The 132,763-nt window shown below is 41.4% G+C and overlaps 9 protein-coding genes across 14 annotated transcripts; 5 read left to right on the top strand and 4 right to left on the bottom strand.

Moving 5' to 3' along the window:
* Window positions 1-12,462: 12,462 nt before the first annotated feature.
* On the bottom strand, window positions 12,463-16,711 carry LOC135497409 (tripartite motif-containing protein 2-like). Its single transcript, XM_064787297.1, has one exon. It carries the CDS (start codon window positions 16,589-16,591, stop codon window positions 14,843-14,845), a length of 1,749 nt encoding a protein of 582 aa, XP_064643367.1. The 5' UTR covers window positions 16,592-16,711; the 3' UTR covers window positions 12,463-14,842.
* A 7-nt stretch (window positions 16,712-16,718) lies between these two features.
* On the top strand, window positions 16,719-26,587 carry LOC135497410 (uncharacterized). 2 transcript variants are annotated; one of them, XM_064787299.1, is made up of 6 exons: window positions 16,766-16,862; window positions 19,100-19,207; window positions 21,787-21,942; window positions 22,987-23,237; window positions 23,623-23,766; window positions 24,477-26,587. In XM_064787299.1, exons 2-6 carry the CDS (start codon window positions 19,144-19,146, stop codon window positions 25,479-25,481), a joined length of 1,620 nt encoding a protein of 539 aa, XP_064643369.1. In that variant the 5' UTR covers window positions 16,766-16,862; window positions 19,100-19,143; the 3' UTR covers window positions 25,482-26,587. The 2 variants fall into 2 exon arrangements, with proteins under 2 accessions (XP_064643368.1, XP_064643369.1); XM_064787298.1 differs by lacking the exon at window positions 19,100-19,207 and having other exon boundaries at window positions 16,719-16,862.
* A 4,047-nt stretch (window positions 26,588-30,634) lies between these two features.
* LOC135497178 (opioid growth factor receptor-like) lies at window positions 30,635-32,968 on the top strand. Its single transcript, XM_064786925.1, has 3 exons — window positions 30,635-31,316; window positions 31,695-32,447; window positions 32,646-32,968. Exons 1-3 carry the CDS (start codon window positions 30,635-30,637, stop codon window positions 32,966-32,968), a joined length of 1,758 nt encoding a protein of 585 aa, XP_064642995.1.
* Window positions 32,969-32,990: 22 nt separating this feature from the next.
* On the bottom strand, window positions 32,991-39,057 carry LOC135496692 (spermidine synthase-like). Its single transcript, XM_064786158.1, has 7 exons — window positions 38,673-39,057; window positions 37,999-38,119; window positions 37,052-37,298; window positions 36,807-36,890; window positions 35,981-36,126; window positions 35,222-35,344; window positions 32,991-33,721 (listed from the first exon to the last, which is right to left on the bottom strand). Exons 1-7 carry the CDS (start codon window positions 38,798-38,800, stop codon window positions 33,671-33,673), a joined length of 900 nt encoding a protein of 299 aa, XP_064642228.1. The 5' UTR covers window positions 38,801-39,057; the 3' UTR covers window positions 32,991-33,670.
* A 1,841-nt stretch (window positions 39,058-40,898) lies between these two features.
* LOC135497148 (neprilysin-1-like) lies at window positions 40,899-68,421 on the bottom strand. 2 transcript variants are annotated; one of them, XM_064786884.1, is made up of 18 exons: window positions 68,369-68,421; window positions 63,755-64,139; window positions 60,393-60,437; window positions 58,608-58,769; window positions 54,786-54,869; window positions 52,244-52,449; window positions 51,664-51,843; window positions 51,047-51,258; window positions 50,594-50,696; window positions 49,704-49,922; window positions 49,449-49,526; window positions 47,822-47,925; window positions 47,186-47,364; window positions 45,426-45,556; window positions 44,721-44,786; window positions 43,907-44,002; window positions 43,177-43,253; window positions 40,899-42,712 (listed from the first exon to the last, which is right to left on the bottom strand). In XM_064786884.1, the coding sequence occupies exons 2-18, from the start codon at window positions 64,038-64,040 to the stop codon at window positions 42,613-42,615; spliced, it is 2,328 nt and encodes a 775-aa protein (XP_064642954.1). In that variant the 5' UTR covers window positions 64,041-64,139; window positions 68,369-68,421; the 3' UTR covers window positions 40,899-42,612. The 2 variants fall into 2 exon arrangements, with proteins under 2 accessions (XP_064642954.1, XP_064642955.1); XM_064786885.1 differs by lacking the exons at window positions 54,786-54,869; window positions 58,608-58,769; window positions 60,393-60,437; window positions 63,755-64,139; window positions 68,369-68,421 and adding an exon at window positions 54,736-54,767.
* A 7,027-nt stretch (window positions 68,422-75,448) lies between these two features.
* On the top strand, window positions 75,449-79,542 carry LOC135497365 (mitochondrial coenzyme A diphosphatase NUDT8-like). 2 transcript variants are annotated; one of them, XM_064787210.1, is made up of 5 exons: window positions 75,449-75,506; window positions 76,093-76,569; window positions 77,552-77,684; window positions 78,443-78,526; window positions 79,252-79,542. In XM_064787210.1, the coding sequence occupies exons 2-5, from the start codon at window positions 76,142-76,144 to the stop codon at window positions 79,279-79,281; spliced, it is 675 nt and encodes a 224-aa protein (XP_064643280.1). In that variant the 5' UTR covers window positions 75,449-75,506; window positions 76,093-76,141; the 3' UTR covers window positions 79,282-79,542. The 2 variants fall into 2 exon arrangements, with proteins under 2 accessions (XP_064643280.1, XP_064643278.1); XM_064787208.1 differs by having other exon boundaries at window positions 79,055-79,542.
* Window positions 79,543-80,457: 915 nt separating this feature from the next.
* On the top strand, window positions 80,458-86,890 carry LOC135497173 (cysteine proteinase 1-like). The gene is made up of 9 exons (XM_064786920.1): window positions 80,458-80,642; window positions 81,175-81,231; window positions 81,836-81,949; window positions 82,284-82,508; window positions 83,420-83,524; window positions 84,119-84,185; window positions 84,307-84,513; window positions 84,947-85,079; window positions 85,410-86,890. The coding sequence occupies exons 1-9, from the start codon at window positions 80,566-80,568 to the stop codon at window positions 85,583-85,585; spliced, it is 1,161 nt and encodes a 386-aa protein (XP_064642990.1). The 5' UTR covers window positions 80,458-80,565; the 3' UTR covers window positions 85,586-86,890.
* Window positions 86,891-90,814: 3,924 nt separating this feature from the next.
* Window positions 90,815-117,694, bottom strand: LOC135497172 (lysophospholipid acyltransferase 5-like). 2 transcript variants are annotated; one of them, XM_064786919.1, is made up of 13 exons: window positions 117,601-117,694; window positions 111,035-111,142; window positions 108,317-108,423; window positions 107,588-107,719; window positions 106,696-106,803; window positions 105,999-106,072; window positions 103,446-103,554; window positions 98,744-98,830; window positions 98,202-98,368; window positions 97,213-97,360; window positions 95,541-95,699; window positions 93,792-93,922; window positions 90,815-93,348 (listed from the first exon to the last, which is right to left on the bottom strand). In XM_064786919.1, exons 1-13 carry the CDS (start codon window positions 117,692-117,694, stop codon window positions 93,339-93,341), a joined length of 1,434 nt encoding a protein of 477 aa, XP_064642989.1. In that variant the 3' UTR covers window positions 90,815-93,338. The 2 variants fall into 2 exon arrangements, with proteins under 2 accessions (XP_064642989.1, XP_064642988.1); XM_064786918.1 differs by lacking the exon at window positions 95,541-95,699 and adding an exon at window positions 96,165-96,323 and having other exon boundaries at window positions 90,817-93,348.
* A 4,180-nt stretch (window positions 117,695-121,874) lies between these two features.
* Window positions 121,875-131,968, top strand: LOC135496887 (TAR DNA-binding protein 43-like). Of its 2 annotated transcripts, none has more exons than XM_064786457.1 (5): window positions 121,875-122,331; window positions 124,095-124,261; window positions 124,595-124,735; window positions 125,095-125,171; window positions 130,427-131,968. In XM_064786457.1, the coding sequence occupies exons 1-5, from the start codon at window positions 122,094-122,096 to the stop codon at window positions 130,506-130,508; spliced, it is 705 nt and encodes a 234-aa protein (XP_064642527.1). In that variant the 5' UTR covers window positions 121,875-122,093; the 3' UTR covers window positions 130,509-131,968. The 2 variants fall into 2 exon arrangements, with proteins under 2 accessions (XP_064642527.1, XP_064642528.1); XM_064786458.1 differs by having other exon boundaries at window positions 127,064-130,515.
* The last annotated feature ends 795 nt before the right edge of the window (window positions 131,969-132,763 follow it).

The raw sequence follows: 132,763 nt of genomic DNA, 5'->3' as shown, positions 1-132,763 counted from the left end.
GGAGCAGGAGGAGGTGCTTTGGGCAGACGTCATCAGCCCTTGGTGGTCAAATAGAAAAGTCAGAATTTGAGGACAGGTAGCCTGACAACTCGGCAAGAAAAATCTCAAGCTGAGTACTGCACTTAGGGTGTAAGGTGTTAGAAATGAGTATACCAAGGGATGGGGTCAGTGAAGGCCTATAAATCTTCACTACATATGGGGGAGGGGGATAGCTATTGGCAGCATGGTCATGTCAGCTGCTCATTACATTGGATGACTTGACTCGAATATGCTATGGGCGTGCAAGGTATAAGTGGTTTTAACAGCTCATGTTTTATTTGAACCCAGCTAGTAATTTTGTGCTAGGTTTCAGGGGTTTGGTCTTCGAAAACGAACAAATTCAAATTCACTATTGCAATGAAACTGTATGTCAATACCTGCAGCCTTTATCAAACCAAGGGATTATGAGTTTTACCTGCAGATGAGCTATTCTTTTATTGCTCATCACAGCGATAATTGTCAGGTCAGAGTGACATAATTCGCACAGTGCTTTATAGAGCCTGTGTGTATTCTAATTTGTCGGTATGATTCTGCATGTTGTCTGTTTGATGATTGTTAATGCCATTGGTGTACAATGTATTTACTAGTGGCACAGGAAATAAGAAATAAACAATGCCGCTCAACACTAACCAGACGTACAGAAAGATAAAAAATTTACCTGTCAAAGATATTTATTACAGTGTACACAACATCACAGTCGAAATTTTGTCTTCAATTCAATGCGTACTTTCATAACTGAAAAAGCCCAATTTTTGCCTGCATATTATTTCAGGGGATTTTGAGATTAAACTCGATTTGTGAGAAAAAAATGGCAAATATTTATTTTTTATTCGAAAAATAGAAAACCAAAATAGGAACAGTCCGAATTTTTTTTAACATTTTGAAGTTTACAGTATTGATGTACACTCACATGAATGACTAAAAAAGAGAAAGTACATGTACTTGGTATCAGGAAAAAGATATTCAGGTTACTGTTTTGATTCAGAAGGTCTGTGCAGGTCGATGGGGGTAGATCGCTGTGGTTTTGCCATAAAGTAGTCCACGTTAATTTTGAAGAGTTAATATGAGTTGAAATAAATCTGCCAGGAAGGAACTTTGTCCTTTGTATAATTGGTCAAACCAATTTTGTTAATTGGATAGCGGATGAGGATGAAGTTTTATCTTTGTCAGTGGAAGGAAAAAATGAAAGTAAACCTCACATGACTATATTACAAGAGGTCCATGTATTGTGAATTAACCGTGTCAGCACACTTGATTCCATCCGGATTTCTTCGTTTCTCTGTTTCTCTGTTTATTAATACCCCTTGTCTCGGACAATATTAGGCCATTTCCCTGGATGCATACTTACTTCCTCAATTGGGAAACATGCCTTAGGAGAAGTCGTGTTGTAGAGGATGACATGATTCTTGTCGACAGTGAAAAATTTCCAATTATGGTATCTAGGTCATTCTACAGACGATATATTGATACTTATTCTTATAACTCGAAAAAGACTAGTGTTTTTATGCAAATTTCATTTTTATTTGTGTCGACATGTGACTTTTGGTGCTAGTCAGTGGGTGTATCAAAAAAAAGTATTTTCAACTTTGGGGAAAAAGGTTTGTAGGTGAGCCCGCTATCCAAGTTACTAAATTTGTGTTGCCTTATATTAGATATATGAAATGTACATACAATTGTAGAAGTGGTTTGTACATATAGTGGAGTTATGAGAGTCACTGCTTGAACAGCACTAATGATGAATGCAAAGTTCTTGTGAAGAGGGAACTACAAATATGTACAGTAGCACCTCTCTATTAAGGACACCCTCGGGACTGACAAGTGCAGTCCTTAATAGAGAGGTGTCCTGATTAAAGTCAAACAGAATGGAAACACAAAATTTGGGACCAAAACTAGTGTCCTTAATAGAGAGGGTGTCCTTAATAGAGAGGTTCCACTGTACATCCAAATATGTGTTCAAAATGTTGGTAGAATGATTGTGCTCATTTTGTGATGCACACAACAACTGCCCTCTCACAGGAACTCTGTAAGCTACATAAGTGGCGATCGACATTATTGCACGCTTCTCCTCCTGTCAGAGTTATGAAGTATGGTTTCAAGAGTAAATATATAGATATATATAAATCTCATTTGAAATCAACTGCAGTCAAGAATGCTTTAGTGACAACCTGGTTTGTATCTCGTCAACATTAATGTCTGAGGTGGGGTATAGAGGTCAGTAGTGACACCAGTAGGGCAGCCACTTTGGATGTTGGCCCCTTCTGACATCGCCCAAGAAGTGCGCCACCTATAAAGAATGTCTCCGCTGATGCTGCCACTTTTCGATACCTCCATTTTGGCTCCAATGACGAGGCATGCCGGGCGCATGACATCAATTTGACGTCCTGAATGGCATATATTCCTGTGGTGACGTCATCAGCATGCCATCACTAGAAGTGTAGCTGTATATTCATTCAATGTGTGGTCACAATATATTTCATGTACATCATTGATAGCGTTGATTATACTCAAGATTTTAGAAAGTTATTGTTTCTTGAATGTTCTATATTTTGATATGTGTATATTACTCAAGTTTCATATTCTTGAAAATCTCTCAAGTTTTGTTCCTGACCGTAGTTAATGTTCAAGTTTTTAGCGATTAAGATTCGAGGGATAGTTCCTTCGAGTTAGGGCGGTATTAGAATTCTAATGATTGATTGATTGATTGATTTTAATCATCAAAGTTGCAGTATATCGCGTGTTCATTATTGGCCCAATTTTTTCACCTAAAACTTGACAGTAAGAAGTGGAGTGCAAACTAGATTTGACCATTGTTATATTTGCATTCAAGATAGTTCAAAAGCTCGTGGTGAAAAGCCAGAAATTTAGAAATATGTATCAACAAAGAAAACGATTTTTGAGACCAAGACGCTATAGGACATCATCTATAGAGGGCAGCTCTGTGTTGCATCAGAAACTGTACACAAACATTACACCAACTGTCAGTATACACTTTTGGAAGTATCACCTGTAGCACTGCCTATACAGGAACTAGGTGACAAATACCTTTAGTAGTGATGGCCAAGAATGATTTGTGGGTAATCATCCAAGAAATTTATGACTCAAACCATACATGTAGCGTGAAATTACTCTAGTTTCGCACGCCCAACGTCCACTGTGGTAAGCCAGTGTATGTGTACATTTTGGGGGCCCACGACGGGAGTGAGTTTCATTAGGCCTATACACTTGATTGACTAGCAGCAATATGAGCTTGAAAAGAAGGCCTATAAATTACCCCATTACGGGCCTAGAAATGTGCACTATGTAAAGAGCTGGCCGGACGTTAGAAGTGAACAATTAGAGTAATTTGAAGGAAAAAAAAATTCTTTTTAGAATTTCTGTGAAATATCTAGCTTTTACCCTTAACTTTGTTAACTAGTTAAATAGTTTGTGATGATAAACTGGACGTTACTCAGCTGTTGCCATGGAAACGGCCTGTATCTCAGAATATGTATTTTTCATACAGAATCGTAGTGAAATGTGATAAGAACTGTAAATATAAATGATTGTTGTAATAAAATGGATGTATTTACATATAAAAGGCACCTTTTTATTATTTCTACCAGTGCAGATTGTCTCATGTTAAATGCTATTGTCCATCTGTCGGTTCCTGCCTTGGGTTTTACAGCTACAAGGTGTTACGAAAAACTTTGTCTACTTTTACATTTTGATAAATTTGCTGTAAAATAATTTTCAAAATTTTCTCAATCACGTTTCAAAAATGTTTGTTCTGGATGAATATGAAAGAAGCAAAACAATTGTCACCCTCTCATAAACTATTCTTAAACACCTGGGTTACAATGTGGTAGTGTTTATATGCACTGGGCCTCTTTACTGCCGCCTGAAGTGGTGTTACCGCTTGGGTTAGTGCAAAATACGGAAACCATCAAAAAGCAGTTAAAAATCTGATTTCGTCGTTTAGTTATAGGTGTTTTAGAAGAGATATTGATACCTCGCTGTCAGTCTAGGTTGTCTCGCCAAGTACCCTGAGGGTGGATCAGCCACTCCAGCCAAAACCTCTAAGAGACATTTTGATTTTGGCCAACATTTTATCCCCACCATAATTGGTCAGCAAACCAAACCTCCCAGTTGGTATCAATTCTTTAAACTCATAGTGACTTTAGCATATCCTCTCACATCCCCCTCTAGCACATTCTTGGGCACGAATACATGACAGAGATGATGCATCATCGAGGCAATTTAACTTCATAGTGTGCGTGCCGCTTGTGAAATACTGATCTGTCTACCGCCTTCTTCTAGCACCATGGATATATCCTGTCAATCCCAGTCGGTATCTTTCTGTCAATAGCCATCAAGATTAAATTCTAGAGGCCATACTTGGTATCCCGACAGACTATGACTCTGCCCACGTTTGTACATCTTGACCCTCGATGTATTGACATCGCTAAGCTTTACAGACAATGCGCGTATTTCTTCAATGGTATGGGCAGAGGTAACACCACTGGAATTTCAGTATGGATGGAGGTAACGGAGGCAGTACCTCTGGAAGTTCAGTATGGGCGGAGGCAATACCTCTTGAAGTTCAGTATGGGCGGAGGCAATTGTAATACATCTGGAAGTTCAGTATGGGTAGAGTCAATACCTCTGGAAGTTCAGTATGGGCGGAGTCAATACCTCTGGAAGTTCAGTATGGTCGGAGGCAATACCTCTGGAAGTTCAGTATGGGCGGAGGCAATACATCTGGAAGTTCAGTATGGGTAGAGTCAATACCTCTGGAAGTTCAGTATGGGTAGAGTCAATACCTCTGGAAGTTCAGTATGGGTAGAGTCAATACCTCTGGAAGTTCAGTATGGGTAGAGTCAATACCTCTGGAAGTTCAGTATGGGCGGAGTCAATACCTCTGGAAGTTCAGTATGGTCGGAGGCAATACCTCTGGAAGTTCAGTATGGGCGGAGTCAATACCTCTGGAAGTTCAGTATGGGCGGAGTCAATACCTCTGGAAGTTCAGTATGGTCGGAGGCAATACCTCTGGAAGTTCAGTATGGGTGGAGGTAACGGAGACAATACCACTGGAAGTTCAGTATATCATTTAAAGGGACAACTTAGGCATGAGATATGTTTCGTAGAAAAATGGCTTTCTGCAGGACCGTGACTCTTTGAAAAGCATAACTGCAACTAGAGTTTTGAAATTTGCTTTTAGCAAATTTGAGTCCAGCACCAGGGTGTAGATATTGGGGTTTAGATACTGAGAGGAGAAATTGAGGGTTTTGCAGAAATGCGGCAAATGTTTTGCCACGTAACTGTAGTGAGTTAACCTGGAATCGGGGAAAAACCTGAACATTCTCATTCCTGTAATGAAGGTTTGCGATCTCAATTGACATGCAAGAAGGGTTTGCACATGCTTTTTTTTGGCTTTCCACATGCTTTTTGGAAATTAGCCTTCCTTGAAGTTAAGGCCTAGATCAGGTCCACAACCATTGCAAGGAAATTCAAGGTATCTTTTTGCCCTCCTCTTCTAGGACAGACAATGTCTGTTTGGCGACACTTCCGGTCGGGGATTGTAAATTTTCTTCCCAATTCATAATGGGGAGTAGATTTGGCTGTATTTATTATGTTCCAAAAACTGTTCCGCAACGTCTTTCCCCCTTGTCCGTCATTAAAGGCATTCAAGTGTGTTGGTCAACCATGACTATCTCCTTTGTCCCTCCACCATAAGGTCTAGTTTCCCCTTATGACATCACTATTTCGGACACTCAACGCCCCATTTCTGGAAAGGTGTATAAGATTTTTCCAGAAACGATAATTTCTTTTAGTTTTTATTACGGTATCATCAAAATTACAGACAGTTTCATAGCTGAGAAGCATCATACTTTAGTTCAGAATATTTACAATCAATGATATTACAAAGAAAATTCTATATAACCCGGTATAATTGATTTAATTGGGCACTACGTTCGTGTTCGCTCATGAATACTAAAAAAATTATCGCGCAAAGATCCTGGTCACGTGAACGATGGCTCTTCCATTCATTGCCGCTACTTAACTTTGCAACAATTAACTTTGCAAAACAACCAATTCAAACACAAAAAAACAATTTAGCAACACTTTGATATTTTATCATGTAGAGTATGTGACATTTCATGCGTTTATTAGGAAGAAAATACAAAAAGGTAATGTAATGTAAGGTAATGTACCTAAAGGGACATGAGGGAGTGATGACATGCAAGAAGGGTTTGCACATGCTTTTTTTTGGCTTTCCACATGCTTTTTGGAAATTAGCCTTCCTTGAAGTTAAGGCCTAGATCAGGTCCACAACCATTGCAAGGAAATTCAAGGTATCTTTTTGCCCTCCTCTTCTAGGACAGACAATGTCTGTTTGGCGACACTTCCGGTCGGGGATTGTAAATTTTCTTCCCAATTCATAATGGGGAGTAGATTTGGCTGTATTTATTATGTTCCAAAAACTGTTCCGCAACGTCTTTCCCCCTTGTCCGTCATTAAAGGCATTCAAGTGTGTTGGTCAACCATGACTATCTCCTTTGTCCCTCCACCATAAGGTCTAGTTTCCCCTTATGACATCACTATTTCGGACACTCAACGCCCCATTTCTGGAAAGGTGTATAAGATTTTTCCAGAAACGATAATTTCTTTTAGTTTTTATTACGGTATCATCAAAATTACAGACAGTTTCATAGCTGAGAAGCATCATACTTTAGTTCAGAATATTTACAATCAATGATATTACAAAGAAAATTCTATATAACCCGGTATAATTGATTTAATTGGGCACTACGTTCGTGTTCGCTCATGAATACTAAAAAAATTATCGCGCAAAGATCCTGGTCACGTGAACGATGGCTCTTCCATTCATTGCCGCTACTTAACTTTGCAACAATTAACTTTGCAAAACAACCAATTCAAACACAAAAAAACAATTTAGCAACACTTTGATATTTTATCATGTAGAGTATGTGACATTTCATGCGTTTATTAGGAAGAAAATACAAAAAGGTAATGTAATGTAAGGTAATGTACCTAAAGGGACATGAGGGAGTGATGACAAAAGCTACAACAGCGCTGAATGCCACGTGGCTTTGTTTACAATCAGTACGGGCAAGTTTTGAGATCTAAAATGTAGCAAAAGCATCGAAGAGGCTCAGAAATTTTTAATGAATTTACAACCCAGACCTAGATATACCTATGATAGACATGTGAGCGAAGCGAGGAGTCATGGTATTTTGTAGTTAGGCCAATCTCGCGTCCCAATTGAAAAATTGGTGAGAAGAAGAAGAAAAAGAATCTTTCCTACCTAGTGAAATCAGTACGTCCAGCACCCAAGAAGGGTGCTTGACGTAATAAATACTAGAACAGAATGTAACTTAACATTGACGGGTCGTGTCCAAAACATGCAAAAGTTATTATCAGAGATAAGCCTGAGGATGTTACAGGTGGTGGCACATAGTGGCGAGTGAGCGCACTATCCTCCTGGCCACCTTAAAATGGACTCGTCTCGTCTTCTGGTTGTGACTTTGTCCTCATAAGACTGATTTGAGATGAATCGATAGTCGAACACCATGGGTTTCTCCCAGCTGCTCTGCCCGATGTGGAGGAGAAAATGATCGAAGCAAACTATGATGATCTTGGTTTGGATGGTTTTACAGTGCTTTCCAAGATCAAATATCAGATTCATATGTTAACTGGGACATTTAGCTCCATAAATAATATTGGACGATTTGTAATGATGTGGGAGGTATCCAGATACCTTGGAGGAAATCCACGCTGTCCCCGAGTGTCGCACTCTGTTGTTTAAAGATGTGAACCAGCGGGGAGTCTGACCCACGACCTCCGAGGTGACGGGCACTGATGTAACTCACAATCATATTGGCCTTCAGACAACTCTGCCAGTCTGGACGGCGTGTTGAGAACAGGGAAAGCATTGATATGCTTCATGGCGCATTGAATCAGGCTGTGAAATGAAGCAACGTCTCGTCTCTCTCCCACGCCCACAGGGACTGCCCTGGTTGTTGGCAGACATCCAGATCCTTAACCAATAAGTACATGTAGATTGAAATTACACTGCTTTTCAGGAGGATTTCGCGGTGACGTCACATCACGTGATCACATCCCATATTACTGACCGCTATGGCCAATCAGATTCAGTCTACTGACAGCACTAGCACTGAACATATTTGCACGTCCCACTGTCTGGTGCGCTCCTGTACAAAAAAACACCAATAGACATGAAATATTGCAATACCTAGTATGAATTCTTCCTGTGTAAAATAAAATTTACAGAGCAGATTAACTTCCACGAATAAAAAAGACTTGGAAGCCCGACCATTATCATGAAATATTCATGTATTCATGAAGTATGAACTCATTTCTGTCCCATACAACACTAAGTACAGTCAATTTCTCCTTAAATCATCACCGAAACCGCGATATCCGCAGGAATATTTCGTTCTAGTGTCCGAAAATGCATGATCTTACAGCACAGGGGCGCTAACTCGACAAATAGAGGGGATCTATGGGGATCTATGCGAGTTTTAGGCTCTACAGGTCTCGAACCTGTAAAATCTGTAACCACGCCTCCAAATCCCATTATGGCATTTATGGTAATGAAGAGATTGCCCCATATTTGGGAGACTGTTTTTGAAACCATCGCTAATTTTGGAAGATCGGTGCCCGGCTATTTGGTTTAAAAAACCCTATTTTTCCCCATCAAAACAGCACTTTCCATTATTCAAATGATAACTTATTGTCTGAAGACTTATTTCATAGCAGAAAAGTACTAATAAATCTGATTTGATGCGAAATATCTAACTTTATTTGATGACTTGATTTTCCCTTGGCCGTGGATCGGGTTTGTTTACAATCTGCAGCGCCATCTTGGAAAAACCGTGACGTCACCGCGGAATCCTTGGTGTGCATTGAAGTGCACGGCAAGATAGTTACATTAAATGCCAATAGGGGTCTCTAGCATCTCGCACCACGTCGAAACCAGTTACGCTTCACAAAGAATATATTTAGGGCTGAATCTAGCATGACCTACTGTCATTACCGTGTATAATATGTAAAGTCAAGAACTTAGTGAGCCCCCCTTTAGGTCGGGGGAGCTCCCCCGAACCCCCCTACGAGCATATGTTAAGTGCAAGCTCTAACAACTACAGCTGTTACAATGGGGGGACACCCCCCAAACCCCCCTCCGTCGACATAGGTTTTTACCAGTGCGTTGGGGGGAAGCTCCCCCCAAACCCCCCCGGTGGACAGTCAACTAGCCCTTCTGTGTCATACTGCTGAAGGGGGGGGGGGGGTGCGATGGGACCATCCATATAGTTCCTTCCGACACATTTTTGTTTTGGTAATGTAATACATTGTGATTGACCTTATTCACGGGAATCGGGCGTTTCCAGTGATATACGACACAAATGGGTTGTCCTCATGCATTCACTTTCGAAACGCATTTTAAAATAGATGTTACGTCCTGTTAATGGGGCACGTCATCATCGCGTACATTTGGGAAAAACTCCCTAACGAGACCGGAGCAGACGGCTGAAAGTAGTTTAATTATTGGCCGCTAGGGTACAGAATGTACGTCGCTCACCCGAAATTTTTCACGCAACTATAGCTAAATAGAGCTAGTTCTAGTTTGTGATTCAATTTGATACTTCAGATTTGGGCAGTAGACCAATATAACTTAGTCGTCAGTGTGGTTTAAAGCTGGAAAAACGTATTTGTTTTTCTTAAAGTGCCTTTTTTGGACGGGTGTGTGCGATTGTTTTGTTTTTATGTCACGTGACCTCGATCATGTCGACACAAAATTGAAATAAACCACCCTTTTCTGTCATTATTTAGGACGGATATTTCTCTGATAAAAATATTAATATAATTGGCCAATTTCTTAGGCATATGATGTAGCGAATTCCCATGAAGATTTAAATTAATTTCAACCAATGGGATAGCAACCACCACCGGAAGATCGCGGAGAAATCGGTAAACTCAACGGAGTTAATTCAGAAAAATACCAAAAAAAATTGTTTGTAGGATATACAATCTCTCTTTATTTCTCATCATTCATTTACATTATCTACTCCCGCACACACGTGTATCTTAAGAGCCCCTCCTAAAGGGGGTCTTATAAAGGGGGTCTTATTAGTCACATGAAGATGGCCAATTTAACCCCCTGCTCCATGATGATAAACAAATTGCTCTGATGACGACTGACGCAAGGGAAAGGCATTGTATTGCTCGGACGGAATTCACTTTAAAGGGGGACTATAGGCAGGAGCAGAGAAGCTAATTTGGCCATCTTCAGGTGACTAATATACACAATAAGGGCCTTGGGTTATGTCAGATTCAGCACTTAATATATTCCCCGTACAAGAATGAATCATTTCAACGTACTGTGAGATGTGAGAGACCCCAATTGGCGACTTTGTGTAACTTTATCCTCTCTGCCTAGCTGCTGCCTATATTGTCCCTTTAAGGTCCTGCGGTAAGAAAAGAAAAAAGTCGACAAATATCTTTATATTGTTTTTATTACATATATATGTTTCATATAAACACAAGAGCTGGTATAAACTTATCAACCATAAATGCGGTTTGTTATACAAAACATACAAATTGATATGAAATCATGGATCATCTCAGATGATTTTGATAAAAGGGTTTTTAAAATGAACCAAAATAAAGAAAATGCCAATTCTCGAGTGGTTTTACCTTAAGTTCAGAAATTTTTGAGAGAAATTTTAGTTTTTCAATTTATTTTTTTGTCGGGTTATTTGATCTAACCCTCTCACCTGCAAGAACTGGTATTCCCCTTTAATCTTATTGAAGACAAAACCCCAAAAAGTTCCGACCAGCTGCTGAAAAGTGCCAGATTTTCATGCCTCTTAAAACCTTTAGCACTCCAAACATGCGTCGATGCCGGCAGCTTTTCCTTCAAACACCTATGATTTAGTAGTGACATCTGATGTGAAAGTGCTGAACCAAAACATCATTCTACTTGAGCCAATGTTCGGAGCCAAACATCTGCTCAGTCATTGAGTTATCCATCACTACAAATTTCATGTTGAAATTGCTCATTTTTTGCTTAGAGTAACCGGACTTAAGTCTTGTTACTCAAAGTTTTTAGGCAATTTTCTGGAGGAACAGATGGAAAAAAAATCAAAACACTAAAGTGCTAACGGATTAAGGAGAGTTAATATGTCCACACCTTAGTTCGTGTTTCACAATGCAAATCTCATGCCAAAGTTGTCCCTTTAACACCAGTCGCATAATGAAAAAGCATGTTAGTTGTCGGAAGACATCATTGTCAAACTAAGCCCAGCAGAGTGTGCCTTTAACGTTGTTAATAACAACAATAAAAATACAATATATCTTGTCATGTCATCAATGGAGACTACGTAAACACATTTATAGTGATATGCAGATGAGATGTCCTTGTCCGCATATCTAACCACGAAATGCGCATTTAAGGGGTACGCCATTCATAACTACTGGTGGTCCAGGAAAACATTTATGCAGTTTTACACAATGCCGTAGTGCAGTTATTGTGCATACGAGTTTGCTGAAACTTTGTGCTTATAGGCCTAGTATTTGTATCTGTCGACACAATGGCCTTGTCAGAATCCATTTCCAGTTCGTATTCACACGAGTTGAAAATTTCAAATTCTATCACAAATTTCAAATGTTTAAAGAATGGCATAGGCCTTTTAGACGCACTCAAGTTCAAGTCATGATCAAGTTAGAAAAGAGGAGATCCTGACCCTCATGGTCTAATAATATAATGTTACGATGCAAATCTTAGTGGTCAAAAAGACACAGGCAAACTCTGCTTAAAGGGGCAATATAGGCAGCAGCTAGGCAGGCAAGATAAAGTTACACGAAGTCGCCAATAGGGGTCTCTCACAATGATTCATGCTTGTACGAGGAATATATTTGGTGCTGAATCTAACATGACACAAGGCCCTTACTGTGTATATTAGTCACCTGCAGATGGCCAAATTAGCCCCTCTGCTCCTGCCTATAGCCCCCCTGCATTACTCATCCCCCTATAGTATGCCTTGCTCCCAAAATGATACCTATTTTAAAATCAGTAGGTAAAGACCCAAAACAGGTCTTTTTGACTTGTGTTTGAAAAAACTCCTTCAAATAAATAGAATTAAAAGTTAACGTTTGGGTTTACAAGTAAAGTCTGAAATCAACAACAGTAGGGTCTATCATCCCACTTCACACTTTAACCACAGCCTATCCCGAAACCTTTCAGTAGAACTCAGATGAGGTTAATCGATGCTACACTTCTAACCGGTAACCAACATGTACACCGGGTTGGAGAAAATGAGGAGACTTGACTAAAACCTCATGCAAACTGTTGGGTTCAAACCACTACCAGGGATCTCTTGACCTTTATATTTATAAATAATCCCGCTTATACAAATGTATACATTATTCATGTCCAACAGAATGTAAATACAAGACAGCTACAAACATATTTGCATTATCTTATGCAAAAATCCAGCGAGAATCCCAAGTATCTTCCCATCATCCCAAATCTTGGAAAGGGTAACTTTTTCAAAAATTTTATAAAATTCCAATTCTCTTACTACATATACATGTACTGTGTATAGTGGACCCTCCCTTAGCAGGCACCTCTCTACTGAGGACACCTCTCTATTAGGGATATCGCATTTGGTCCCGAGTTGGTCATTTCCAGTCCCAAGCTAAAGGGTGTCCTTGATAGAGAGGTTTTACTTCAGACTACAATACTATGAAGCCACAAAGAACAGTATGCACTGAAGCAAGTACGAGTCTTTTTTATGATCTGGAACACATCAAGTTGCTGCATACTGGTAAATGCCAAAAAGATTATTTTACAAATCAACATTTTAGCAATCAACATCAAGTCTGCAGGGAACAAAAACAATTTCCCCTTGGCACAGGGGCCGAGGTTGGTCTCCACAATGGAGAAATATATACACGTACCCTACATTTACATGTAAACAGTATCACTGACTTAGTCCGATATCATAAAACGGGAATACAATGTACATGTACACTGTCGCTGTCCATTTTTAGGCCTACTGGGCCAGATTTTATGTCACCATCAGACCTGACCATCACCATTCCAAAATAACATTGGACTATTATCTTTGAGACTCTGGTGGTTTTTTTATTAAGGATTCCTTATCACCAAGCCATTTAGTTGATGAAAATTTTTTAACCCCTACAAAACCTACTGGTTGGTCTTCACCAACTAGACTAAGGAAATTTGAGTCATTGGAGAACTGTGACATCAATCAATAATGTGGTGCGCAGTAAATTTACCGCCAATGTTCAATGATAAGATATTGAATATCAATACTGTCCCGCATTAACCCCCGGAGGACTATGCCTTAGTTTTAGAAATGAAATGTTTCGAATAGTACAAACTAACGTGATGCAATCGCACCACAATGGAGATGTCACACTTGGGACATATAAAATAGGCCAAACATCACAATAAAGGCTTGGTGTGACAACCATTAGCAACAGTGAGGTTCCTGGGTATCAATTTCTATTACAAAATATCTCAGAAATAACCATGTGATTTTTACTGCTTTTTGACTACTTCCATATTTTTTCGCTGACCCAAGCACTTATCATGGTTACCATAACCGCTGCCACAAAAATGAGGCACAGTGCTTTATACTATTAATTATACTCTGTAAACAATGCTATGCAGCAACCAAGGTAATTAAGAATATAAAACTGAAGATCTAATCAAGGGGGTAGGATATAAAACGAAAGTATGAAATATTGACTTTTCGTTATTCTTGGTCACATACGGACAATCATGCATACATATCTGGTCTATACATCTGGTATACGTCATGTACATTGTACATGTATGTAATAGTATATTGTTCTACATGTAATACGATTAATATGAACCAAAATACTCTGTTTCCTCACGTACATCATCTCTGGGCGCCATATTTACGAGGCCCGAAGGGATGAATACATCGCATACCTAGACAAAGGTTAGGCCTATTGGATTGGACTGATTGGCTCAGATTGTGACACAGACCTACCTATGACCAGAGACAACCACTACTTGCAGTCCACTACTATTGGTGGATGGGATTTTAAATGAATTGAATGGATTGTACGTGTATAACCAGACAATCGTGTTTCGGCTTTATTCATGGCGTGACCGAGGCGGAGCAAATGGACAATGCCCATTCATCACGTGGGCAAAGAAAGACCGCCCCACAGGTGGTGAACCCTATTGCATACCCCACCCAATGTATGGACACTGTTATTTTGTATTAGCGGTATAGGGAGACAGTATACGTGAGGAAACAGAGTATATCCTGCACCTTATATGTTAATATGTGTTGTAGTGGCTTCGGACCTATATCTACTTGTATGAGGGACTTGGTTCATGCTTTTTATCAGTTGCTGTTGGAAAAATATGTCAATGAATTATTTTTTGCATAAAACTATGTGCATGAAAAGAATCACAAAATCATGAGAAAAAAATGAAATAATGATTTCACACATGGCGGTATTGTCTCCACCCCGTCAAAAGCAAAATGGACAAGTCAACCCCCCCTTACGCACATGTGATCAAGCAGATCCAAAATTTTGTTATCTTCACGCACATATGGTCAAGCCGATCGAAAATGGCCAACTGCGTTGTCCGTCACATAATGCCGCTGTGTAGGAGTCGAGCAGAAAGTATCAAATGTTTGATTATTAACCATGATGATGATGATGATGATGATGATGATGATGATGATGATGACTATAAAATGAAGCTGATCTAGCAAAACTTTTCACTGTCGTCTTCCGTTTGCAATTGGTACACACGCAGCTCATGGCCGCCGTAAAAACCGCACTGGGTGATCAGCAGCTTGTCATCCTTGCTCAGTGTAAGACCCATCGGGTAGCACAACCCATCCAGACGTGTTAAAATCTCACAAAGATATTTACCGAAAGGATCGAACATGAGCACGCGATGATTGTCACTGTCAACGACTAAGATGTTCCCGTTCTGGTCCACGGCAATACCGCGCGGGCATTTCAAGCGTCCTTTGCCAAACCTATACATCGGCTGGCCAGTCTTCGAGAAAACTTTCACACACGAGTTGTAGGAATCCGATACGATAATGTTATCGTCAGCATTGACCGTCAGAAAATAAGGATTCGGGACTGTCGTATCCTCCAGCATACGCGACGTGAACTTAGTGAGTAGTATTCCACTTGGGGTATGGATGCTGATAAAACAGCGCTCGGCATCACTCATGACAATATTGCCCTCACTATTGATGGCAATACCGGCAGGATTTTTGAACAGCGATTCACCCCATCGCGAAACAAGACAGCCATGCTCATTGAACATTTTCACGCATTCAGAAAGTTCGTCGCTAACGTAGACAACACCGTCAGAATTAACAGCGATGCGTTTCGGTTTCACCATATTTTGTCCGAAAGACGTGAAGTAATTCCCTTCCATATCGAACACTTGTAATCGACTGTTGTTTTTATCAGCGACAATGATTCTGTCGCCCTGGACTACCGCAGCATGAACTGGCCACTGGAACATTCTACTGGAAGTACCACGTGCCCCGACCTGCCACAACAATTTGACTTTCACTTTCTCAAAAGTCGCTTCTTTCGGACCCGTCTTCAAACCGAAGTCTAAAAGGGCACTTGCAGCGCCCTCTGCATCAGCTTCAAGAACCAGAGCGTCAATATCAGCGGGTATTTTCTCGTCCTCCTTCAGGACTCGTTCAATCATACAGATTAAATCGCCACAAACAGCCTTCACCTGATCGTCGGGACATTTCGACAAGACAGCCTCAGCCACGTTGTGTAAACACTTCAAACTTGCATAGCGAGAATAAAGTTTGTCCTGAGCCGAGCTTAGGCGCGCAAATACTGGATGGTATTTCTCGTCTAATTTCATTTCGCGGTCTTTGGATGCATTTTGTTTTACCGGAGTTTGTTGCGGCGTTGCCGAGTTTGTAGAATGCGCTGGCGTCTCCGGCGCGCTCATCATGTCTGCCAACTCCTTCCGCATGACTTTCTCAGTCATAACAAGCTGGGACATTTTCGTTTGACTCTCCGCCATTTTGGAGACGAGAACCTCGAGCAGATGTAGGAGATGTGCGTGTTCTTCTTTCGCAAATTCAGCAGCAAAAACAGCATTATATACACCATTAACGTCATCCTCATCACCCTTTAATCTATAAACGTCATCAAGAAGTGTCTGGATTTTCTCAAGAAGAACCGATGTTTTCTCGACCGCAACATCATAACGAAGACCTGGAATGCCCCCTTTTGGCAGATACGTGAGCTCTCGACAATTTGGACACGAGACAAATGTTGGAACTGGCTTGAACTGGCAGCTCACGGCCCCGAAATGACGCTCCAGACATGTCTCACAGAAGGTGTGAAGACATTGCAAAATCTTTGGAGATTTCAGTCTGTCATAACAAATTGTACAGCCCAGCAAGTCCTCGCCTAAATTCGGCCCCTTTACGTTCTGGTTGTATCTATCCGACGCCATCGTTATTGTAGATTCGTAAGGAAACCATACTAATGCTCAAATTTAACTAGTTTATCAGAAATTGTGTGAAATTGCGATTTATTTTTGACACATTTCACAACGTTTATTGTTTACCTTTTGTGCGCATGCGTAATTAGATAATTGAACATGACCTTGACCGAGTACTACGGTCGTGAAGCTGATCACAAATTGCAAAAATCGATAAAATTTAGTAAAATTTCTTGCAATTCTTGCTCATTTCTGACGAGCAGAAAGCTAAATCGTGCTCAAAGTATGTATCAGAAAGTAGAATTATATATTGTGAAGCAAATGAATACGAGATATAGTTCGCAAAATGAAACTATTTGATCAAAATATTGTATTTTGGCCTGTACTCTGTATGTATAGGCCTAAAGAAATTCTTTCTCTAGCCGTATAATGTAGGGCAAGAAAGAACGAAAGTGAGTGAACTGCATGAAGTAGGCCTACATGATTTGATTTCTTACACTACTGCTCCGTACATGGTATGCGCATACCCAGACTAACCTGGGGTCTACCTGGAAATGAGATTTGGTGAGGTAGACATCGTAGTTACTTTACTCTTCCACTGGTAATGCCATTGGTTAGACGGTCGTCGTCGCCATGATATTTGAAAAATCAAGCTACATAGACTGTGATAGAGGCCCTTACCCCAGACCAGGCGGAGGAAGCCACTGCTGGCCACAACAAACAAGCAGCGAACAAAAGATCACATGGTCGCGCACCACATGTTCTTTTGTTCATTCATTGTACCTATATTGCATGTATTGAGGTTTCTTTCGTGCCAGCAGTGACTTCCTCCGCCTGGTAAAACCAAAAAGGGTCTATTGCTGTGCCACAGCACGGCCGTGTATCATATGTCGTACAGGTGGCAGAGATGTGAATTGGCTAAAATAGTTTTCCACAAACGGTTTAAAGTAATGGTACATTTACATTAAGACATTTTTTGCTAATGACATGAATGAAATGAGAATGCGTTTTATTTGTGACAGCTACAGTAGAGTAGGCCTATATATTTTGTCTTCCCTCTTGACAACAATTATAGTAAGTCGACACACAACTCGCAGCAGCAAACTTTTTTCAAACTCACAACATTTCTCATGATTCTTTTTTTAACTGTTTATTCGTGAATTGGATTTAGTTTTCTAAATTAATCTGGTGTGACGAATTTTAATGAGGTCTGCCTGTTAGCGTAATCTTATGAATTTTGATAAAAAATATTTTTATAAGAAGTCGTGTAGTATATTTTTTTAACCAAAAATATTGTGAAAATATAGTATTTCACCCGAGCCTGTCATAAGCCTGTTGTCAACTTTTCTGCGATAAGTGGTTTAGAAAAAAGCCATCAAAATGTCTGTTTGTACTTTGCAAGTCAAACCAAGTTATATCATGATATATTTTTAGGGTTCCTCTGATGATTTTTCAGAACGAATGAAATACCAGGCATATAGGATTTAACATGTCTTTAACCCATTCATTGGTTTTGATAATCCATCTTATTGTAAAAATGTGTGAGCTTATCTTATCTAAATTTGATGAGCCTTTTAAAGTTTGCTGTTTAAAAATATAATTTCCATCTTATTTCAGGGTATGTATTCTATATATATCGCCAGATATCAAAATTAACTTATTTTTCACATACATCTTGTGGTGTATATCTGTTTTCCCATAGAGCCCTGACAACAATCACCATCCTTCCTTTTTGATGCCTTGGGATATTGATATTTCAAAATAATGTCTTATCAAAATTGAGAATATAATCCAGTCTTGACATGCGAGAATGCAAAAAAGCTCAACTTCATAACTGCACATCCCCTTAGTCTCTTTTGTTTTTCAGTAATTTCTGCCATTCATTTTTTTCTCGCAACATTTGCCCAAAATTTTAATAAACGGAAATAATATTTTCTTGAGTTAACTGTTTTCCTTCGCAGAGATTGAGATAAATTCAGGGAGGCAAATACTGCTACGCCATTTTAAGTCCCAAAATCGGCCGCTCAGTGGCATACTAGTTCTAAATGATTTTCTGCTAATTCCTCTAGCTCTCCAGCATAACTCAGTCTGTCTCAATAGCCAAGATACAGCAGATCTATTGGAGAGCTATCTGATGGCCACCTGATGAACTGAAAGTCTAACGTTAATCTACATGCTCAGATGACTTTCCAAAGCGTTCGTTAACGGCCACGGCAGTCAAGGAGTAACTCTGCATATTCTGTCCCTCCTAAACTGCAAAGAAACCTCACATTTTTAAATCTTAAATCTAACAATTTACAATATGCATGTAATTCTAAAATCGATGCAAAACTGCCAAAAGACCTCTGAACAGTGAAATATCTTTCCCCAAAAATTTTTTGGACTAAGGGGATTGCAAGAGAAAGTATTTATTTTAGGTGTTATACCACCCTTTCTTTTGTATTCAAAGTTTCTCAAGTTTGATTCATAATTTTGCCTTTCATATCTTATATTAATTTGTTTATTTCTGTTCTTCGCCAGAGATATATTCTATTTTGACCTAGAGCGTTCTGTCGGTACGGAATATGGCCACGTCACAGGAGGGCATGGAAGAGCCTATGGATTCCACAAGTGCTCCAGAGCAAAAATGTAAACTTCTTATCTTATTTTTTCAACACAAATGATGATTTTTTTACCAAATTTACTTTTCATCGCATTATGAATATTCATAAGGTTTGTATAGTGTTTTCAACGCGTTTGTATAGTGTTCGAATTTTCCATCAAAATTTAACTTAGTTATTTTTTACCCAATTTTGCCATCTTATTATAACATGCCAACTTTGCCACGGGAAAAATGCCTTTTCATCAACAATTAAGATGAATATAGAAAGTTTATATAAAGTTATCTAAGTTTTTGCCTACCCTTCTCCGATCAATTCTCCAGTTCAATTTTGGGTCGTGCTTTTAATTTAATTTTTTCCATACTGGATGATTTTTCCATTCTGTGCTCTATCTGGTTTTATCTTTATATGTTTTATAAACTACTGTTAGCAGCAATGGCTAGGAATGCTCTGCCTCTGCCCTGCTTTCCTGTAAATAATATTTGTCAGTCAAATGAAATTAAAAATTGCATGTACATGTAATATTGTATAATAATGATGTGAAATATATTAAAAAGGTATTACATGTATATTATTTGAAAATGGCCACCAATCTGCCTTGAAGTGTTGAAGTGGTTGACACGTTCATTATCTTTGTCTAACATGCCAAAAAAATGTTTTTAATCAATTCAACGGCTTAACCTGCATTGCTAAATCTCTTACATTTACAAGCTAGCTGGGTTTTGTACATTTCTTTTCGATATCAGGTCAAAATGCCAAAGTATCTTTCCTGTAACGGTTGATATGCATTATGCACAAATCTCCATTGAATTTAGTGCATAAATTTTGCTCTTAAACAAGGGTGAGTCTTAAATGGGTCTTAATTTTTGGCTACAAAGATTGGGAACCTGGGGGAGGGACTCTATTTTCTTCAAGTTCAAGTTTTTCCGTTATCAAGATAAAGCCAAGGGGCTTTAAAGGACTTTATGATATATAGACCCTCCTCTGCATTTACAGAAAAATAACTTCTTGCTTCATGTACATTTGGGTGTTGTATTTCTTTCAATTCTCTAGCTTTCAGGGAAGATGATTCTCATCTATTCCTTCATTGTATTGTTGTCTGTACATTAGTTCAAGTGCATTGTGTTGTGTTATACTTTTAACATTTTATCTTCTAACACTTTTTTCTCGTCTTCTGCTTGAGCTGATTTTAATTGTTTTGTGCATTATGGGTATAAATCTTATTTGATAAACACCGAGAGTCAAAAATTGCCAGCCATGTATTTCTTCATTCACCAAGTGTAAAGATTGTGATGGACTTATTTCTCACTGGCTACTGATCTTTGCTTGCATCATGCTTTCATCCTTCATGTGTGTTTCAAGTTTTTGGATGTGTTTGAATGTGATTAACTTGTCCTTCACCCTGTAGGCCTACCTGTAGATCAGCAGCCACCTCGCCGAGGACTCTGAGAGGTGGGAGCTCCTTGGAGTGGTGGATGTTGATTTTGCAGGGTGAGTTCATGTTTCTGCTGCTTGCTGCCTCAGTGCGCCGCTTGGTCTTTAATTTCGTGTATAGAAACATATTTTCCTGGTCTATCCTCACAAATACTGCGCTAATAATACGGTATTTAAAACTTAAAGTTTTTTCTCCTTAGAAATATTTCTGCTTTGTTTATTTGGAAATTTATGGTATTGATTGGAAATTAATATTGATACGCACAAGTTTATCTTCTGTGGAGCTAAATCCATACGGCAGGGTATTTTTGCTGAACAAGGTTTTGTGCTATGACTGATATGTTTTTGCTAACTTTTGAAAAACTCACAATTCCTAAAAGGTAAAGGTAAAAGGGGATATTATAGGTTTTCATTGTGGCCCTTTTCGGCCCTCCTTGTACTTTCTCTCGAGATTTTAAAATAACTTCTCCTAAAAAGTAACATGATCAGTATCACTTCTTCAGCATTTGATAACTTGCAAGATAAATTTTTCAATTCAGATCTTTTAATACCGGCATAGTATTTTTTTAAAGACATATACTCTTGAACTTCAAATTTTCTCGTTTGATCACCGAAAAGTGTTAAATCCTCTCCTTTTTCTATCAGTTTGGCACCTTGCCAGTCAATGAAAGTCTCTTCCACAATATGATGTTAAAAAACAAAAGAACAATTCCAATAGCAGTTATTTTTTCCTCCTAAAAAACTTAATTAAAACAATATTATTGTGATGTCCCAGCCGTTTAAACTTGGTCACTCTTTGTAATGAGGCAGTGGATATGGGAATCTGCTAGGGGGGCGTCCTCATTCGTGTATCTGTTGGGATGTTGATGGTGTTGGAAATTTGGTGCATTTTGGCGAAGAGTAACTTTTTGACAAAATATAAATTCAAATGTAGGGGTGTAGCCAGCTTTTCTGTATTGATTCATGAAGCTCTAGACTTGGATATACCGTAAGCTTTTACAAAAAAATATATGTGGTTTTTGATACTCAAATAGATTTTTTCCTCTGGGGTACTGAGGGGATGGCGGTCCAAAGGTTTTAAGGAACTTATTTATTTCTGGTAAGTGACTGCCAAGGTCTGTTTGTCCGGCCACATCAATGGAAAGATCTTCACTTCCCCTATCATCTCTTTAGGTTTTCTCCAGCAAGTTCTAAAAGATGACTCCGCACAAGTCAACCTGGAGGAAAGGGTCTTCAAGTCGTTTTTGGAGCAGAATACCTCTCAGGTTTGCTGGCGACCAGCGGGGTTCGAACTGGTCAAGAATGAAGAGCTGGCCGGTAGATACCAAGGTGAGTCCTTCTTGTAGCTGAATGTTACTCAACTTTGCTGACGACCAAGGGGTTTGAATTGGTCAGCATTGTATGTGTAGAGCTGGCCAACAGATACCGAGGTAAGTCCTCCTTGTAGCTGAATGCTACTCAACTTTGCTGATGACCAAGGGGTTTGAATTGGTCAGCATTGTGTAGAGCTGGCCAACAGATACCGAGGTAAGTCCTTCTTGTAGCTGAATGCTACTCAACTTTGCTGACGTCCAAGGGGTTTGAATTGGTCAGCATTGTGTAGAGCTGGCCAGCAGATACCGATGTAAGTCCTCCTTGTAGCTGAATGCTACTCAACTTTGCTGATGACCAAGGGGTTTGAATTGGTCAGCATTGTGTAGAGCTGGCCAGCAGATACCAAGGTAAGTCCTTCTTGTAGCTGAATGCTACTCAACTTTGCTGACGTCCAAGGGGTTTGAATTGGTCAGCATTGTGTAGAGCTGGCCAGCAGATACCAAGGTAAGTCCTTCTTGTAGCTGAATACAACTCAATTTTGCTGACGTCCAAGGAGTTTGAATTGGTCAGCATTGTGTAGAGCTGGCCAACAGATACCAAGGTAAGTCCTTCCTGTAGCTGAATGCAGCTCAACTTTGCTGGCAACCAGTGGTGGTTGAATTTGTCAAAAATGAAGAACTGGCCATTGAATACCAAGGTATGTTAGTCCTTCATGTTACGGATTGCCATGCAGCTCTGCTGGCAACCAGCGGGGTTTGAACTCGTCAAAAATGGCAAGCTAATACCAAGGTCTACGCTAGTCCTTGTAGCGGAATGCAAGTCAGCTTTGCCGGCACGCAGTGGATGGAGGACTGACCTGAAGATAACAAGGGACGTTGACTTCTCTAAAGTCCCCGCAAACATTCAATTTTAATCACTGTGACCTGTGATTATGATTGCGACATCCATCAGAGCATCTCCCACCAGTGAGCAACATCCTGTGCAGACGTGCGATACTGATCCAAGGAACCCAAGACCTGTACGAAATGTTAATTACGCCGTCTTTGCTTCATATTTCAGGGCGGAAAGCCGAGCTTGTCTCAGATCGCTCTCCAGAGGAACTGGAAGACAAATACGCTTTCCTGATCGCCAAATCCAAGAAAGATTTCTGGGCGATTATCAACAGCGGCCTGCATTCTGCAATGTCGTTGTTTTCGGTGTTCGGCCCGGCTAAGTCTGGTGTCTACCTGTACCAACACGCAGACCTCTGCCTGAAGAACTACGCTCTGGCACATCCGGTTGATAAGGACGTACAGCTGATCGTTTTCAAGGTGTGGACTGATTCAGTGCTATGGTCATTATCACAGAGATGTCATCCATCCCTGAAGAACTGGGAGTGCTCCTGTTTTCCTGTGAATCTACGGATGTTTTCCACAGTGCTTTTGATGCATTTTCGTATGTTCTGAGGGAATTTAACGAAATTTTCATCAACCTAGATCATTTTGTCTTTGACCTTCACTTCAAAAGGTGAAATTAAAACTCATTTTTGAACCTTAAAGAGGCCAAAAAGGAATCTTGAAAGAAAGAACATCTGTTCAAAAGCAATCGTTCTGCGTGTTTTTCACGATTTTTTTTAATAACTCCAATCTTCAGTCAAGCTGTATGACTTGTTTCTCCAGAGAAATAACACGTCTTGAATATCTGATTCCTTTGCAGTATTTTGAGGGGAAGTTGAAGAAGTTTGTGGCGAACACTGGTCAGAGTGAGACCAAGGAGCTCACGCCCGGGACCGACTGCCACATGTGTTCTTTGAGACCTATCGGCACAGACAAACCTGAGCTGCAGTTCCTCAAATCACAGGTAAATATATCCAGGCCGGAGAATCCAATACTGGACCCAGTTGCTCAGTTGGCGTACGCAGTAACGTCAGTGTGGAGTCGTAATGTTACTGTTGTAAGTGAAATTTTACTGAAGGAGATAACACTTTGGTGAGATAAGGCTTAGTTGAGGCAATGCTGACATTCGTCCCTACACCAACTAGGCCCTGTACCCCAGGCATGAGAAGGCAAGCCAAGATTCGAAGGCATCTCGTACTCCTGAGTTATTAAGTCTGTCGATAGTTGCCTCGTAGTAATGGCTCTCTCTTGGCATGTCTATGGCAGTATTTTGCCGATGTCTTCATTCGAATAAGACGTTTGGATGACGTTATCACAGCAGCAAAAGCCACAATTTGAGTGTCTAGTCATGGGAGTATTAGAAATGCGAGTTCTTAGTCCTTAGCCACATAGGTCCCCTCCCTAGGTCTCCGACCCAATTTCCTTTGCCCAGGTGCTGTAACCATAAAGTTTTCTCAATTGAGACTCATTTTCAGTTTTGTTGGCGAGTGCTCTGATAATAAAATCATTTCCAACTGCAATCTTTGCATGTGCTATTGTTTCGTCCGGGTGCTAAAGTGAAAAAATGATTTTGTTCCGGTAGCTCGTGGACAAAAAGGTATTGGGAAGAACCATGCTTCTTTGCAGTGAATATTGTGATAAATGATGCCTTATGCAGCTCGTTCCTCTTCACAGGTCTATCTCTACGAGCTCGATGAATACGATTTCCCGGCATGTCGACCGCGACAGTGCATCCCTTACGCCATTGTCACATTCACTAAGGCAACCCTGGCGTCATCCAGTCAAGAATCGACCTCAACCGCCAGCCGAGTAAATTCCAGCAGTCGGCCCAACGGTGGTAATACCAAGCAGCTGCGAGGGGCTGATCGGTTCACAAACTACCCCGGGTTGATCGACATCATTGCCGGGATAAACGCGAAACCGTCTGTGAAGAGTACGGCGCCACCTTCTAAGTCGCCTCGTGGGCAATCGCAGGAGAAGAATTCAGAGTCTTCACGACAGCGGAACGACTCGGACCGTTCGGATAACTCTCGCGGGCGTCCAGAAAGTTTGCGCAGTCTGCGTCCCGGGGATAATCCTAAACTGCGGGAGGTTATCGAGAAAGTGAACAGTAAGAAAGTTGAGAAGAGTTCGTTGTTGCCGATTCATAAGAATTGGCAGCAGCCGAATCAGGGGTATCAGCCGTATCGCCAGGTGCATCATGGGCAACGGGGCGGGAGCATGAACCCGGGGCAACAAGGACATGTCGGCCAGGGCCAGATGGGTTTCAATGGTGGGCGGGGTAACCATGGTAACATGATGCACGGGCAGCAGGGGCGACACGTTAACCCCTTGATGCAGCAGAGGATGGAGAACGCCATGATGCAGCAACGGCAAGGCAATATGATGCAACAGGGCGGTAACTACGGTAACATGGGCTTCAATCAGGGAGGCAATAATATGCAGAACATGAGCATGACGCAACGAAATCAGGGAATGCAGTTTGGTGCGGGTGACATGAACAATTTCAACGGCATGAATAGCATGAACAATCCCAGAATGCAACAGAATATGTCGCAAAGTAAATTTTCCTTGCTGAATGCGCCGCTCAGCAATAATCCCAACCGACAGATGAACAATCAAGGTTGCTATGGGAACATGGGTGGTCAGAGTATGCAACGTGGTGGGTGGCAGCAGTGACTATTTGATGTTGTTTAGATACTTTGTTAAATTCCTGTAGAAGGCGCTGCGAGTCTCGCACCGCTTTGATGCCCTTATGTTCCGCACAGAATACAGATTGACATCATGGGCTACCACCAGCACTGGGTTAATCAAAATCTTGTTAGCTTTGAGAGACTTAATATGAAAATTTGGATGGGATTGATGAAAAGGGATCACGGTTTAACGTAACCGTTTGGGATTACATGTACTTGAATTTTGTGCTCTAGAAAAACTGGGCCCTGCTCGTTATAAATTAGGCCACAAGACATTACGGTTATCTTTGTCAGCATTTAACATGTTTAAGGTGGGCCTCTCAATTTAATACCTAGGGTTATTTTTTGTCACAGTCTCTTGTCGTCTCTAATTAGGCAATTGGCGACAAAAGTTTTTGTGGAAATGATCTTTTCCTCATACAATTACACATTAGCTGTATTTACCAACGTTTTATTGCTATACACGTAGTTGTTTAGAACTAGGTGGCCGCTGTGGAATATCGTGCTTGGAGTTAGCGTGCCATGCTAGCGTGCCGTGCTAGTTTCATTATCATCCTCAGATGACTCATTATCGTCACATCATCCAAGCTGAAATAGCAAGGCATGTTATCACCAAAATCTCATTAGGACTTGACGTAATGATGTAAATGGCGATGATATGCATGATGTGGGGAATATACTCTAAACTCGGGTCTATAAGACCAGGTTGATAATACCGCCCAATACCACATCTATGATGTTTATTCATTAGGATATTCATCCAGGTGAGGGGTGTTAGCCCTATAAAAATTCTCGTCAAACCTCATATGATTTACATGTGACGTGTGTAATGGGCGGGCAAGAAATATATGATCTGGTCTTATACAGCCGAGTTGAGATGATGTTTTCTGACATTGGGTTTAAATATTCAAGATCGCATTGTTCTAGAATTTCTGTTTTTTATTCCTGGACATTTGCTGTAAAGTAGTGTCACAGAACATCCATGTCTATACTATTGTTATTTTGAACTTGATATCAATGTACTATGTTGTCCAATAGGACTATTTCATTTTAAAATTGTGGTAAAAATAAACCGGCATCTCTTTTAATGCACCCTGACTTGTTACTTCTATAAGAGAGGCATCTTGAAATGTGGTCCTGGTTGTGCCCTGTACTCTTGAAGACAGGGCACAACCTGCCTACCTGGTTTGCCTATTTGGACTCTAAGACCCCACCTGAAGAAGGAACTCGTGTCGGAGATAACACAAGGAACTTGTTGCCTTTATTGAACCATCTCTCTGTGCCCTAGGAGATGAGGCCTAAGTCCCATCCCTGGCAGCTCTACAGAGCGACTTGAGGATCCTACTTTGAACTCTTGCACCCTACTTGAAGTGTCTGATGCACCTGGAACAGTATCAGGACCCTTCTGCCTTGGGTCGTGGTTCTATCACGCTGTACTCTTGAAGATGGGCGAAACATGGTCTCAAAACCCCCAGTTTGATGTGTACATGCTTTATGGATGGCCCTTTGTTAAATATTCTATCTTTGTGAACACTTCAAAACCGACCGCACCTTCACCAATTGGTTAATACGACCCTATCCCTTTCATATTGGTTGAGACACGCCACAGACTTCGGAAGCATGCTCTTTAGAGAAAGACACTAAGATATTCCATTGGCATTCTGTGATGTATCACATGTCTACTCAAACCCTACCCAAGCGTGGGTAGGGACCCCATCCCTACAGTAAGAAGTTCCTTCAGTATCAGACGAAATTGTCACAGATGTTCAAAGGCACACATTCGACCAAGGGTGGGTAGGGATCCCATCCCTACCCAACTAAGTTCCATCAGTATTAGACAAAATTGCCACAGATGGTCAAAGGCATGCATTCGACCAAGGGTGGGTAGGGATCCCATCCCTACCCAACTAAGTTCCATCAGTATTAGACAAAAATTCTTGATACATTTACATCTGCAGTTTTCATTTTTTGATCCTGGGCACAAGTATGGGCGGTTATTGCCGCAAATATTCACCAACGCGCGAGGGATAGCAAGTTACTCTTAGAAGCCGATGAGGCGTATAGTTCGTGGCGCGTACAGCTGTAATTTCCTAGAATCGTCGTGAGGGATAGATACCGCGAGCTCCAGAACCCGCAGGTTCCAACACCCTCCGCCAGCCTACCTCTCTGGCTGGGCACCACCTCCACAGCTAGGAACCTCTCTGACCAGGAACCACACGTGACTGGTAGTATCACTTCCAACCGTTTGAAGAAATGGCGGTGCTGTTGGTTGATATGTTGGCGTGCAGTAGTAGCTCAGCTCATGCTCCGCGTGCGGGTGTAAAAGAAATGCTGGTCCCCATGAATCTAAGTCCAGTCTAGAATTCCTTTGTGAGGAATATTAGTTCTTGTGGGAAAAGGGATATATATTGTTCCGCTGTGATAGAATCAAATGCCCTCCCTTTCCTGATGCCCGCCTGTATTTTTCTTCTTCGGATGAAGGGTCTTGGCCTCTTTAGAGTCCTATTGAATGGTGCCGGTGTTCTATTGTTGAGGGCATTTAATATCAGGGGGCATCTGATTCTATTACACCGGCACCTTTAAATCATATGTTGGGTTTCTTTGTTATAGAATACAATAGGGCCTACATGCAGCATAGCACCTTTCCTTATTGCCCTGCCCTTACTTAGAGTAAATTATACTATACACCTGCAGGGCCAGGGGCGTAGCTAGCTTTTTGGTCTGGCGGGGGGGGGCAAAAGGCTCTCTGGGGGACAAAATGACCCTTTATGAAATCTTTTGGCCAAAAACACATATTTTGGTGACCTCGGGGGAGGGGGCATTTCCCCCCCCCCCCCCCTCTGCTACCTACGCCCCTGCTTTCCCGGGCCTGCTATATACTAGTCTCGTTACTCTAAGCCTCCTCTAAGCCCTGCCCGAAACCATCATTATTGTATTAGGTATAGGCTATAGATCACTCTGAAACACTAATTACTTGAGAAGTGTTCTGAGCACATTAATATTGGGTTTGCTGCCCGATGTCCAGCTTGTTCCAGGCTTCTGTCTAGGAGTAAGGAGATAGCGACACCCCCAGATCGAGCCAATGACTGTAGAGCGCATCCTGGGAAGATGCCCAACGCTTGCAGCGTTGAGGAGGGAGACTTGACCGGCTGACGAACACCAACTCCGCTTCTGATTACTAGTAAGTCTGGAGAGTCTGTTAGATGTAAATGAACACAAAGAAGAAGAATGGAAGGGTCCAAGTAATGAAATGACCACACGATTTAGTTTTAAAGATGTATTTATTAATCAATCAATAGACATCATTTGAATTACAACAATTTTGTTCAGTGGACACATTCGCATATCTATTAATAAAAACCTCCTGATGAGAATTGAACATTTTACACTGTGACTACAATCAATGAATACCACTCTTGACTTTTTAAGTAAAATGACTATAAAGTTATTACCACAATCCACCCAATATTGAATATTTCAAAGAAGTTTCTTCCAAACTGATCAATAACCCAATCTGTTCAATATTGGGTAAACTGTGTTAATTACAGAACATTTCATAGTCATTTCTCTTGAAATGGTCGAGAGCAGGTTACCTCCACAGCCAGGCACCACCAAGTGAAAAAAGCAGTGTATGTTTCCCTGGCCTTATACAATTGATAACTTTGATAAATAAAACTTTGAATCTGTTCAATATTGGGCAAACTGCCTTAATAATCGAACAATAACATAGTCATTTCTCTTGAAATGGTAGAGAGCAGGTTACCTCCACAGCCAGGCACCACCAAGTGAAAAAAGCATTGTATGTGTCCCTGGCCTTATACATTTGATTACTTGAACAAATAAAACTTTGAGTCTGTTCAATATTGGGTAAACTGTGTTAATAACAGAACATTTCATTGTCTTTTCTCTTGAAATGGTCGAGAGCAGGTTACCTCCACAGCCAGGCACCACCATATTTTCCTCAACTTCAATGCGCCTGCGTTACCGGAAGTGATCAAAACGGAAACGGAATAGATCCAAACGGAGCATGCGCATCCGTGGTGCCTGGTCAGAGAGGTTCCTAGCTGTGGAGGTGGTGCCCAGCCAGAGAGGTAGACTGGCGAACCCTGATCGCAGGTTCTGGAACCGTGAGCGATAGATCTCGTGAGGGATAGAAGTTCCAACAAAATCCGTTATGTGGCGCCACTGTCGCATATTGACGCCGTCGTATTGTTTTTGCTGTAAGCATATCTGAACCTCTCGCAGGATTCGTTTAACACGGCCCGTAAGATGAACTAGTAAGGCCATTAATGAATCAAAGCAGATGGTACCACACAACTGAATACATGTAGTACAGTAGAACAGAACAATCATTGTAAATCATAAATGGACGAAGTCGCACAAAAATTATAATGTTGCAGTGTCGCTTACAGCAAAAACAATACGAATATGCGACAGTGGCGCCACAAAACGGAAATTGTTTGAACTGCTATCGCTCACGAGATAGTGGCGCCACATAACGGATTTTTTGGAACTTCTATCCCTCACGAGATCTATCGCTCGCGGTATCTATCCCTCACGACGATTCCAGGAAATGCAGATTTTTAGAAATTACAGCTATACGCGCCACGAACTACACGCCTCATCACTTCTAGGAGTCACTTGCTATCCCTCGCGCGTTGGTGAATATTTGCGGCAATAACCGCCCATACACACTTTCAGCCCGTTTGGCTCAGACCATGGGAATATTGTTTTGTAGGAATTTTCATCGTCTGGGAGAGTATTTAACTTTCATGGCAATATTAACCATATCGGGGCTGGTGGTCTCCAACATCTCTGGGACCTCATGTTCCAAAGGCACCTCCTGTACCAAGGACAACCTCAGAGTCCTCCAAGCCCATTTCGTGGCAACTTGGAGAAGCTCATATACCTGGGGCAGCATCAGACTCCTCTTCATTGAATGAAGTGAAGATCTCACAGTCCTCTATATCTTGAAGGCCCAATTAGTGCATTAATTGACCCTGTTTATGTTACTCCCGGATGTACCTGATACAAGCAATGATACAGCCCATGTTCCTGGGACAACATTAGGATCCTTCTGCCTTTGGTAAAGCTTCTCAGAGAGGTTGGTATCTATCTTTGCCAACCAGTGGACTCGGGATGGGAGGAGGGAGATCCCAGAGAAATTGGTATCTTTCCCGAGGAGCCGGAGGACTGGGGATTGGAGGAGGGAGGTCCCAGAGAAGTTGGCATCCCCCTGAGGAGCCAGAGGACTGGGATTGGAGGAGGGAGGCCCAAGAGAAGTTGGCATCCCTCCCGAGGAGCCAGAGGACTGGGATTGGAGGAGGGAGGTCCAAGAGAAGTTGGCATCCCTCCCGAGGAGCCAGAGGACTGGGGATTGGAGGAGGGAGGTCCAAGAGAAGTTGGCATCCCTCCCGAGGAGCCAGAGGACTGGGATTGGAGGAGGGAGGTCCAAGAGAAGTTGGCATCCCTCCCGAGGAGCCAGAGGACTGGGGATTGGAGGAGGGAGGTCCAAGAGAAGTTGGCATCCCTCCTGAGGAGCCAGAGGACTGGGGATTGGAGGAGGGAGGTCCAAGAGAAGTTGGCATCCTCCTGAGGAACCAGAGGACTGGGGATTGGAGGAGGGAGGTCCAAGAGAAGTTGGCATCCCTCCTGAGGAACCAGAGGACTGGGGATTGGAGGAGGGAGGTCCCAGAGAGTTGGAAACTATCCCAAGGAACCAGAAGACTGGGGATTGGAGGAGGGAGGTCCCAGAGAGTTGGAAACTATCCCAAGGACCCGGAGGACTGGGGATGGGAGGAGGGAGCGAGGTCCCAGAGAAGTTGGCGTCCCTCCTGAGGAGCCAGAGGACTGGGGATTGGAGGAGGGAGGTCCCAGAGAGTTGGAAACTATCCCAAGGAACCAGAGGACTGGGGATTGGAGGAGGGAGGTCAAAGAGAAGTTGGCATCCCTCCCGAGGAGCCAGAGGACTGGGGATTGGAGGAGGGAGGTCCCAGAGAGTTGGAAACTATCCCAAGAAACCAGAGGACTGGGGATTGGAGGAGGGAGGTCCAAGAGAAGTTGGCATCCCTCCCGAGGAGCCAGAGGACTGGGGATTGGAGGAGGGAGGTCCAAGAGAAGTTGGCATCCCTCCTGAGGAACCAGAGGACTGGGATTGGAGGAGGGAGGCCCAAGAGAAGTTGGCATCCCTCCTGAGGAGCCAGAGGACTGGGATTGGAGGAGGGAGGTCCAAGAGAAGTTGGCATCCCTCCGAAGGAGCCAGAGGACTGGGGATTGGAGGAGGGAGGCCCAAGAGAAGTTGGCATCCCTCCTGAGGAACCAGAGGACTGGGATTGGAGGAGGGAGGCCCAAGAGAAGTTGGCATCCCTCCCGAGGAGCCAGAGGACTGGGGATTGGAGGAGGGAGGTCCAAGAGAAGTTGGCATCCCTCCTGAGGAACCAGAGGACTGGGGATTGGAGGAGGGAGGCCCAAGAGAAGTTGGCATCCCTCCTGAGGAGCCAGAGGACTGGGATTGGAGGAGGGAGGTCCAAGAGAAGTTGGCATCCCTCCGAAGGAGCCAGAGGACTGGGGATTGGAGGAGGGAGGCCCAAGAGAAGTTGGCATCCCTCCCGAGGAGCCAGAGGACTGGGATTGGAGGAGGGAGGTCCAAGAGAAGTTGGCATCCCTCCGAAGGAGCCAGAGGACTGGGGATTGGAGGAGGGAGGTCCAAGAGAAGTTGGCATCCCTCCTGAGGAACCAGAGGACTGGGATTGGAGGAGGGAGGTCCAAGAGAAGTTGGCATCCCTCCTGAGGAACCAGAGGACTGGGGATTGGAGGAGGGAGGCCCAAGAGAAGTTGGCATCCCTCCGAAGGAGCCAGAGGACTGGGGATTGGAGGAGGGAGGCCCAAGAGAAGTTGGCATCCCTCCCGAGGAGCCAGAGGACTGGGATTGGAGGAGGGAGGTCCAAGAGAAGTTGGCATCCCTCCGAAGGAGCCAGAGGACTGGGGATTGGAGGAGGGAGGTCCAAGAGAAGTTGGCATCCCTCCTGAGGAACCAGAGGACTGGGGATTGGAGGAGGGAGGCCCAAGAGAAGTTGGCATCCCTCCTGAGGAACCAGAGGACTGGGGATTGGAGGAGGGAGGCCCAAGAGAAGTTGGCATCCCTCCCGAGGAGCCAGAGGACTGGGATTGGAGGAGGGAGGTCCAAGAGAAGTTGGCATCCCTCCGAAGGAGCCAGAGGACTGGGGATTGGAGGAGGGAGGCCCAAGAAAAGTTGGCATCCCTCCGAAGGAGCCAGAGGACTGGGGATTGGAGGAGGGAGGCCCAAGAGAAGTTGGCATCCCTCCCGAGGAGCCAGAGGACTGGGGATTGGAGGAGGGAGGTCCAAGAGAAGTTGGCATCCCTCCCGAGGAGCCAGAGGACTGGGGATTGGAGGAGGGAGGTTCCAGAGAGTTGGCAACTATCCCAAGGAACCAGAAGACTGATTCCATCTGACCAACAAAATAAAACAACAAAATAATTTGAAATAATTTAATTTCCATGATAAGTCACAAGTGTAGAAACAAATGGATCTATGCTGACGATGCAAAGGCAGGGTTACATAGGGTCTTGATTGTCACTTGTCGTGGTGACTTTAAGGCGTCAAGTTTGATCTACATATTTTTTTCATTCAGGACCATACACATACATTTTGTATTAACCCATGACATTAGGGCCAAACTATGATGACATCATAACTTATTTACACAAGGAGATATCTTCATTCTTTGAACATCTTTATGAACAACGATTCAATTGAAGTAGAAGATTTACAAATGTACCAAATATTGTGGTTCAAGCTACGTGGAAAATGGATGGACCATTTTCACTCCACTCTTGGCCAATGTCATCCCATTTAACAGTACATTTGCCAATTAAGGGCATACATATTATCAAGAATAAATAAAGACTATCAAATAGCTGAGGGGTATCGTCAGTTTGATACAACCCTCACCGTTGAATGTCATTAAAGCCTCTTGGTTAAAAATTTGTCATTCAGGTACAATCGTTTTGAAAAAGAAAATTCTTTGGAGGACCCTGTTATATCTCAAGCTTTCCCCGATTCTATTTTTATCATATATTGTTCTTAACGGTACATGTAACTATGCTGATTATTGCCTTATTAACCTCCAGTGGCTCCACCGCATTGGAAACGTCTCATGATACACCATTGCCTGGTTTCTTGGTGGTATTAGGTCCATAGATAGCCTGAAAACATAAATTTAAGAATCAGTATTTTGATGAATTCAGAAATGAAACCGGATCACATTTTCCAAAAGATAGTGGTGCTGCACAACACTAGATTATCCTCAGGGTAGGCCTACCAATGCTGAAGAGTAATACTGGTTTACAGTGTCAACTATGACACAGGCTGCCCAGGTCTGTGTAACATTACAATTTGTGATCAAACTAGTAGTACTGTTAAGTGACAAGATGTCAGCCAGGTACCTTTGGCCAGATCTATCTGAAAAACATTATATTCTTCGATGATGGAAATATTGAAAAATTCAAGCATGATGTCTGACATAGAACTTGGTTGCCTTTTTTGTTAAATCAAATAAGACTTCCCTAAAAGACCACCCGCAGACCTTCAACACAATAATAGATGCATTTTTTTTGGGTTATATTGATTAATTGGTACCAGCGAGGCTCGATTGTCCTGATCGGGAGCAATGGGGTCAATTGATTTATTTGCTTATTGCGTAGTATCTAATGCAGGTAATGAGCTAAAACAAACTGAAAACAAAATATCTTTATCTCAGCTACACGTACCCCAAACCGACAAGTTTATCATTTTTGTATGACTGTCAGTAAAACCTCTATTGCGGACACCCGTGGGACTGCACACTGGTGTCCTTAATGGAGAGGAGTCCTTTATAGGGAGGCTATGTCATGATCGTCTAACAGGTTTCAGTGCCTTGAAAGCCATGGCGATCATCTCGACAAACATACCTGGGTTCTCCCAGGGATCCAACCCAGACCCTTTTACCTGGTTGCCAACAAGGTTAACCACTCAGCTATGAGGCTCCTCAAGTTCACCTCTAGGTAATGAGGCTCCTCAAGTTCACCTCTATGTAATGAGGCTCCTCAAGTTCACCTTTAATTCGAAAACCAATTGAAGTAACACCCACGTTTTTATTCGAGACAGCTGTTTTTCTCATCTAATGAGGATAGAGATTAACAGCAGGTGACTTTATGCATGGCCATGGGTCATGACATTAAATCAATGAATTTGTTAACATATGACCCCCATGTCCATGAAATTAGACAATAGCCATGCAAAAATGCATGTATTAGATTGTAATACACAATAGGCCAGTATATTATGAATACATGTACATGCATAAACCAAAACCACTACATGTAATGTAGAATAGATTAATTGTAGCCCCTGCCTAAGATATTGATTGATATCCCAATGCATCAAACTATGCAGGGGCTACAAATAAACCGGGGCTACAATTACCCCATTCTACACTATATAAATTTGTCTGGCACTGTTTACTAAACTAGGGTTTGAATTTAACCACTGCCACCACTGCCATGGAAGTCGGTGACCTCCACAATGGCCGCCGTACCCTCTCAATCTTCTTTACATTTCCCAGCACACGAGGCGAAAATGGCTTAAAATGGTAGCCCTAATACTTTCTGAATTCAAGGCCTGTTAAACATATTTCAGTTTTAGCTTGGCCTTAAAGATGTTTTTACCTTTTTGACAAACTGCGGATGCATGAAAACACCAACATGGGTATCGCTGTTGTAATATTTTAAGTCCATTGCTTCAACTTCTTCGTCAGTAATGACGCGACATGGATTCTTAAAATTTGTGTCCTGAAATCGAAAATTGTAAATATGATGCACTTGTCTTCCAGCTTATAGAGTCTGAATCGTCTAAATGATGACTGGCAAAATACAGCAAACAGTATCGCTTTTATTCTGGGATGTTTCGTCAAAAGTCACGTTCATAAAAAAGTGCCTTTTTCATATCAAAATTGCTTCAAAATTGACGGTGACTTATTCAAACGGGATCATTGAAAAGTCACTAGAGGGCAACAAGGGCAACACCAGCAAAAATCATGAAAGTCATTAAGTTGAGGTCAGCTTCGGTGTGATGTTACATCTGGTATTGCATGGTGGTGAGGAGGGGCATCATCCTCCCGGCCACCGAAATCCTACGCCAAAGTTGTGCCTTCATGTGGTTCACAACTCCTAGCCCCATTCATCCATAAATTTTGGACACTTGATCCTTGATGGCATTTGGGACGAGAATAGCGTTATAGTTAAAGTATTTTCAAATTTTCTCTAGTTGTGGCCAAAGCACTTCCATTTTAAAGCAAGTGCGGCCCACAACCTTTTTCAGAATGTCCCCTCTCCTGCCCTGTCTTTTCAGGTTTTCTGGCTGAAGAACTAGGGAGCGCTTTCATGAAATGTAAACACTCTAAGAAAGATGAAGTAAATTGAACTCACCGGAGACTTTGAGCACAACAATATGCCTATCTCACCCGTCATGAAACTTGGAATGGAATAGTTACAATAATCAACCACGGCGAACATCTCACGACAGAACGCCATCATGGCGGTTATCCTAGGGAGTGACGTCCAAACATCAAGACCTGGAATAGTCAAATAATAAATGTTAGGAATCGAGATGGGGGGGGGGGGGCTATCGCTTTGGGGAAGTGTACGACGAATGATAACAGAAAGGCATCTTGGCAGCAATCCAAGGGACAGCAATCTACGGGAGCGCCGTCCCAATCCAAGGGAGTGCCGTCCTAATCCAAGGGAGTGCCATCCTAATCCAAGGGAGTGCCATCCCAATCCGAGGGACGGCAAGCCAAGGGATAGCAATCCAAGAGAGGCAGTGATGTCCCAATCCAAGTGACAGCAATCTAAGGGAGTGCTGTCCCAATCCGAGGGACAACAATCTAAGGGAGTGCTGTCCCAATCCAAGGGAGTGCTGTCCCAATCCGAGGGACAACAATCTAAGAGAGCGCTGTCCCAATCCAAGGGAGTGCTGTCCCAATCCGAGGGACAACAATCTAAGGGAGTGCTGTCCCAATCCGAGGGAGTGCCGTCCCAATCCGAGGGAGTGCCGTCCCAATCCGAGGGACAGCAATCCAAGGGAGGCAGCGACGTCCCAATCCAAGGGAGCAAGGTCCCAACAGATGGGGAAATAACCTGGCAAATAATCAAATAATAATCAAAAGTTATGAATCAAGATGAGGTGGATATCACTTTTATCGCCATCGTATGCTTTTTATTTTATTTTCGAGACGGAAGACAACCACTTTACCTTGCGACGCCAATATGCCTTCAGGTTTCAACGCCATCTTGATTAGTTCATAATACGGCTTCTGGAACAGCTCCACTGCTGGACCTGTGAGAGGAGAAAAATGTCAAAAGAATGCAACCATGGTAACGGCAGAGTACCTTGGATCATCACTTTGACACCGCATCTTGCAGGGATGAGAGTGGCCAAGTTTAAAAGAAAATGTCAATAACAACAACGACAGCAAACTCTCACGGCTGAGAACTTACCTACTGGATCCGACGAATCAGTTATTATGACATCGAATTCGTTGGAGTGATTCCTCATAAATTCCAAACCATCGCCGACGTTCACTAAACATCTTGGATCGTCCAAACTCACTGTCATGCCCGGAAGGTATTTCCTGGAAACATCGATTACCATCTGGTCGATCTCACACAGGACGATTTTTTCGACGCCTTTATGTTTGGCGATTTCCCGAACGACACCACCATCCCCTCCACCAATCACAAGCACCTAACCAAGAAAGACGAGGGAAATGTTGAAGTTAAACGTAAAATTTTTATTTTGGAAGTGTATGTGTACAGATTTGAAATGTAAACCGCAAATTTTTGGCCTCTCTTTTTATGATTCGCAACATTTTTCAAAAGGATGAATATTTTCACAAGACACAAATTCAAATTCAAATTATTTATTTGCACAACTATCACAAGTACAGACAGTATGGCATATACATGCATGAATATTACACAATAAAAGACATTACATTAAAACATATCATAAGTCACATTAGTAAAATTATATTGTCATTGCTCCTGAAGAGCTGCTTGCCTTTCGTAAAAAGCCCTGGAGATAAAAATAGCAGTCTTGATGATGATGTCGTGATCAGTGCTGCTCAATGTGGAAATAAAATCCGAATTGGAGAACAAGTGACTATCTTTACAAAAAGCAATATTCTTAAAATACTCATCTCTTAGTTTTTGAATAGAAGGACATCTAGCAAAAAAATGAAATTCGTCTTCTACTACGTCACACCCAAATGGACACAGACACTTTTCCAACTGAGTTTTATTCAGACAAATTCAGAACAATTGTTAAGGATTTCAATGAAAATGAATTATTTGTGAATCTGGGTTTCACAAAATCTGTGAAATAGAAATGCCCCTGATAGCTGATTGGCACGATAAGATTCAGATATGACGGATTTTAAACTTACGCTTTTGGGATTAGGATGTGAAAACAGGGCGACATGAGCAGTATTTTCTTGGTATGAGAACTCATCTTTACTTGTACACTGGATGTATCCGTCAAGGACCAGGATAGTTCCATAAAAGGGTCTGGAGAATAACACAAACAAGAAATCAACAAATAGTTCAATCTGGTAGAAAGGAACATTCCCATCCTCTAGGCAACTATTACTATAGGCCTACACACATATGCCCAATGAGGCATAGGCCCTTTGCCACATATGCCGGTAGGCCTACCACCGAGGGTCGGACCAACAAAACATCTCTACAATAGATCTTCACGGTCAATGATGCCAGACAATGCCTCTTCTTTAACCATGAAGATGTATTGTAAAGATGGTTTGTTGGTCCGACCCTTATAGCCTATAGATAGTTTAGTAGATCATGGACATATGGTATGGTACCGGCGTATATCTGGCAAAGGGCCTATTGCCTATTGGGCAGATAGTGCATACAGGGTGAATAAAATCCATATTACTGTACACTCCTCTACCCCATCAACAGTGCCTGGAAGTGCCCATATGATATGCAGCCATGATCATGTCGCGTGTGAGGAGTAGGCGTAGCATGGTATTGGTAGGCCTACAACAACATTGATTGAATGAAGGAGACTAAGAGAATGATAAATCATGAAGTAACTCACGTTTTAAACACAAGAACATCTTGAAACGAGGATTTCTCATGAAAAAGAACTTCATCGACCTTTAGAGAGAGGCCCTGCGCCGAGACATCGCACAGTTCCGTGAACCAGCCGTCTTTAATGAGGTCCATTTTCAGCGAAGCTCACGTTTCTCTCCACTGTGGTGACAGGAAGCGATTGAAGTACCTTCCAACCTCAGGCACAGGCCCTGAAGCCTAATTACCGCGCGGGATTATCCGGCTAAACAATGGGATACGCCAGGAAAGTACTTCTCTTCTCATAGTTCTTCCCTAGCTTACTCCATTGTTTAGCACGATCCTGGCTTATCCCATTGTTTAGCATAATAGTCCCGCTAACTAGGCTTCAGGGGCCTGTGTTTCACGACAGTGGGAACCTCGAGTCCAGGTGAAGGCCCTATTAAAGGAGGAGTGGGCTTATTCACCACATTAAAGGAGTGTCGCAATAGTAATGCCTGGCATGCACTAATTACTGATGATACATACCTCCTGTGTAGAGGGCAGTTTGTCAGACATTTGTGAAGTTCTATTTAATGCACCAATGTCAGGTGCTTTGCCCCAAAATGAAAGATGTTCCAAATTTTTCAATATTGCAAGAATGATTTCCCCATCCCATCTTGCTCGCCTTCAGGAATTTTTGGACAATCTCCCCTCCCTGCCCCTTCCACCAAATCCTGGATTGCAGAGAGTGCTTCCGGGATGTAACAGGAATGAAGACCACACTGTATGACTGCATCCTCGCCATGCCAAGTCGCAATCATTCCTGATTCCACATTGTAGGATGTCTTAGAAGTCTCAAGTTAAGACAAAGTGACATAACTAAGTACTATGCCTGGATGACCAGATGTCAGAAATCAACGAAAACTCTTGAAGAATTTTATCTTCTCATCATATTTTATTTATTCATTCATAATATTTGACATCAAATATTCAAAATTACAAAATGACTGACAGACATCAACATAGTCACCTGCTCATCAGTTCCAACAGTTATTACATAATTTTGTGCATTTTTAATGAATTGCGCTGTTAAGTCAGATTCCAAAAATCAGTAGGCGCCTGGCTCGACTCCAGCGTCACGACCTGTACCTAAAGAGCCTGACTTAACATCAGTGTCCAGACTTAACGCCTCAAGTATCTCAGGGGCCTGACTTAACTTCAGCATCCCGTCTTAACACCTCAAGTATATCAGGAGCCTGACTTAACTTCAGCTTCCCGTCTTAACACCTCAAGTATATCAGGAGCCTGACTTAACTTCAGCTTCCCGTCTTAACACCTCAAGCATATCAGGAGCCTGACTTAACTTCAGCTTCCCATCTTAACACCTCAAGTATATCCGGAGCCCGACTTAACTTCAGCTTCCCGTCTTAACACCTCAAGCATATCAGGAGCTCGACCTAACTTCAGCTTCCCGTCTTAACACCTTAAGTATATCAGGAGCCTGACTTAACTTCAGCTTCCCGTCTTAACACCTCAAGTATATCAGGAGCCTGACTTAACTTCAGCTTCCCGTCTTAACACCTCAAGCATATCAGGAGCCTGACTTAACTTCAGCTTCCCGTCTTAACACCTCAAGCATATCAGGAGCTCGACCTAACTTCAGCTTCCCGTCTTAACACCTTAAGTATAACCGGAGCCTGACTTAACTTCAGCTTCCCGTCTTAACACCTCAAGTATATCAGGAGCCTGACTTAACTTCAGCTTCCCGTCTTAACACCTCAAGCATATCAGGAGCCTGACTTAACTTCAGCTTCCCGTCTTAACACCTCAAGTATATCAGGAGCTCGACCTAACTTCAGCTTCCCGTCTTAACACCTCAAGTATATCCGGAGCCCGACTTAACTTCAGCCCACCGACTTAATACCTCAAGTATCTCATGAGCTTGACCGAATTTGCTTTGGCACATGTATTCAACATTTTGACAATACATGAAAAATAGACACAGCACTTAGATTATCATCACACAAGAATATACAGATCTCAAACTTGAGAAATTACCTTAACGACATATATGTAGTGACGAATCACAGCCAATGAATTTACAGATAATATCTAATCGATCTACAGAAGTATCGTTCTACTATATTATTGATAATACTTGTATGATATCATTATGAATTACAATGATATATGTATTATATAAAAGAACAGACAACAATGATACACACCTTCGTTAAAATTGTAAGAATATAAAAATAGAAAGGAAAACATCTTTATAACAATATCCTCAAAACTCTAATTTTACATCTTATCTTTTCAAAATGTAACAGAAATGATAAAGGTCAAAGCCTCAATACCGCACTAATACAGAGCAACAGAGGTTCCAAGACGATTCAGGGATGCATCCAAAAATGAACAAAAACATTCTACCGTCTCATAACTGGTACACTTTTCGACTCATTCCAGTATTGTCATTGACTACACATAAACTCTGTGACAGTCAAAACAGAAAATGAGAAGCACTCTTAAACAGTCCCTAATATAATTTTTAGCAACCGAATCAAAAAAAACACCTGCTATTAACACCAATAAAGTAATATATATTATTAATATTTCGAAGATTTTTGTTTGACGGTGCATTTTGATTAAAAAAGGCATATCATGTTAAAGGCATTCCCATTCATTATATTTTTCTTACAGTATTTGTATGCCAGGTTTCACAACGACAATGTTGAAATTGACATTCTACACAATTCAAAATTTTCAGATTCAATTTCAAATTTTTAACGATTGGCATAGGCCTTTAAGCTATATTGTATTATAAATATAAGTACTACAACACAGTCATAATAATCACGACACATACATGACCCACAATATATTTGTGCTTGATAACGTGAATATAGGCACTTGATATTTTATACTGACTTCATAGTGTTCATGTCATTACCATAAAGCTTTTTTTGTAGGGGGGGGGGGGGGGGGGTGCAACTGATAACATGTTGAAGTTACAGTAGTATGATACTACTAGTGGCGGTGCATGGTGGCAAGAAGTGGTATTATCCTCCTATGAAGATTTTGAATGGCTGGATGCTGTTTAGGATCACCTTTAGCCTATGATTCATCAATGCCTGCTGAGTCAGATACAAAATATTTTTCTAATCGATGATGGACAAGACTGCCGTCATATAAATACACCGACTAGACCAGTTTTTAATTATGATAATCCAATTTATTTACATTGTGATTATTGCCTCTGTCCTATTCAATGTAACCGTTATTAAATTATGATTATGATTATTAAATGGAGTAGGGGGCCTTTCCCATTAACGGGGCAATAACAGACATGTTTACCTTTTAATTTGTCTCAAATTGGCAAACCCTCGCCTGTTTGGGAAAACAAATTAAATTTGGAAAACGAAGTACTAGTGAACCTCCTTTAGTGGACACCTCTATATTAAGGACAACCTCTCTAGTAAGGACACTAGTGATGGTCCCAAATTGGTTGTTTCAATTCAATTGGACCTCTCTCATCAGGACACCTCTCTATAAAGGACAGCACTTGCTAGTACCGATGGGTGTCCTTTAAAGAGAGGTTCTACTGTACTGTAAGCTGCAAAAATTCCTTTTCAATTTCCGAAAATTTCTGTCAAAATCAAATTTTTACAATTTTTATTTTGGCTGCTACAAATGTTCTTTCACTTTTTCTAATCAAAAAATACATTTTCGCAATTTTTTTGGAAATCTCAGTTATTTGCAAAATTCATGAAAAATAAAACGCTCGCAAAAATTTGGCAGTTTTGCTGTACATTGTATATACTCATGATAGAGTCTGACAGACCACCCGGATAACCATGTTCTGCTAGCAACTTTGACACCTTCCCTGAATTCAGTCCACCTTCTGGATTGGGCCAACCAGCCTGAAGACACTCCACCATTAGTTATGTCATGGAAATAACCTGCAATCGCAATCCTGCTCAAATCGTTTACCAAACTGAACACTTCCTGACTGGATTCATCTTACTACCCTTGGGGCAGCTGTAGGCATCGGCAAACTCGTCAGAATTGGATAACGGGCCGATCGCCCTGAAAAAAAACACGCAACAAGATTATGCAGCCAATTTTCTCGGAGGTTAAAGAATTTACTGGTTGAGACAGTGAGAGCACTACCAAAAATACCCTGGACATGTGCCAGAGAAAATGTTCACATCACAACAAAACCAGCCGACGTGTGCTCATTGAAAGGCATACGTCATCGTTAAAAAAATTGAATTTGTAATTGAATTTGAAACTCTCCAATTGCGTAAATACGTCCTAAATATAATTTCCAGTATAACCGTTGTTTAGACACATATGTTCAAATGCTACAAGTGCCAAGTTTCATCAAATTTGTATGCACAATAACTGCACTACGGCATTGTGTATAACTGCATTTCTATTTTCCTGGACCACCAGTAATTACGAACGGCGTATGCCTTTAAGACCATAATGATCATCCTCACGTCATCGCAAAATACGAGAGGAGAAAACAAACTGAAATATCCTCTCACCTCAATTGTCCTGGACTGTGAACAGACGTCCTGATCTTATGGAGGGCCTCCTGTCCTCGCATATTTCCACACCAGATCTGAAACGACGACATAACAGGACTTTTGTGAGGTTGGCAAATCATACAAATTACGTTTTACAATCTTTGAGTTCCAAAGTAACACTCATGATCCTTTTTATAGTCAGTTGTATCAAGTCTGATGTAAAGTCATGAACAAGCATGTTTAAAGGGGACTATAGGCAGGAGCAGAGGGTTAAATTGGCCATCTTTGGGTGACTGTGGACATACACAGTATGGGTCATGTTTGATTCATGACTAAATATATTCCTCGTACAAGCATGGATAGTTTTGAGGTATTGTGAGATGGGAGAGGCCCCTATTGGTGACTTCATGTAACTTCAGCTTAGCTACCTTAGCGCTGCCTATAGAGTCCCTTTAAAGCCCAGTTTACACTTGTTGAAGAACAGACATAATGTCAACATGTAATCGAATTCATAACAACTTTTTTATGAAGGGTACGTCAATAACAATGGAGCGAGTTTTCATATGAGCTATACAACAGCAAATTGCATTGAAATATGCACTGTACAAAGGTTGTGACCATTGCACTATTCTTCCTGTCTGTATAGCAGGGTATGTGTTTGACAAGGATGTCCACATCAGTGCACCCTGAGGCTCTATATAGCGCTTTTGTGAGCCACTATTGTTGGGCACCAATTATGGTTTCTTACCTGTGCATAGTTTAGAAAGAATAGTTGATTATGAGACAACTTGATTCCAGGTAGTAAGGGCTCCATCCCGTGTAAACTAACCCACTTTTTATACGCCTAAAATAATGATAAAGACAGGCAGAGTTAAAAAGACTGCATGGTTAAGCCACTTTCCTGGCCAGGGGATAATGTCTGTCTGAAAAACCAGGCAGCGACACTAGTATGAGTCTGGGATCGTAACCAACTTGTTCGATGTTAGTCTAAAATGTGGCTTATTGAATCGTTACCCCACTGTCGGTATTGGTTGTCTAACCAAAACTACGTGGGTGGAGCTAAAATGTAGACCAAAACCGAGGCGGACTAGAAGTTTTGGCCAACATTTTAGCTCCACTCGAGCGGTTGTGGTGAGACAATCATTACCGACAGTGAGGTTCAATTTCTATTCTAAAACATCGCAAATAAAACAATGAATAAAATGTGATTTCGAATGCTCTTTAAGTGCTTCCATATTTGTGACCCGCTCTACCAAAACTAGGCGCTTGTCGCATCTGAACTTGACAGGTTGATACGGACTTGTTGTTCATTTCCCTATTGTAGACCTTTTGTGAAATGTGACCAAATCAGTTTGTAATAGATTTCACAAAAGGTCTACAATAGGGAAATGAACAACAAGTCCGTATCAACCTGTCAAGTTCAGATGCGACAAGCGCCTAGTTTTGGTAGAGCGAGTCACATTTTGCGCCAACCCAATTCAAAATGAGGCACTGTTGATGCATAGTGCTTTTACATTGTAAAGTGCGGTTCATTATAATCTAGATGTTTTAGAATAACATACCCTGAATGCTTCTTTAAGACCACCATTATCAGCAATGTTTTCTCCCTGCGTAATGCGTCCATTCATCTGTAAGACAAGGAAAAAAAGACATCACCTTAAAATAATAGGCCCAAATTCATAAAGGGCGTTTAGCTCAAAACAGCGTTTAACTACTGAATAGACAGGTTCAGGTCCTTCATGTAAATCTTCACAGAATATGAATAGGCCCTGAAACTGATTAGAGAGAAGTTACACACGTCTAACCCTTAAACATCCTTTATGAATTTGGCCCATATTGTTTTTACTGATGTGTAACAGAAAAAAAAACACCACGCCTGGCCAGGGATTGAACCTGGGACCTCTGGCGTTTTAGGCCATCGCTCTACTGTCTGATCTAACGGGAATGTCCTGGCCTGGGCTAGTAGGAATGATGCCACCACTATAAATGGATCAAGGGCCATGGGAGGATTTCCAGCAGCGCAATCACAGAGATTTGACAACAAACATGCACCCGATACTGGGCGGCCGATGAGTGTTTCTGACATTGCCCATTCGCTACTTTCCTCAAGCGAGAATGCGGAACTTCAGCTCAGCAGAAAATGTGTTTTTGAACTGTGACTTGAGTTGAAAAATTTCAGAAAGTGTCATTTTACCCCCCCCCCCCCCCCGAGAGCTTTTTGTCTCCCTCCCAGACCATAAAGCTACCCACACCCCTGCTTACCCTACCTTTAAACCAAATGGCTCTATGGTGAACTGAGAGTACTGATCAACGATGCACTCGGCCCTCTTTCTAAATGCTTCGATCGTTTCGTTGTTCCACCACTGACGGAGGTTGCCGTTTTTGTCATACTGTCGCCCTGGAACACAAAAACACAAATAAACATTTGTTTATAAACAAGGAAGAGCCCATAGTTCCGAGAACCCCAGCATAGTCACGTGACGTCAACACAACAATCAGTCTGCTGAAGGAGATTGTACTGTACAGTTGAATATTTCAGGTGAGAAAACCTGACTGCCTGTGTGTGGTAAGAGAAAATCTTCTCCTAATGCAGGATTCCAGGCTGAATAACCTCTGGATTTCTGAGGAAGAATATTGTTTTTGTTTTCTGACTGAGTAAATAATCTTTAAATGAGTTTTTCTCGAAATAAAAACTCGACTGAGACTGACGTGTTATGAAGTCCATATCTCAATCAATTATCAAGTGACTGACACATGTCATGTCATTTTAGGCCGTGATTATACATGTGCGTAGGGTTCACGTTTTTACATAGAACGTGCCACTGTTCACTGCAGTGTTCACGCGTGACATTAAGAACAAAGAAGTCATTTCCAAAGAGCGGGCTGACACGATTCACGAGGTCACTTGTCACCCTCACGTCGTGTTTTCAGGCCTAAGTCAGTTGACTTGTGACAAGTAAACCATGACAAGCTACATTGTGAATCCTATATTATTCCCGGACAGGTAATTATGTGCACAATCAGCTGTTGCCAATAACTCAATATCTGCGTTTGACCCTAAGGCACCTATTCCATAGAGGTATACGGTATACTACACTATACGCGAACAATGGCTTCACAAAGGGTGCATGACCATGAAACTATTGTTCGCGTATAGTGTAGTATACCGTATACCTCTATGGGGAAGGTGCCTATGGCACCTATTCCATAGAGCTATACCCTATACTATACTATACGCGAACAATAGTTTCATGGTCATGCACCCTTTGTGAAGCCATTGTTCGCGTATAGTGTAGTATACCGTATACCTCTATGGAATAGGTGCCTTAGGCACCTATTCCATAGAGGTATACGGTAGGCACCTATTCCATAGAGGTATACGGTATACTACACTATACGCGAACAATGGCTTCACAAAGGGTGCATGACCATGAACACCTATTCCATAGAGGTATACGGTGTACTACACTATACGCGAACAATGGCTTCACAAAGGGTGCATGACCATGAAACTATTGTTCGCGTATAGTATAGTAGTTTCATGGTCATTACACTATACGCGAACAATGGCTTCACAAAGGGTGCATGACCATGAAACTATTGTTCGCGTATAGTATAGTATAGGGTATAGCTCTATGGAATAGGTGCCTTGCTTCACAAAGGGTGCATGACCATGAAACTATTGTTCGCGTATAGTATAGTATAGGGTATAGCTCTATGGAATAGGTGCCTAAGGCACTTTCTCCATAGAGCTATACCCTATACTACACTATACGCGAACAATGGCTTCACAAAGGGTGCATGACCATGAAACTATTGTTCGCGTACAGTATAGTATAGGGTATAGCTCTATGGAATAGGTGCCTTACCATTGTTCGCGTATAGTGTAGTATACCGTATACCTCTATGGGGAAGGTGCCTTAGAGCAGACTTTTGCCAGAGCAGGCTACATATCTAAGGCAGTTAATAAGTTCTGCCTAGAGTGCACAAACGCATCAAAAGTTAGCTTTTTGCTTAGGAGACCTACCTTTGTCATCAAAACCATGCGTAATCTCATGCCCGATCACAACGCCTATCCCACCGTAATTCAACGACTTGGGGAAGTACTGGCTGTAGAACAAGGGCTGGAGGATCCCTGCAGGGAACATGATGTCATTTGCATTGGGGTTGTAGAAGGCGTTTACGACGGCTGGGTCTTGTTCCCATCTGGAGGAGGGGATAACCAATCAGCAAAGAAGAGTGAAGATATGAAAGACAGAAATACAATTGTAAAATCTGAGTGCGACCTCCGAGTGAGTAGAACAAATTTGATTTGTCTTCGGCCAGGAAACCCACAGGACTGCAGGTAGAGGGGATTACTGGAGCCTGATGACCCAATGTCAAGTGTGAGGAATTCACACTATGATGGTTTTGCGTTTACATACACCTCAAAACAAGTCGAAAACACCTTTTAATGTGGGATTACACATCGCTGGAAAGTATCAATCAGATTGTTGACAAAGCACATCCATATGGGCACAATCAATATTGGAGATACTGCGTACTCAGGTGCTTATCCTTAGGGCACGGCACAGATGGCCAGTGATGTTGGCTACATTTGAACAATACACTTACTTCTCTGTTTGCTTAAAACTAATCGCCATTTTGTAATCGCATAACTTACTTTCCTTTTTCCACAGGCTTCCTCAACTTGGCAGTGTTCCGCTCAGCGTCGTATTTCTCAACGGCGAGGATGTTCTTGAAGTAATGATCAACCTCCACACTAAGCTGCAACAGCAAGAGGAGACAAGGTTACTGGAGAAACCAGCAGTGACATCAGACATCTAAACACCTTATTGACGCTTATTATAGACCCCACATACAACAAATGTGGGGTCTATATTGAGATTACTAGGAGAAGGTACTAGGCTTCTGCATTCTTCCCAGGTTATATTATGGAGGTAGTCCAGCAAAACTGCTATTTCAACTGAAAAACTGTCACCCCTGTCCCATCAAACTAAACTCGATCTAGTGCACCTGGCAAAGATTTTTTCGAAATTCGGATAATTTTGATGACTTTGAAGCGTTTTTATGCGCCGATTTTCTGATTTGCTTTCAAATCTCCGGCACGATTCTGTCAATCACACGTATATTAGCATAAGCTCCGCCCCGTAATGGTGACGTCATATCCTCATGCATCATGGCGGCGGTATCTCTTTGCTGAAGTGGCGAGCTGTCGAGTATTTTGAGCAAAGAACGACGGTTGACATGGTTGAATGAAGGAATAAAATAAAGGAATAGCCTTAAATGCTTATCGATGATCCATCCTGCCCATCTGAAAAGGTTAGGGTGCTGTTTAAATGTTACTGAGCGTGTGATTTTGAGAAAGCGCGAGCGTGTTTGTCCCGAAATAGATCATCCGCGAAACGGAATAGACTTCACTCCTCCATACGTGTACTGTGTGGGCCCGTGGGGGCTATCAAATTTGCTGACAAGCAAATTTCAAATTTCTAGTTGGTTGTTGATTCTTGACGCGAGAGGAGAAATGGGACTGGCTGATGCACTCACCTTTCTCCCTCACGTCGTGGTCTTGCTGCTACTCGCTTATCACTGCCTGCTGGCCAAGCCAGAGTTGAGATGGAATCCTATAGGACCAGAGATTCACCAACTCTTGGCAAATAATCTCAAGGGACATAAGTACCTACCTATATGTAACAGAGGAAAAACATCAAGGTCCAACCGGGGATTGAACCCGGGACCTATCGCATATAAGGCCATCACTCTACCGACTGAGCTAAAGGGAATTTCCCTCTAGCCTGGGCTAGTAGGAATGATGCCACCACTACATACTCCCCCTGTTCGGGAAGGTTGTGTCCTCACAACCGGGTTCTTCCATGATACAAAGGGTTAATTCATTATCCAAAGACACACCAGCATCTAAACAAATTATTAGTGCCCTTTTACCATGTTGGGCGCCAAATGTAACAGAGGAAAAACATCAAGGTCCAACCGGGGATTGAACCCGGGACCTATCGCATATAAGGCCATCACTCTACCGACTGAGCTAAAGGGAATTTCCCTCTAGCCTGGGCTAGTAGGAATGATGCCACCACTACATATATCATATGACATTGGTGCATGGTTCGTATGAGAGATGGTGACACTGTCTATCTGCTCTTGTCAGCATTTCAATCTTTTTCAAGATCTACTTTTCACTATGCCCTGTGTGCTCTCACCCCTTTAAGGATAAAAGGAGAACATGGGGTACAAACAATATTTTGCCCCTAAACAAAGGAAAGATAATGTTATACCTTTTCATATGTCTTGTCAAGCTCGACGGGATCTGTGATAAAGTCCGGGTAACCGATTCTCTCATTCATAGCATCAGCCTGGAGCGAACAAAAAAGAAAAAATCATTCAATTGTAACCTAGCAACTGTTGCTATGACTACATCTTCCTTAGCAACCTAGGGTCAACATTGATCAAATCTGTCAATATGATTGTTTTATACCCATTCCAATCTACATGTCTTATTGCTGTTGCCTAGCAACAGTTGCCATGCTTACCTTTTCCTTAGCAACCATCTTGGTTTCATCATCCATCCAATCGGCTTCAAAGAGGATTTCATTGAAAGCGTCCCTAATGTCGCTGATCATCTCCAAGGCAACGACCTTGCTCTCCTTCTTGAAGTTATCTCGGAGGAACATCGCACCGACGGCCATCCCCATTCTCTCGTTGACGAATTCAACGCATTTCTGCCAGCGAACTTTGTCCCTAGATACACCCTGTATAAAACGTAGACAAACAGTGTGCAACAAGGAGTCTCATCAATGCTACATGAGCGGCCATCTGCAATCGGCCAAGTTCCCAACACTTGTGATAGGTGGTTTCGTCCCTACCCCCACAATCACTGGAAATATGACTACCGTTTCTCTGTGAGATGCTGCCAATATAATTAGGCACCAAATCAGAATCATCAGAGTGGTTTCAATCGCTCACTGAACGCACCAATCAACACAGAAAATCATAACGGCAGTGGTGGGAAAATGTTCAAAATTAACATCTGTGCCTGTCGCCTCTGAGGTCATTGGTTCGACTCCTGCTCAGTGCACATCTCCACGTGATGGAGAGAATCATGAGGCTCTCTGACAGCAAAATTTCCTCCTACCACTCTGGTTTTCTCCTACATTACGTTACAAATTACCCAATATTGTTTTAGAGTTTATAATATCCTAGTACAATAACAGCTTATAATTCAATATTTTACACTATTTCAAAATGATCTGTCATCTGCCTAAAGCATGCTGGATTTAAGCCAGCGTTCTACACAACATAAAACTGACATGTTTGGCTTTGCTGCTGCTCACAAGAAGCAAGATTGTCAAAGACAAATTTCAAACTATATATTGCTTTCACACTGCTGTTACAAATGGAAGAGCGAGGCCTTTAAACTAACCTGTAGGACTTTTATGTACTGGTTCTTAACGAGCTGGTATGGTTCCGTGAGCTCAGGGGCAAAACCCATGGTCACTCGCCAGAGCAGGTAGTTGGCTAAAGTCCTGAAGAAATGATAGTATAATTCGACATTGGCTTTTCTGGTGTTGCGTGAGCTGTGTGCAGCTGACGCAGTGGTTTTGCTGTGAAGGTGCGCGAGGTTACGTAGATTGTGGTTGAAGCATTGGTGCAACCTGCACATAGGTTGCATGTATGTACATTGCGCATAACGTACGTGAATTCAAGGATGTCAATTGTGATTGACACTGTAGGGTCAGGGAGAGTGACTTACACTCTTCAACATGGCTGCTGCAATTGTCATGTCAAAACAGAGTCATATACTTTGCCAGTATATAAAGTTCTGACATTTTTTGAATCAATATTGGCATATCTGTACAGCAGACTGGCCATTTACCTTTTTGGTGTGGACTTCAGGAGTTTTCCCAACTTCTTGAAATACTTCAGCGCAAAGAGGACGACTTTCTCATTTTCATCGAGTTCTTCCTCGACTAAGCCATTGAAGTAGTAGAGCCATTGGATCTCCGGGACCTTCTGCTGCAGTTCTCTTAATGTCATCTTCATATAGAGGGCCCCAGTATCTTGTTTTTCAGTCTGTGTCATGGTGATCTGGAGTTTGAGGTCAAACGCAGACAATATATCGGCTACCAATATTTTCAGGTGTGGGGCTATCTTAAAGATATTTGAAGAAGATTTGATCATACCCTACCATGCTTATCTGTTCCAATCCTGAACCTCATGGTGATATACGCCCTTTACAGGAACATAGCAAGCTTTTTGGCCTGGACTGGAGGAGGGAGCAAGGCTCGCTCTTGGTGGGCCAAATGACATTTTTCAGGCCAAAATCACACACAAAACCCCATTTTTAGTGATATGACTTCTAGGGAGACTTATACTCCCATGCCCCTGCTAGCTATGCCCCCGCTTTCAATGTTCTGATGACAAGGGCCTTAATCCACCAATATCCAAGTAAACATGGAATCAAATTTGATCACTTTTTCATATGATACCTACGTTGGCAAGTTCCGTCTCGAATTTCAACATCTCGGCAAATTCCCTGTCGGCCCTGGCTTTGTCCGCTCCCAGCAGCACCGCGACACTCGTCATATATTTTACATAAGCCTCGACATGATCAGACCGCTTCGTCTCCAAGAAGTAATCACGGCTTGGAAAACCGAGCCCAGCTTGGTCTATCTAGAACATAGGGAAACAAGAAGGAATTAGTGTTTCAGCTAGGATTTCAAAAGGCAGGACAACTTTGGACTCAAAAAAGGCAGGAGTAATTTTCAGCCAAAAAAGGGCATTTTTCATCGTGGCAATTTCTACTTTTATTTGAAGTCAACAATTTGTATAGTTTTATGGTACAAAAGAGATTTTAAGGAAGCAATTGTGTATTATAAAACACGCCTTTTATCAGGTGTCAGACCACTTCTACTAATCATAAAAACTGAAGAAACAAACTTTTTACTTATTTCTTTTAAAATGGCAAAGCATTTTCTTTTGAAAAAAAGGGCAACAGGGCCCCCCTGCCATTCTGCTTTAGCAGAAACCCCCTAATGCAAGGCCCTAATGGACGTTCCTCGGTACTTCTTACTTGGAGAATGCGAACAGTGGAATTCTTGTCATCGGCCGCGACAAACGACTCGATAAATATCGGCGCGTTATATTCCTTCCTCAGTTTCGTCAGCATCGCCTCAAGGTGAAACTTGGATTCGTCCCAATCACCCTGCACTACGGGCCACCCTCCAACGCTTAGCAGGACATCCTTTAATGGCTGATCACCGATCTCTTCAATCTGTGCTGAAAGAGGAAATATGATGAAGTAGAATCTCTCTATTAAGGACACCCTCGGGACTGACAGGTATGTCCTTTTTAGAGAGGTGTACTGATTAGAGAGGTCATGCTGAATGGTGACACTGTACTACATGTATACCGTGTGTTGACTGACCCCTAATTGATACATGATATAAGTTATAGCAAAAAGCATTTTTCATTTCATTTCCTGTTTAGGTTTCGGACTATAAAGAATTCACCCAGTATCTCTGCACCTTAATGCATAAGGCATACAAGATCTTGGCTTGATAGGGTACTTACTGTTATCAATGCATGAAGCATACAAGATCTTGGCTTGATATAGTACTTACTGTTATCAATGCATGAAGCATACAAGATCTTGGCTTGATAGGGTACTTACTGTTATCAATGCATGAAGCATACAAGATCTTGGCTTGATAGGGTACTTACTGTTATCAATGCATGAAGCATACAAGATCTTGGCTTGATAGGGTACTTACTGTTATCAATGCATGAAGCACACAAGATCTTGGCTTGATAGGGTACTTACTGTTATCAATGCATGAAGCATACAAGATCTTGGCTTGATAGGGTACTTACTGTTATTAATGCATGAAGCATACAAGATCTTGGCTTGATAGGGTACTTACTGTTATTAATGCATGAAGCATACAAGATCTTGGCTTGATAGGGTACTTACTGTTATTAATGCATGAAGCATACAAGATCTTGGCTTGATAGGGTACTTACTGTTATTAATGCATGAAGCATACAAGATCTTGGCTTGATAGGGTACTTACTGTTATTAATGCATGAAGCATACAAGATCTTGGCTTGATAGGGTACTTACTGTTATTAATGCATGAAGCATACAAGATCTTGGCTTGATAGGGTACTTACTGTTATTAATGCATGAAGCATACAAGATCTTGGCTTGATAGGGTACTTACTGTTATCAATGCATGAAGCATACAAGATCTTGGCTTGATAGGGTACTTGCTGTTATTAATGCATGAAGCATACAAGATCTTGGCTTGATATAGTACTTACTATCAGTAATGCATGAAGCATACAAGATCTTGGCTTGATATAGTACTTACTATCAGTAATGCATGAAGCATACAAGATCTTGGCTTGATAGAGTACTTACTGTCATTAATGCATAAGCATACCAGATCTTGGCTTGATAGAGTACTTACTGTCATTAATGCATGAAGCATACACGATCTTGGCTTGATAGGGTACTTACTGTTATCAATGCATGAAGCATACACGATCTTGGCTTGATAGGGTACTTACTGTTATTAATGCATGAAGCATACAAGATCTTGGCTTGATAGGGTACTTACTGTTATTAATGCATGAAGCATACAAGATCTTGGCTTGATAGGGTACTTACTGTTATTAATGCATGAAGCATACAAGATCTTGGCTTGATAGGGTACTTACTGTTATTAATGCATGAAGCATACAAGATCTTGGCTTGATAGGGTACTTACTGTTATTAATGCATGAAGCATACAAGATCTTGGCTTGATAGGGTACTTACTGTTATTAATGCATGAAGCATACAAGATCTTGGCTTGATAGGGTACTTACTGTTATTAATGCATGAAGCATACAAGATCTTGGCTTGATAGGGTACTTACTGTTATTAATGCATGAAGCATACAAGATCTTGGCTTGATAGGGTACTTACTGTTATTAATGCATGAAGCATACAAGATCTTGGCTTGATAGGGTACTTACTGTTATTAATGCATGAAGCATACAAGATCTTGGCTTGATAGGGTACTTTCTGTTATTAATGCATGAAGCATACAAGATCTTGGCTTGATAGAGTACTTACTGTCATTAATGCATGAAGCATACAAGATCTTGGCTTGATAGGGTACTTACTGTTATTAATGCATGAAGCATACGAGATCTTGGCTTGATAGGGTACTTACTGTTATCAATGCATACAAGATCTTGGCTTGATAGGGTACTTACTGTTATTAATGCATGAAGCATACAAGATCTTGGCTTGATAGAATAGGCCTACTTACTGTCATTAATGCGCTGAAGCATACAAGATCTTGGGTTGATAGAGTACTTACTGTCATTAATGCATGAAGCATACAAGATCTTGGCTTGATAGAGTACTTACTGTCATTAATGCATGAAGCATACAAGATCTTGGCTTGATAGGGTACTTACTGTTATTAATGCATGAAGCATACAAGATCTTGGCTCGATAGGGTACTTACTGTTATCAATGCATACAAGATCTTGGCTTTATAGGGTACTTACTGTTATTAATACATGAAGCATACAAGATCTTGGCTTTATAGGGTACTTACTGTTATTAATACATGAAGCATACAAGATCTTGGCTTTATATGTTGCATCCGAATCAAATTTGATTTTCGGCTCTTCTAATAAAGCTGGAACAACAGAGAATGGTTGGTAGAATATATTTCTAAAACTTATAAAAAATCTGAGTAAATCTGGTCCGATGTACTTCCAAAATCTTGTATAGTAAACAATGCTGTTATAAATTGAATATCAGTGTTGATAAGCCATCTTAGTTCCCAGGGTTCTGAGCCTTGTCTGATTCGAAGAGTCTGTTCGCGAATCAAGAGTTTTTCCAACACCATCGGCTAATAGCTGGAAGAAATCGAAAAGTGCATCAAATTAATTGGAATTGCTTGCAACCCATGATCTTGTAACATACACTATGATAGTTATGGAGATTTTTTGGCCAGACGGAAGAGTTCACTGCCACTCTATTTTGCTCTTAAACTCAAACCGAAGCTAATGACCTTTTTTAGGGAAATGGCGGAGAATTGTCAAGTTGTCGGATTTTTTATATGGTGCTGCTGATTTATGATTAGGGTCCGCACTCATTCTAAATTGCATCAATTACAATGTGGATACATTTGGCTTTGTTTTTGCACCAGCAGTCTTAATTTTTGATTGAGATCTTGATGATGCAACCGAGTTGCAACTGCTGTGTTGGATTTGACGGAATGGACCCGAGGCAAACAAAGAAAAAATTCCACTCTTTTAGAATCTGTCTTTCATGTATTTATAAATACACCTTTTTGGCAAGATTTATATAAATTCTAGTTTTTCTAGCCAATGAACACAGATTATCAAAACACGTAAATCCTGCTCCTAATTTGCCATCCACTTCTTGTAAAAACAGACATTCAGCCAGAATCAGAATCTGATCCGAGCTGTGCTCTGAAGTCAACATAGCTAATATCGTCTGTTAGGTGTCGGGTTAATTAGCATGCTGACGGCAACCTTACGAAGATGAAAGTAGTTGTTGAAAAGCCGAGATGACAACAACTTAAGTGGCTTCTTACATTCCAGTAAGACTCGCGAGTCGTTGATTTGGGGGGGCTAATCGCATTTAAGGACGTGCGTGAAATGGCAGAATCTATGGATCGTCATTAACTCTTTATGGAGCAAGTGCGGCTGTGGCTTTTTAGTTTTAAGAGTAGAGTGCAAACATAATCTTTCAAGAATCATCAGTCGACACAACAGCAATGTTGATATTCATACTCAGTACGTATTAACACAAATTCAACTTCAATTTTCAAATTTTTGAACAAACAAATTTGCCCACAAATCAAATCTGCAGAAGATATCTTTATCAGCAACAAACTGCTTCCTGAGAAATTCACGATTTCAAATAAATGCTTCCCCTTCAACTGTCAAATACAGCTTGACTATCAACAGAACTTCGGCTGGCGACTGCCAAATGTTTGATGTAGACATAAAAGACAGTATATCCACTTAAAAGAAAACAGTTTTCTTCTAAATAAACGTGTTCTGCAATCAAAGACGGAGATGCGTTCATTTGAAGTATGCGAATGAAAAAGAGAAAATAAATGCTACTCCGTTCAGAGAACATTCAAAGTACAATAGCACCCACGTACATTTTCATCACCACAATTTTTATTATTTCTACGAGATTATCTCTTGCATAAGGACATCTTTGAAGACTTCTCAGAGGCGTTTTTTTCGGTTGACAGAATTACTCTAAAATGAATATTGGGATTCTGGAATAGGATAGAATAATCGGGAAATTCACAGCCGTGCATCCACACAATATCCAGGGGACATCCTCAGACTGATATCTTGTCAAAGCTAAAACCGGTCGCAAACCGCACTGCTGAAAGAAACGTTTCTGCAGAATGCACGCTTTTTTCATCATCTTGAAATTTAACACCCGAGTCAAAAATCCCCACATCTTTCTCCGAGAAAATTAGAACATTTACACCTGACTTCAGGGGTCGGGAGTTAAAATTGCAGCATGACACTATTAACTGAAAGTGACTTCACCTAATCTGCCCCAGGAAACGCAATCGATGAAATGAAATCTCCGAAGGTGAATTTGATTAGTCTGATACGTTTATCAAATTAGCGCCAAGGCAACCTCATTCCCAGGGTAATACAGTACAATACACGTAATGCATTAGAGTCCATAGAAAGGAACCAAGGAACGAGTTTGACAAATTTCTTACTGCTGTAATCTGTGCGTGTAAAATTTGCATTGCCAGCGATAATCGATCAGGAGGAAATTTATTTTGCGATGATTTATTTCTGATTAAATTTGATCAAGATCGAGTTCAGTAAAATTAATCACAATTTTAAAAGTAAGGTTCGAATATCAAATGATATCAAGAGAAATCCTAATCTACCATCAAAAACAGTTTTGACTAAATCAAGGTCAATTCTGCTCTAGTCTTTTTCAGAAGTAAATGTCCACGTCCTTTTTGGACGCTGTGCGAAAACTACTAGACTGATTTCTTCAATCAATGTTTGTTTTTTTAGCTCACCTCTTAGCAGAGGTGAGCTTATCCCATACCGTGGCGTCCGTCGTCCGTCGTCGTCGTCGTCGTCGTCGTCGTCGTCGTCGTCGTCGTCGTCGTCCGTCGTCCGTTAGCAGGGCACGTTTCGTAACTGTTAGAGCTATTGAGTTGAAACTTGGTACACATGTACCCTTATGTAATGACACCTTGGAGACCAAGTTTCGGTCCGATTCGTTTCATGGTTTGGCCACCAGGGGGCCAAACGTTAAAAGTGAAAATATGCAATATCTCCCTTAATAGTAGTCGGGAAATTTTGAAAAAAATATGGTAGGTACTTCTAGCAAAGGTGCATCATATATCCTCCGGGTTTTTGATTTGACCTCCTTTTCAAGGTCACAGAGGTCAAATGGTGTAAATTGGCCGTTAGGATGTAACGATGGCACGTTTCTAAACTGCAATGACTATTGATACCAAATTTGGTACACATTTACCCCTTAGTCAGGTGATCTCAGGGACCGAAGTTTGGTCCAATATGATTCACCACTTGACCACCAGGGGGCAAAATCCAAAAACCTTAAAAATGTGATTATTCCTTAACTTCTTGCCCGATTGCCACCAATTTGATATCATGGGTACATCTAACCACTATACAGTATATGTCACACAGGTTTTTAATTTGACCTTCTTGTCAAGGTCACAGAGGTCAAATGGCATAAATTCGCTGTCAGGCCGTAACTATGGCACGTTTCTTAACTGCAATGACTATTGATCACAAATTAAGTACACATGTACCCCTTGGTCAGGTGATCTCAGGTACCGAAGTTTGGTGCGATCTGATTTGCCGTTTGGCCTCCAGGGAGGGGGCCAAATCCTAAATTCTTCAAAATGCCATTATTCCTAGTAATGACTTGCCCGATTGGCACCAATTTTATATCATAGGTACATCTAATTCTAACAACTTTTCAATGTGTCACCCGGGTCTTCTTTGATTTGACCTACTTTTCAAGGTCACAGAGGTCGAATGTACTGTAAATTGGCCATTTTGGGGAAATTGTAATTGCTTGGACCTACATCAAACCTAACACTACATGACACAATACCATGCTCTTTATCCATCTTTCCTCCACATGAGGTGAGCACAATGGCCCTGGCCATTTCATTCTGAAGTCTAATTTTTAGACCTGAGAGGACTTTTATATTTCAGTAACCATTGTTAAGCAATAATTTTTTTTGCATATATCCGAGTACCAAAATGAGTTTCAAGAAAAACCAAACTTTGAAGAAATCCGTCCAGTAGTTTCCACAGCAGCCAAAAAGGACGTGGACATTCACTTCTGAAAAAGCCTGTACTATTCTTACCTTTCAATGTAACCTGAAGATCATCGTGTAACTTTTCAAACGTGTTAAAACTGGACTTATCCTCGGGGACGACATTTTTTCTATTCCATCCTCCGCACGCATACTGAAAGAAATTGTCACACGGGTCGGCCGTCGGGTCCATGGCATCCATGAGTTGTGCAGCTGAAAAGAAAATGATACCGCAAATCCGAAAATGTAGCATCTATTTGTTTTTTATCATTTGCGTATTTCTTGAAATTTTCCTAAAATAAAATAAATAAAATAAAATAAAATAAAAATTTTCACAATTTAAAATTTGGAGTACTGCGAAATTTCTTCCATTTTTTAAAATCCAAATTCTTTTTGTCGATTTTAATTTTTCTGGGAAATCGATATCATTTGCAAAAATTGAATGCAAATGTAATTTCACGAAATTAAAATTGTGCAATTTTAAGTTTTTAAGAATTTTTTGTGATTTAAAGGGGTACGCCATTTTTAATTACTGGTGGTCCAAGAAAATAGAAATGCAGTTATACACAATGCCAGTTCAGTTATTATGCATACAAATTTGCTGAAACTAGGTATTTATAGTATTTGTATATTTGTCTATACAACGGTATAATTGAAATTTATAATCACTCGTATTTACACAATTTGAAATTTTCAAATTCAATTACAGATTTCAAACTTTTAACGAACGGCGTAGGCCTTTATTAAATTTGGCACAAAAATTGGGCATTTTTATAACTGGACACGCCAACACAAAGACCTCAGTCATGGGAGAACTGAATTCTTGACATGTTGAATCTTATACAGTGCCAGCAGAAAAGTCTGATCACCCCATGATCAATCATAGTAGCAATTATTCTGCCATCGAAGATATGATCTATCCAATATCTATTCACATCATATCAGCGGATGAATCGCTAAGATGCTGCAATCAATCACACTAAAGACTGTCAATTAATTTAAGGGGTCAACACTGTCGATTGATTTAAGGGGTCAACATCATATCCACATTCGTGAACAAAGTTTGCCAAGTTGTATCAAGAGTTTTGACGATACAATAGAACCTCCCCTAGAGGAAACCTCTATATTAGGGACAACCTCTCTACGGATACTAGTTTTGGTCCCAAAGTGGTGGTTTCCATTCAATTTGACCTCTCTAATCAGGACACCTCTCTTAAGGACAGTACTTGTCAGTCCCGTGGGTGTCCTTAATAGAGAGGTTTTACTGTACTAAACAACACTTCTCAACTCAATTCCTCCACAAAGCAAACTATGTGCATAGATGCATAATTTGGTCAGCCTGATATCGAGTTGAGAGCTGAGTGTCAACACATACATTATTAGCTCCTTAAACAACATTGGGCGATTGTAATGTAAGTAGGAGTAAACCTACACTGTCGAAAGATAGTCGCTCTCGCTATCACATGAGTGTGCCGGTGTAACATCTGTGGTTGTTTCCCATGTGTCAGTGTTTCCAAACAATAGGCAGTTAGAGAGACCATGACTTTTCAATAGGGGGAAACACAGAAAAACTTGTCAATCTATCTTTTAGCGTTCCCAAACAATGAGGGGAAACACTCAAAAATAGAAACACTCAAAAACATTACACCGGTGCCGACCAGGAACCGAACTCGGGACCTCAGAGATGATGGCGTGGCTGGTCCCACTGGCCACTCTGACAGACCTAGTGCCTAATGATGCTTTTGAAGTCTCCTGTGGTATACCATACATTGTACTTGGTTGTTTTCCGCTCATGTAAGGATTTTCCTGCCCAAAAGCAATTCTCCAACATCTTACCTGTTCTTACACAATGCTCTGTTAAACAAATATCGGACGAAGCACCTGCAATGACATAAAAACCCACAAATTTAGCTTTTCTTCTTCTTCTTAGGTTTAATTTTCTTTTTTGGCTATACGACAGAACCAGGCCTATGTCTGACCGAGTTGTGCTTACCGCTGCCAATATAAACCTGGGCCCAGTTGTTCTAAGCACAAAAATCACGTTATCCCTAACGATTACGCTAAGTATTCTTAAGGACGTTATCTCTTTCTGATTAACCCATTAAAATGTTTACATTAAAACTAACACTATTTTGAACAACTCAGCCCTGGCTGTCATTTTGTTCCTCCCTAAATCCCCAGATCCTGGTCTCCAATGATGCACCGTATGGCCAGGTGGCCCATCTCTCGGTGTCCAGAGTTCGCAGTTCTGGAGCACATGCTCTTGTGTCTGATCAGATGTCTTGCACTGGCATCTCCCGGACTTGGCCATGTTCATCTTCTTGAGGTGGGTTTTGATTACGAGCTTTTTATCTAATAATGCCGTAAAGAGCCGCAGCCTATTTCAGTTATTCCCCGTCAGTGTGTGTGCCTAAATGTTGCTCAACAGCGGACGGTGTAATGCAAAATGGCGAAAAATGCCAAAGATTTCAAGATGGCTGCCTGGATGCCAAAAAGCAGGTCAAATCGAAAAATAACCTTATAGAGTCATGTGTAAAACCCTTGGTGAAAATCCACCTCAGAAAGTGTAATTTCGACTTATTTCAAAATGATTTTAGCATATTGCACAAATCAATTTGCCTTAAAGTGATACTATGATGTGATTTACAACTTTGCGGAAATACGTCCGTTTTTAATGTTTGGTCACAAATGTAAAGCTCAAATTTTCCATTTTTGATTAGATTTATTATAAAAATCGCTGAATGTAAACCACCGCGACCGCGAAAATGTTCATGTTGTGACGTCATCAACGAAAACGGCATCGAAGCGAGCCGTCCGGGCGGGATTAAACCATCAATTTTTAGAAAATGTGCATTTCGATTCGAAAACCTTACCGATTTATGAAAAAGTGACGTAGTCATTTGTCAAAAACAGCTAAAACATTATATGGTGAAATTTGACACGAGTTACCCTTTAAGTCAAAGTGTAAAATGGCCCGTGTAGTGTAAGACTGACACCACGTGTAAGATTTCACTGAAAGATTTCCCAGACAAAGTGACCTGAAACCTGCCATCCACGATCGTAGGGTTTAAATCAACGTGTCATCTTTGAAAACCAGGCCCTCACAAAGAATAAACAGGCCTGACAATGTATAAAATATATCTCAAATTTCCTTGACAAAGTGACATGAAACCTGTCGTCCACCACTGTAGGGTTAATGTGTCATCTTTCAAAATGGTATCATCACTTTGATTATACCAGCGGATGTCAGCCTCGTTATTTTCCGGCCGGACGGAGATCCCTCGTTTCAAGCGGCCATTAAAACTCCCAGGGAAAGGTAGCACTCTGCTTGATCTTGTGGTTAACGCTGGATGAGATGCTGTATGAGGTCTGATCGATAACTGTTTTGACAACAGGGCAATCATTTCAAAAGGGCTTATCACAGACTTTTCATCATCATCATTATCATCATTAAACCATCGAAGCCCTTGTAGGCCCGTTGGTAAACTGTGGCTGTGATTTTGTAATTAGCTATCCTGTGCCCGAGGTGTCCCTATAAGTCCATTTACGGCCAAGCAGGATAAGTAGGCTTGTGTCTCATCACAAAGGTGGGATAAATAAAGTGACTTGCTCAAGGTCGATTCATGTGGATAGTTATAGGACTTGACAGAAGACTGCAGCGCGCTCTGATTTGATCACCAATGTAATCTCGCACATCTGGACCCTGGCCGGGATTACCAATAGTAAATCTCACTGGCCTCTACACAGCTAAACCCTGGCCAGTAATAACCACCTCAAGACATCGACGGAAAACACCGGCTTTTGTTACAGCCCCAGTCATCTTTGATCGAAGTTGTGACAAGTTTCCTGACGTCGTAAACGCCACGCTTATCACGGATAAACCATACTCAAGATGCGATCGTGTTTCTCAACAGACTATCGTTATTCAAGAGACGTGTCGCCTACAGAGTGACGGAAGGTTATTAACGGGAGATTAAAGCGACTGAGATGACCGTAACTGGCCGTGATATTCGCTTCGAGTGATAGTATTGGCTGTTTCCTTTGTCGGAGTTCCTGGATGCCTTGCATCGGAAGCAAAATAAAAAACGGTCTTTATCATATTGTAGTTGTTTTTCATTGAGATTATGCACCCTGGAGGATTGGCACCACATTGCCCGAGGGCATGCCTTAGTTCGAGGTAGGATTTGCTGGAAAAGTTTTCCTATTTTTTCGAGGTCATATCCCCAACCCACAGTAAATACTACAATTCGCCTCAAAATCACTGCTTTAGATGGTGAGCCAGCATTGAAGTAACTACTGTAAGCCGGAGATAACTGGTAGAGAGAAAATTGCGGGTGTCCATGTCTGTATCAGACGATCATGTGTGAGCGAAACACAAAAATATGTCTTTCATGACGACATTGAGGAATTCAAAAGCTAAGCCCTCTTTTAGATACGGTCCATGGCCTATAGAGGGCCTCCAGAATGAGAAACACAATTCAGCTTTTTGCGTTCTACTTTTTTGCTTCAAAATAACTCTAGCGTGCTCCCTTAAAGTGACATTCATCCGGCTTGAAAGAAAGGGTTAACTCAAATGTCACATCCCCGAGGCGATGATTAGAATAGAGAAGCCAAGTACATTGATGTCAGGCTGCTCGCTAAGTGACTGCTAATTAGATCAACTTAACGAGATTAACGACATCATGAATGAAATTGAACGACCTTGGTACTAGATGAGCACAATGTTGAAGAAAGACTTTTGTATGGTTTTCATTTAAGCCCCCTAGTTTCAGAATTCGGAACCTAGAGCTAGATAGGGTGCTGCTGTATCTGGTATAGCAGTGCTTCCACATTCTTATTTATTATTTATTCATGATAATATGCATAAAAACAAAACAAATTTGCTTCATATTACCTCGCAATCTGTTCTGCTGATCCCTTATAAAAAAAACCTTGTGTCGGAATTTGGAACCTAGTGCTGGATAAAATGCTGTTGTATAATTACTTCTACATTCTTAGTCTTTATATATTCTTGATAATATGCACCAACTAAAGTCGTTTTCTTACCTTGTGATATGTTTTGCTGATCCCTTATAAAAGCCCCCTTGTGTCGGAATTTGGAACCTAGTGCTGGATAAAATGCTGTTGTATAATTACTTCTACATTCTTAGTCTTTATATATTCTTGACAATATGCACCAAATAAAGTCGTTTTCTTACCTTGTGATCTGTTTTGCTGATCCCGTGTAAATGCTATGATGATGAAACTAACACACGCTAAAAACAGCAGCACGCACAACGCGATGAGATAAAGTTCCATCTTCGTCCGCCGTCGAGTGAATGTTTTATGTTTCTGAACGCGCACTTTTGGTCCGCCATTTTCTGCCGGTCCGCCGTGTAAGAGTCTGTTGTTATTCTGAATCATTTTAACCTCGGAGTTGTCCGTTTTCGTGTCTAAGGGGTGAAGCTCCGTGCCACCGTTACAGTCCTGCATACCCTTCCGCATGGCGTCTGATAAAAAGTGGTGAGACGTCGATCCAATATCCACGATACTTGTTGCGATGTTTTTGTTTAATGGAAGGCTATATCCTGTTGTTCATAACATCTGAAAGATCAAACAGATAAAAAGATTGATAGAAATATTTCATCTATGTGTTATAGTCCTTCTTTATGACTTGCCGATGCTTTGCGATACGGTAAAGCACCTAATTCCCTGGGCTTTTTAATTTCGCGAAATCATCAACCCGTGATAAAAGTTGTGAGAATTCATTTTTTTTACTGTAGAGAAACCAAAGAAATGTTTTTCTTCAAAATTCTCTGGAATTGGCAAAATTAAGAGAGGTGTGAAAATAAGGCGGTTTAGGCGGCAAAATATGCTAGGTTATAAAACGTGGCAACAAAAATCACGTACGTGCAGTGCGTTAAGTTGTCAGGCTGTAAATCATAATCTTAAAGTGATACTATGATGTGATTTACAACTTTGCGGAAATACGTCCGTTTTTAATTGTTGATCACAAATGTAAAGCTCAAATTTTCCATTTTTGATTAGATTTATTATAAAATCGCTGAATGTAAACCACCGCGACCGCGAAAATGTTCATGTTGTGACGTCATCAACGAAAACGGCATCGAAGCAAGCCGTCCGGGCGGGATTAAACCATCAATTTCTAGAAAATGTGCATTTCGATTCGAAAACCTTACCGATTTATGAGAAAGTGACGTAGTCATTTGTCAAAAACAGCTAAAACATTTTATGGTGAAATTTGACTCGAGTTACCCTTTGAAGCTCCCTCGCTGGTGCACCCAAAAACTGGTGAGAGACCCAATACCGCCAGTTCGATATCTCAATTCCTTGAAATAATATTTGCAGGATTTTCCAAGCCAAGACCATTGTAAACAGTCCAGGAATAAAAACAAATCAAACTGAACTCAATGTATCTTCATTCCGCGACGGAGAAAATTCCAACATTCCCAAAAACAAAAGGAGGTGTCGAAAAGTTTATAAATCAACACTAACACAAGAAAATGAAATATCTAAAAAATGTCGAACAAAGTTGCGAAACATGGTCTGCAAGTGGATCTAAAGAATGAATCATTCAAACAAAGGCGATGATTTATCTGGGCAATTAATTTCACGATCCACAATAGTAGTCTCGTTCAATTTGCAGACTATCAATAAATAACTTTGCTGCATGTTAGTTAGAGATAACTGATGATATTTACATAAAGGTTTTCGGCAATCGATATCATTAGAATAGTATTTAAGTGCCTCGCAAACGAATGATTTTTATTTCTGAGACCTACAACAATTATCACATAGAGACTATCAACAATCAATATCATTATAGAAAAATCTTTAAGTGCCTCGCAAACAACTGATTTTTGTTTCTGATACCTACAACAATTATCACATAGAGACTATCAACAATCAATATCATTATAGAAAAATCTTTAAGTGACCCGCAAACAACTGATTTTTGTTTCTGAGACCTACAACAATTATCACATAGAGACTATCAACAATCAATATCATTAAAGAAAAATCTTTAAGTGCCTCGCAAACAACTGATTTTTGTTTCTGATACCTACAAAAATTATCACAAAAAAGATTGCTCAGGAGAGCAAACATATTGAATGTAACATTGCACTCTGATAAATTATTGACACGTTTAAAATCACACCGTAAGGTGTAATTCGCGGTGAATTAAGCAACTTAATGGAGAACCTCGCTGTAATTCACTGAGCTGTGAAATGGTGCTCATGACAGACACCTCTTAAAGGAGTAGGCGGGTAATTGAGGGCATTTTATCAAGCAGTTGGCTGCCCAATCAACTTCTACACTGTGGTACTTATTTCCATCACGAAATTTCACAGCAAATGGGTTAATTTGCATTCGACAGAATCGTAAATATAAAACCACAAATAAATTCACTGTATTCATACCATCGTAAAGCAAGGTTAAAATAGATTACCTTGATTGGATATCCAATTTCCTTGACAGAGAGGTATCTGCTACAGGAGGTTGCACTCTATTCACTCAATGTTTGGCTTTGAAATTACAATTTACAGTTCAAATAAGCATGTTAAAAGGCTTACTTTGTTTGTCAAAAATTTGAAAATTTAACTTGAATTTGAAAATTTCCAACTGTGGAAATACAAGTCCGTCCAGAAAATAAATTTCATCAACACGAATGTGTAGACTGACGTACAAGTACTATACATGCCAAATTACAGGAATTTGCATGCACAATAACTGCACTACTGCAATGTGTACATTTGTGCTTGTATTTACCGGAGCCAAAAGAAAAAACAATGTACACAAGTGGCATACCCTTAAGAGAGGGACCATTAAACCAGCAATATTTTGGACAGTGGTCATGGAGGTTTGAGTCAAAGTTATTTCGCAATTAAACCCTATTCTATCGAGCATGTCCTTTCTGAATACAGACCCGTTGATCAGCAAATTCAACTCATTCACACTGCCGATAGAACTATATAAAAGGCGTAATATGGAATGCTAAAGATTGCAAGTTATTCCAAATAAATCACGTAAAATATTTAATCAGATCGCAAAACGGTTATAAATCAGTGTTTGGTGTGATATTAAGCAATATATCTACATATCAATGATCAATTTCTAAAGATTTTTCTGTGCCATAAACTTCGACATTTTGAACAAGGCAGGAATGTAATAAAACATGATTCTGTTGGTATTAGAAGGTCAGCTGGTTAAAGGGGATGTGTAGTCAGGCAAGTGCACGTCAGACAAGCCTGAGAAAAAACGCAAATCATGGCTTTATCTTGTGACGAACCATGCTAAACCGTTGAGTATGGATTTATTTTGACAAAAGGTCAGGATGCTTGCCACAGGGTCAGATTTGAGCAACAAGCTTACAGCCCTTTGATTCTTAAACGTCCCGTTTAAGAGCAGGAAGTTGTACGACTCCATATCCCCTTAGGGCCAAATTCATAAATGGCGTTTAGCTTAAAACAGCGTTTAACTACTGAATAGACAGATTCTGGCCCTTCATGCAAATCTTCACAGAATACGAATAGGCCCTGAAACTGATTAGAGAGAAGTTGTACATGTCTAACCCTTAAACGCCCTTTATGAATTTGGGCCTAATTGTACTGTACCATGATCAGCACATACTCTAGTTACACTGATCCAAGACTGGTTCTGAATAGTCAATTGAAGCTATTATGGTGCATAAGGTCACTTGATCAAACTGTTCAATGGAATGGTGACGACAAGTTCTGAGACAGTTATGATGTTCCAGTGCCTTTATTTTGATTTTGTAGTAATTGATCAACATTAGATTGGTGAAACCTGAGCATTTTTGAAGAAATTCTTTTCTCGACCTCCAGGTTAAACTCTTTTGCTTGTAAAAATAACATTTCGTGAAGCAAGCCTTTAAATTCAACTCAAATTCTTATCAGAAATCCACTGACTTCGCTTCCACATCGCTAACAATCAGGGATAATTGTGTGATTAGCCACGGAGCCCTGGATAACTCTCCGAGGCACCCGTGTAATTTCTTTGACTCCAAATGCCACTCACGCTATTGTCGGTATTTAATGGCATTGTACCGAAGCACAGATAGTAATCGATGAAAAAACACAGGAATCATCTTTAGCGATGTCTTGAATCAACGCAGAAGACGGAGTCAGAAAATTGTTGTTGACGATCGGGAGATGTCAACTTGAGGAATCTTCAGGAGTTGGGAATTATTCATGCAGAGGTGGATTCAGAATTTAGGAAAGGAGGGGTACAGCCTCACCCACAGAACACTTAGGTGTGATCTTTGAAACCGGATATATGTTATCGATACCATGACCCGGGACCAGGACATCTCAACGCCGTATTACCAAGCTCAGTCAATGTCATATCTGTCATTTGATATTTGATTTGAAGAAACGCACCTGCACAAGAAAGTTTTTAAAAAGAACTGGTTGGCGACTGCGAGCAATACAGCTCTTGATCTTTGCACAGTTTTTCTCGAGAGCTTCCTGGAACGATAAGGAGTTATCACTTCAAAGCATTTTTGCACCTCTCAGTCTCGTTTCCTGTTTGCCATCAACCAAGAGCGAGACATCATCAGGAGAGATCCATGACTCTTTTCGTGATATCCTTCAGTGCCCAACAAACGAGTGAATTTTGTTGATGCGACCTGCCCTCATAGTCACATGCAACAATAACCCCTTGTCTGCAGTGGTCATCACAGGTGATTGTGACAAGCTTCAGCAATTTGCAATGAGAACTCCACTGCAGCAATGTTCATTTCGGTAAATGCAATGAAGAAAAACAGTATAGACCTCTAAGATTGTACTCACCCGACTTGCGACCCATCAGAATGCTTAACGACGTCAACCCTGTTGGACGTTGATTCTTATCATAGTTTCAACCCATTCGAGAGTCACCTTCTCCAAGACTGGTAAAGGTTTGCACACTACATGCAGTACCAAAACAACATGGCTGTCCAACACTGACTTTGCCTTCGAGGACAAATTTACATTGTGGATTTACAAAGTTTTTATGCAATTTAGTAAACATCTTGACTTTGGCTTTGACTTAGAAATATTGTTTGAACACTCAAGCGTTGTGTTGAACTACTTGCTTGTAAATTTTTCTGTAAATTGTAAGGTGTCTGGGGTAATAGCATGCCGCGAAGTTACTATTTATAGCTCACAAGATCATTTGCATAAGATATTGATGACGTTTTAGTCACGTGACAGGCGGACATCGACACTTATTTCTACGCATTTGAGCTTATTCCAAAGTAAATTATCTTTGACCCTGCATTGTTTTTAGCATGAATGATACCATAGAGTCAGAGAGAGAAATATTCAGAACAATTATGTAGTATTTCCAACACTCGGACATGTGCCAGATTGAATCTAACTGCCCAAGTTAGAAAGCCTGAGCCCATTACGAAACCGCATTTTGTCCGACATTGCCTGTAATTCAGCGATGGGGAAATAGAGGGCAGCAGCTGCAGTGACGTCATCTTCGCGGAATGCTATTGAACAAACATTGGTACTTTGTGGTCTCATATTGTGCACAGAAGGATATGCCCCCCCCCCCGACCCAAACATTCAGGGACTTCGTGACAGGTACTAAAAGTACTACATGTATTTCAAATACTATATCCCTTGTATATGTGACTTTCTGACTTGACCATCAAAGGCCTGAGCCAATCAATTTTGTAACCCTTATTAGGCCTATTAACAACATCCTCGCCCTGGCCAGAAGATTTTCAACCTTAACCCATTTAGTTGGGTCATTTCCAAACCCAACCCAAAGCTTAAATCAGCACTTTTGCATTAACCCCGTCCCCCTGATTGAATTTTTTTCACTTAATCTGGAAGTTGTACACTTAAGCCTACAAGATGTGTGTTCAGAAGTGCCTTTATTGGCTCCCATGGATTTTCAACATGGTCTGGGTGAAATCCCTGCGGGCTTTTGGTGAGGTCAGGCTAAAAATTACGGGTTGTGTGTGCCCTGCACTGGACCCAACACCGTAACTAAAAAACACCACCCTGCATCAAGCCCTTTCTGCTACACCCTGTATGTAGAGTGATACCCCTGGGATTGCATATCCTGTTGCAATATTGTCATACAAGAATTCCAATTTGATACGCATGGCGCCTAATTTCTGATTTCCTGCAACAATATTGTGAAAAAGAATAATGACGAGGCATGTTTTTCCTAATTCCAAATCAAAACAATGAATAATGTTGATGCGATGATTTATGTTAAATGACATTAGAAACAGTACAAATAAAGTAAAACCTCTCTATTAAGGACACCCTCGGGACTGACACGCTGTCCTTATTAGAGAGGTGTCCTGATTAGAGAGGTCGAATGGAATGTAAATAACCAAAACTAGTGACAGTTATAGAGAGTGTGTCCTCAATAGAGAGGTGTCTGCTAAGGGAGGTTCCACTTATATATATGTATGGTAAATTCAACTGATAGTTTCATTTGGAACAATAAGGTACAGAAAAGTTTTCAAATAGAAGTCAGACAGGGTTTAAAAATACCCAACATACCATTAGCTTTTCAGCCCTTACACCCCTGGGAGACCTGGGAAAAATCTGTTGAGCCGGACTGATCGCCAGAGATGCCATCTGTCCCATCGGTTGTCTTATCATTGCTAAGTGTCAATGTCACCTGATGAAGGACAATCTGAGATCACACCAAAACCAAATATATACGAGTTACCATCAGAAATCAATTTCAGAGTAATCTCCTAATGCGGACACCTCACTATTAAGGACACCCTCTCTATAAGGATACTGCATATTGTTCCAAACTGGTCATTTCCATTGCATTTGACCTCTGTAGTCAGGACAACTCTCAATTAAGGACAAAGCATCTGTCTGTACCAAGTGCTATCATTGATAGAGAGGTGTCCTGATTAGAGAGGTTGAATTGAATGGAAACAACCAGTGTGGGACCAAAACTAGTGTCCTTAATAGAGAGGTTGTCTGTATTAGAGAGGTGTCCGCTATGGGGGTTCCACTGTAGTTTCTTTGCTCTTGTTCCCTTGACGATAGTCTTTGAGAAACTTTCGTCCACAGACTCTACAGAACACTCCATCAAAGTGCTTGAAGCTTCTAGCAAACTTGACAAGGAGCCCAGCGGGGACCACGACTGACCACAATCCCAAACAGTTCAGACCACTATTGAATTTCAGCAACCGCTCGTAAGACTTCACTAAACTACAGCTCCCGCTGGATCAACCGATTCCAATAAGTAATTTCCTATTCGTTGTTGTCGTTGTTTGATAGGGCGACACAATCTCCCGCAGAGAACCTGATTGTCAAAGTAACCATTGATTGGTCTCCACTTTCAAGTTTGATTGGCACCAGCGACGACCGCGGAGGTAATTGATTAATTAGCAGATGTGTCAGATGTCTTCCTGAGCTCATCTTCAAGTATACAGGGTGTAAAAAAATATTCTTGATAGTTTTAGAGTCGAATTATTTTTCAAAAAGATTTTTACTGATGAACACTTTAGAAGCAAGAGGCTACACTCCGGATGCAGTGGACTAGACTCATTTTGTCACATAGAGGAAGTACCAGCAGGATGACGAGATGGACTGCACAGGAGTCCACAATAGGCCGCCACAAAATCACACCTAGTGATTACCATATTTACACCCTTGTTCACATGTTTACAAACTGAAACATTCGAAAAAAATCCCATCCAAAACACACCAACAAAGCAAAGATCAAAAATATCAATTACAAAGCAAGATAGACACAACATGAATCCATCTAACTAGCCCGCCAAAGAGTTGTGGCAATTACGACTCTGCTCAATACCCTGGGCACAAATTGCTCGGACTAAACGGTTGAATAACAAGCCCTTTTCAGGCTTCCGTGTTGTTGTCGAGAAGGGGCTGTGACATGACAAGGCCAACAAATCGACATGTATGATTATAGCTGTTAAGACAATGATCGATAATTAGAGAGGAGTTGAGATGACACCAGGTGAGAAGGGATTCCGGACTTGTCTCCCCAAGTTTCAAAATTGTTAATTTTTCGCCCATGTCTGGGAACAAGGCCGTGCCCTGTTGAATGAATCCATGATAAACCGTCGGTCAGGAACCACTGGAACCCCACTGGTTACCACTCTACTGGTTACACCACTGGAACTCCACTGGTGTCCCCTGGAACTTTACTGGTTACACCAATAGAATTCCACTGGTTATACCACTGTAAGTCCACTGGTTAAACCACTGGTTAAACCACTGGAACTCAACTGATTACCACTGAAGTTATACTACTTGAACTCCACTAGTTACCCCTGTAAATGTACTGGTTCCCACTGGAATTCCACTGGTTTCCACTGGAACTCCACTGGTTACCACTGGAACTCCACTGGTTACACCATTGTAAGTCCACTGGTAAAACCACTAGGAACTACACTACTTTACACAGGAATTACACTGGTTACTACTGAATAAACCTCGTGTTACCACTGAGGTGCCACTAGTTATAACCAATTAAACTCCACTGAATACCACTGGAACTCTTATCGTTACTTTCTCATAGCACCTTGACGTAAAAATATCCAGGGGCTAAATCGTCGCTTCCTGGTTTATCTTGTCATGTTTCAAAGTCATTAATTTTTCACTGTGTCTGGGGACAAGGCCGTACCCTGGGAAATAAAACCAATCTCAACCATAATAAGCTGTCACCAGATTTTGATTTAAAATGACACAACCTGAACAAAATGAAGAGGCACCAACAATATTACGTTATCAGGGAATGCAATATAAATTCACTGAGCACAACAGGATTTCTGATATTGTTATTCCTTCAGGAGACCGAGTCACTAACAAAGATATTTATTTTTTACTCTTAACCAAGTCTTTTTTAAAGGTCTTCACCCTTTGTTAAATATTCGAAATTTGTAATTAAATTTGAAAATGTCTAATTTTGTAAATATGTACTGGAAATGAATTTCAACAGTACCGTATTGTAGACAGATATACAAATGATATACGTACCAAGTTTCAGCAAATTTGTATGCATCTGCAGTATGGCATTGTGTACAACTGCATTTCTATTTTCCTGGACCACAAGTAATTATGAACAGCGTACCCCTTTAATGACAAGTACACTGTTCAGGTTGTAAGAATAACGAGGTGATGTGACCCAAATTCTGCTGCACCACTACTTAAAAACTGTAAAGTAACAAGGTACAATTATATAGCCCCTCAGTTTATAGAAAACAGCAGGCAATACACATTTATGCACATGGTGGATATAATTGTACCATCTTACCTTATATACTTAATCTCTAATCAAACAGTTATCTCATACTCTGAATCCAAACTCAAAACCTAAAAATAGATAAATGCCTCGAGTCTGTAACAGTTGCAAGATGATTTTAGAATCAGAAATATAAAGTTTAAGATAAGAAAGCCAACTGCTGTAATAAGATACCTTGATGCATGACCTTGTTATAAAAAAATATCGTTTGCAAAAACAATTGCAAAATAGAAATAGACACCTTTAAATATGATTGCATAATTGTAAATACATACTGCAGTATAACTAAACAAGATAGTTTCAAGCAATCCTACCTGGTTGTAATACGACGCCGAGATTTAAACGACCTCACAAGATCCATCCAGAATCTGCTTCTTCTCTCACATCTGCCTAGTTAATCCATCATTGAGAAGATACGAAACGACGATGATGTGCGCCTCGTCAATTCGATCTTGCCACGACGTGATGCCGAATACTGCTCTCGGCACCTGGCGCTAAAGATGTGAAATAAACATGGATTATAAAGGAGACAGGACACTCGTTAGTTTCGTTAGGAAAACACCATGCCTATTTGATAGTCTTTGATAACTAACACTTATGGGTTCCCAACATTCAGGCTCCTTGTGGTTTTTATCACTAATAATCGACAGGGCAGTATTCAACGTTAGGGAGTTTTTCCCAAATGTACGTGATGATGACGTGCCCCATTAACAGGACGTAACATCTATTTTAAAATACGTTTCCAAAGTGAATGCATGAGGACAACCCATTTGTGTCGTATATCACTGGAAACGCCCGATTCCCCTGATTCTGCAGGATGTTAAATCGGGCATTTTAATTGTTTAAATAAATCATAAGCGTCGCATTTGCTCCTAGCTATGTTCACTATCCCAAATGGCAATATTGCCAATTGGGCCGGACAATCACGGAAAACCCCAAATATTATACATTTCTTCCTAAATAATTCTTACAGTGACCATTCTCCCGTGAAAGACAGTTGCTTACGCTAAACAAAAATCGAGGGTCAACCATTAAACTTTTGAGATATGTTGAATTTTGCACAAATCAGCGAAAAACGCCCCAACTGGCACTGGAAGGCATTTCAACACGGGGCCGACGCACACCCAAAGTTCAGTGTACACATACGTCGGCAACAACAGTAAAATGCGTAGTTTCTTGTTACCCGCCTATTGAGTAGCGCTTTAGGTTTCAGAAACTCCAAAAACATGTTTTTACCAAAACAACTGCTACATAACCACTGGCGTACTGTGAGGACCAAGAAATCAATGATTTTTTAGGAACTACGGTTAGGGCTTGGCCGCGCATGAATACCAAAAAACTCCCTAATGAGACCTAATGTCTCGTTAGGGAGTTTTTCCCAAATGTACGCGATGATGACGTGCCCCATTAACAGGACGTAACATCTATTTTAAATGCGTTTCCAAAGTGACTGCATGAGGACAACCCATTTGTGTCGTATATCACTGGAAACGCCCGATTCCCCTGATTCTGCAGGATGTTAAATCGGGCATTTTATTTGTTTAAATAAATCATAAGCGTCGCATTTGCTCCTAGCTCTGTTCACCATCCCAAATGGCAATATTGCCAATTGGGCCGGACAATCACGGAAAACCCCAAATATTATACATTTCTTCCTGAATAATTCTTACAGTGACCATTTTCCCGTGAAAGACAGTTGCTTGCGCTACACAAATATTTAAAAAAATCGAGGGTCAACCATTGAACTTTTGAGATAATTATGTTGAATTTTGCACAAATCAGCGAAAAACGCACCAACTGGCACTGGACGGCATTTTAACACGGGGCCGACGCACATCCCAAGTTCAGTGTAACATACGTCGGCAACAACAGTAAAATGCGTAGTTTCTTGTTAGCCGGCTATTGAGTATAAGGTCTCATTAGGGCCTTTTTTGTATTCATGTGCGGCCAAGCCCTAACCGTAGTTCCTAAAAAATCATTGATTTCTTGGTCCTCACAGTACGCCAGTGTTGATTTACCAGTTGTTTTGGCAAAGACATCTTTTATGGAATTTCTGAAACCTAGAGCCTTACTTAATAGGCGGCCAACAAGAAACTACGCATTTTACTGTTGTTGCCGACGTATGTGCACACTGAACTTGGGATGTGCGTCGGCCCCGTGTTGAAATGCCGTCCAGTGCCAGTTGGCGCGTTTTTCACTGATTTATGCAAAATTCAACATATCTCAAAGGTTCAATGGTTGACCCTCGATTTTTTTAAATTTTTGTTTAGCGTAAGCAACTGTCTTTCACGGGAGAATGGTGTACTGTAAGAATTATTCAGGAAGAAATGTATAGTATTTGGAGTTTTCGTGATTGTCCTGCCCAATTGGCAATATTGCCATTTGGATGCCATTTGGGATGGTGAACAGAGCTAGGAGAAAATGCGACGCTTAAATGCCCGATTTAACATCCTGCAGAATCAGGGGAATCGGGCGTCTCCAGTGATATACGACACAAATGGGTTGTCCTCATGCAATCACTCTGGAAACGCATTTTAAAATAGATGTTACGTCCTGTTAATGGTGCACGTCATCATCGCGTACATTTGGGAAAAACTCCCTAACGAGACCAAAACGTGCCTGTTTTCGTGGCCTGCTTTTCTGAGTACCAAAAGTGCCATCTCTGTTGTGTGTGTCGAATAAAAGGTATGATTTTGTCAGAAGTTAAAAGAATTTGAGATGTTTTATTGATCTGATACCAGCAGCTATTGTTGATGTAGGTTTGTCGTAATTTTGGGTGCAATCGTTTCTGAAATAAAGAAAGAAATCATGTTTCAAAACTGATGTCCGTTTATAGGAAACTCGGCCTAAGAAAACGGTGTGCGCTGTACACTGCTGATTTGTATAGTTTCGGTTGTCGGACAAACCGGTTGTGACGTTTTGTTGCATGAAAAAGAGGGATTGGAGGATGTTATATGAGAGGTCGTAGGCTGCGGCCACAGCTGGAATTTGGTTGACGGTGCTGTCGGGTCGTCATGTGCACACACAGCTAGCAATAGCATACGACGTTGACTAGTCGAATAAACCATCAATCATCGGCATATATTGGCTAAGACTATCGGATTAACACCATATCATATAATTATAGCTTCTTTGAAGTTGTTTTTTATCTTCTGACCAGCATACGTCGGGTTTGTCATTGGCAGTGCACTGTTTTAACTATTTTTATTAATAAATATAGTGTTTCACTGAACTTAATTTAATTTGATCCAAACACATTTCTTATTTTCAGTTTGCGTAGTTTTGGAAATGAATCAGCAATCTCCACCAAAAGATAAAAGATGTTGAGAAATAGTTCTTCCAAAGGTTTAACAGTCATATACCGAAGGTGTACAGTTATGAAAAACTTTCAAAGGCACCTTCACAGAAGTTCCCCTATCTCCAAAGTCATCAATCCTAAATCACTTGACGCTCCACGGGTATCGGTTACCGGCACCTTTTCAACAAACTTTAGTGCTAAAAGTCATCCACAGAATATGGAAAAAGTTACTATTGAAAATATCCTCTCTGATGCAAATAAACACAGGGTGCAGAAAGCGTTGGCTACCTCGAAGGAACTGATGAAATTTCCGTGGATGTATGATGGGAAAACTGGGCGTGAGAGTCCTCGGGCTTGTGTTCTGATTCCCTTCTGTACAGTGAATGGTGAGCCGTCAGTTCTGTTCACTCTCAGGGCGACGGACTTGAACGATCATCAGGGGGAAGTCAGGTGAGAATTGGTTGTTCGAATGAAAAGCAGGGGTTTGAACTCAAGACCTTCTGCTTCCTTGGCAGTCACTCTACCTAAGCTCTCAAATCGTGCTATGTCTTGCAGGGAACAATACACTCATATTAAAGGGAACTGGAACCGCCGAGCAATTTATTCAACTTTTCGACTTTCACCCCCCAAGAAAGTCAATTTTCCAACTTCCTATTCGAGTTCAGATTTGTAGCTCCGCCCCCAGTGCCCGAGCATGCGCATTTCAATTTGTTATTATTGAGAATCATGTGAGAATCACGTGAGTCATGCGATCTTTCATTCATGAGTTTTCGTAGTAAATTCCATAGTAGTGACGTCACTCAATGATTGACAGCTAGGCGCCATGTTTCATTCATGCCTCGTTCTGATCACCCGATACGCGGGAAATGAAAACGAGGTCATACGAACTGGCTTGGCGGTTTCAGTTCCCTTTAACTGCTCTATCTACTCTCTGAATCACAAGAGACGTCCGTGGCCAAAATGCCCTGCAAGATATTCATCCAAATTTTGAGGTGTTAGAAAACTTCTTTAGCCTGCCAAGAATGCTTTTGCCTCTGTACACTGAGATGGTTTATACACACTAGAAAATGGTGCAAGATTAAAAACTATATGTATGTGACCCGTCGCCACAAAACCAGGCATATATATCGCCCAGGAGATGAGCTCAAATGACACCAGGAGATAATAGAAGATATTGATGTACTTTCATGGCACAAAAGACAGACAACAGTGAAATTAACAGTCTGTCTCAACCTACAAGCTTAGAGCGACATGCGCCTGGTTTTGCTGTGACGGGCACATATTGGCACCCATAGAGTCACCCTAGCATTTAAATGAAACTGAAGTGTGAACATAACCTGGTGTGGCTAATGACAAGTACTGAAGATTTGTAACTTTGTACTTCTTTCTAAAAGGAATGGTGTCTTGATTATGGAACCTTTGTTGCATTCAGTTTTCCAGGTGGTAAAATGGATCCAAGTGATAACGATTTAATCCACACGGCTGTTAGAGAGTGTTATGAGGAGCTTGGTGTTCCATCAGATCGTGTGGACGTCTGGGGAATGATGAAATCTGGATTTCCGAGTGTAAGTATGTTCCAGTCTTCCAGGAAAGTTTCATCAGAGTTCTCCATCAGGTCGTGTGGACGTCTGGGGAATGATGAAGTCTGGATTTCCGAGTGTAAGTATGGTACAGTCTTACATGAAAGTTTCATCAGAGTTCTCCATCAGATCGTGTGGACATCTGGGGAATGATGAAGTCTGGATTTCCGAGTGTAAGTATGTTCCAGTCTTCCAGGAAAGTTTCATCAGAGTTCTCTGCAGGGTTTTCTCAAGGTAGGGTGGGACGGCCTGACAAATGGCCCTGTGGAGAACACCGTTTCACCTGCAGGAAGTTTTCATTGCGTGTCATGACTTGCAAAGAATACGAGAATAAGAAAAGTCGATAGCAAAATGATCCAGTCATGATGCTTATTAACATCATCAGGAAAAAAAAATATTTAAGTAATATGAATTGGTACATGCAGAGGAAAAATAGAGAGATTGGGAGATAACTTTTGAAAAGACAAGTAGAGAGCAGGGTCCGGTCGTTAAAAACAAACTTTGTCACGAATACTGGCGTAACATAACTTGACGTTATTTCCTTCAGTTAAGCCTTTTAGACTGACACTAAGTTAACGCCAGCGTTAGTGATATTACTTGCTTTGAACAACTGGGCCTACGGGACTATTCTCAAAGTTAATGTCAACAAAATTTGAAGAACGAGGTTTTGGTGCGGTGAGCTACAAGTACAAATTGACGTTGGCAGGGACATGGAACTTTGATTTGATAACTTTTTATTCCAGAAAGCTGGTAAATATGCTGTGTGGGGTGTGATAGCCAACCTAGGAGAAGTAGACGTCACAGATTTAAAACTGGATGAAAATGAGGTAGCTATTTCGACTTATTAGCGGTGTAATTTCTTCTTCTGCGTTTAAAATGTTTGAGATGCACGCTAGACAGTCAGTCTGTTTCTGGTAACAGTCTACTGTCCTAGGGAATGCTGCCACAGAGCCCTAGAGCTTTTGTGCATAATTTCTTATTCCCTAATATTTGCTGGCCTGAGCCTCTTTCAGATAAAGTATTTCATATAAAAAAGATCCAATTCCTTGTCACTAGCATAAGGGTTCACTTATTTGAGGGAAAACGGAAATACAGACGAACTCCCCTCAGCGGACACCTCACTTTTAAGGACACCCTGAAAGACTGATCGTTAATGATTCTTTGTCCTACTAATGCCAGTGAACGTCACAACGTTACCAGATGACGATTTCGACAGTCGCTTGGCATCAATCCTGCAGATGCTACATACACCTATGATCCGCTCACCAGACTAGAACCAAAAATAAATAAAGACTCCTCTTTATTGATTCGTGCCAGAATGTATGAATTTCTCAGATACCAGTATCTATTTTTAGGTAGAGGAGGTATTCACATGTCCTATCGTGTCGCTATGTGATCCAAGAAGCGCTCGTTATACAATATTTCGAATCCGGGAGAAAGAACGAAATCGATTTCCATCCAGCATGAGGAATATGGACAGTTATACGATGCCAGTATTTGGCGGGCAGAAATATCAAATTTGGGGTCTGACAGCTATCTTTCTTCATTTCAGTTTCACGATATGTGCGCCTGGATGGTATAATCTTAGATTAAAACAGTAGTTTGAACACGGTTATGTTGTGGATTGGAAATTTGTGCCTTGCCAATTGAGTGCAAAATACATCACAACAGCAATGCTGAATTTGTATTGAGTTCGTATTAAAGCAATTGGAAATTTTCAAATTCAATTTCAAATTTCTAAAAATCCTGGAAGATCAAGCGTTACTCAGAGAGGTTTGCCTGTGATATCACACGAGTCTTGTAATGTACATGTACCTACAGACTAGTCAATAAAACTAAAGTATTCACGAAATATTGAGTTTGCTCTCTTTGAAATGATATCTCAGGGATATTCTTTTGGCGTCGATTTTCCCAATTCTGTTCTTTGCTGTATTAGTCTCGGAAATCTAGCTTCCCCAGGAATAGACAGTCTCGAGCTAGACCACTGCTTCACATCTTTTCACGGGTGGCAAGGAGCGAGGACTTGATCCGTGATGTACATGCTGGGACCCAGGCTTGAACCCAAATTCCATGCAAAGTCCGACGGCTCGCCTTTGGAGCTACCTAAAATGTGGAATCGGGAATGACTGCCACCTGGCAAAGTGACGATGGCTTGAACCATGTTGTCAAGGTTTTAACTGAAGTGGCCAAAATATGCTGCTCTGCATCCACTTCTCTCCCTGGCCAATTCCAAAGTTGCCTTGACCTCTTCCGAAGGGACCAGGAATGAAAATGTATGGCAAGACAGACAATGAAATAATGAATCCAAACTCCAATGCCCTCAACATACCCCAACAGTATTAGACAAGTCTTTAAAAATTAAGCAAATACATAACATAACTTAAATTTCACCAATATAAGACCAGTCCTCAATATTGATCATGAACATGGTTGTTTGATACCATTTAACATGTCAGTTTTTATAAATAATGCCTAAATTGTCCAACTCAGATGTTGTCATGACATCATATTCCGTCGTGACTGAAGTTTTTCGAATTCACAACAGGTCTTAGATCGAAGAATCTAGTGTAAGTATCAGCTGGTCCATTACAATCTTTCAAATGATGGACTTTCTGGACCTGGTACAGTTCAGAAATCAATGATTGGGAATCCTGTCCCAGATCAAAGGCCTGTTCTATCATAGGCTTATTGTCCCACTTTAATTAGGTCAGCAACGATAACAACTTTCACATGATATTTTATCGTATATATCAACACACTCCTGACTTGTTTGAGTGATAAGTCTACTGTATTATTAGACAGTAGGCACTCGGCTTTGATTTTTGGGTCCAGGATACCTCGGGGCTTGGTGGTTCCTCTTGTCAATATGACTTCGTCACATCTCTGGTTCGTGGCCTGCGTCCTGATGATGGCCGCTGTTGGTCAGGCAGCAATGTATTTCAGGTAAGGCAGAAATATCTTTCAGCAGCCCTGTCAATCTGTCCTTAGCTCTAGAAGAGCTACCCAAGTGTCCTTAAGGGGACCACCATTTTGGCTAAAACCTAAAATCTTAAAGCAATTAGAACTCCTTCAGAATGAAATGAATGTCAATTTCAAGGGTCGGAGTCTGATCTCTGGAAAACAAAGAACTTACTCCCGCCCTTGAAATTGACATTAACTTCGTTTTGAAAGAGTTCTGATAATATAGCCCAAGACAAATAAACTACAGTGGAACCTCCCTTAGCAGACACCTCTCTATTAAGGACAACTTCTCTATTAAGGACACTAGTTAGTAGTTTTGGCACCAAATTGGTTGTTTCCAGTCAATTTGACCTCTCTCATCAGGACACCTCCCTACTAAGGACAGCACTTGTCAGGCGCGAGGGTGTCCTTAATAGAGAGGTTCTACTGTATATTACAAGCTGGTTACACACGTCGATCTTAGATATCAAACAGCTTAACTACTAGTTTAATGTACTTTATTTTCTGTCTTAAGCTTTGATCAACATCAAGACGTCGACTTCAGTGAAGATGAAATGAGAGAGCTTTTTGGGTAAGTCAAGCTTGAGATATTTGTGTGTGTATATGCATGTTTATTTGCCTGTCCTGAAATAGGGACCATGGACCCTCATGTCCTAGTACCAAATAGTTAAGGACTTTCTATTGTTTTGCCAGCCTTGACCCAAATAAGATTCTTTGACCAATTTATTTTTGACTAAAAATCAATGTGCGTTGAATGAATCACTTTGACATTGATCAACACATGTATTTCTAACAAAGTTCAATTTCTGTCCGGCACTGTACTGATGGGCAATCAAAGAGTCATATATTCAACTTGAAATACGCACTATTAGCTGGTCAATTCCAGCAAAAATGCAGCACAGTAGGTCCTGCATACACTCCAGATGCAGTGAACCAGCCTTGTCCCTCACCATGAGGAGATCTAATCAGGGTGATGCAATGCACTGCCTTAGGAGTCTAGTCCTGCATTGCTCTGTGTAGGGATATAGGCTCCTCCACATGGGAGGAGGCAGAGTCACTTGGCCAAGTCATGCAAATATGGTAACACACGACCGTGAGATCACTTGCAGAAGAATGATATCAATGTTTTACTAGTAGCCCATTTCAAACTTTAAAATTTACAAAATCTCTTATAGGTCATGGAAAGGGATCCATGGGAAATTTTACAAGACGCTAGAAAAAGATGAAGAGCGGTTCCAGGTTTTCCAGGAAAATGTCCGAAAGATCATCTCTCTAAACAAAGAATATGAGTAAGCTATCTAACTTATCCAACAATGCAATACCCAATCTTTCTAGGGGAGCAGGGCCTCAGATTACCACTCACTTCCAAGGTTGGGCTGCACCCCCCTCCTAAATTTTTGATCCACCACTGCACCAGTGCCTATTTTGTAAATCTTCATCTAGCCAATTGTCTCTTCTGTTTGACCAGTCTCCCTCTCACTGAAAATCTTAGAAAATTGAAAATGGTTCTGTCCATCAAATTTAGAAGGGATTGCCAGGACCATACCATTTGGGCTAAGCATTTGGACCAGTAGAAATATTATGCGAGTGCAATTTGCTATAAAGTCCTGATATCCTTTCCAGGGGACGCGAATTGAAGTTTGCACCAAACAAATTTGCCGACCTGTCATACGCCGAGTTCCGTTCCAAAATCCTCATGCCGAAGAGAGAAGCGCCTGTCCATCCTAATTCAAAATACACGACGACAGATTTCAATGCCCCGTTGCCGACGGCGTTTGACTGGAACGAGAAGGGGATGGTGACAGACGTGAAGGACCAAGGAAGTGGCGGAACCTGCTGGGCATTCAGGTATGAAAACTCACATTTCTTCTTTTGCAGTGATGTTTTCGGGGGCAGTGTGTCCCATACGAGTTGCATTATGGTTAGAGCGCCAGTCTCATTATCAGGAGGTGTCTGTTGGACTCTCGGAAGGATCATAGTGTTTCGTCTTCATATCCTTGAGCAAGACACTCAACCCTAAATTGCTTGCTCAACCTTCAAATGAGACATAAAACCGAGACATCTCGTACCTTGTGACTTAACAAGGGTAAGATGATTACCCCACCAGGTTCGAAATCGGAGTAGCGAGCAATGGATTCTACCTCCGGCTGAAGACCGTGTCGCTAGGCTAATAAACCCAATTGGTGACAAATTATAGTGTTATATTCTGAATCCTCCGTAGCTTAGTTGAAACTACTGGTTGCCTTCCGAGGTCCTTGACACGTCCTGCATCCTTCTATGGAATAAACCACGGTAAAACGAGTGTCCCGAGTATGCGATCATGAATTTATTGACAAACTTTGACTTGACAAACGTGCTTATCGTCAGCCAGTCTCCTCGTGCACACGCGAGAGAGATCTGGTAAAACTAAGAAGGGGCTGCGCGGAAGCGCGTGCGGGTTTTTATACCCTGACAAGACGTAACGAAACTGACCAATCAGGGGAAAGCATTGTACAAAATGTGGCCTTGAGTTTGGCGGGAGAACTGCAACACTACAGTACTGTTTGAAAGTAACCTTATTAATATTATATAACAATAGTGGCTTACAAAATGGTCATCCTGCCTTGGAAGAGGAATAAATCTTGAAAAGACTACACTCTGGATGCAGTGGACCAGCCTCTTCCTGTTGGTCAGTACTGAGGATCAAAGACGATCAGGATGATGAAATGGACTGCACAGGAGTCTGAAAAAGACTGATGAACTCCCTTTTTCTGTTGCAGTACCATTGGTAACATCGAGGGACAGTGGGCCATGGCAGGTCACAACCTGACGTCCCTTTCCGTCGAACAGGTGGTCGACTGTGACGGTGGAGAAGACGTCCCAAAGTATGTTGGAAATTCTTTCACAAGTAAAGAGTGTTTCCTCACATGATGGTCTTGTCACCATTAAATAGTAGGCCTACCTTGACCAAGCATTATTCAGGCATTAGGTCTCAGATTTGGGAAGCTAAGTCTACCAGGCAGTCAGAGTCCCAAGTTAAGATAAGTCTAGTTTTCCTGGGCAAGCTTCTACCACTTACGACACACCCAACTTGTTGATATCCAATTCACAGCTCTCAACTTGATATTGAAATATAAATGACCAACAAGGTTGTGACTGGTCCTTGGAGTTGAAAGTAGACCACAGTACAGTCTGAAATGCCGGAAAAAACTGCTGAAATGCAGGCAAAAACTGCTGAAATGCAGGCAAATACTGCTGAAATGTAGGCAAATACTGCTGAAATGCAGGCAAATACTGCTGAAATGCAGGCAAATACTGCTGAAATGCTGGCAAATACTACTGAAATGCTGGCAAATACTGCTGAAATGCCAGCAAATACCACACTGAAATAGTAAAAGAAGACCGCTACTTTATAGCCTTTCATTCTGGTTAAGATCTATAGACAATAATTCTAATCTCTATACCACTTCGACTTGCAGAGGTCGGGCAGATTGTGGCGTGTTTGGTGGATGGCCGTACCTTGCTTATCAATTTATCCAAAAAGTGGTAAGTGGACCAGCCTAATTGATCCTGAAAGTCATGAAGATGGAGACGGGATAGACCTCCTATCTCACTCCTAATTGATCTCAAAGCATGTGTAAACAGTCCACACTGAATTCTTTTTCAGGGCGGCCTCGAAACTGAGGCTGATTACAAATACTGTGCAGGAGCCGGCGGTGCCCCTGGAACGTGCTTCGTGTGTGCACCCCCGGGCTTCAACAAGACCCTCTGCGGTCCTCCCGTCTGGTGGTGTAACGTCACATGCTTCGACAAACTCGACAAGACCAAGTTTGTGCCCGGGTTGAATGTGACTGGATGGAAGGCAATAGACCAGGTAAAGGATTTCTTGGGTCTTATCCCGGCACACCAAAATGGCTGGGGCGTAGCTAGCTTTCTGTCTTGGGGGAAAGTGCTCTCTGGGAGGGGGAGGGAATGACTCTTTTTGAAATTTTTCGCTAAAAATCATTGTCAAAAACATGTTTTTTGCGACTTCTTAGGGAGCATTACTCTGCCAATGAATGGTTAGCAAGTTAAATTGGGGCAGATGGAGTTCTCAACATTACATGTACAGTTATACAGATAATTCCCAAGCAGACCACCCAGTTTCTCCTGGACCTTTATAACTAGAGGTACATGTATATGTACTCCTTCTAAGGGAGCGCCCCCCTCCCGGAATTTATACTTTCTAAATCTGGAACAGTTCAGTTATAATTCATCACAAACTTACCACTCACAGTGTTGATCTTCATCGAGCTATATCATTTCAGAACGAGACAACCATGGCCCACCAACTGATGGAGACCGGGCCGTTATCCGTGGCCCTCAACGCCGAACTCCTACAGTTCTATCACTCGGGGGTATTCGATCCAATCATGTGCAACCCTAAAACTTTAGATCACGGTAAGCAACAACCAACTCTCGGCATCCCAGTTTGCCAGAGACAAACTAGAGTGCTCGTTACACATAGTATTCAAATTGAAAGGGTTTTCCCGATAAATTTGGCCAAAGGACAAATTAAAATGTTACACAGGCCTGGGCAGCTGGTGTCATAGTTGACCGACTGACTCCGTGAAAGAGCATTGGTGAGGCCTACCCTAAGGATAATCTAGTGTTGTGCAACACCACTATCTTTTGGTAAGGTGATCTGGTCACATTCCTGAGTTCAACTGAGTACCTTTGGCCAGCACAATATGAAAAACACTTAAGTACCAAATGGCTTATGTATTTCAGCGGTCCTCATCACCGGTTTTGGCGTACACTCCGGATGGTTTGGGAACACACCGTACTGGGTCGTGAAGAATTCCTGGGGCCCCAAGTGGGGCCTCAAGGGCTACTTCTGGATCAAACGAGGAGCTGGAATTTGTGGTATAAACACAGCTGTCACAACAGCTCAACTAAAACACTGATGATGGACGATCTCAAGATCAAGGGACGGATCACGGCTACCAACCCATATCAGTACTTTCAGTACTGGGCCTGAAATTTGTCAAATAGTTCTGTGAGCCGACAGCACTCTCCTTCAATAATCCATTGGGAGGACTGAAGGTCACTTGCAAAAATACTGTGAAGTAATATTTGGGTCAAATAGGGGGAAATTTGGCAAACTGTTCTTATAAAACTAATTGTGGGTCTGCAGATATGGGCAGATGCAAGGTTCAGATAGACAGATGATGAACAAAATGATAAATCTTGAGGTTATCCTGAACTCATTGATATTTCAATCTGGTGATTAAAAGTTTTATGGTTAAACCAAGACTGTTTTGGTCGGTATTAGTGAGACTTCTTGCATAAGTATCAAAATAATCTTCTGTCCGAAAACTCTGAACTCCGAGAAGGAACTGTTAGTACTGTTCGTCAGTAATTTATAGTAGGCCTACTCTCCATCTGTAAAAGAGGGCCCTCACTAACAAACAACATCAGCACATTCCTCCATCAACATAGGGCACCAAATTCCTAATTTATGAAAATGAATCAATGAAATCAAAAAGAAACATATTCTGATTCAGTGATTATTTATTTATGAAAATAATACACTTGGTTGTGTAAATTTCGACCAATCAGACACAAGCGAATGATTAACATTCATCAGGGGACGTAGAAGAGAACCGATTCTAAACAGGTGGACTTCTAAATATCCAACAGGCTGCGCACCGTCCTGACTCATACTCCCTACAAGGCAGTTCTCGCCCAACATAAGATGTCACTGGATACAGGAGTTTGTGGGGATCGATATCTCACTGTCGGTATTGGGGGGTTCACCAAGAACTGAGAGATAGGAGCTAAAATGTCAGCCAAAACTGAAGTGACAGCCAAGGTTTTGGGCAAAATGACACTTCTACCCAAGTGGTGTTTGGCGAGGCAACAAATGCCAACCTTGAGGTATCAATTTCGAAAACACCTCAAAGTGATTTTGATTGTTTCAATATATCCTGCACGAACCCAAGTGGTTATGGTAGCCAAACCATAACAAACCGCTGCCGCCAAAACAAGGCGCAGTGCTCCACTGCAACCAAGTGTTCTAGAGTTCCTGTCCTTAGTTATTTCAGTCATGAAATTGAATGGAAGCCTACCGTTGGGAAACGATCGTGGCATGAACTCATTTCAACTCTGCAGTATAAACTACTTGACAGTTTTGTCAATGAAAACGAAAGCAGTCATATCATTTCAACTCGGGTCTAACCACTTCCTGACATCTTGAGTTCCAAAAACGACTCCCGAGTTCAAAAACCAATTCATAATAGGAGTAGGAATCAAGACAGTGCCTAACCTCTCTATACAAATGTAGCTTCTACGAGTAATTTCTGAATGTACGCATGGCCACCAACATCCCTAAAGTTGACACTGATATTTTTGGAATCTCCATCACAATACAGGGTAGAGACATTCAAGGAGATATGGAGATGGCAAGTTTGTTTCACACTGACCAGAAACATCACAGCAGGGAATACAGAAATGTCCGATAGCAGGATTCAAAACCAGGATTTGGGACTTACAGTTGTAATTCTAATACAGCATTTGACAGCTTGGCGAAGAGTTATTTAGGCCACAAATATAGTATTCTGGAAGTTTTGTCCTGCGTACCTGGTGATCCATGAGCTATAGGGTGCCCTCAACACAAGGATAACCATTGGTGTGGCCTGATCTTCAAATAAATAACAACTATAACAGTGCACATATCTACATGTTAAAGAAAAACAACCTCGAACTGGAACAAATGTTCAATCAACATTCAAAGGAACTCAACTTGAAACAAACAAAATGGTTGGTCTCGGACCAATTTTCTCTAAATTTGATTTGAATGATATGGCGGCACTGGTAAATTTGAAGTATTATGGCCCCTTTGACCATCCTCAAGTTGTTCAACAAAACTCTATAAATATGCACGGGAAACACTGCTTATACAATATCTATAAAGGGTAATTGATGTGCATTGCCTTTTAAAGTTTGCTGGGCTAGTAATGAACTTCTCCACCTTATTCTACTGTTTCAGGCCAGTTCGGCAAGTTGGGACACCTGCCTAGTTCTCGAGAAGCTGAGGTACCGATTCCCCAAGGTGCTGGTGGTATGAACAATTGTACAATGCCTATAGAAATAGTGTCACAATACAGATAAACACAACCACATCTCAATGAAGGACATGCAAGCAATAAATACTAGAATACAAGGATTTGTATGCAAATTCATTTCTTGTGCCTAATAGCGAGTACAGTAGAACCTCTCTATTAAGGACACTCTCGGAACTGACAAGTTCTGTCCTTGAAAGAGAGCTGTCCTGATAAGAGAGGTCAAATTGAATGGAGACAATCGATTTGGGACCAAAACTAGTGTCCTTAAAAGAGAGGTTGTTCTTAATAGAGAGGTTGTCCTTAATAGAGAAGTGTCCGCTAAGGGAGGTTCCACTGTCCTACAAGTGCGTCGTCACCCTATACAGCAAGCAGTTTTTAAATATTGCCATGACGGGAGAAAATGAGTGCGAGAAATGACTGGAGTATTGTTGCCCAGGAACCACAAATTAGACAAAATTATACATGGTGACAAAGCCATTTGATTGGACTTGTTTTATGTACAAAAATAATTTACAATTTTGGATGAGAGTGGCAGGGTGACCCAGATCACCGCAATTCTGGAACCGGCTGGGTATCCTATGTACAAATCACAGGAGACCTTGGATTTCTTCACAGAGCAAGAAGATTCGAACTACAATGCTTTTCAAGGGCATTTACAACAACCCAGAAACTCCCGATTTCAGGTTCGAATGGCTGCCCATTTATGTTTGGCTGGGGATTTCCCCCCAAGAACTCTGGTCGACGTCGCTGACACAGGCTACCCAACAGCCAGGGAAACGCTGGCTTCAGCCTTGAACTTTACATGGTATGACATCATTTTCACCAACATAAACGCGTCCACAGACAACGTCTTTATTATTGGCACCAAGACGCCTGCCATTTCAATCTCGATGTTTTCCAAGTTGCGATATCATGGCACAGAAATTTGGTCAGTTGGGATGATTTTGATAGTGTGTCACAGGTAAACTGTATCTTTAAGCACTTTTAACTGTAACCTTCTTGCACCGTTATACACCGGTAGGGGACCCAGCCAATTCCATACTTGCAGAAGGGTCACACCACCAACGACATATATAAACATCTTTATTAGAACAAGAGGAATAGAAAAATTGATATGTTCAAGCTTGATACAAAAGAAACACTTGGCCCGAAGCTAATACCAGCCCAAATTACCTTCTCAGTCATTCACCATTCCAGAAACATTTTCAAAACAGTCATGAATGTCAAAAATAACAACTTGTTATTAGACAAATATTTACACCATGTTAAGTTGGTCCGGTCCTGCGCGAAAACATAAGATGGAAAGAATGAATAGCTATATAGATTCCGTACGCGAGACGTTCGCAACATTGAATGACAACGACGAATGGTCTTGAACAGCAAAATGGTTGATACGTCAAAAGCGACACCCCTCATAACCATCAAATTCGTTCCGCATTTCTTTCACGGATTTCGCGAAAGACCTCGATTGGCTAAAAAATGGGGGGGTCTCAGAAAAAGGAGAGAAATATTGCAGGGCAAACCAAAAGTCGTGAAAACATAATTTTTTGAGAATTTTTTTTTGAGGCGCAAAAAAGTGCAGTTTAAAGAACACTTCACGAGAGCATTCCTGTACCTCTGACGTTATTTTGTATCTTTGCCATCCAAAACCACCGTGTTTTCCGTCCAAAATTACGTTTATGACGTCTTTTGCACGTCATGAGCAAAGAACAAGTATTCAGGTCATATCAAGTAATCATGACGACTGAATTCAAATCACCAGTAAACACATCCGAAGATTTAGAATACTGATTACTAAAACATCCCGCAAAGCACCCATTGAAATCGCTGGGATCCGTGATCATGACCACATGCGACAAAAATTGCCTGTTTGCGACAAAAATTGCCTGTTTGCAGCAAAAATTGCCTGTTTGCGGGATCATCAGGTGCCTGTGACATGCAATCATCAAACCCAGCTTTTATCAGTTCTCTGCAGACAAGCGATCTTTTATCGCACCTAGTAGCAATGATATAATTGCAGGAAGCAGTGATATGAATCACTCGTTTGCAGGGCACAGTCTTGAGCTATAATGTCTAAATATCAAGCAGAAAACCTCACCAAATCATTGCTAATGAAAGACAAATACACTGAGATCATGTACACAAATGACTTCAAGACCAAATTCACATCAATATTGATCAATTGTTGCCAAGTTAATATTTGAATTAGGGAATTGAACCCTCAGTGCCTGGTCATTGACACCAAAACCCTTGAAGTTGGAGCTAAAATTGAGTCGAAATCCCTAGAGGCGAGAGTTTTGACAGAATATTAGTCGTACTTCCACCTATCAAATCCCCGTGTCTTTTGCGCTTACACCTAAGAATTGCCGTGTCTAAATAGACCCGTGTGTCAAATCCCCGTGTCTATTAGCCCCATCGAGCTCGATGGGGCTAATCGGGGGCTAATTTAGACCCGTGTTTAACACGGGTTTTTTGATAGGTGGAATCTGAATAGACACAGCAATTGCAAGTTCTAAGATCCGGCGACAGATAGCGCAGTGTAGTTGCCTCGGTATTGCGCCCCCTCCAACGAGAAAGAAACACAGGTGAGCTCCCTACCTACAGCGCACCTGTCGCCGGGGCTATTAACCATTATCTGACACCACTGATAGGTGTAAGTAAGTGCAGCCCGGGTTTTTTGACACACGGCGAAGACACGGGTCTTGAAAAAACACGGGTTTTATTTTATGATAGGTGGAACTACGACTATTATCTCCACCCTTCAAGACATACTTCAAAGTGACAACTTGGGCATGTGATTTACCCGACCAGGAGGATAGTACCCAAACTTGACACCATGCACCGCCACTGGTAGTATCACACTGATGCTGATCTCTGATAATGATTTTCGCCAGTGTTACGAGGCGGTTTTGGACATGGCTTGTGAATTTCAGGCAGGCAGATGGCTACACCCAGTTCTAATATATGTGACTCGCTCTACCAAAACTAGGCGCTTGTCGCATCTGAACTCGACAGGTTGATACGGACTTGTTGTTCATTTCCCTATTGTAGACCTTTTGTGAAATGTGACCAAATCAGTTTGTAATAGATTTCAAAAAAGGTCTACAATAGGGAAATGAACAACAAGTCCGTATCAACCTGTCAAGTTCAGATGCGACAAGCGCCTAGTTTTGGTAGAGCGGGTCACATATTGTTTATTGCAGTTGAATGATTTTTCAATGATCCTGTTTGATGAAGTTGCCGTCCTGCTCGAAGCCATTTTTGTATGAAAAACACATCCCACATCCAAGTTGACCTTTTAACAAACTGCAACTTGGACCGATGTTCTTTTTTCAAAGGAACTAACAAATCCAGTCCATTACCAGTGGAACTAATATTACAATAAATAACTGTAAACATGGAAATATTCGCTGTTTCATGAACGTGCAACTTTGGCATAGTTTTAACTTAGTGTTTGACGAGCATGGAGCAGTCATTTCAATCACATGTAGACTTCTATTTTCGTTGCAATATCTTTTTCCGCGATAATCTGTAAATGCGAAATAAATGTCGCACGAATATTTCTAAGTTTACAGCATACAAACCAGTGAATTATTGAAACATTGAAATACAAAACTTCTATGACGATTTCTTTGAGAAAATTGTCTTTCAAGCGATTATGACAACACAGCGATCAAGTTTTACAAACTATGTCGATAAAATCTTTACAAAAAAATCAATCAAGAACGCACAATAATCTTTATCAAATACAATTTGAATATCTCAGCTACAAACTTCTACCATTTCAAAAAAAATTACTAGTCGGAAGTGCTACATCTAGTCAGGTGGTGACTATCGACTATGTCAAGACAGTTTTTGATATCCCGGTGCAAGATTCCTCCATGAATATATACAAACAGAATTTCTTTCTCACCAGATTCAAACCCTTTCTTCTAGAGACATAGACATGAAATTTTCACAGATGAATAAATGATATATAAACTATAAGACTCGCACCAAAAGTTCCTTATGTCTTCGTAAATGGGAGAGTTTGCTATACGTCGGACGCAACATCGAACATTGCTGTTTTCTGCAAGCGACAAACTTGGGAATGGAAAAAAGCCGACAGTCACAACCAAACACCTAGTTGACCATTTTAAACCACCCACAAAATACTAAATCGTGAATGTTAGATAACTGATATGGTGCTACGTTAACTTGTACCAATTTGCCAATAAAAAATTTCAATTTGCCAATCAATCAAAATATTTTAATTTGCCAAACAAAATATTTTAATTTGCCAATCAAATTATTTCCATTTGCCAATCAAATTTTTGCCAATCAATCAAAAAAATTCAATTTGCCAATCAAAATATTTCATTTTGCCAATCAATCAAAATATTTTAATTTGCCAATCAAATTATTTCAATTTGCCAATCAAATTATTTCAATTTGCCAATCAAATTATCTCAATTTGCCAATCAATCAAAATATTTTAATTTGCCAATCAAAATATTTTAATTTGCCAATCAAAATATTTTAATTTGCCAATCAAATTATTTCAATTTGCCAATCTGGATGTTTTGATTCATTTCTGCATGAACTGACATCGAAATGTTTCGGTGCTGCGACTTTTACAACGTACACTTTTGTGTTGGATGGAAAATAAACAGTTTTCCCAGAAGCATTCTAATATAAGACCAGTTTGTTATTAAGCTAGGAAAAACAACAACAAAGGTTCAAGTATTTATTCGATTTTACTAAAAAAAAAACACCACCAATAAAAAACCAACATGTCACATCACACAACGATTGATGTTGACAAAAAATGATCACTTTTTATAAAAAGTTCTGTGTAAAATTTTTGATAAATTCAAGCTCACGCCTGAGCTGGAGAAATGGTCCACATCATCTGGTTGTTTTGCCCCCAAGCCCTTCATCATTCAGCCTTCCACACCCCATGAATCTATGGTCTGATTTGATTCAAAATCATTGTATTTGCTGTATTCCCAGTGATATATTTAACCCCAAGGGTTAGACACACATCCCTGTTGTCCGATTTTATTTTGTGACAGACTGAAAGTCAGATTCAGGAACTGTCAGATTTTGAACAGCCATTGATATTATTTACATCATTTTGATTTTCAAAGTCACTTTTTGACAAACTTCTTAACAGTTTTTCTCCCCACCTTAATGGTATCAAGTTGCCACACTAAGAAAGACCACTTTGCAGTTCATTTGCAATGTTCAACTTGGGATTTTTGTTGCATCTTGTCCGAGGAGGCCGACCAACCTAGGGACTAGGGACAAAAAGACTTGGGGCCAAAACAACCGCAACACTACTGTCCAATACACGACATATCCTATCATGACAGCAGGTTTGGATGACGATCATTTTCAACCTCGTCCCAATGATTCTTCATGAATATTTACAGACCGAAGGACGAGGTTCCAATAATGAGTCACAAGGATGCTCTACACATTTTGGAAAACTACCACTCAGAGCTACTTTTTATTCCACGGAACATATATTTCTTTGCTATACACATTTCCTCACAGCCAGGATCAGTGATGTTGCCATTCTGCATATATTTTCGTTGGTCTAGCGGGAATATTACTCTGTCCTGAAAAAGACATATAGACATCATCAATGTTTCAAAACCAAACTCGCAAATTACCCATGAAGCGGGTATGTTGAAATTGACCAGGCCTTTCAAATGTAGCTAAACGGATGTTTAATTTTAATCCGACTGTATTAAGTAACATTGTATGTAGGGCAACTAAAAAGGGTCTTGGGTATTTGAAACTCATTTGCTCATAATTCAGTTGGTTCCTATACAAAAATGTTATTTGTTTCAAGATTCAATGCTAATTCAACGAACCAGGTAATCATCACTTTCAGGGGAAATGATCAAAAATGAATTTGTCATGGACTGGCTGAAAGTTGCAACGCAAAGGTCAGGGTGCACTCAAGATAACATTTGACCACTACATGGTCATAACGTCATAATTCATAGAAGTCGCATGCTTTTTGAATGTCATAATTTTCACCACCCCACCCTCTTACTTCTTCATTTCTCCATCTGTACGTTTTTCCTCAGCTCGCTTCTTCTTCAGCACAGTTTTCCTCAGGTAGATGTAGACTAACGGCCAAGAATAGAACCATATATGTCCGATGTAGAAAATACTTCTATACACCTAGAAATACAAAATGCTCAATGTTACCCTTTTTACGGCAGACGATGTGCACAGCACGTCATCGCACATGTCATCCGAGGTGCGGATGACGTGCACAGTAAGTCATGTATTAAAAAAACATAAATTTACACCATTGGATCGAGTCTCTTTAAACATGTTACATCCACTGATCCATTAGTTTTTTGTTGTCTTTTTTATCAGTTTGGTTCCAATACTATAGATGGCGATACACAAGTTAAAATTGAAGGTTGACTGTGTGAAGCAGAAGACCGGCCCCGGGCCTACCTGCCTCCCTGTTTCCAATACCACGCAATCACAACCCCTTAGGTTTGGCTGCGGTCCTACCCTTACAAAATTTCATAATAAACAGAACATAAATATGTACAAATGGAATTTTGAGATTCCTCTTGAACTGATAGAAAGAACTAAAGCAAACGAACTGAAAATAACATAAAAGTTCATTGATATGTGATGTTACTTTCACAGACGGGAATTGAACCAACCAAGCTGGGAATATACCCATAAAACATGCATAACGGTATAGGGAAGGGTTATTTTATAAAAGTAACTGAACCTGATAGACAATTTTAACAGCATACCATAAAGTATTATGGGAGGGATTGAGCAAATTTTAACTCTAGATCCACCAGAATAGTAAGATTAAAATGCCGGGTTATGGCTGATTATCACCTTGGCAAATCACTCGTTTTCCTAAGTTTTTAACCTGCAATCACATAAATGTTAAATGCTATCTAGTATAGTAATGGGTCAGTGGATACCAGGTAGTATTTCAACTTCACTACGACGTACCGATCATATCGTGACGTATGCAGCGATAGCCAAAAATAACTTTCTCATCATGTATCGACACAATGCATTTGAATGCATTCCAGTGCATGGCATTTAGCCATCAGTGTCAAATAAGCCACAAGGCAAGCGCAGTGTGACTGAGAACATTATTACGAGATGATGCGCACTGCAAACAGACTGTCCCCCCAAAAAGTGCTTCAGTTGCATACATACACATCGGGATAGACACCCCCTACCCCCCCCCCCTGTACACACCTTGTACACTCTGGCCCACCCCCCCCCCCCCTCCCCTTGGTGTGTGAATACTTTATGGACAGCCCAAATTGTCAATGCAACAAATGAAACATCACTTAACATCTTGGAACATCCAACAATGAGTGGTCAATTCTGGAATTGCGACTGCAAGTTAAAAACTTGTGTAATCAGTTACGGCTTGCCAGGATAGTTTATAAATATAAGGGTTAGTATTAGTTAAGAACACAAACATCATCAGCAAAGACGAGGATTCCTCAAAGCACTCATTTTGTGTGAAGCTCGTCAATGTACCCTTCACATGTCGTAATCTGACCATAAAACAAGTGCTTTGCAAAATTCCACGCTATTACTCGATTACTCGTTAACTAGTTAGAAGCAACCAACCTCACCCTTGAGAATCTGGTCCCCATCAGACCAAGAATGTTACCTTCTTCTTATCCCGAGACAGGCCTCCTCGACAAGTTGGAGCACCTGCCTGATGCCCGACAAGCTGGGGAACCGATTCTCCAGGACGACCTTAGCCTAATTAGTAATTAACGCGTCTACCACTTACCAACCCCCACTTTCTATATTTTAGAAGACAGAAACTAATTAGTGGGTATCCGCAGATTAATAAGTTGTAGAATTTCCTAGCAATGGTTATCCCTGGTTTCAAGAACGTGTTGTTACTTATATTGGTCAATAGGGGGACGTCGCGGACTATCGTTTCGAACTGAAAAATACGACATTGATTATAATAATAGGTGTTGCGAGGTTGTTGAGAGGGTGTGACTTTTTGTGCGTCTGCTCTTGTGATTGAGGCTAGGGGTGTCCCAACACTACTGATTGCAGAAAGACAAAATTGAAAATTTTGATTTCGAAATTTAAAAAAAAACAACATGTTGCGTCCCCTACACTATCGACTGGCCTGAATGGGCGTGATTTTTTATCATAGTTTGTTCACATGTCTATAGAGGGTGCTATTGGAACACTTTGAAAATGCCCATGCCATCAACCAATTGACTTAAGTGCTGAGTCAGCAATAATACATCCATGCTGCTCATCAAAATTTTCAATTTCAACTTTTACAATCAAATAGTATTGGAACAGACCCGGCCAAAAAGGACGCGATGTCACATGACCCCAAAACCTCTCCTGGCGACACCTATGAACAGTATACAACACTACGTCCACTTACCACACCCCATTTCCTATATTTTAGCAGGCAAAAACTAACTAACGGGTACCCCAGTATAAACATTTGGTACAATTTCCGCAAGGCAAACTGGGCTGGTTTCAGTGGTTTGTTGTCAGCGATACTGGACAGGATTGGAATATCTCGCACTATGGAAGCAAACTGGAACGAAAGCATATAAAGTCATGCACACTACATGCAATAAGCCTGTGGAATATACAGTCCCTATCAAAAGAGACATCCCTAAATTTGTGCATGTTATGCACACTATACAAGCAACCTACGCAAATCCATACGCAGAGGTTGCAGGAATGTTTAATCCACGATGATCCACGTAACTTTTGAGCAGGGCACAAATTACGCCACCTTTCGGGCAGGAGGATTATCAGAACAAGTATGCGTGCACAAGAGCGTAGACTGTGCACAGCTTTCGTGAAGCGGAAGGTATGTCAATTGTGACTGGGACTGTATAAGTGTACTTTTCATGTGTCGGTATAAATCGCACCTCCACAGGTCAGATGGGATGTCAAGCGAACTCAAGTAGTTTGGGATCTGATCATGACTTTTTAATTGGCAGACAGTTAAACGTCAACGACTGTGTCCGTGGCTGGCTGGAGCCTGGCCGGGCTGGAAGAGCCTTTGTCAGTGTGTCCCAGTGTTACCTGATAGTGTCTGACTCCTCAGAAACATGCAAACCCCTGGACAAAGGCCTCGATGAGCCGTCTCAAATATCTGGTAGGCCACCATGTGCAAGGAGGACATGGACCTGGTATTCAAACCATACGTTATCACCAATGCTGGCATGAACTTAGCTTGACGTTATCTCCTTCAGTTAAGAACTAAGGCTAACGCCACAGTAAGTAACACTAGCGTAAGTCACAAAGCCTGCTTTGAACAACCCGGGCTGTGTAGCAATGCTATCACAGTAGCCTTCTTTGGGCAGTGTACCGAAGAAGTCATTGGCAGGAAACTTGTACCAGGAAAATAACATCTGATCAAAAATGTTTCTGTGTCTAAAACGATAAGATGATGAACCTTTTCGGATACTTACATCACGTTCGAATTTGATGACGACAAACTCGAATAGGAAACAGTTATAGTAACCAGAGTGAATCCCGTGCCAGATGGCGAGGTACGCCAATGCACCAATTTGCGATAGCTGACGATTGTTGAGGAAGCGCAATCGTTTATAAACATACCTGAAATGGGATACAAGAGTCTTCGATTTTCTTAAGGAAAAGAAAAATGATAATTTTTCTCTCACCGTAAACTAAAACCAAACGCCAAACTATAGGCACACAAACATGTACAGTGGAACCTCCCTTAGCGGACACCTCTCTGTAAAGGACAACCTCTCTATTAAGGACACTAGTTTTGACCACAAATTGGTTGTTTCCATTCAATTTGACCTCTCTAATCAGGACACCTCTCTATTATGAACATCACTTGTCAGTCACGAGGGTGTCCTTGATAGAGATGTTCTACTGTACACACAAAATGGGCCTAAACTTTTCAAATTGCCTCCCTCCCATTGTTACGTACCGGTACATAAGAAATTCTGGACAATTTTCAGCGCAGAGAATCAAGATGGATGACAAACAGACTGGACTGCAAGAAAGACCAGCGACCTGATCCACTCTGCTGATTGGTGCCGAACTGTCCAATAGTACAGTGTTGCCCCAATGGCCGCATGACTGTGGAACGCGATGATGATTAAGACCAGGGACCTGGTCCACCCTACTGATTGGTGCCGAACTGTCCAATAGTACAGTGTTACCCCAATGTCCACATGACTGTGGAACATAATATCGATGATGATTAAGGCCAGGGACCTGATCCACTCTGCTGATTGGTGCCGAACTGTCCAATAGTACAGTGTTGCCCCAATGGCCGCATGACTGTGGAACGCGATGATGATTTTTGGCAAATTTAGACACATTTAACACGTTTAGACAAGCATCTCGATAAAATGCCAGGCCAGCACGAAGGATTGTAAATTACTAAGGGCCTGGATAGCTCTTGGATTGGTTTCTTACTTACTGTGACACCCAAACGTTTGTGTTCAAGTTGAAGCTCGTGACCATAGCTGATCCCGACTGCGCCAATTCGAACTTGCGGATTTTGATATTCGCGCACGCATCCCATAAATCGTTGCCGTTTTCATCCTTCCCGTTGTACGAGAGGCCAATCATCATACAGCTGCCCTCCTGTAATAAAAGCAGGTGAGATCAGTAAGCTGGGTTGACGATCTATCATCCGCGTACAGGACACTGCTGACTCGGGAAACACGTTCACAGAATAGGGTTACGAGAATCTACTGGATGTGAATGAGGAGCTTGAGGGCAGGCTCCAGCTTGAGACGTGCTCCCTAATGAAGAACAGAGAGGAATACTGGCCAAAGGACACTACCCTGACCACAAAGCTCTGGGGCTCTGTGGCTTCAGACCTGCTCCCTAAAGAAGAATAGAGAGGAATACTGGCCAAAGGACACCACCCTGACCGCAGAGGTCTGTGGCAGAAATCTCTGGGAGAGCTGAATTTGTTACCGAAAATGGACTGACTGCAGTTGTTGATATACTTACTGAAATGAGCCAACACGCCACATACTTATAGAGTGTGACTTTGCCCCATATGGCAATGTAGAGGAGTTTACCAAGAAACGATATGTCCTGCAAGTAAGAGAAAATAAATTATAACTTTTGACTGTAACCGTGGACCAAGCATAGTAGTATAATAGTTCTATTTACATTTAACATTCAGGGAAATTCGACTTATTTGTCCACATTATCTTAAACTTGGAACAATGAGCTACGTTTTCCAACATCAAAGATGGGCAAAATCACTTTAGTGGCCTAGTAATGTCCCTCCCTAGATTCTAAACCACCCATGGTAAAGGGTTAACAAGCTAAGTATAGTGACATTATCATTAAAGAGATCCAGTTGTGGCACGAGTCTTTATTTAGACTAACTGAACGTGGTAAAAATAACTAAATTGGTGATTACTTCTTATGCAGCTCATTGGCTACATAATCAACTATCTGTGGGGAACTCGAAACTGCTAACATTTATCAATGGAAGCTTATTCCCGCCTCAGGTTTTAACCGGGCCGTTCAAAACTCCCCATTTTTGTAAGCGTTTTGCTATAGGTTACCTTTAAGGATGGCTTCGCTATCAAACTCATTCTATCATTTTTAGTGGGTTTTTAGTTGCCGCACAATGTTTCCTGAACAGGGTGAAAAGTTCAGATTGGGTTTTTAACAGCAGAAATAAGAGTTTATTCACTTTTTTTTTCAAAAGTGTAAAATTCTTTTGGCACCAACAACATTTTTTTCCCCTTGAAATATGCTTCCGACACATGTCAACATATGTGCAAATGTCATTTTACGCCACAGAGATCAGTAATAATGCGCACATTTAGCTGGGTCATCCTTTAATGAGCAGGCGTCACCAGAATGACAGGTGACACCTGCTGGTCTTAAAGGATGACATCACAACGACTGGCGCATGTTGATCTACTGAAGTCCATTAGTTAATGTTTTGTTTGAATTGAATGGGCTCTGCGGTGCGAATTGGAAGCAATTCCTAAAGACCCTATGCAGTTATCTCAGAAAAAAAATCGTTTCTCTGGGGTGTTTTGGGGTAAAAGTGCATTTTGCACCACCAACATGCTAAGGCCTACATTCTACATTTGTGACCCACCACGGCAAAATGAGTCGCATGTCGCACAGAAGATGAGCCTAAAATGACACCAGGACAAAATAGAAGAAATTGATACACTCAGATTTCCCAAAAGGCAGACAATAGTGAAATGAACAACCAGTCCGTCTCAACCTGTCAAGCTCTGAGCGACATGCGACTCATCTTGCCATGGCGGGTCACATTTTCTCGGCAGGTGAAAATGAACCTTCTCAATTCTGGTTTATAAGTCCAGCATTAGACTCGGCCTGATGAACATGTGGACAATAGGGCCTGCAATAGGGCTCCATTCAGAAACTCACTCTCTTCTGTTTATGAGTACAGCACAGATCAGTAAGCTAGACTCGGCCTGATGAACATGTGGACAATAGGGCCTGCAATAGGGCTCCATTCAGAAACTCACTCTCTTCTGTGTATGAGTACAGCACAGATCAGTAAGCTAGACTCGGCCTGATGAACATGTGGACAATAGGGCCTGCAATAGGGCTCCATTCAGAAACTCACTCTCTTCTGTTTATGAGTACAGCACAGATCAGTAAGCTAGACTCGGCCTGACGAATATATGGACAATAGGGCTCCATTCAGAAGCTCGCATATGACTTGATGATGTAAACAATTGCTTCGATACCCACTGAGGTGTGGTAAGGGCATTGTATTGCCCGTAAACAGTTTCCTTTCATTCTAGCAGTGAAGGTTGTAAACTTCTCACAAGTATAATTTCATGCACCAGCACCTACCACTGCCCCCCACAACATTTGAAGTTTCATCGCAAAATCCAATACGCACCATATCCAATATTTTGGGGTTACCCATACCCTGGTAATGCCCATTCAATGACCTGTCTGTCTTCCAAATTTCAGAGCATTTAGGCCAATTGAAAAACTCTAATGAAAGAAAATCTCAAATATTTTCCTGATGCATTTTCAGTTCCAAACTTCGAAGCCATTTTTTCTCAAAAAGACAACAAGAGGCCCAAGGGCCTGGCGCTCAGCTGAGTTAATATCATTAATATCTTCCCGGTGTTTAGTTCATTTTGCATGAAAATGGCATGCTCCATGGTATTTGATATCCTTTTGCGTTCACTACGGTACCAATGTTTTTGGTTGACATAATTATGCCACTGTTCATTCCTCAATCCTGACCATAATTCGGGTGAAATCATTGTATGAAAATATTTACCGAAACATGAAGTTTATGCCATGAATGAGGATACTCATTGTCATAGCCTCGTTAACAAGTACGAAGTATTTTCCTGCGAATATTCAAAACTGCTTGGCTCCTTGCCAGTTAAATAACTTGTGACCATACACAAAATAGAAAACTTTGATGGAAATTGTAAATCATTTTTTTAACTATCAGGGGAAACAAGCTGATGATGATCAAATAAATCATTCATGAGAAATCGTTTTGTTGCTGAAGCTTGCATGACGAAGTTAATGCTAAACCACTGCGCCACCGTAGTTTTCTATTTAGACCAGCGATGACGTCATTTCTGACGGTTCCCTACGTTGTCCAATGAGCGCTTTTTAAAATGTGCCATTTGGTATTTTTTCAGCGCTGCCAGTTGCCGAACAGAATGCCGTAGCTCCCTCAATTTCCAATCAATTTTTATGGGAGTGACATTATTGCATTGCTTAGAATGTCTACTTTTTACTCATGAAAGAATCGTAGAACTAAAACTTAATAGGCGAACAGAATCATGCCGATTCACTGCACATACTGTGGGAATTCTCCACTTCAAAATACATTGGCGATGTCATCGCGAACAGAGCATGCACTTCCGATATCGTTTTCACAGAAATGTGGCCAAATTTTCAAGAACTAATTTCTGAAAGTAGTCCCTAAACACCTTATGACTACCTGAAACGAACTAGTGATAATATCGCCTACCAGACTACTTTTTAAGCAGAAAATTGGGTACTTGAGTGTCATTGAGCTCCAAGATTATTGCACATGGAGTAAACAACATGCCGCCATTTTGTCTCCGCTTCGGTATTTCGTACGCCGCTTATAATGCGCCTTCTCAATTAAAACCAACATAATAAGGCCTTACATCGTTGATTGAATAGGAACACCACACAAAACATAATAAAGTGGGGGTACAATCGATTACGAAGCTGAAGTGAACAGTGATTTATTCCTGGAGCTGCTGCTTTTGTTGTGTAGGCCTAGCTGCCATGTTTTGAGAACTGGCAAATAGGAGACTTCATTGATGGCTGACGTCATCGGGCGGGAATTTGAATCGGCAGAAATAATCAAAAGGCAGGTAGCGCCCTCTCCTGTTAAAATTTTGAACTTTTTCTCAATAAAATAGATTTTCAAGAATTTTATCTTAATATTAGAGCATATTTTGACTAATTCTGCTGCTCCTAGGCCGATATAGGCCAGTTTCCTTCATGCACTCTCGCTCGCAGGAAGTAGGTCGAATGGCGACAAATTTTGTTTTGAAAGTAGAGTTTGACCATAAGTATCCAGAAATGCAAAATTGAAGTCTCTAGGTCTTACGGTTACAAAATGTGCACCATGGGTTTAACGGATGGACGGATGGATGGATGGATGGATGGATGGACAGACGGACGCCACTGAACAACTTATTTGACAAGCTCGGCTGACTTAGTCAGCTGAGCTAAAAATGGATACGTCTTGTTTTGGGATGAAACTCCTTGTTTAAACATGTAAGTTGGACAGAAGAACAATTTGATAGAATTAAAGATGAAATAAAAGGAACCAGTCCTGCCAACCCTAAAAATGTCCAAATAGCGTTTATTTGAACCGGATTTTAGAATATTTTCAGCCACTTTTTTTTCTAATTTGGAGTTATTATCTGATATCTAATGCAGTTTCCTTTGCAAAATCCAGTAGTCAAGGGATATTTTTTTCATTTCCGTTGGTCAAAAAGAGTATCAATACTTCGATGTGTACTCGTTGGCAGGTCTGTAGGGAGGATGATTGAAGAAAGAACGCAAAATGGAGAAAAACATGTGAACTGAATTTGAAAGGTCCCATAAAACTTTGCCCAAAAAGTGCCAACTTTGCCACCCGTTTTTAAATATCCGCCAAAAGACAGATAAGTTGTATTGTTAATTGTATTATCAAAAAGTGTTTCCGAGATGAAAGGAATTTTGTCAAAATTCTTTATTGATAATTTCCCTTATAGTGTCTTCAGGCCAAGCATCAACAAATGTCATAAAATTTTCAGCATATATGTCAAATGGCCTGCTTTTTCCTTTCTCGGCACTAAGTTTTCATTTGATGACTTAAACGTAACCTGGCACTAGTAGGAGTCTTTAGCTTAACCCATCCAGCAATGCATCTCGCAAAAAAAGATTATACATGTAGAATATTAAAATAAACGTGTTATATGTGACCCGTCACAGCAAAACCAGGCGCATGTCGCTCTGAGCTTGGCAGGTTGAGACGGCCTGTTTGTTCATTTCTCTATTGCCTGCCTTTTGTGAAATCGGACAACATCAATTTCTTCCATTATCTCCTGGTGTCATTCAGGCTCATCTTCTGTGCGACATGCGACTGGTTTTGCTGTGACGGGTAACATATGTGTTAAAAACACAAATAAAGTGCAACACTCACATTAAACTCATCGGTGATCATGTACTGCTCATCGAAGTAGATTCCAAGGACCTGGTAGATGGCTATGTACAAGACACCCACGGAAAGTCGTTTAGCCCCGGGTATCACACTACAAAAAACACAAGCACTACCATTGAGATCATGCCAAACAGTTAGAAAGAAACGTTAAAATTGCTACCGTAAACCGCAAAAATTTTCTCGGGCGATTTATTTTTGCGGCTTTGAAAACGTGATTTGCAAAAATAGAAATCGCAAAATTCAATTTTTTTATCAGAAAAAACCTGGAAATTGCGTCAAAATTATTTTTTTTATTTTTTCTGGAATTTTAGCAAGTCGTTAAAAAAAGGCAGGAAAATATGGCGTTTTACAGTAATGCAGCAACTGCCCCGAGTCCAACCAATGATGCTTTCCCTGACTATTTTGAACCGCTTTAGGACCAACTGACATGTTTAGATAGAATGGTGCCTGATACGTTTTAAAAGGAACTGAATCATTTTTTCAAAGGATATCGTTCTTCAGAAATCATTATAAGATAACAGAGTAGGCAATGGAAGTCACTTTACTGTGCCTTGGGGACCAAAATAGAAGAGAAAATTTCATCAATTTGTATCCAAAGATGCTGATGTGCTCCCAAAGAGATAGATGGTTATTTTTGTGCGGGAAAAAACGGTAATTTTTTTTTAATAATTTGCCAATTTTATTTTTGCGGAATAACTTGGATTTGCGAAAATAAAAATTGCCAAGTATTCATCTCATTGCCATTGGAGAGACCGAAAGAAATTTCAAGATCTGCCAAAAAAATGTTCATAAATTTTTGCATCACCATAGTGAAGAGGCAAGATTCGGCAGTTTATACCATCATGTGGGCCAAAAACCTTATCCTAGAACATTCCAATGTGTAAATATCAACTATCACTATCATTTTCATAGAAATTATAATGTAAACGCTACAAAGTTTCAAATTTCAATTGTTAATTTCAAATTAATTCTAGGAGAGTGTGCTGAAAACAGATGTTTCAACTATAAAAATTAAATTCAGCTGGCTAGAAAAACCTGAACTTGCGCGCAATTCAGCTTTTCAAAACTTTTCAGGTGTATTTGACTTGGGACAGAAGTTACACACACCACTGCTCATTATTCACCGAAAGGTGTTTTTTTTCGGTTTTTTTTTATTCAACAAACAGAGACAAAGACCACACCTGCTCACCCCTCAAACGAAAAATGGTCACTTCCAACTCAAATGGCAGCTCTCACTTCTCATTCGAGGGGTGCCAGATAGCCACAAGGAGCACTTGCGAAATAGACACAGGACTGCACTCAGAAGAAATTCACAAAAGACGACTGGAAAGGCATTCTCAATGTTGTGTTATTTTTTGCATCACTCACTAAGAACTCGTCTGTTTCCATGAATTCTTTTGTGAAGTATAACAGGCCTATTTGGTAAATCGCGATATAACATAACCCCGCCAACATGCGGATAGTCGCGAGGCCAACGCTGAAAAAAACCAATCAAGAACGGGGATAGAAACGATGTAAGCAAAATACAACTCGGCCTAACTGCAGAATAGCCGGGATAGTAGTAGCTCTGTACATTATGTACACTCTGTCCCTCTGTACATTATGTACCCTCTGTCCCTCTGTACATTATGCACACGCTGTCCCTCTGTACATTATGCACACGCTGTCCCTCTGTACATTATGCACACGCTGTCCCTCTGTACATTATGCACACTCTGTCCCTCTGTACATTATGCACACTCTGTCCCTCTGTACATTATGTACACTCTGTCCCTCTGTACATTATGTACACATTCCTATCATTTAGCACAGAGTGTCCCGGCTATTCTGCAGTTGCTCCTAAAACTCTAGAAGAACCTCTCTAATAAGGACACCCTTTGGTACAGACAAATGCTATACCTCATAGAGAGGTGTAGCAACTATATAGGTCAAATTGTATAGTAATGGACCCATTTGGGATCCTAACCACTGTCCCTAATAGAGGTATCCACTAGGAGAGGTTTCACTGTACATATTTAGTAACAGAGGGATGCGATGGAGAACGAAATCTTAAAATTTGTGAAAATTGCCCATTTTTCCAGCAAAAATATCTCTAAAATTCATATTTTCGGTCTGATTTTGAAAATTGAAAATTCTCCAGAGAGCTGGGGCATAGCTTTTTCTAATTCTGCAAATTAAATCATTTTCAGGAGGGAAAATATGAAACTCCTTCAAAAATCCTACATATCACATCTGGAGACAGAAAAATATGATACAGACAAAATGAAACCTGTATTTCTGTCACCAAAATTCACTGCCAAGAGAGTTCAGTCCAATCAAGAGTGCCTATTTTCAAAATGTACACAACATTTACATAACTCTCGTCTAATATCAACTCAAATAGTCTGATTCTTGAACAAATAAAATCCGAAAGCACTAAGTCACAACTAAAAGTTCTGTCTGGGAGATTTAAAGGCAGAGACAACTCTGAATAAATTCACTATTTATCTGCAACTAGTTTTTACCATGAACTCTATGGAAAGTGTCTGAACTTACCATGCAGGCAAACTGCCTGTAACTGTGTCCGCAAATGCACCGCTAACAAAGTCCTGGTACCGCCTCATGGGAAGCTGAAAACATGATTAGCATTGCGTTAGCAACGTTACGTTTCAGTTCATGACCCGACTAGCATCAAGAGTCGTTTCTAGGTCAACCATGTCAGGACGTATTTCCAATTAAAAAATGTTGCCCTAGTCTGAGACGACATCGGAGATGAGTTGGCAATTTTGATTATTTTCAATAAATATATGGAATCATAAAAATTAGCTCTGGATGAACACTCATTTCTTCCAAACTCCTATCTTATACCAGGCGCCTTGCCAAAAAGGCAGTTTGTACCCTAGCTGGTGCTAACCAACTGGCCACATCAAAAGAGATACCAACAGCGCTCGAACTCTCGGCATTCCTTTCACGGGGCGGACGCCTTAAACACTTCGACTCGGCTACCAGGACACATGGCTGTATCCATGACACTTCTATGCCACTTTCTGGTCTTGCATGGTGGCTGGCCTCCCAAGATTGCTGCCCAAAATATTTTGCTGATGGGAACCACAGCTGCACTCAACAGTTCCTCAGAACCGCAGATGAAAACTTGGGCGACTGTGTTGTAGTAAAATGCCCTCAGACGGGCAACTGGACCATATATTACACGTATTAAAGCTGATTGGGGCTGGTTGCAGGGTCAAATGATTACCTGGGGTCCCACTAGGAAGGCACAGGGGAAGTACATGTGTGCAAACACCTCAAATATGGAAGGCATCGTGCGTAACGCTGTCTTCTTCTGATCAGCGGAAAGCGTTTCCTGAAATCAGAGAACAACAAACCATACAATGACTGATGAGAGGAGCGTGGTGGTCAAAGGAATGGATATCATACTGGTTGTCTCACCAAACCCCGCAAGGGCGGATCTAAAATGCAGACCAAAACCGAGGGAGCGACCAAAAATGGCAAAATGGCGGCTCTACCCAAGCGGTGTTTGCTGAGTCAACCAATACCTCCCAAGCGGTGTTTGGTGACATAACCAATACTGACAAAGTGGTGTTTGGTGACATAACCAATACCGAGAAAGTGGTGTTTGGTGACATTAACCAATACCGACAAAGTGGTGTTTGGTGACATTAACCAATACAGACAAAGTGGTGTTTGGTGACATATAAACCAATACAGACAAAGTGGTGTTTGGTGACATAACCAATACCGACAAAGTGGTTTTTGGTGACATAACCAATACCGAGAAAGTGGTGTTTGGTGACATAACCAATACCGAGAAAGTGGTGTTTGGTGACATAACCAATACCGAGAAAGTGGTGTTTGGTGACATAACCAATACCGACAAAGTGCTGTTTGGTGACATAACCAATACCGACAGTGTCAGTGAGGTATCAATTTCTATTCTAAAACGCCTTGAAAAAGTTAAAGTAAATGAAATGTGATTTGGTCATGTTTGACTGCTTTTTGACCTCTTCCATATTTTGCAACAACCCAAGCAGTTCTGGTTGCCTCATCGTAAATGGTATCGTTTTCCATGATGACATCATCTGCACGCCCTCTTCTTACTTCAATCCCGCCCCCAAAGTACCCTGTACCTGTTTTTTTGTGCCATCGTAGACGTCGAAGGCAAGTCCCGTTAGCCTGAGCGTGAGCACACAGTGAGGCGTGGTCCATTTGATATCATAGTTTTGGGAAGATGTATAATAATACGCTATAACGAGGTAGCCCTGAAAACAACAACATTGGATTGAGTCAATTTAAAACTTGTCAATGCTTATACTCAACTGACTGCTTTCTGCAATCTGTTGTGACGTCAGAGAGGTCACAGGAAGTTGTACCATGGAGGGCTACCAAGAGGATTTGGGGTCGAAGGCCCCTTATAGGGACGAATTAAGCCCTTCACGACACAACCTCCTGTGAAGAGGTGATGGCTTTGGCAAGAGCTCCCCCCTCAAATATCCTTTAATACAGCATTGCGTTTCTTCAAGATGAAAATAGAGAAGGGCACAGTAGGCCTACTCTGCCCCTGTAGAGTGCTCCGTGCCCTTTTTCAAAACAGCTATGCGTTTTCTATCACAGAAGAGTGCGAACTCTGCCCCTTTTATCAGTTCATCCTGCCATTTTCTTTCCTTATTCCAAAATCCCTGCCTTTCCAAATTTCAGGAAGGAACACCAGCACATAGGAGCAGCGTGTTCAACTTACTGTTGACAGGCAAATTTTTGTGGACGTCGTACAGCAACCATCCGTGCGGAAACTTGATAAAATGCTGGTTGGTCCGACACGCTCAAATCGAAAGCCAGGAAAAAACTCGAATTATACTTACAATGTTGAAAACAAATGAAAATATGACACTGGGTAGATTACCACCAACAACCAGCAGCACCAGGTAAATGATCAAAACGTTCGCTAGTCCAAACACGATCTCAGAACCTGCAACGAATCGGAAAGAAGAATATATCTCGATGTATCCCGATCTCGATGGCCAAGTGGTTAAGCGTCCGCCTCGTGAACGGAAGGTCGAAGGTTCGAGGCCCGCTGGTGACCTCTTACCGATGCGGCCAGTTGGTTAGCCACCAGCTATAGGGTACAAACTGCCTTCTCGCCAGACGACTGCCATTAGAGACAGGAGTTTGGAAGTAAAGAGTGTCTCATGAGCCAAAGCTTGCTGGCCCTTTCACTAGGGCTGACACTATAATAAACAAACTTTACTGCATTGAAGTTAGAGCTGAACTTCAATAACGACATTATAAGCTCTCTATGAGCAATATTGGGCGATTGTATGTAATACATGTATTGTAAGTAGGAGGAAACCAGAGACCCGGAGGAAACCTCTGCCATCGAAGAGAGTTGCCCTCTCTAGTCTAACACACGAGGGTACCAGGGCCGACCTGGAATTGAACCTGGGACCTCTGAGGTGACAGGTGCTGAGGTTCCCACGGTGCCACACCGACATCCCTCATTATATCTTCTTCTTCTTCTTCAATATTCAGAATTTAGATCCAACCTTAAAAAATCATTACAGTGTTGTTTGTTGCATCTCATTCTGTGTTTGTGAGCAGGCACCTGATTTCAATTTCACGCCTAATTGGCTGGGCCCCCCCAACTTTGGTAGCTGGGCCTGATTTAAGATTCTTCTTCTCTTACATGGTAAATGTCTTGCCATCCTAAGTTAACGAGCGACATCTAACAAGGATTTATTACATCTATCAGCAAGGTAGTGAGCACATTAGACGAGAATGCATTTTTCTTCATTCAGCAGAGGATGACTGCTATAAAGAGCTAAGAGCACAAGATCTGCTATTCCATGCAGCACTTGCCCAAATTCTTCGAAAAATAAATGAAATGGCCAGGGCCATTGTGCTCACCTCATGTGGAGGAAAGATGGATAAAGAGCATGGTATTGTGTCATGTAGTGTGAGGTTTGATGTAGGTCCAAGCAATTACAATTTCCCCAAAATGGCCAATTTACAGTACATTTGACCTCTGTGACCTTGAAAAGTAGGTCAAATCAAAGAAGACCCTGGTGACACATTGAATGGTTGTTAGAATTAGATGTACCTATGATATAAAATTGGTGCCAATCGGGCAAGTCATTACTAGGAATAATGGCATTTTGAAGAATTTAGGATTTGGCCCCCTCCCTGGAGGCCAAACGGCAAATCAGATCGCACCAAACTTCGGTACCTGAGATCACCTGACCAAGGGGTACATGTGTACTTAATTTGTGATCAATAGTCATTGCAGTTAAGAAACGTGCCATAGTTACGGCCTGACGGCGAATTTATGCCATTTGACCTCTGTGACCTTGATAAGAAGGTCAAATTAAAAACCTGTGTGACATATACTGTATGGTTGTTAGATGTACCCATGATATCAAATTGGTGGCAATCGGGCAAGAAGTTAAGGAATAATCACATTTTTAAGGTTTTTGGATTTTGCCCCCTGGTGGTCAAGTGGTGAATCATATTGGACCAAACTTCAGTCCCTGAGATCACCTGACTAAGGGGTAAATGTGTACCAAATTTGGTATCAATAGTCATTGCAGTTTAGAAACGTGCCATCGTGTTACATCCTAACGGCCAATTTACACCATTTGACCTCTGTGACCTTGAAAAGGAGGTCAAATCAAAAACCCGGAGGATATATGATGCACCTTTGCTAGAAGTACCTACCATATTTTTTTCAAAATTTCCCGACTACTATTAAGGGAGATATTGCATATTTTCACTTTTAACGTTTGGCCCCCTGGTGGCCAAACCATGAAACGAATCGGACCGAAACTTGGTCTCCAAGGTGTCATTACATAAGGGTACATGTGTACCAAGTTTCAACTCAATAGCTCTAACAGTTACGAAACGTGCCCTGCTAATGGACGACGGACGACGACGACGACGACGACGACGACGACGACGACGACGACGACGACGACGGACGACGGACGCCACGGTATGGGATAAGCTCACCTCTGCTAAGAGGTGAGCTAAAAAGATAAATGAGTCTCTTATGAGGGCTGTTCCATGGTGGTCCTTGCTCACAGCGCTCCCTCCCCAAAAGCTCTCACAAACAGCCATGTCTTTATAGCTCGTTTGAATTGTTCAGTGTCCTCAGAGTCTCGAATGTGACATGGAAGAGTGTTCCATAACCGCGGTCCATAGCTTTTGAAACTGCGGTCACCAAATGACGTTTTGGTCCTCGGAACCTCTAGTTCTATGAAGGAAGTGGACCGGGTCCTGCGAGCAGCAAGTTTTCTAGAAATGAGGTCCATCAGATACTGGGGAGCTGCACCTTGCAGGCACTTGTGCACCTGAAGCAACACCTTAAAGTCAATCCTTTCTGCTACAGGCAACCAATGAAGCTTGATCGAAGGCCTACTTTTCTCAAATCGAAGAAATCCCAGAAAACATCAAGATCAAGGAAGCCTATGGATAATGGATCATTCAAGAAACGCCTCTGGTCAAGATATTGCTGTGAACAGCCGTGCCCCCCCCCCCCCTCCTTCCCTATGGCAAAAACTATGGATAAATTCATGCGTCGTACTCACCAAAATTGAAGTAACTCAGTCCTAACCCAAAGAAGATGAAATATAGATGTTGGGTTAACGGTGACTTTCCAAACAGAGTGTATCTGTGGATTAGAGAAACTGGGTATGCTGAAAAACAAAAAAGAAAGATTGTTATGGGACTACATTATGTCATTGTTTGCACTCTAGCAGAGAGGTTGACCTGCTTGACCCCGGGTGTCCTTAGTAGAGAGGTTCTACAGTACTGATACACTTTCAAACAGTGGAATCTACGTAAAAGTACACCTCTCTTATTATTAAGGACAACCTCTCTATTAAGGACACTAGTTTTGGATTCAAATTGATCGTTTCCATTCAATATGACCTCTGTAATCCGGACACCTTTTTATCGAGGACAGCACTAGATGTTAGTTCAAAGGGTGTCCTTGACCAAGAGGTTCTATTTGATTTGACCCCTTTAATCAGGACACCTCTCTATTAAAGACAGCCTTTGTCGGTCCTCAGGCCAAGGGTGTCCTAAACCAAGAGGTTCTACTTGATTAGACCCCTGTAATCAGTACACCTCTCCTTTAAGGACAGCACTATGTCAGTCCCAAGGGTGTCCTTAGTAGAGAGGTTTCTCTGTACTGATCAGCATGGAGCTAACACACTCAGGTCCCCCTTCACTGCGGGACAGACCATAACAATTCTTTCTTTATCAAGGAGTCGTACTCCCACATGAGATTAGACTGCCGAAATTAGATTAGACTGCCGAATTCATGCATATAAAATCTTCAATAATCCACAATGTGATAATTAACTTTGGTTGCCATGGATACAAAACTCACTCATCCTACAAATGCGCTATGTTGAAGTTGATGTGTGTTTCCTACTTGTCACGGTTTATGGGCTGATTTATGAATTTCATTATTTTTATGCATGGTTGAAAAAACAACCTGTAAAATCTTGTACCTTTTGTCAGGGCAATTTCTTCCCCAGAACACAGACATTTCACAGTTAAGTCCCTGATGGTGGCCAATCATCGATGAATATAACCTTTCCTGAAATGGGGCGCTGAGTGTCCGAAATAGTGATAAGGGGAAACTAGGCCTTATGGTGGAGGGACAAAGAAGATAGTCATGGTTGACCAACACACTTGAATGCCTTTAATGACGGACAAGGGGGAAAAAGTTAGTTCCAATGCAAGCCACCAATTTCGGGAAGCATGTATACCATCACAAGGTACAGGCCACAAGTCTCACAAACCTGGTCCCTCGTAACTTTTAATTTGGGTGAATGCATTTCTTTTACTGTACCCTCAATTTTTCCTTGCCAGAGTTGGATTGTAATTTTTGCCCCTCTTCTTGGAGTGGGACAGTTGTCATTTTACTCAATGGAAATGAGCCTTTTTTACATTAGAAATTGTACTACATTACAATACAAATGCAACATCGCCAATTTTTAGACCATTATAAAATTGCAGTCAATGAGGCAGACAAATGGCTCGCGAGATGTTTTTCAACAATGCTATAAAAACGATCTCGACATTCGTTCCAGGTAAACCCCGAGAGGCCTGGAGTTATTGTGTAAATTTGAAATACACGTAAGCCTTGGGGGGGGGGGGTTGAAAATCAATGAAACGACACTATCAGTGAAAGATCACAGTCGACTGCATAACGTATCAATCACAGCATCAAACCTCTCCTCATTCACACAAAATTTAATTATAGGATGAATCTGATTGCCTGGGGACTCAACACAGAGAGACAATGAGCAGACTGTGTCCACAGCTGGCTTCTACCGAACAATCTTCCAGACAAGCTGTTGACTGAACAGGGGGTGGAAAATGATAATTACAGCCTTACATGTACATGTACATGTGCCATCTGGGCACGAATAGCACTAAGTTAGCAAGTACATAAGTCGTACTTCCACCTATCAAATCCCCGTGTCTTTTGCGCTTACACCCATGAATTGCCGTGTCTAAATAGACCCGTGTGTCAAATCCCCGTGTCTGTTAGCCCCATCGAGCTCGATGGGGCTAATCGGGGGCTAATTTAGACCCGTGTTCAACACGGGTTTTTTGATAGGTGGAATCTGAATAGACACGGCAATTGCAAGTTCTAAGATCCGGCGACAGATGGCACGGTGTAGTTGCCACGGTATTGCGCATGCGAAATCCCCCTCCGACGGGAAAGAAACACAGGAGAGCTCCCTACCTACAGCACACCTGTCGCCGGGGCTATTAACCATTATCCAACACCACTGATAGGTGTAAGTGCCCCGCGGGTTTTTTGACACACGGCGAAGACACGGTTCTTGAAAAAACACGGGGTTTTATGATAGGTGGAACTACGACTATAGTGGCACCTCCCTTAGTGGACACCTCCCTTAACCGGACCTTAACCTCTCTTATAAGGACACCAATTTTGGTCCCGGAATGGCGTTTTCAACACAGTTTGACCTCTTGTAATCAGCACAACTCCTTATTCAAAAGGACAACTAAAACTACCAAAACGGTGTCCTTAATACTAGGTTCTATTGTATTTTGGACACAATCTTTGACTCGAGACAGTACAGTCATTATTCAGGTTGAGTCAACACACAAGTGCCACTGATATCTTTTTGCAAAAAACAAATAGATTACACGTGATGTAAGACTAGCAAGAACAGACTACAGACGATCATAATTTATCAAAATATTGCTATTGGTTTTCTTCACCTCATTAATAAAACTGTCTATTTGTTTTGTAAGCTTGCATGTCAGTATCTAGTGGAACCTTGATATAGCGAACAGCTCTCTTTACACATTATGCTCCCTACTCAGGTCTTTTTGGTCGTTTTCATTGAATTATACCTCTGTGAACAGAATAACTCTACTCAGGCAGTTGTATGTTTTCATTGAATTATACGTCTGTGAACAGAATAACTCTACTCAGGCAGTTGTCAAGGGGGTCCGTACATAGACAAAAGTTTCTGTCATTAATTCTACGACAGCAATGAATTTGATAATCATCACAGATCCTACCATGGCCATGGGCCCCATACCATGGTATTGGTAGGATCAGTGATGATTATCAGATCCATCTCAGTCACAGATCCTACCATGGCCATGGGCCCCATACCATGGTAGGATCAGTGATGATTATCAGATCCATCTCAGTCACAGATCCTACCATGGCCATGGGCCCCGTACCATGGTAGGATCTGTGATGATTATCAGATCCATCTCAGTCACAGATCCTACCATGGCCATGGGCCCCGTACCATGGTAGGATCTGTCATGATTATCAGATCCATCTCAGTCACAGATCCTACCATGGCCATGGGCCCCATACCATGGTAGGATCTGTCATGATTATCAGATCCATCTCAGTCACAGATCCATCTCTGACACAGATCCTACCATGGCCATGGGCCCCGTACCATGGTAGGATCTGTGATGATTATCAGATCCATCTCAGTCACAGATCCATCTCTGACACAGATCCTACCATGGCCATGGGCCCCATACCATGGTAAGCCATGCATTGTAATCTCACTAAAGACTGTATGGAAAAACAGGACTTCTGATTGCTGTCCCAAATAGCTTCAACATGTTATCAAAACAGTATGGATACTATTATTACTATTCAAGCACATGGACACAAAAAAAATGTGTCTCTATATTTTTGATAGTAAATGTGATAACAGCACATACTATTGTCCCAGAAGATTTAGTAGACCTACAGGTAGTACGACTTGTATCAGAATTAGGGCACTTGCATTGTAATCATTCATAACACTCATTCACTTGGAAATCATAATAATAACACTTTACAGCTAATCTGCCAAGCATAACCAAACATCAAGAATTAGTAAAACCTCTATAAGTGGACAAATCAATCTCTGACAAGGCCATTAGAAGCAAATTGACGCAAACCAAGAATTGCTGACTCTGTAACCGAGTCTGAGATGGTGTGATCTAAATTTCATGATAATGCAACCTCATCAGTCAGTGTGGAGCCTTGGTCAATCTCAGCCCAGAGGGACGTTAAAGGGAGACTAGTATATCATCATATCATATCATTACCGGCGTCGTAACCCTATTGGATTTTGCCGGAGGTATGGAGTCCACTATAGGCTACTGTCCACCTATGTGGGATCTTTTACTTGCCCTGCATGGACACTTGGATACAAGGGACGACGGCTTTATCAATCTCATCCGACAGACCCTCAAGTATTTCATATGTTGTACTTGTGGTGAAGAGCCAGGAATTTTAGCTCCTTGAAAGCCATGCCGGTTCATCCAGATATACAATCCTGGGTTCTCCCTGGGATTGAACCTGAGCCCTTTTGCGTGGTAGCCAGTGTTAACCACTAGACTATGAAGCTCCTCAAATAGGCAAGAGTCAGGTTGGCTAAATAAAGTTACACTAAGTCGCCAATAGGGGTCTCTTCCATCTGGCAGTATATTGATAAACTATTCAGGCCTGTTTGACAAATATCTTTCACTGAATCGAACGCAACCAATTCTCCCAACTGTGCATACAATTCACCTGAGGACCACCAATTTGAAACTGACCTTAGCTCCTGCCTATAGTCCCCCTTTAAGAATGAATAGTGAGCACCATACTCCATGGTGTAGTGTTCTCTCTCAATAATTTGTATCTTATGCATTCCTATATGATTTTTAAAAGATTCTGTTCTAATTGAACATTGAAGTAATGGAAAATTGCCTGCCAATTAGTCATTTTACAACAAGTCAGTTTAGTTCACATTGCCTGACCTGAAATAAGACACTATAATTGGAGTTAAAGGAAACCTTTAGCAAAACGCTTACGAAAATGGGGAGTTTTGAATGGCCCGGTTAAAACCTAAGGCAGGAATAAGCTTCCATTGACAAATGTTAGCTGTTTCGAATTCCCCATAGGTAGGTGATTATGCAGCCAATGAGCTGCACAAGAAGTTGACCAATTAAGTTACTTTGCCATGTTAAGTTAGTCTAAACATTTGTACCAGGACAGGATCTCTTTAATTAACCAACCAGATTTGAAAGGCTGTTACTACAATGTAGTCTTAGTACTAAAGTCTGAGATGTAGGCCTACTTCATTGTCAAGTGCATATTTTTCTAAGAATAATAACAATGTAGATAAGAGGAGACTTTGACACACCGGAGGTCAGTGGCAGGTATCATGAAGGTAATTGACAATGGGTGGTTATGGAAGTACTGCTTCATTACACATTAAGTTGATTTCAACAATCATTTACTAGTAGTAGTATTTGTCCTACTATAGAAATATGGCGATCATCCTAAACTAAGGAACGAGTTTACAATTCCCATTCACGGTCGTCCCCAAGAAAGGACATCAACTGACAAAATAAGTGTTGCCATTATTCAAGAGCTTTATCATTAAATTTCAAGAGATTTATCGATTTCATGAATAAACAGCTTTTCAAAAATAAACAGCTGGCCTAAATCTCATGTGATTAGTTTCAGAAGAAGGGCAGCCTCAAACAAACACAGCTCACTGCCCCAATGATGTTCTCCAATTCGAAGAAGTTTGTTTTGGCCCTGACCAGTCATGCATTTCACCTTGAACAAAGGATCACAGTGTCTCTAGACATTGTCCGAAGTCGGCTTAGGCCTTCTGACTGATCTGAGTGTGCGCATTTCATTTGTTTTGGGGCTGATTCATCATCTTTGAAAAGGCCTATGTATCTACATGATGGCCTTTTCTCTCGTAAAAAATTACCTATAGTTCAGTGGAAAGTTGAAGTCTTTGCTGGGCAATGTCGGTTATTTCCCAAGCTGTCCTGGACAGGGCCGGACCAGGCAAAAAAGCACACACATGCACAGGCCCTTATCCGGAACGCGTACCTACCATCAGTACCTAAATGTAGGGCCAGGAAAACAAACCAACTTTACAATAGGTCTTTGCAGTCAAAGATGCTGGGTGAAATCTTATTCTTAGCATTCTGTGTGACGTCGTATGTTCTGTAAACATCTCGTCAAACTCACAGCAACTCGCACAACTCTACGTCAACGTCAACACAGACTCTGACCGAGACAGACACAGACAGACAGCATTGACAGAACAATCAATACTATTACTAGGCCTACCCAAGATTCTTAACTTGTTCTTCGTTTTCTAGACCTGGTCTTATAATCTTCTACAACTGGGGTGTGACTGAAGGGCGCTAACAAGGCTGGGAAAGAAATCAAATACGACTTCGAGAAGAAGATAGAAAATCAATCGCGCACTTGACTTCCGTCTTCCCTCATGAATGAAGTTGTATCGACAAAATTTTGGGTAGCCTGATGTGTAATACTGATGATGCAAGGAAAAGGAGAACAGTTTGAGTTAGTTCGCTCTGTCATGCCTGGAGTCGGTGTGTACGTACGTTGTTATACACGGGGTTTTACACAGTACAACAAACCTGGTCCTGTGCATGTGACGTGTACACATTATGTACATGATTACGCTAGCCTGTACATTATGTATTGCAATTTTTTCCAACAACAAATCTGCCCGAAATATTTCCACTGCAGAAAAGCAACACAGAAGATGAATTCGAAAAATTTCAACGCCGACTGAATCTTTATGTAATACTGTTTAATTTTTACCTAACAAGAGCGAAATTAGAAGCCGGAGAGCGTTTTCATTAGTCCCCAAACCCACAGCCAGGGAAGATATCCAACTCTGCTCGACGGACGCCATTATTGTCGAAATGCATGTTGATTACAACCTGAGCCCATGTTTACATAGGAAGCCCTGTACATGATATGTATATCGTAGTACATTTTAAGCCCCCCGAAAGCGAGGTCGTTACACAGAATTAAAGCTGACGGGTCAAATGAAAACCCACCTATCCGTACATGCACCACGGCCACGTCATCTACCAGTGACCACAGACAGTAAAATGAAACGGTGAACTTTTTGAAGATTACACATCAAGTAAAGATTTTTTTCATTGGAGCCCAACTGTGAGGGGGGGCGGGGGGGGGGGGGTCTTGACGTCGCCAATCAAATTGGCGAAGTCAAGGGTCACCGAGGAGAAAAGCGGATGACAAATATCACGATCTTGTTTTTAATATCTTTATTGGACAATAAATTATTAGAGTTGAATTTACAACTTTTTCTGGGGGTTTCTACAGCCGGGGATAGAATGTCCGGGAAGCATTCTATCACTCACTTTAATTTGGAGCTATTGGCGGTCATGGCATCTAGTACAGAACCATTTATAGCATAATCCGACAGAATACAATAGGCCCGGACACTTTTCCAGGGGGAAATTTTCTGCTTTTTACACCAGAGTTTTCCCCGACTCCCCTGAAGTATCGGCGATCTGTGACCTGATCATCCTGATAATGTTGATGTGATTGTGACAGCGAAAGTGGTGCGACAACACACTTGGTCCTGATTGTTCTTCAAAGGAACTGCTTGTTGCCGACAAAGTCAAGACACTTACTAGGCGTTACCTCATGCAGTTAAGTCCGGGCAAATGCAATTTGAACGACCATCACAGGAATGACGTGTCAAATGTTGTCCCGAACGGACACCAATGATGAAATGTACAAACAATCACTGATTGTGAAACTTTCACTCTAGCATTTGAAATTTTTAGGACAAATTCAAATGTTCAACTTGAACTGGTATCTTCATCTGTCGATATTTAAAAATCACTTATAGGTTTTACAAAAATATATTTCCAACAAAAAGCTATGAAGGCACTACATTTGTGAACAGGTGGCGCTCCAGTTTGGTAGGATTCGTATCCTAGTGTAGCAGAATGGAATGACCACTCGAAAATGTGTCCTTCCCTGGTTGGTGACGTCGGCTTAAGGTATGGTTCTACTGAGACTTGGCCCAGGGTTATTTCTGTCTCGATGGAGGTCTTTTCATGGAGGGAAGAGTTGTTCCATGACCCTGAAAATAAAATAAGATACATCGATATTATAGGGAGCGTCTCAGAGCTTAATTGTTGTGCCCTAAAGACCAGTCTCCATCCGTATGTGAATTTCTTCCCCTGTGCGTTTAAGGTGTTTCTTGCGTGCCACTACGATTCGGCACAAATTGCAGTTTTAACCCGTACTGAACTTCCAGCGCTATTGCCTCCGTAGCCTCCGCCCATACGAGCGTTGTCTCGAAGCTGAGCGATGTCAATACATTTGAGGGTCAAGACGGAACAGACGTTTCGTTAGCCTGCTCTGGATATACGATCATATGCATCAGGTCGTATTTGGTTACACAAGTTCACTGCCACCTCGTCATTCTGAAAACTGGCACTCATCATTCTCGCTTTCACACCTCATGGGCCGAGGGGTCAGTCACCTCTGAAATCATGAGACAGATCAAGTTAATGGTCAAATTCAGGAACACAAGTCATGTAAAGATCAAGATTTCTTACCAATAAATTTTCAGCAAGACTTACCTTTCACTTGGACAATCGCAACGTGAACTAAGACTATAGAGACCTGCTACTTTAGTTTTCCTGGCAATATGATCAGAATAGCAGCAGGTAGCATACTAATGCTGTCTTTATCATACCTTTAAAGGCACTATGGCAAACTTCCATCTCCAATCACATCAAAGTATGTTGGATCAAACACCAACACAGGGTCTCCTAATTATCATGATCATATACATTATCAAATAATAACATATCGCCATCTTTTCGGCGAAACCGAGACTGAATTATTCACATTGTGTTCAACTGCGTTCATTTCGCAGTCAATTCATTAGTTACCAACGTATGCCTTAGAGGGGGCAGAATGGCACTGTTTAGACAAGAAGCCTCTCCAACAGCCCCAGGAATATTGGATAGAACGGCACTGTACTGGGTCCCAGTAATAAATATTGCCATAAAGACATGTGATATTGTTATGGGACTTATGTAAGATTAGTTCTCTCCGCCAAACCCAAGACTGCATGAAGGATTAAAATCTTGTGTTTATAGGCTAACAAATGCAAACACTTCCAAGTGAACCCCCTACAAGAGAAGAGTGGCTCTTCTTCTCTCCGACTTTGACACCCTATACTGCGAACATATCAATAGATCAGCCAGCGGTCCTCGGTGTCGCCGCGTGGGTTACGTCCAGTGAAATTGTTTGCAAAGGTCAGGGAACCACGATCTGACATCCATAACCAGCGTATCCCCTTTTCATGCTAGCTATAGTCGGGTGCTACACCACAGTCGGGATAGTGGCCGCCAAATGAATGGTTGTTGAATTCAAAACTGTTTACGTGAATTTACATATAATCAGTCAAACCTTCATGAATTCATTGCTGATTTCCACATCACAGGATAGAACAGCAGTGATGGCATCTCGCAGATTTAACATGATCACTTCCATCTTCACCATCATGACTTGGACGTGCGCCTTTAGTTTCTTTGAGCAAATTATTTGATTAGGGATGGCAATTAAAATTGCCGTTGAACATGTACATGAAGTACAGTGCTGTACATAATTCACACATGTCTGGCTTGAAATTTCAAACTGCGCAGTTCATTCCCGCCTTGATTGTATGACTATTTCTACAATAAAAACCCTTTGAAACCAACCCATACCTTTATCAGGAATAGATACTGTGCCTTACCTGCTGCTGCAGCCGTTTTGATTTGTTTCGGAAAATTTGAAGGCATTTTTACGTTTGAAATCGGAGAAAGTGTTCCCGCGATGTTCTCCGCAGCTCACACACCAACCGACTGGCGTTCAAATCAACCGCGACCGATCATGACCAAAGACAATACATTTGACGTCACAGCATTCCGGGCACCCCCTTGAACAAGGCCGGCTAGCAGTTATCTGCTCAATTGAGACCTTTGTTCTGTCAATGATCAATATGACAGGCATTGTCAAAATGTGGGATTGGCTTTAGCATACATACTTGTACATGTACATTTGCCGAGCTGTAGGAATGCATTAGGCAGGTTCCGTAAGCCAAAAGACGCATGCATTTTATCGACGATTTTTTTTTAATCATTTCCCCAATTTCTCCTACAACCAAGTATAAAAGATGGTTCAGTGTCGTGTAAATCAATTAGCAGATAGAGGACTAGATGACTCGACAAGCATTCGTACTTTGTAGTTCGTCGTTCGTAGGGCGCTCAGTTTTGAAACCTGCAATCTTTCGAAACAGAATACAATTGCCAACTTTGATAGCATGATATCAAACTTGATTCGGTCGGGTCACATAATGGGTTGTCCATTAAACACTCCTGTCTCCTGGGTAAAACTTGGTGAGAAAAATGATGTGTGATCCAATCTTGCCAGGCTTATTTTAAACCGCGAGATGAGAAATCATTATTTTCTGCCACAAGATTTTCTACTTCCCTGGACAATGACAATCACCGTTTCTGATGCTGCTGTCCACTTCTCCATTCAATGATAGTAGGGCCGAAGACAATACAAAGGCTACATGCAACTGCATGCTCATCTTGACCACAAAGGTTTTTGCAACTTATCAAAATATACTGTGAGTATGATACCACGAGGTTCAGGATGAGCATGTATCAAGATTATTTTCCCGTTACGCCTGGCGGCACAAGTCACCATACACATGATTCGCGTTCAATTAGTGGTTAACGCAGTGCGTTTAAAAGGTTTTAACTAAACAAAATGCTGTTCAACGGGAATTCATTCCCGTTCAACGGTAAAGAAATATCGTTGAACGGGAATTGGGCAATTGAGACCGCAATGGACCGCCTCATAGGCCTAGCAAATTATGGGTTCAATATTTAGATAAGACAAGGAAAAGGGTCGGCATTGATCATCTGTTGGTTGCCATCGCACCGCGCTTACTTCAGGTTATTGAATTTTCGCGGCAAACGCGCTTCCAGCCGCGTGTCAATTTCTGCGTATCAGACGACTAACGCAAGCGCACAACGTTCATCAGAATCACTGACAATGTTTATGTTTATCATCATGCAGTAGCTAGCTAGCAGTATGCAGAATCTGGAGTGAATGTGAAAATCGAGCGAAATGTGTGATTGCATGTGACAAATCTGGGAAAATTGCCAAAATCATGGACTTGCTCATCTCTCGTTTTCACCCCAATTAACCCATTCATCCTGTATTCCTCAAAACCCCGCATTTTGACTCTCCGGGAACCGAGAATGATCCAGTACGTCCAGGTGACAGAGGAGGATGGAGAGGAACCAATAGAGCTGCCGTCAGAAGAAGACGGCACCATCCTCCTCTCCACCTTAGCCGCACAGTACCCGGGAGCCTGCGGACTCAAGTATAGAAACGCGGAGACGGGCGCGATGCGGGGGATACGCCTAGCAGACAGGAAACTTCACCCGCCAGACGGACACTGGGGCAATACGCTTTATGTGTGCGTTTTCCCGAAAGGTTGGTACAGGTTCTCCAGCATTTTCTTCATTGATAGTTATTCCTGTTCCTTTATTTTGCACCTTCGAACCTTTTCCAACCATGCAGTCTCCAGACATAGGGTTATCGAAAACCCTACCCTAGTCTCCAGGCATGGGGTTATCAACAGGAGTTGGGTCAGACCCCTATCCCAGTCTGTCTCCAGGCATGGGGTTATCAACAGGAGTTGAGTTAGAACCCTATCCCAGTCTCCAGGCATGGGGTTATCAACAGGAGTTGAGTTAGAACCCTATCCCAGTCTCCAGGCATGGGGTTATCAACAGGAGTTGAGTTAGAACCCTATCCCAGTCTCCAGGCATGGGGTTATCAACAGGAGTTGAGTTAGAACCCTATCCCAGTCTCCAGGCAAGGGGTGATCTGCTTTTTAGCTCACACATTTATTATGACACTATGTTCACACACCTGGTGTACACTGTGCCATACTTCAGTATGTGCACAGTGGGTTTACATACCTGTTGGTATACAATTATGCCATACTTGGGCACAGTGGGTTTACATACATGTTGATATACAATTATGCCATACTTCAGTATGGGCACAGGGGGTTTACATAAATGTTGATATACAATTATGCCATACTTCAGTATGGGCACAGTGGGTTTACATACATGTTGATATACAATTATGCCATACTTCAGTATGGGCACAGTGGGTTTACATACATGTTGATATACAATTATGCCATACTTCAGTATGGGCACAGTGGGTTTACATACCTGTTGTATGCCATACCTGTTGTACACCTGTTGCACATACTGCTGTACCAGGCAAAGTGGGTTCACATACCTTGACATTTTTTGCAGCATTATCCAATTAAAACCTTCAGCAATGTGCCAAGTTGCGAAGTTGGAAAGCCCTGGTTGTAGACTGCATCCCCCCAGAAGTCAATCAAATTCTATCATTTAAAACTTTCTGTTTCTGTTCGTTTGAATATTTCTGCAAACCATAAGAACAAATACTGTGTTAGCTAATGCTATACCTTTACAAAACATTATCAGACATAAATGCGTGTGTAGGTTATTGCCTTGAACCTATCTCCTCAACCAGTACTAGAATTTGTTCCCATGGCAACAGGCAAAGGCCATATCTTGTGATGTGTAACTTTCATCGAAGTCTATTTCACTGTGTGTGGGAGCGGTAGTGCCAGTGGCGGTTGTCTTCAAAGGAATCTGTGAACTTGTCTCCTCTGGAGAATTTGTCATGCCCAATTGTTGAATGATGGAATAAGGTTTATGGCTAAAGAGACTTAATGTCTCAGGTTATTGTTGTACGATAACAGTTATGCATACTCATGAATGACTACCACTACAAAATTACCTGTCAGTTAACATTGAATGACATATGGCTCTTCACCAGTTAACCATGGATGACATAAGGCTCTTCACCAGTTAACCATGGATGACATGTGGCTCTTCACCAGTTAACCATGGATGACATAAGGCTCTTCACCAGTTAACCATGGATGACATATGGCTCTTCACAAGTTAACCATGGATGACATATGGCTCTTAACCGTGGATGACATATGACACGCCACCAGTTAACCGTGGATGACATATGACACGCCACCAGTTAACCATGGATGACATATGGCTCTTAACCAGTTAACCGTGGATGACATATGATACGCCACCAGTTAACCGTGGATGACATATGGCTCTTTACCAGTTAACCATGTTTTCTTAACTAGATTTGATTATGTTTTTATCAACTTCTCCATTCAGAGAACAAACGGAAAGGAGATGATGGCCTGGACAACCCTCACGCCAAGACGAAACGCGTCGATAAGAAGAAATGTAGCGACCTTATCGTGTTAGGACTCCCATGGAAGTCAACGGAAGACGACATTAAAAAATATTTTGAACAATTTGGCGAAGTCATTATGGTTCAGGTTTGCTGATACTAAAAAGTAGTTATCTTTAATGCTCCAGGCATTGCTATGCTCCAGGCATGGCTGGTGAAACTTGAGTACTGGTATACACGTTCCTTTGTTTAGAAGGACAAATCTATACGTGGCTCTTTAGGCCTATTTGAGGATTCTTATTTCATTGCTTGGGGCATGTTTACTTGGTTTACTATTAAATATTCATTCTGAGTTATCAGGAATATCATCAAGTATCTGAATCAGCATCAGAATCGAAACGGTGAAAAGAAAAGGACTGCATTTGATTTACTTCCCTTCTTTCGCTTGTTTTTTGCTTCATTCGTTAAATCTTCATTTTAGATCAAACGGGATGTACACACCAAACAATCAAAGGGATATGGCTTCATTCGATTTTCGGAGTACGAGTCACAAATTGCCTGCCTGAGAAAACGACATAAGATAGATGGCCGTTGGTGTGAAGCAAGGATTCCAAATTCAAAGGTGAGTACTGTTCAGGCTGACCTGTGAATATTACAGTGATTGTGTATATTGAACAGTTCAGCTTTAAGTATTGTTTAAAGCTGAACTGTGTTATTTTCAAATCAACGTGTATGTAGGGAGTTTTGTTTACAATGAATGAACAGTTCAGCTTTAATGAATAGTTTGCACTGTAAAGCTGAACTGTCTATTATTTGCACATCTTCTAAGGCATAATCAGACACAGTAGAACGGTAGATCTTGATGATGCAGTGTATTTAATTGCTATTTCTGTCTACCGGGCTTACGAAATGACGACCTGGATTTCTTTTACTGACAAAACTTCAGTCAGTTGGGGTCAAAGTATCACCCTTCCCTTTCAGGACGGACCGCGAAAAGTGTTTGTGGGGCGAACGACGGAGGACATGACAGCCGATGACCTGCGGCAGTATTTTTCCAGGTTTGGAGAAGTCATTGATGTTTTCATTCCAAAACCATTTCGGGCGTTTGCGTTTGTTACGTTTGCGGACTCAGAGGTTGCTCAAGACTTGTTGGGCGAGGATCACCTAATAAATGGTGTCAGCGTGCATGTAAGCGCGGCTGCTCCGAAGAACTCGGAGAAAAATCAGGAGAATACGCGGAGAGGTGGCGCTGGCGGTGGTGGTGGTGGTGGTGGTGGTGGTGGGCAGAGTGGTTCTGGTGGTGGCAGTGGTAATTTTAACGATCAGAATAACGCAATGAGTTGGCGGACAGGCGGGCGGGTTGACCCGTGTAACGTGATGAACAGTATGGGGAACAATCCGATGAATATGGGCATCGGCATGGGCACGTTTCAATTGAATCCAGCAATGGTTGCCGCAGCGTTAAATTCAGCAGGGTGGGGGTTGTTGGGGCTAACCAGCGCGGCACAGGGGGGTGGGAACACAGGGGGTGGGGGTGACTCTTGTCATTCGTCTGGCGGTAACCATGGCTACGGGGGAGGTCAGTCGAATAGTCAAAACAACGCAAACCAGCTTGGCGGGGGTAATGTCTTCGGCTGGGGTCCTGCACCAAATAGTAATGATAATTCTGGGGGCCAGGGTTGGAATTGACTGAATCTATGAAAGTTGTAATTTTTGGAAAAATTCATGGAATTGTTCAAAATTTGGCGAACACCACAAAATGATGAGTTTTTGCAAAGAATATGACTTTCATGGTTAAAAAAGCGACTGAATAAAAAATGACGACTTGTTAAAAAGGTGACTAATATTTTCTGTTCTGAGTGTAGACTAGTCCTATGTATGAATGTGTTTTATCCAAGTCCGCTGCCAAATGCTATTAGATGTTACGAAACTTTGAATCATGAAGATTTCTGTATGTGGTGTATGTCTCACGTATTTTGATGTATAAATCTATATGACGTCACGACTCGGAGAATGACATGTATATATTGAAGGCTGTGGTTTTAAAGACATAACCAACTGTGAGGAAAAAATTGATTTCATCATAGAATTCTGACGGACAAAACAGCTTTAAAATGATTTATTTTTAAGTGCATTTAGCTTCACGGAACACAAACCTTAAAGCTGAACCTGCAGTTGGATGTGTCTTTATCGGAATGTGTGGAGTTACCAAGGGCGCTCACCCAGTGCTCTAGCCTTTCGTTCGATCACCTAAACTTCGACACAATGTCGTTCCAGAATCTCATTCTAAAACCTTTAGAAAATTTTTAATCATTTTTAGGTACCAGTACATGTATAATTATTGTGTTTGAGTGTGTGAGTGCGTGAGTGTCTTCTTCTCGGACAGAAGATGTAGGCCTAATGGTTGAAGTGGGCTTTAAAACATATGATTCAACCGGACCCCTTTGGATTTAGACCCTGATATGCATCTTAAAGCTCAAGGGTTAAACTTTACTCAGGAGCAGATCAATTGGTAAATGTTAAGTGACTGACTCGCGTTGTCTGGAAGCAGAGCAATGTCAATACATTGCCGGTCAAGATACCAAATCTGGAGCACTGTGTGATTGCGTTTGGTGGCTGCGCGCAAAGTACGGTTGCCAATTTTGGAAGTTTACGCTGTAAATATTTTGTATATATGAAAATTTAAGATTGAAAGTGGTGTCATCAGAGTACAGGTTGAATATATTAACTTTATGATAGATGTTTATGAGTTGTGTAGTTCATCAAAATCATCAATGTTTTTGAATCAATTTTGAAGAAATGACATTGAAGCTTGACTCCGTTATTGTAGCAGACATGAGCGATATGTAAAGTTGTATGTTTCGTCTTTCGTGAAGGTCGCATCCAGGTAGCGACTGGTGAAGGGCAGTTTGGGGTTCCTTCCATACGATAGTTTGTTAATTTATTCCAGAACGAATGGCACTTTTCTATGAAAGACACTGGTAGATGTTATTGTGGGTGATCGGAATGAAGAGGAAGATATTAACCTTTTGTCTGTGGAAGCATCAACGTCTTTTATTGTAAATATTTTTGTTTTCATGCCAGTTTGCAAATTACAGACTGTGGCTAGCAGATTACAGATTGTTGACTGCAGATTACTGATCGTTGACTGTTGATTACTAATTGTTGACTTTAGATTAAAGAGTAGCATGTGCAGAATAATGACGGTTGATGCAGATTGCACATTCGACCGCAGATTAAAGATTGTTGGATGCTTGTTCTGCAGATTACTGATCATTAACTGTTGACTGCAGATTACATCAGGTTGTTGACTGTAGATTACGGATTGTTGGCTGCAGATAGAAAAATTGCATATTGCAAAATGCAGATCACAGACTTCCATAAACAAAGGGTTAATTTGACCATGGAAGGAGCTTGGATCTAAAATCTTATGCATCCATGCCTAGAGTGAACACCTCCTTTTACCTCTTATTTCTCTTGTGGTATGATTTTTGTTTGTGCTTATGCTGGAAGAATCGAGGCTTGGCTGTGAATGCAGTAGGGTGGTGGGATCTTTCTTGATGTTACACCTATTTTTAACCCCTTCCAATTCCTGCATGAATTCTGATATCAAAGTACCATTGCATGGCTTCTTTTGAGCACCATTCATCCAAGAGATCTTCGTTGCGACGACTTGCAATAATTGTCGCTCCTATAAGCAATGAAAAGGTCACTTGTCTGCGGATAGTAAAACCAGTTGTCACTTTACAGTCTAAAGACTAGTATTTGTATTGTTAGCTAACTGCCTCCTCCAAAAAAATTTCAATCTTCGGATATTTACAATTTTGAAGTTTTAGCGTATTCACTATGCAACGTCTATGTTTTAAGTTCATGCCCGGTTTGTATTCTTCTAAATGTTAAATAAGTTCCATTTCCTTTCTTTACCTTCACAATTTTTTTTCTTTTAACCCTTTCATGTTTGTCACATGTCTGTTGTAGATGTTGCAGTCCCTCCAAAAGTGATGAATGCTTGCTTTAACCTTGTTTCCAGGGGCTACTCTTCAGGATAGCTCCTGGGGTCTAGGTTGGTCAGTTGGCCTTCCGACCACACCTGTGACGAGTATGTTTCGGCGGGAGTTATATGATTTTTTTAGAGTATTTGAGAATGAGCAATTTCTCCCAAAAGGGTACTCCCGATATGCTTATAGGCTCTGCCGTAGGCTATAGTGTCCTTTGGTAGAGATTTAAGAAATAAAGTCCGAGCAAAAGTGTTGATAAGTAACTGGTATCTTTGGAATGAGCTTTACAGGATATCCCAAAGAAAACGGACAATTTATACCACCCTTAGACTAAAAGAACTAGCAGCAGTGGATGAAAAATCTTTCTGGAAGAAAAATGAGGCCAAAATGTTATGATTCAATGCAGAAGTTTTAGCTCCAGAGACAATTTTGTAAAGCAAAGTAAGAGTAATTTGACTAACTAGAGGAGGTCAGTGAGGTTTCGCAACCGCCCGGTTAGGCCCTTCGACGACGTTTATCTATTGTTCAGGTAAACTCACACAATAGATAAACGTCGTCGTAGGGCCTAAACGGGTGGTTGCGAAACCTCACTATTAACTGGAAAACGCTGGTTGGCCGAGTTTAGAACGGTCAGATGCTTTCTCATGCGTCCTAGAGGCCCTGTCTTTACAAGAACTCGGCAACGAAATTTTAGTAAAGGTTTTCAGAATGGTATCTCAAATCTTCCTCATTTGAATAGGTAAAAGCTCATGACAGACTTACCAGTATACTTTCCCTTTGGTTTATAGTCATACTAGGTGACACAAAAAAGATTAGATACTTTTGATTTTGAATGACTTCTATCGAGCTGCCATTTACAAAGTTTCTTCCACATGTAGTTGAGATCAATATTTCAATATTTTTTGTTTCTAGCTTGTTTGATTTCATAACATACATTAGTTATTGTGCAAAAGGCATTTACATTTTCAACTCTTCTCCATGTTGAGATCTCGTAAATATCGGATCAATATTTTGAAGTTCTTCAAAACTAAAAGTAGATAATCTTTTTGGTGGAACCTGGTAGTAATCCTTCCCCAGTACGCCTGATGTGCGAAATGCCTTTTCTGTCGCAAAGATTATCAATTTTCTGTTCAGTTCTAATTTCTGTGGTATGCTTGGAGCCTGTTTTGTGACATTTTACACATGGATTGCTGCAGACTGGTGTGTGCTTGGAGCCTGACTTCTGGGCATTTTATCAAGGATGGCAGATCAACTTGGTGCAAGTAAGTTAATCTGTGGTGTTTTATGTTCTGTCTGGAGTTGTAAAACTCAAGTGTGCCTCTCCGACTGACGGCTTTGTGATACCAAGAGTATAGTGAACTTTCCCTCCTACCGAGGTTTTCTGTGTGAAAGACTGTCCAAATGAATCTCCCTCAAAGTCCAGTATGTTTCTGAGCAACTGTTCGTTTCAACAGTTTTTTTGGTAACAAGAGTTGCGAATTAGCCCTAAACCCATTGCAATTTTATGTTTGAAAGATTGCCTGCAGTTTTCCTCAATTTGAAACTAAAGCCCGCAGCACACTAGCCGCCAACTTTGGCGACAAGAAGCGTTCAGCTGACGCCTCTCGACGCCGAAGTTGGCGGCCAGTGGATCCCGGTCAGAGCACACCTGCTCAGAATCGGCGTCCAGTAGCGTCTTTTTCGCAACTTTAGGCTGCCATTTTGAAATCATGTGACATCAAGACGCATACTGATTGGCCATAGCCTCGCCGCCGACGCCAATTCAGGCGGCAATCCGTAGCACACCTGGCTTCTTCTTGCGTTCAAACGAGGCGACACGCGTAAAAAATGTTAGATATTTGGCGTTTAGTTGCGGCAAGTGCCGGCAAGTCGCGTTCGCCGACGCCGTTCTTAGCAGACTAGGGGTTTTTCAGGCGTTCAGGACTCTTGCGGCAAAAAACGCCAGTGAACGCCGAAGTTGGCGGCTAGTGTGCTGCGGGCTTAAGGGTCACGACACTGTATTACCTGAAAAAAACTGATCTCCAATGTCACCCTGATTCTCTTGTGTTTGCGTCCTAACTATCGCACTCTACAAACATGAGTGCATGACTCAGTCATCTCAAAACTTTCAGGGTTAAGATGAGCCAAATTTTTATTTTTGAATTGAAGAGTGTGTGATCCTAAAAATTATGAACGAATCTCTTCGATATTTTTTTCACAATTTTTCTTTTCGTGAAACAAGCTTATTTGTGAAGTCGCAAAAATAAAACTCACATGAAATTTTTTTGGTTTACAGTATTACTCGTCGAGCTAAAACAATGACATTTCTGTTGCAGCCTGGATGAGGAGGACCTGAAGTCGATTATGCCCCCAGCAGAGGGGGCTAGCGGAGATGCCCACACGTCTGGAGATTCGTAATGAAAATATCTTCGAGATGGAGATCAGGCCAGTTGGCGTACTTACAATGGCAGTGCATCATCGGAAAAGCAAGAGAAAGGTGATCAATACAGGTGTGGAAGGGATCTTAGGCCTTTTAGAGAGAAAGTCCAGGAAGAAAAAGTTTCTGTTTAAATTTGCAGGAAAGTCACTGGTTTCTATGACCATACACCTTTCCACTTTGTTTACAATAGCATAAGACTGTTCTCCTGGAGGCCTAAATTTACTTTCACAATGTAGTGTGCTTAAGACTTTTAGTAGTGCATGTTTGACGTGCTGGGACATGTAACATGAAGTACTCATGTCACCTGCAGTGAAAGGGTTAACAATCAATAGCATTCCGCGAGGATGAGGTCACTGCAGCTGCTGCCCTCTATTTCCCCATCGCTGAATTACAGGCAATGTCGGACAAACATGCGGTTTCGTAATGGATTCAGGCTTTCTAACTAGGGCAGTTAGATTCAATCTGGCACATGTCCGAGTGTTGGAAATACTACATAATTGTTCTGAATATTTCTCTCTCTGACTCTATGGTATCATTCATGCTAAAAACAATGCAGGGTCAAAGATAATTGACTTTGAAATAAGCTCAAATGCGTAGAAATAAGTGTCGATGTCCGACTGTCACGTGACTAAAACGTCATCAATATCTTATTCAAATGACCTTGTGAGCTATAAATAGTAACGTCGCGGAATGCTATTGTGATCAAGATGCGAATGTACCTTATTGCCGAGATGTCGTTAGTTCTTCTGTCTCTTCAATGAACATGAGGAAAATATCACTTCAACAGAAATCTCACAAATGTAGCAATGTGTCAAAAGTATTTAGTCGCTAGTTAATGTTTTAGGTAGACTTGTATCTTCTTACACTGTGTTATTCAGTAATCATCATTTGACCTACTTTAATATCTGAAGAAAATGCGAAATAACTTTTTTCACCATCTTTGAGAAGGGTGTCACAGCAATTTCAATGTGTAACTTCACCATAAAATTCCCATCATTTCTCCTACTTTTGGGGATTCTTGGAGCAACCCAACATAGAATTCGAACGGATTCTGATAAGAGAAAGTAACTTTTTGTGTTGGACGGAATGACATATATAATAGATTTCGCGATCTTAAATACCTACAAACTTTTAACAGCAATGCACCATTTCCCTCGGAAAAAAAAATTTTTTGTTAAGAATTTTGTTTTCATTATTATTGTAAAAAAATACAATTGTTCACAATTAGCTATGTGTTGGTAAACTTTAGGTGATATGATCAATTGTGAAAACGCCCAGATTTCAAATGTCACAATTAAAGTCAGTTTTTAAAGTTGCTAAGCTGTAAGTGACGATGCAAAGGAAGATTGTAGCTTTGTAACTGATCGTCGTAAATGGATGGATCCTGACTGAAGATACAAAATGAATGGTTATTTTTATCAAATAAAATGAAATTGTTGTCTAATTTATTGTTGTTTGTTTGCTCAAGGTAGCGGTGTTTGATGTACTCGGCTCCCACACTTTGGTTCAAAGGGACATTATTGGCAGCAGCTGGGTAGGCAAAATAATGTTGCACAAACTCCCCTATAGGGGTCTCTCCCATCTCACGGTATATCACCGTACTAGGAATATATTTAGTACTGAATCAAACATGGCCCAGTGCCGTTACTGTGTATATAAGTCACCCGAATATGATGTATTTAACCCTCCTGCTCCTGCCTATAGTCCCCCTTTAAGCCGTAAAAAGTGTGAGGGACCTTGTTAACAAAATTGTCTCCTGTCATAGGCAGCTTCCATCAAGTTGTCACCAAGACCACCAGGTTGCTGCCTCGTACATATTCCAATAGTCTGGTCTACTTTCTGTAACCTTGTGTAGCGAGGGAATGAATTGTGGACCGAAAGCTCCCGGTAAATGTGGAGGGGCTTTCAAAGCATCCCGTCACCAATATTTCGATCCAACTTTGGTCTCGACCCTCACCCAAGACCTGTCTCTAGCATGGTTTTCCCTACCCGAGCTCCTTCCAGCGTAGGCTGTTGAGTCACAGGGATACAAGCAGGTGCTTCGCGGCAAGGTCAGGATCCAAGACGCTGCTGCCAGGTGGCACTACTTTTGTTGCGTATAGCTGTAGCGTCATTATTTTGACCATTATGTCCAGGGAATGTTGCCAAGGGGGAGGGGGAGAGTCCAGCACAAGTTACTTATGTTTGCTGGGGTCTTTTGCTAGCCATGGCAATAGATAGACACCAGGAACAA

Source organism: Lineus longissimus, chromosome 12, assembly GCF_910592395.1.
Source record: "Lineus longissimus chromosome 12, tnLinLong1.2, whole genome shotgun sequence".
Lineage (NCBI taxonomy): Eukaryota > Metazoa > Nemertea > Pilidiophora > Heteronemertea > Lineidae > Lineus > Lineus longissimus.
The sequence above is the reverse complement of the archived record's forward strand: the minus strand, read 5'-3'. Positions and strand labels throughout refer to the sequence as shown.

What these genes read in the sequence shown, in the direction of transcription:
- LOC135497409 (XM_064787297.1), bottom strand. Translation starts at nt 16,591, where the DNA reads ATGGCGTCGGATAGATACAACCAGAACGTAAAGGGGCCGAATTTAGGC.
- LOC135497410 (XM_064787298.1), top strand. Translation starts at nt 16,739, where the DNA reads ATGACCTTGACCGAGTACTACGGTCGTGAAGCTGATCACAAATTGCAA. An exon ending in TACAGCTGATCGTTTTCAAG is followed by an intron (nt 23,238 to 23,622) that starts GTGTGGACTGAT and finishes ATTCCTTTGCAG; the next exon opens with TATTTTGAGGGGAAGTTGAA. An exon ending in TGCAGTTCCTCAAATCACAG is followed by an intron (nt 23,767 to 24,476) that starts GTAAATATATCC and finishes TCCTCTTCACAG; the next exon opens with GTCTATCTCTACGAGCTCGA.
- LOC135497178 (XM_064786925.1), top strand. Translation starts at nt 30,635, where the DNA reads ATGGGAGGAGGGAGATCCCAGAGAAATTGGTATCTTTCCCGAGGAGCC. An exon ending in GGGAGCGAGGTCCCAGAGAA is followed by an intron (nt 31,317 to 31,694) that starts GTTGGCGTCCCT and finishes CCTCCTGAGGAG; the next exon opens with CCAGAGGACTGGGATTGGAG. An exon ending in AGGAGGGAGGTCCAAGAGAA is followed by an intron (nt 32,448 to 32,645) that starts GTTGGCATCCCT and finishes ATCCCTCCCGAG; the next exon opens with GAGCCAGAGGACTGGGATTG.
- LOC135496692 (XM_064786158.1), bottom strand. Translation starts at nt 38,800, where the DNA reads ATGGACCTCATTAAAGACGGCTGGTTCACGGAACTGTGCGATGTCTCG. An exon ending in TGTTGTGCTCAAAGTCTCCG is followed by an intron (nt 35,345 to 35,980) that starts GTGAGTTCAATT and finishes TTTCGATTTCAG; the next exon opens with GACACAAATTTTAAGAATCC. An exon ending in ATCCGCAGTTTGTCAAAAAG is followed by an intron (nt 33,722 to 35,221) that starts GTAAAAACATCT and finishes TTATGTTTTCAG; the next exon opens with GCTATCTATGGACCTAATAC.
- LOC135497148 (XM_064786884.1), bottom strand. Translation starts at nt 64,040, where the DNA reads ATGCGGAAGGGTATGCAGGACTGTAACGGTGGCACGGAGCTTCACCCC. An exon ending in AAGCCTGTGGAAAAAGGAAA is followed by an intron (nt 47,365 to 47,821) that starts GTAAGTTATGCG and finishes CCCCTCCTCCAG; the next exon opens with ATGGGAACAAGACCCAGCCG. An exon ending in TCTTTCTAAACTATGCACAG is followed by an intron (nt 43,254 to 43,906) that starts GTAAGAAACCAT and finishes TCGTCGTTTCAG; the next exon opens with ATCTGGTGTGGAAATATGCG.
- LOC135497365 (XM_064787208.1), top strand. Translation starts at nt 76,142, where the DNA reads ATGTTGAGAAATAGTTCTTCCAAAGGTTTAACAGTCATATACCGAAGG. An exon ending in GATCATCAGGGGGAAGTCAG is followed by an intron (nt 76,570 to 77,551) that starts GTGAGAATTGGT and finishes TGTTGCATTCAG; the next exon opens with TTTTCCAGGTGGTAAAATGG. An exon ending in TAAAACTGGATGAAAATGAG is followed by an intron (nt 78,527 to 79,054) that starts GTAGCTATTTCG and finishes ATCTATTTTTAG; the next exon opens with GTAGAGGAGGTATTCACATG.
- LOC135497173 (XM_064786920.1), top strand. Translation starts at nt 80,566, where the DNA reads ATGACTTCGTCACATCTCTGGTTCGTGGCCTGCGTCCTGATGATGGCC. An exon ending in GGTGGAGAAGACGTCCCAAA is followed by an intron (nt 83,525 to 84,118) that starts GTATGTTGGAAA and finishes TTCGACTTGCAG; the next exon opens with AGGTCGGGCAGATTGTGGCG. An exon ending in CCCTAAAACTTTAGATCACG is followed by an intron (nt 85,080 to 85,409) that starts GTAAGCAACAAC and finishes TATGTATTTCAG; the next exon opens with CGGTCCTCATCACCGGTTTT.
- LOC135497172 (XM_064786919.1), bottom strand. Translation starts at nt 117,694, where the DNA reads ATGGCGTCCGTCGAGCAGAGTTGGATATCTTCCCTGGCTGTGGGTTTG. An exon ending in ACTGAGTTACTTCAATTTTG is followed by an intron (nt 108,424 to 111,034) that starts GTGAGTACGACG and finishes GATTCGTTGCAG; the next exon opens with GTTCTGAGATCGTGTTTGGA. An exon ending in TTTCATTTGTTTTCAACATT is followed by an intron (nt 107,720 to 108,316) that starts GTAAGTATAATT and finishes TGTTGTTTTCAG; the next exon opens with GGCTACCTCGTTATAGCGTA.
- LOC135496887 (XM_064786457.1), top strand. Translation starts at nt 122,094, where the DNA reads ATGATCCAGTACGTCCAGGTGACAGAGGAGGATGGAGAGGAACCAATA. An exon ending in TGTGTGCGTTTTCCCGAAAG is followed by an intron (nt 122,332 to 124,094) that starts GTTGGTACAGGT and finishes TTCTCCATTCAG; the next exon opens with AGAACAAACGGAAAGGAGAT. An exon ending in CAAGGATTCCAAATTCAAAG is followed by an intron (nt 124,736 to 125,094) that starts GTGAGTACTGTT and finishes CTTCCCTTTCAG; the next exon opens with GACGGACCGCGAAAAGTGTT.